The sequence below is a fragment of the Symphalangus syndactylus genome, chromosome 12 (genome assembly GCF_028878055.3).
Source record: "Symphalangus syndactylus isolate Jambi chromosome 12, NHGRI_mSymSyn1-v2.1_pri, whole genome shotgun sequence".
Lineage (NCBI taxonomy): Eukaryota > Metazoa > Chordata > Mammalia > Primates > Hylobatidae > Symphalangus > Symphalangus syndactylus.
Genome location: NC_072441.2, coordinates 119,858,296 through 120,002,474, shown reverse-complemented (window position 1 = coordinate 120,002,474; position 144,179 = coordinate 119,858,296). Strand labels below are relative to the sequence as shown.

Below are 144,179 nucleotides of genomic sequence, written 5' to 3'. Positions count from 1 at the left end.
GTTCATCTAATCCCACCTGCTCATTTTACAGATAAATTATCTAATGCTCAAAGAGGTTGCATCATGTGGCCAAACCAATCAGCGAATGAGTTGGAATGAGAAATTAGGTATCTCAGGATCTTTCTCTTCCAATATTTTGTTAATTTTTTTGATTTCTCTATGTTCTTGAGTACCAAGCACAGGGTTCTGCATGTAGAAAAAGTTTTTTTTAATGACGTAGATTATTGATTTCTGGAACTTAAGTAATCTTTGCATAAAATGGGTATAGGGAGTCATTGCTTGGAAAAGTGCATGTATATTTACCAACTATCCATATATCCTGGTTCAGTGACAAGGTGGTTAAGAGAATACTGGGTTTGGAGTTGTTAGAGGGCTCTGTGTTCAAGTCTTGGCTTCCCTATTTCCTATTTATCTGACCTTGGATGAAATTAAGTTTTTAATTTAATTTTCCTCATCCAAATCATGAACATAATAGTGGTACCTACCACACAGAGTTATGAAAAAGTATACAAAATTAAAACATGTAAATAATATAGTAGACTACCTAACACATAGTAAAACTCAACAAACATTAGCAAGTATCGCTATTCTAAAAGTAAGCCCTAAGATTAGGTGGACTACAAGGCAGATAGATTTATATGTATGGTTCTATAATATGTCCACATTTTGTATTATTATGTACGGTTCTATAATATGCTCACACCTTTTGATAATGGTTGGGAGTGGAGAGTTAAATTATCAGTCAAGCAAGCACTTACGAATTATGCTATATCTATTTCTCGAAGTCTCATAAATAACTCTTAATAGAGTTATTCTGTGGGATCTCAGTTCCTCATAACCAGGGACCTCCAGCCACCTAGCTCCTGAAATTTTTCAGATTTCCAAAAGCACCAAGAGTCCAGGTCAGTAAAATATAAAGAGGGACCTGCCATAGACTCAAGAATATCTAACAATAATTTCATTTTTAAATCCCTCTCAAGAGAATATAAACTATGTTAGCAAGAATGCCCACTTAATAAGCAGAAGCCCAGACAAATACAATAAGACATTTCATGACTTGGAATATTGCCATTGCAAAGCCAGAGCTATGAACAATGGATTGGGTAACTCAGAGAAACCAATTGCACAAATGAGATCACACAACACCTCACCCGCTTTGATTCTTTTTTGGCCTCAGCACAAAGCAAGAGTCCAAGCCTAAACTTATATGACTCCACAGGAAGATGTAAGGAGGAAGTCTGTGTGAAAAGCATCCTGTTGTTTAAGACTTGGAACTTGAGGAGAAGAAATAGACCTGGATATACCAAATTTCCAAAGACCACAATAGTTTGCACCTTTGGAGCATCTTGATTCCAAAGTCTTCAAATCACTTCAATCTTGTCTGGCGTTAACATGTCAATGAAGCAGCTAAGAGCCCATTGGGGTCACAAAACTTTAAAAAAGCACTTAATATTCAAAGCTCTTTGGCAAAGAAAACAAGAGAATATTATAAATAAAACTCGTTTTTCATCCTGAGTCAAACCCTCCAGTGGCAATCTGAATGTTCTCTTAAAACGCAAACTGTCCCAAAAGCAATGTGGTATCCTAAATTGGATCCTAAAACATTGAAAAAGGATATAAATGGATAAATTGGTTAAATCTAAAAAAAGACCATGCTTAGATCATAGTTTAGTTAAGTGTTATACCATGCTAATTTCTTAGTTTTGACAAATGCACCATTGGTTATATTGGATGGTAATATTAGGGGAAGCTGAATGAAAGGTAGATAGGATCTCTGCACCCATCTTTGCAACTTTTCTATAAATCTACAATCATTCCAAAGTTTAATTAATTGTTTATTTTTAAAATCACACAAAAATAGTAAGTCAAGATTTCTTTGCTGAAGAACTTATATTTGATGAGTGGGACGGATGGGAATTATAATTCTTTCTCCGTAGAGAAAAGTGTGTTAAAAGGAAAACCAGCTCCAGCTTTTTACTAGATGTTAAAAAAAAGATGGTGGCCAACTTCTTTTCCCATCAAGATACTATGTTGAGAACGTAAAGAAAATTGAGAATTGGGCTCCCCAGTCTGTAAAATGGGGATAGTAATACCTCTCACCAGCGCTACTGTGGGGAATCAAGGAGAGAGTGAACATAGAGCACTCCACACATCTGGAGCTAGGTAAGAGGCCTTTCCCTTTGCTCCTTCTCAGGCCAACACCACAGGCCCTCCTGCCAGCCTCTCAAGGCAGTTCTATAAATCAAAAATAAAATTATATACCCCCCAGTCATCTGAACAGACCCTCCTCTCAGCCAAGCGTATTCCAAAGTTAATCTGAAAAACTAGTTCAGGCCTTAATGGGAAGGGGGAGCCGGACATATCTCATTATACCCTCCTCCCTTTTGAAATTACTGATAGAACAAACTCTTTAATTCCCATAAGAAACATTTATAATTTATTCTCTCTGAAGCCTGCTACCTGGAGGCTTCACCTGCATGATAAAACTTCGGTCTCCACAACCCCTTATCGTAACCCAGATATCCCATTCTATTGATAATAACTTTCTTTTTTTTTTTTTTTTTGAGAAGGAGTTTCGCTCTTGTTGCCCAGGCTGGAGTGCATTGGTGCGATCTCGGCTCACTGCAACCTCCATCTCCCAGGTTCAAGCGATTCTCCTGCTTCAGTCTCCTGAGTAGCTGGGCATGTACCACCATGCCTGGCTAATTTTTTGTATTTAGTATAGATAAGGTTTCACCATGTTGGTCAGGCTGATCTCAAACTCCTGACCTCAGGTGATCCACCCTCCTCAGTCTCCCAAAGTGCTGGGATTACAGGCTTGAACTACCGTGCTTGGCCAATAATAACTCTTTCAACCAATTGCCAATCAGAAAACCTCTGAATCTGCCTATGACCTGGAAGCCTGCTTTCCCCATCCCCATTTCCAGTTGTCCCATCTTTCCAGATCAAACCAAATGTACATCTTATGTGTATTAAGTGATGTCTTATGTCTCCATAAAATGTATAAAACCAAGTTGTGGCCCAACCACCTTGGGTGCAAGTTCTCAGGATCTCTTGAGGGCTGTGTCACAGATCATTGGCAAATCATATTTGGCTTGGGATAAATCTCTTCAAATGTTTTACAGAGTTTGACTCTTTTCATTGACAACTCTCATAGGTAGGCCCTCTGGGTGCAGCAACTGCTCCTCTGTCTCATCAGGCAGGGTCCCCTGTGTTCCTGACCTCCTGAGGAGCTGCTGGATGGCTTAGCCCCTTGACAGTGAGTAGTGGCCTCTCAACTCCACTTCTAGGAAGCAGCTTGCACTCTGCTGGCTCCTGCCAAGCCTACTGGCAGCAGCTCTGTCCTTGCACCACTTTTTAAAGAACAGCCCACCCATCACTCTGTTGAGATAGGGAGACACAAAAACCTACCACATACTTGCTCATTTACTTTTTAGTTGAAAGTGAGAAGGCAAGCAATGAGCCATGAGCTGAGGCTAGGGCCCAGCCCCTGCTCACTGAGTATTACTTTCTCTACAATACTACACAGTGACTCATTTCCAGAACAACACTTGCTCCCCTTGGCTCGGCACAACGTTAAATGCATCCACATTGACTCACTGTCCTTTGCTTCAAGGAAACTCTTAAATTAATTAGGCCTTGTCATTCTGTGACAGTGTAGAGCCCATCTGCTCTTCTTGGCTTTGTCTGGTCTTGTGGATGGAGAATATTTAGTGAAAGTGCCAAGTTTCTTTGTCCTGCCTCCACACTGTGTGAATTTTCTTGAATAATCTCTATTCCAAATATTCTTCCTTATTGTTACTAGAAACAATCCAAATGTCCCCAAAGTTAAAAATATTTCAGCATGTAAAGTATGGTCTCCCAGACAGTCTCATCTACCTAATGGTGGCCACATATTCTATACTAGCCCACAGGCATTTTCGAAAATGGTCAAGATATCCATTGGGTCCATGGGTTCTGTCAAGAACGTTTGTCATGCATTTGGCCACTTGGCATCTGAACCCCCTTCCTATGTCTGGGGAGTCCCTCTCCCTGTTAGACAGAGCTGATCTCCCTTTAGGGAGGCTAGCAATCACAGATATTTGTTTCACCATCTTCCCTTGCAGCTGGAGGGCTGACCATGAGCTAGGCACCACCAATCAAATGCACCTAACCAAGACTTTAAATTGGAAACTCGTGATACATCAAAGCAGGAGTCACTCTGGCAATGGGAACAACTCCATCCAGCTTGCTGATGCATCAGTGGCAGCAGATTCAAGGGTGGTTTCCAGCATCTACTGTCAGTGTGGCATGAGGACAAGCTTCAGTATCTGCACCCAGCAGGAGCAGCACTGGGTTTTCACCAGGCCAGTTCTCCAGCACAATTTGCATATTGTTCCTGGCTTCGTAGCCCCTGAGTCTGGCCCCTGGACCTTTCTGGAAATTCTGTGAGCCAGGGCCAGCTTCATAGCTATGCAACCTGTGCCATCACACAAGGCCCCAAGTTCAGCAGGGCCCTGTGCTTGGTTTAATGCTGTGCTGTTGCCATCTTGCAATTCTTACAGTTCTTTTAACAAGAGGCCTCACCTTTCTGTTTTGCTTGGATCTTGAAAATTATGTAACCAATCCTGCTATGAGCTAGCTAATATGCTTTAGGTCAGGGAAGTTCTTAACTTCTTATGCTCATGAGCCCTTGGTAGTCTGGTGAAACCTATAAAGCTTAGGAGGAATGTTTCTAAATGAAATGCACAAAATGAAATATATAGGAAACCAATTATATTAAAATATAGTTTAAAATTTAAAAAAACAAATATGTTATAGCATCATGTGTGTGCCTTTTTGTATTAATGCTTTAAAGAAATCTAATGTCTAATGACAGATTTAACAACTTCTGTTACTGAAAAGTAGTAATGAGCATAAACAATATTGGGAATGTCTGCAACAAGTGAAATATGACTTGAAAATATCTGTGATTTCCAAAGATGACAAATTCGCAGGTACCTGGTTTGTTGTATACATTCATAACTTAAGGAAATGTTAAATATAGTGAAAGACTATTGAGACAAAAAAGGGATCCATCCAAGTCACAGAGGCCCTACATTTTAAGCAAGAAAAGCAAGAGCCCTGCTTCAAATAAATTTCTTTTCCATTTATATCATCCAAAGCTGTTATTTTGTGACTTACAATCAAGAACCCTGTCGGATACAGGGCACCAGGACCAGCCTAGATATGGCCTGATTCTCCATGCAAGCACAATAGTGATAGGGGGCTCCAGGTGACTCAAAGACGTAGCCAACACAGCCCTGCCCTCAGCTGTTAGGATCTTAGAGGGGAGAGTAAGTGTCAATGATGACACTCCAAGATGATGTCTGGAAAACATGTCATAGGCACTACATGTGTGGTATGAACCAAGTGATCTAGAAGGCTGAGCAAATGGAGGTCCCTTCTGGCTGGGACAATCAACTATTAATAATGGCAGTACACAATGAGATGGGAAATAAGACACATAGCAATATAACTGTTACTCCAAAGCCCACAGCAAGCTAACAGAATGTTGAATATTTCCCCTGCTCTCATCCAGGATCATTTATTAAAGCCTCGATCACCTCTCAGGTATTTCTCTTTTTTGGGGGGGGTGGTGCTTGCTTTTTTGTTTTTTTGTTTTTTGGGGTTTTTTTTTTAGATATGGAGTCTCGCTCTGTTGCCCAGGCTGGAGTGCAGTGGCCCGATCTTGGCTCACTATAACCTCCTTCTCCTGGGCTCAAGCAATTCTCCTGCCTCAGCCTCTCAAGTAGCTGGGATTACAGGTGTGCACCACCACACCCAGCCAATTTTTGTATTTTTAGTAGAGATGGGGTTTTGCCATGTTGCCTGGCTGGTCTCAAATTCCTGACCTCAAACGATCCACCTGCCTTGGCCTCCCAAAGTGCTGGGATTATAGGCGTGAGCCACTGTGCCTGGCCACCTCTCAGGTGTTTCGACATGAGTTCATTTCTAGCATATTTCATAGGAAATATCAAAATATGCTCCCCTAGGTACTATTTTCCTCTCCCCCTTCTACTCCTCCTTTTGGGAGAGAGGGAGTGAAGAGCCCTCTGGGGCAAAGGAAATATCTACCTTTTGGACACACTTGAGAAACTCGGGTTGAGTAAAAGTAGACAATAATCCATCTACTGATATCTTGAACATCTCAAAGTTGTTTCATATCCATTATCACACTGGCATTCTAGGCATATGTTGTTATCTCTATTTTATAGATGAGGAAACTGAGGGTCAAAGAAGTTGTGACTTGCTCAAGGTCACAAAGCCAGGTAACAAAACTGGAAGAAAAACTGAGGCTTCTTGCCTGTTAGCTCAGTGCCCTTTCCTCTGGCCATGCCTCCCCTGTGAATACATCATAAGCAAAGGGAAGGCCGCATCTGAAAGGGAAGTATATCCAAGCAGATCCTCTAAAAACCAACAAACACACACCCGGCTTTCTGGACAGCAGGTATCAGCTAGGAGAGGAGAGGCTCAAAAAAGAAAACAGATCACCAAATCCTCTGGCCCCTAATGGCTCAATTAGATTCCTCAACATAGGATAGAACTCACTTGGCCGATGACCAGTGCCGTCAATCCCCTTCCTGCCTGGGAGTTACACTCATAACAACAGCAACAGCAGGAAAAAGGCTTCATGAACATAAAATAAATAAACTTTCTATTTTTAGCAGAGCCGCAGCTGGGAGAGCTTCATTCTTTGCTCTTTAGCTGCAGCATTCTAAGGGAGGCAAGGGTTGAGGGATTGGGGGATGAGGAAAAGTAGGGGCAGTCGCGCTGGGAGCCACATTTTCCATTGCCGAACTAATTACATGCAGGCCACAGAAACCAATGTCCAGCCTGGAAGTCTCTGGAGTCTGCAGGTCTGGAAAAACTGGACAGCGTCAACCAGGAAGCCAGCCCTGTGATTGGGCTATTTTCTGGCCATATATAGAAATAAATAACCTTTTGCCCACATGGTTTTTAGAACCGCTGAAAACTGTGTTGCCTAATGACTCTGTTGGAGTGGTGGAAGATAAGCTTGTTGATTTTTTCCCCTCTTCATTTAGGCTCTAGTTGGAACCTGTGTGAATCTCACAGGAACTCAGATCCAGCATCTTTCAGACTTACACTCTGTGTCCAGAATTCCTGATGAGCCTGCAGCAATTTTTCCCTGCCCAGCCCTTGTCAACAGCTGGCAACATCAGGAGCCCGAGAAAGAACACTGTAATGCTGGAAGTGGGGAATAATGGCAGCTGCAGTGTCTTCTTTCTGTTTGTCTGGCACAGGATTGGATGCTTCGAGAAGGGAGTTCCAAGGCAAAGGAGTAGCAGAGAGGTTCTTTCCTAGAATTGGCACAGCGACTTTAGGAAAAGTGTGCACCTGATCTGGTTTCAGAAGGGCCTCTTAGCCTTGCCCTTGCCATACTCTGAGCCCATGTCACCTTTTATTATGTACTTTTCCTCTCATGAATTTTTTTATGCATAATTCCAATTATACTTTCCGTCTTTCATGAGGACACAGGACTGCAGACCCCAGAGCCATACTGAGGAAGGAAAGGACCCAATGCTTTGGGCACTCACAAGGAGGTAAGTGCACAAGGAAGAGCATCATGCTCATCCCTGCTCAGAGAAAGCTTCTAAAGCTCCCAGATCTGGCCTTGTGGCCGAGGGTCTTCATTCACTAACAAATGTTGACCAACAACTTACCATTTGCCAGACACTCCCTGCTCACAAGAGCTCACAGTGCAGTGTGGGTGACAGAAGAACGGTAATTTCATTACTGCGGGGCAGGCTTCATGCTGCCTCAGCACAGAGTCCTGTGAGAATACAAAGGAGAGGCTTCTACCTCCATCTTGGGGAGTCAAGGAGGTGGTGACTGAGCTGGCACCCAGGCAGATAGAGATTGGGTAGAGGTGAGAGTTTCTCCTTAAATGTTTCCCATGTAAAGGCAGCTCCCAAATAATAACACAGCAGTGCTAAAATCCACATAAGCTTAACCCAAGCCCCTCAAAGTTAGTTGATTTCTAGTGCCCAATAACATTTACCATGTTACCCAATAATATGTACTAAGCAAAGCAATTGCTGTCAAATCATAAGAAATAGGAGAGAACTCGTAATTTACTTGAATGTGAAATTTCCACAGCTAACAATGTAAGCCCTGGAATCTTGGGATTGAAAGAGGTCATATGGACTACTAAATCCTCTCTCCAGGTATGGCAGTCCCCTCCACAGCACTCCTCCAGGTGGTCATCCAGTCTCTGTGTGAATTGCTTCAGTGATGGAGAAACTCATCATTGATCAAGGCAACTAGTGAGTTAGCTAGTTAGTTTTCAAGGCAGGAGCTAAAGTATATGGTGGCCTTTTACTAGGTTGGAGTTTCTGACTTCAGTCTCCCAGTCTCTCCCCACTCTAATAAATCCTGCAAAAGTCCACCAGATTAACTGTCTTTGAGATTGGTCAGCCAACTATTCAAAATCTGCAGTGGCCACAATTACCTACATACAAACTCTATTTCTAAAAGACAAAAATAGCCTATACCAAAGTGTTACATTTTGGTTATCAGAATTATGGATATTTTGTTTTTCTCCTTTGTTTTGAGTCTTTCCCTAGTTTTCTGCATTGACAAGAAAGAGATGGGTGATGGGGAGAGAGACAGAGAGAGAGAGAGAGAGAATGAATCATCAAATAATTAACATTACTTACCAAAAAAGTCCTACCATGTTTATTCCTTCTCCACACCTTTGTTCTGACTGTGGCCAACTAGAAACCATTCTGTCTTTCCCTATCTTCAAATTCTTCTGCACCTCCCACATTCTGGTCAACCCACCTCCATCAGGAAGGTTTCCATGAGTGCTCCAGCCCTCACTGCCCTCAAATCCAAATTACAAAATTTAGCACTTCATTATAAGTAGTTTCTACTACTGCTAATCATTTCAATGGTCAGTTCCACATTAGGGTGTAAATTCCTCAGGAGCTTCTATATGCTATCATATCATATCATAGTGCCTACCCAGCACAGTGCAGAGGTTATGGCAGGTTCTTCATAAATATTTTTCAGTGGATGGATGGATGGATGGATGGATGGATAGATGGATGGATGGATGAAATTCTATTGCTGTATTTATTAGTTTAGTTGGTTAGGGCACAGTTCTAATGCAGTTTCATAGGTCATCTGATACTATGCTTCTCAAACTGTGGTGCATACATCCCCAGAGGTGTATGAAAATGTGTGTCAAGTGTATGTGAAGTCACAAGATACTAAATAATGTCTTCCTAAAGCAACAATGTCCTATCTTTTAGAGATACTTCAGTGGGGAAATTTGAAGCACTTTTGTAGCCATTTTATAGCTTTCCCAAGCGCAAGAATTCCCTCCAAGGCTGATATCCATATTCTGCATAAGCTCATCAGTCTGGGCTTTGATTCCAGTTACTTCCTGATGACCACTTCAGTATGCTACCAAGAGATATTCCTGGAATGTGTCTTCCCAGATACATTTTTGCATTCTGCAAGTAGAGATTTTTGGACTAGAAGCCAGACCCCCTGGTTTTAGTCCAGTCATGCAACTACCATGGGCAGCAGCCTCTTCAGGCCCCAGCTCCTCATTGACCTTGCTCCCTTAACAAAGGTTGGATCAAAGTAAATAATCTACATGAAACATCACTGAAAACTTACAAAGCTCCAGGTTTTATTATTGTCACCATAATAATATGTCATTATTATTGTTATCATCCCAGAATCGGTAATTTAATTCTGCCCCACGGACATCCCACACCCGTCCAGCTGAATAAGGTGAGTAGCAATCGGGCTCTGAATTCAGAAAATTCTGGGTTGAAACTTCAGTTTCACTAGACCAGAGTCTCATTCATTTTTGCAAATCTAATATTTTGCATGATGCTGGGAACATATCTGTGCTGAATAAAAGTATTTCTCACTACTATTTATTGAAATCTCTGTCTGCCACTTACTGACCTTTAACAAATTTTTAAATTTTCCAAATCTCACTTTCCACACCTATTAGATTGGTATTATAACAGTACCTCATAGTGTTGTTAGAAATTTAAAGGCAATATGTATAAGCAGTTTAGCACAGTGCCTGGCACAGAAAAAGTCAATAGTAATTAAAACACAGTGAGTGAGTGTACTTTTGCAACTTGATAAATGAAGGCTATCCCATTGTTCTGTGATGTTTTTGTCAGCCCTTCCTTTTACCTGTTATAAATGAGCCAGCCTTGGGAGAGGAAGTTTGTTTGTGGCAACATTGATGTTCTGAGTCACTGAACTAGTTAAGGAAGTAAATTTCAAAGCCATATTACTTTGTGGGCCCTCAGGGCAAGAGGAATGAACAATTTCAGCCTTCACAGAAACTTCTGCCAGAATGAATGCACTGGGCAGGGCAAGCTGGGGTTTCCCAGGAATCTCTCTGACAAAGTGACAAGAAGTGTTCTACCCAGACCATGTAAATGCTACTTCATGAAACCCACATGATGGGCTCGCTCAATAAATTGATATGTAAACTCATCCCCAAGGGAAGAACAGATGACAAAGGAAACCACAAAGAGAGGCAAAATGAGAACTCTGTGGGGCTCTCTCCCCACACCGAGACCCCTGCCACAAAATGGAATCCAGAGGCCTGTTGTTTACATCTGAACAAAGCCAGTGCTGAATCCCAGCAAACGGTCTGAGGAGTAACCCTGGCCAGTTTATGACTGCCAGCGATAGTGCTGTAAAAATAGCTTTCAAGACACAACTCGGGGTGGGGGGCTGTGAGCCAGAAACAGAAAATGGAAACTGAGCCCTTTCGTGCCCCAGAAGTATAAACAAAGGGCTTTCTAAGCCACCAGCTCACCCTGACCTCTATACTGGAAGAGGTGGGGCATGATATACTATCTCTAGAACTTACAGGAGTACTCAAGAAAGCACACAGTGGGCCGGGCGCGGTGGCTCAAGCCTGTAATCCCAGCACTTTGGGAGGCCGAGGCGGGCAGATCACGAGGTCAGGAGATCGAGACTATCCTGGCTAGTACGGTGAAACCCCGTCCCTACTAAATATGCAAAAAAATTAGCCGAGTGTGGTGGCAGGCACCTGTAGTCCCAGCTGTTCGGGAGGCTGAGGCAGGAGAATGGCATGAACCCGGGAGGCGGAGCTTGCAGTGAGCCGAGATTGTGCCACTGCACTCCAGCCTGGGCGACAGAGCAACACTCCATCTAAAAAAAAAAAAAAAAAGGCACAAAGTGCATGGAGCAGAGGGGCAGGTGTGTGGTGGGAGACAGGTAGATTATTAGAGGAGACATCCAAGAGCTTCCTAAACCTCCTCCAGGGCCAAGATTTGGAGCTATAGCTGTAAAAGTAACATTTTGCCAGGCACCCTGGATGTAGCAATGAAGACATTTTGGATGCCGCATTAAAAAAAAAGCTCCCAAGGAAAGTATATTGTTAACTCCTGTTTTTTGTTTTTTAAAAAAGCTTTCATAATTAGAGTAACTTATGTCAGAATTAGATAATTTAGGAGGAAGACCTGAACAGAAATCTAATTGCAAGAGCTAAATATGGTAACCAGTATAGAAGCAGACACTCAAATCTGTTCAGAAGTTGAAAGTCAAAATAAAGAAGCAATGCATTTTAAATGGGCTGTAAGTCTCAGGTAAAAAGAACATGGTTTTGCTGCCTTCATAAGGCAAAGGCCACAGAGGCTGAAGAATTAGGGAGGTAGTGTTGGTGCTGCCAGTCAGCTCCAATCCAAGCCCTATGGGGTCCAGGACTCTTTTGACCACAAAGACCCCCAGGTACACACTGTGTAAGGCCTTATTGGGCCACCCTGAACTCCCCACCACATGGAGTGTATCTCTGCTTCCTGCAGCTCTCTTTATGCCTCTGCCATTCACTCTTCTGGAATCCATTTATGTTGCCCGTTTGTACCTCCTCTGGGAGATCATTCATTTCATAAATTTATTACCTGCTGCATGAAGTAGTATTTCCGCTGACTTGTCCTGAACTTGCCCCACTTGTGGTTCCAAAGCACTGCTATATTTCAGGATCTGATGAACAAGTCTGTGCTCATCATATCCATACCATTTATAGTTTGATCATTTCCTCCTAACAGCCTTCTCCTTGTCAGCAGCCCTGTGACTTCTACTCAGTTCCTCAGAACATCCATGTTGCTATTTGGGGACTTTCCCTATCCCCGTTTTAACCTTCTAGACCCTCTCACAGTGTCGCAGGCAAGAATACACCACAGTTATTGGTAAGAGTAAAATAATGTTCTCAATTTAAAATTTCCCACACCTGAAGAATGTGTCCAATTTTGTGCAGCACTGTCCTGGGTGCAACCACATTATAAAAGACACGGCTTCTAGACTCTGATTTTGCAAACTCATGGGAAACTGTCTCCAGGCAGCACAGGTGGATCAGTACTGGCCAATACTGCAAGTTAACCTGTCTGAAATACGGCATTGCCAAGAAAGAAATCCAAGTGTAGTCAGTCTTAGCTTCAAAGCAGACTAAGTTCAATACTTAGCACTCCACTGATTTTCACGGTATCTGAGAGGGAGACAACCCTTGTTTTCTGCAACATACTGATGTGAAACCAGAGATCAGCAGGTGCTAAAGCTAGTGAGGAGTGGTCAAAAAGGGGTTCCAATTTCCAGTCTCAGTGCACGAATCTGCTTATTTTGGCTTCTTTTTTTTAAAAAAAGAAAAGTTAATATTTTGTTCTACTCCATTTAGTGCCCACTAAGCTCTTGACCAACTTCAAATATCCTTACTGAAAACAAGAAAAATAATAAGGATTAAGCAAAACGTAATAGCCCTGTTGCTGCCTGGGGCTGTTCATGAGTTCATAGGAGTTGGGATTTTACTGCCAAGGAATAAAATAGTAGGTGGGTGCTCCAACCTGCTTTTTCATAAGGAATGCATCATTCATCCAGGGTGAAAACATCCTTGCCAGATGCCCACTTCTTTTCTTCTGCATAATTGCATCTTCTGGTAGTGTCAATACAGCAACAGACTTTGCAGCCTTGGCAGTCTAGTGTGAGTAAATCCACCATCCAGCCCACCTATAAGTCCCTGATTTCTCTGCACAGAATTTTCTGGTTTTCAGCATTAGACTTTTCTCCTTACGAATTGAGATAGCTAGAGATACCATCTTATGGATGGCCCCTGGTTTCCTTTCTACTATCAGACAACCATGTCTATGAAGCCCTGAGCTCAACTCGATTGCCCCTGTTTTTCTCATTTAGTTTCTTCCTCTTTTCTCTTAAAAGCAACCCTACATACTCATCACCCTGGCCAGAACCAATCTGTAATGTTGCTCCAGACTTTCAGCAAAGCATTTTCTATGGCCTCCCCGCAATAGGCGTCATTCAAGACCTGCACATGATCCCTGCTCAAGTGTGGAATTCCTTCACAGAAGGCAAGTTCCTCCTCTACTAGATGATATGGTGGTAAAAGGATGCACTGAGTCAGGGGGTGGGGGGGTGGCGGTTGGAAACACTTGGATTCAAACCTGGCTGTACCATTTATTAGCTATGTGACCTTGAGGAACTTCCTTAGCTTCCTCTCAACCACAATTTCCTCACCTGTACAATGAGGATAATACTACCTCTCGTAATTGTGTTGTGAAAGGTTGAATGATACACTGTGTGTAAACCTCCAGGCAGGAGACCCCCATTCCCAAATCTTCAGGCCGGCATTCAAGGCCTTACTATCATCCATCCCAGGCCTGTCTTCCTCATGGCCCTGTTAGACTCTATACTCTGGCCTTAGGCTCCAGGAGTTTGAGAGGAACCTACTGTACATAGGTAGACAATTGCAGGCTCAAAGTGTCATTACAGATTTGAGCTTCTCTCGGCTTGCGAATCTAGTCTTTCTCTGTAAAAAAAAAAAAACAACAACAAAAAAAACTTTTATTTTCCTCTTTTCCTAGCCATTTTTGGCATTTCAGGCTGGATGGTGGGTTTTCTTTTTGGCCTTTCAACTCAGAGCCACGTGGTTTCTCCTGAATAAACAGAAAGGAATCTCTTGAATCTCAGTTGTGACAGTTGGTTGCAGCAGTCGTTTTAATGCCCACTTGCAGAAGCCAAAGGACACCCATACTCAGCCACAGTCGATGGAGGGCAAGTCCTGGCTCAGCACCTGGCACCTGGTACCTGTGTATCTGGCAAATACAGTCGAGGGAACAGCATCTCAGGCCCTTGTCAGGGAGGACCTCCCAGGATGACACTGAGGAGGCCCCTGAGATGCCCCACAGCCAGGTCCTGGCATCCCCCTCTTTTCCCACCCACAGTATCCCTGGAGGCACTGAACAAGCTCTGAATCATCAGAGCTTTGTGTCTGGAGTCCACCATTCAACCGGGCGCAGGTGTTTTCATTTCCTAGCATCCCATGTGCTCCGAACTAGAGCCAAGAGATCTGAATAGAAAGTAGATGGAGAGCAGCTGAGGATGAGAGGGAAGAACCCCTGAGAACTTTTTGAAGTCAGCTTTCCCCTCCATCATTGCTTGTGACAGCTCCTTGGGCACAGTTTTCCTTAACGCCTCCAGGGAGCAGAGACAAAGACTCTTCTGAGATGTCACCTGCACCCCTTGCAGCAACCGGTGTTGGCTAGAGGGGACTGTCATGCTCATTTGTCCCGATAAGACATTGGCGCCTTCACCCAACCTGCCGCATGGTATCCCTCTCCAACGCCTCCCACCCCTTCCAGGAAGGCCGCTCTATTTAGGCTGCTGTTTTCCCTGAAGCCGGGTTTGCCCGGAGTTCTGTGTCCCGTTCCTGCAACACTGGTGCGTCTGTGAAAGACACTGGGGCTGGCTCCGCAGCCGCTGTGTCCTGAAGGAGGCGTGTTCCGGGACTGAGGGGGCGAGGACACGTAATGGCGGGGCGGGGAGTGGGGAGCCACTGGCGGGAAGACGGAGAGGGCGCGTCTGGGGCGTGTGCGCCCAAGGCCAGAGGCACCCGAGGTGGGCTGGCCCAGGGTGGAAAGCCTAGGCCGAACCCCTGGAGCGGGCGGAACGGCAAGCCAGATTCAGGAAGTTGTGCCTCTGACATCAGGGGGCAGGACAGAGTTGGAGCGAAACCTCAACTATGCCAGGCGTCGGCCCGCAGGAAGGCAGGGAACACAGAGGGCGCTGTCCTCGGCGGCAGCGGCAGGTACGCGCGGGGGCGGGGGCGGGGGCGGGGCGGGCGGCTCCCAAGACCTCGGCCGGCGCGGGGGCCCTACACGCCAGACCTGGCTCAGGGTGGGAGTGCAGAGGCAACCAAGAAGGAACCCACAGTTCCCTCCAGAGCCCGGGGCGCTGTCAGACGGGGCAGCACCCAGGAGATTCCCTGGGCCTGCAGGAAGCCCTTCCGCGGACCGAAAGGTGAGTTTCAGGACTTTCTGTTATGTTTTTTAAAAATACATTTTTAAGCGCCCTCTGTTTGGAAGGGGACGCCCACTCACTCCTGTCTTTAGAAGGATGAGACCTGCCCCAGAGATACAACGAATTATTCCTAAGTAGCGTCTTGCGCCTTCACAACTTTAGTTCTGGTGTGTTTCCCTCCTTCGCGAGGACTCTCAGGAGTCTTCCTCTCTGCGCCTGGGCTGAGTCCACATGAACTCCTCGGAGGTCGGCGGTGGAGTTACCTTACTCCAGCTGCCGGTAGGAGCGCTTTGAAGGGGACACATGGAAATTCTGTTTTTTACTGAGAAAGCCAAGGCCTGAGACCCTCCAGAAAGCTTCGCGGGCTTAGGTGTTTCTAAACCATTCTAGGTGAAGCCAGATTTTCTCTGGGGCTAAGGAACTAGCCAAAACGAAAATATGGCCTGGAGCCAGGGGCGGAGAGGAAACCTGTTTGCTATTCTGAGAGTTTCCAGGGAGCTTGCTGTGACACAGATTACTTCCTAACTTCTTTGACAATCAATGGTCCCACTCCCGGACCCCCCATCCCACCCATGAAGGTAGAATGGGGGCATAATAGGACCTGTTTCCCTAACATTCTGAAGAGCTTTACGGGGATTCATCATATAATAATAGAGTTAAGTAAATAGATGATAGCTAGTGGGAAGACCAGTCCTGCCTAACCGAAAGGGAAACTGAAGCACAGACAAGCACTCACCCTAATTTAACAGAGAACACCGGCAGCCTGCATGCCATGCTACTTAGCGGGATTGTGCCACCGATTGTGTTGTACGAGGAAGGGAAGGAAAAGACCACTGGAGCATCTTGGAAGCGCCTCCCTTCTAAAGCAGTTGCATTTCATTTGCTCAGCTACAGCTCATAAGGACCTGAAGCTAATTTTAAGGAACCCTCATTCTGAAGTTCTGTTAGATAATGGAGAGCCTTGAGTTACAAAGAGCAGGACTTAAAAACAGCATTGATGTATCCTGTTCCTAACCCTTTTGCAAATGGTTTGCAAGTTCTATCTAAAGACTTCTGCAAGGGTCTTACCAGCCTTTAAGCGGGTTCAGTTGCATCAACCACTTAGTCTGATGTGCCTGCCCTTCACCCAGTGCTGGGCTGGAGAGGCAGCTGTACAGGAAAATCTGACCAAGTCTTTCCTTTTGTCTGAAATTCTGCTTGTCTGTCCCCACCCCAGATACAATTTTAGGAAAGAGATGTGTTGTAAAACAAATGTTTCTTTGGCCTCCATACATTGTCAATATTTAGCCTGTGAAATGAGTATGACTTCTGCCCTCTTCCCTAAAGACTAAACCCAAGAGAATAATAAACACTCAACAAACTAAGTTATTGATTTCACCAAAAAGGGAGGTGCAACCATTCCATACATTCATTCAGCATTTACCAAACCTACCGTGTGCTGGCCAGTATACCAGGGCCTTGGAGTCCAAAGATAATGAGATGGCTTCTGCTTTTGAGGAGCTTCAGTCTGGTAAGTGAGACAGATACAGAAATAAACTGCAGTTCAGGATAATATACATTATAATAGCAGTAGCTACAGGGCACTGACTAATCCAGGGGAGAGGGAGGAGATCCTTCCCCAGAATTATCTGTGAAGTCCACACCACAGAAGTGATAGATGAGCAGGGTCTTGAAAATGACTAGGAGTTCCTAGGGAAAGTGTGTTTTGAACAAAGAGGGTATGCAAAGTCAATGGCAGGTAGGGAACAGCGTGTAATAGGAATTACACTGCTAGACTGAGAAGGGTGAACTCCCTCCTATGGGAAGCCATTTTTGAGTTTTTAAGAAGAGGAAGGATCCGGTCAGATTTGTGTTTGGAGAAAGAAGTATTGGCCAGATGGGGGCTGGCTTAGAGAGATGGGAAGCAGAGATAATTAAGACCTCAGCTAAGACAATGGCAGTGGGAACTGAGGAAAAGGAATGGATTTTAGGAAGTAGAATCAAAAGTACCTGGTAACCAAGTGAATGTGGTAAAGGAGGAATGAGTGAACAGGGAGTGATTATAAGGTGTTGAGTGGGATAGGCAGTGGAAGGTACCTTGTGGAGCCATTAATAAAAATCATGTAAGCTAGAGAAGGAGTGGGCTTGGGAAGCAGATTGTGGAGAAGGCAGTGATTAACACTTTAGACATATTAAAGTTGAATATGCCCAGCAAATGTGCAGATGGAGATAAGCAGTTGGGTATACAGGTCTGGAACGTAGGTGGAGGTGGAAGGCAGCTAAAGAGGCCTGTGGTAGCACCACATTGGTGCTGAAGAGTCTTGTATTTGTCAGTAGTGGTCTATAGATATTTTCATATCATATGGTGACTTCCAGATGACTTTCTCCAAACGCTCAAGGCTTTCTCAAGATACCTTCGAGGATAATTCCTAAAATGAAGGAGAGAATTCTGGGTTCATGGCACATAGATAGTAAACAAGCATTTAATTATCACTCCTCCATGTGAAAAATTAATACTTAGTTCAGTTGTAAGATCTGTGAAGACCTTTCCAGAACTCACACTCCAAGTCTTTAGTTACCTACCCCTGTGTGGGAGAGTCCTGACTTCATAAAAACAAGAAGGATGACCTACTCTGACTAATTTCAGACCCCTACAGAGTAGTTATTTAGGTCTGGCTGCCAGTGCTCTGCTCAGGATCTTGTGTGACCTGCATGGAAGAAAAAACCTTGAGCTTGGAGCTAGACATACATGGGTTCAGTTCCTGGCTTAACCGCTTCCCTTCCTCGTACAACACAATCGGTGGCACAATCCCGCTAAGTAGCATGGCATGCTGGCTGACCTTGAACAAGTTCTTGAATCTCTCAGCTTCATTTCCCTTATATTTAAAATGGGGATAATTATTACTCACCAGGGCAATGGTTAGATCAGAATCAAATTGAAAAAGAAAGTACATTGAATGTGCTGCATAAATTGTAAGACTCTATAAAAATATAAGGGATTTTATTATTATTTCTAATCTTGCCTCTTGAAACTACCAAAATTAGACAGACTGTGTAGGTGTAGGCTCTGGGCAGCATCTTCGGCCCAGACTTGCAGCTTTCTTATTGTATGACATATTTTAAGGCAGTAATTAAAAGTCTCCTTCCATCATATCAATGATATGCATCTACTCTGGCCTCTTTTGTCCTCCTTAGCTAAAATGGTCAGAGCCCAAAGAAGTCAATGCTCCGCTATTGCTTATGCAGGTTGTGTACTGCACAAGGACTCCTGGGAGTCTATGGAGCTGAAAGTACCAGAATTCCACCTGCTAGGCCTTAGACCCACCCCACTTGCAACTGAGTCCACATGGAGGGAATGCTTTTTTCTAATTCTCACCAAGGTGCTGGTTTAACTCATTTAATCCAATGGCCTGGAATCTGAGCATCAGTCAATGGCTTGGGTATATTTGTGATTTTTCCCTGTCCCAACCGGGGAAGCCTGACTTACTCCAACCCCGTGAAGTTCGAATGTTATGCCAACATCAAAAACCTTCAAGTAAACAGGGTTCTAATAGAGGCTAAGCTGTTGATGAAAAAGAGGAAGTAACCACAGATTCAGAGACTTCAAATGGAAAAACACTTCTGAGAAGAGCCACCCCCACCCCTTCACTTTACAGATGAGCAAACTACAGTTCAGGGAGGGGAAGTGTGGGCCCAGTCACAGAGCTGGTTAATGGAGGGACCAGAATCCAAGTTCTATCTGCCTCTGCCCAGGAATACCCAATATTATCCAGGGTCTCTATCACCTTTTGTATCTCGCACACAAGCACACAGCTAGGCATTCAAATGCCTGCGGAAAGGTGAAATGAAAATTGTACCTGAAGTTCCAATCCTCCCCTAGTGGCCTCCAGAGCAAACTAGGGGCAGACCCTCAAGGGATGCAGGTAGTTCTCAACTTTTAAGGCAACCTCCATACCACCCTCGTCTCTTCTGTTTCCTCAGTTTCAATCCTTTAAGTTTTCTCAGGAGTTCCCAAATACCCCTCAAGAAGAGAAACAACATTGGGTGCCTTAATTAACTAAAATCCTTTCAGCGTTTCCTCAAACTTCTCAGGAAGAGTGTTTCGCCTCAGAGATAAGAATGAGCTAGAGACCAGTGGAGCAGTCGGAATTACATATCCAATATCGATATGTAACTTACCATTCAGCAAGAAGGGTTCCAGGTGAATAATGGGCTTTCAGGAGACTCGTCACAGACACAGTAAGAGAGATAAAGACAGTGGCATGACAGACTTTTTCCCTCCCTGGACAGCAAAAGGAAAATCGGGTGCAAATTCTTTGAAAGACAATCCCCAGGGCCAGAGCCCAGGCCAGGTTTCTGGCTTTTCCCCCACATCAGTCTGAGCCATCTGAACAGAGTATCATCTGGGGACATGAGTGAACATTTAGTGGAGACCAAGAAAGGGCAGCTAAGTTCCAAAACGAACCTCACACAAACACAAGATTTCTTTCTCAGAGGCAACTCCCAGGGGACATGGCGGCATCCAAACCCAATCCCCACCCCTGGGAAGAGACTTGCTCCCACGATTGTGAGCAAGCCGCTCCATGGAGTTTGTCACCAAGAAATGAAACAAAACCTAACCATTGCTGTAGTTCTTGGTCAAAATTGAAGAGATGATTGTATTTAGAAGCCGCTGCAGACATGCCCTTGCTCTTCACTGTAGCTTTCTCATGACGGGATGTTTTTCAGTTACATTTTATTCTCCTCAAATACAACCCTAATTTCAAGCTGGATAGTCTTCAGAAAAGCCCATCAGCATTTTTTTTTTGGTTTCCCAGGCAAGTCATAAAAAGAAAATTGGCAGAAGAGAGGAAAATAATATACAAATAATAACAATAAGGATAGTTGCATGTGATAGTATGTTTAGTCTTCACATTGTCCTGACAGGGAAAAGAGCTGTGGGCCACAGGTTCAGAGGTGGTGTAGGGGCAGGGAAAGAGGGTCAAGGGCAGGGGAAGGGAAAGAGGCAGTGGGAACAGGGAAGTTCCATGAGCTTAGTATTATGGGAACAGAATAGTACAGTGGATATGCTGTGTATTAACCTAAATGACATGTGACAGTGGCCACCATAAATAAGAGAAAAGAATGCTGCACTCTGAGTCAAGAGCTTCTTGTTCCTCCCCAACTCAGGTCTAAGATATTGAATGTGCATCCATCTGCTCATGGTTTCTAACTTGTGATTCCTCTGCAGCCCCATGGGCCAAAGTGCCAGTTTTCAAAAGCCCCTCTGCATGTGATCATCATGTACCAAAGCCCTGGCTGTAGCCTGCAAGTTCCAGACAGCCACTCCTGCACACTGGCCTGAAACCACCCAGGAACTAACGCTGGGGTCAAAGTGACCTTCCCAGTGATTTGAAACCCAGAGTAAACAAATGTCTATCCAAACTTTCTTGGCTCCCACAAATTTTCAGTGTGCATGCTAGGCTCTCAGTAACCACTTATTGAATGGTGGTGCTAAGAATTTAAGGCATACAATCCTGCCCACCCCCACCAGAAACATATATAGTTTCTTCAACATTATGTTAGGGAGATGTGTCAATAACAAAAGAGAATAAGTTACTCATAAGGCCAGTCCTGCAGACTTAGCTTATCTATGAAACCCCTTTCTTGTAAATGACTGATGGCTTCCACCTTCCTTTCTCTCTCCCCACCTTCCACTCCTGACCTGAAACTTCCCTCCTGCCCAAGGCCCACAATCTGCTGAGTAGCAGTTGCCAGCATAGCATAACAGTGGCCTAGATAAAAGCTTCCCGTCTCATTACATGGGTGACCCACACCATTCCATAATGAAACCTCCACTGGGAAAGGGGAACACACTTGCATACCACTGCACCAGATGCAGCCTGCTCAGAGCTTTCCTAGTTTCCCAATTAGAAACTCAGATCTTGCCCTGCAAGACACTTGGACCAAAGCCTTCACAAGTACAGGAAGAAAGTAGTGCTTTCTTCCTTGCCGATTTCCAAAGACTGTGCTTTTCTTGGTTTTGCATAAGGACATCGTTGACCCCTTTGAGGAAAGAGCTGGGTTTTGACTATTTTCAGTGGGTGGATAGCACAGCTTCCCAAAGCTGGCCATGGAAAGAACACCTCATTTCCAGACAAAGGCACTGCAGTCCTCCACACTGGCTGGAACAAGGGAGGAGACACAGTCACAGAGCATGTGCCACAGGGGAAGAAGTTCAGATGCTCCTGACTGACATTTTCCAGGAGTAAGATTTTGGTGGTTTATAAAATATTATTCCTTCAAGGTAGGGCCTGAGGGTAAGGGGAAAAGTACTTAAACTACTGGGCATGTGGTCATTCAACACTTGGCATTGGAATTAATGAATAAATACACAGTAAAGAGATCACAGACAACATTTTATATTTCTCAAACAATTAATAAGGGAAACTCTGCCATTCTTTACCATGTGACATCTATTACTTTTCAAGAAATTTTGTTGTTTCCTCTTGAATTTTTTTAATTGAGGTGAAATTTATGTTACATAAAATTAACCATTTTAAAGTGAATAGCTTAGTGGCATTTAGTACATTCAGAATGTTGTGCAATCACCCCTCCATCTAGTTTCAAAACATTTTCATCACCCCAAAATAAAACCCCATACCCATTAAGCAATTTCTTCTTATTGTTCCCTCTTCCCAGTCCCCAGCAACCACCAATCTGCATCCTACCTCTATGGAGTTGCTTATTCTAGATATTTCATATTAATGGAATTATACAATATGTGACCTTTTGCTACTGGCCTTTTCCACTTAACGTGTTTTCAGGGTTGATGTATGTTGTAGCATGTATTGGTACTTCATTCCTTTTTATGGCTGAATCATATTCCATTGTGTGCATATACCATAAGAGTTTATCTGTTTATTCGTTGACTGACATCTGCGTTGTTTCCACCTTGTGGCTATTGTGAATAGTGTGCTGTGAACAAGGATTTGTTTGAATACCTGTTTTCAGTTCATTGCATTTCCAGTGCACAGTGTCTGGCACACAGTTGCCACTTATTAAACATAGGTTCATAAACGTGTGCTTCTGTAGAAGGAATGCCCAGCCCTGTTACACTGACATGGAACTCCTATGCCTTGGTCCTATATTTCAACTCATAGACTTTCTCAAAACAGATGTGCCCTGGGATGGGGAAGGGAGACAAGAAAAGGCCTCCAATGGCTTTGGCTGTCCTCTGTCTCTGAACAGACATGGTGTACATGAGAAGAAGACAAGGGAAGAGGGAGAAGAAGGGTAGGGAGTGGGGCAGGAGGCCTTCCAGTGGCACCATGTGAAGTCGGCCAATGCCCAGGGAGGAGACCCTGTAATATGACATGAGATCGCAGAGAAGAAATGAACTGGGAAACCTCTTTCCTAAACTCTGATTTCTCCATTTCAATTAAGGTTTGTTATTGCTTCAAAGACTCCTAGCGTGTGGCTATACAGTATCTTTGCCAGTTCATCTCAGCTGGCAGGTACAAGAAGCAGTAGCTTCATGGGAAGGTCTAGACTCTCTCCAGTTGGTAATTCTCACTCCTCTCTCCCAGGCACTGTCAGGGTGTATCACTTGCTTTTGGTCAGTCATCTGCAACTCCTCTTTGCATAAAGAGAATTTTGAGGACTCCTAGGAGGCCTGGCGGCTTTGCTTCACAAGGCAGAAGCTGCCCGGACATGACTCTGGCTGCTTCCATTTTTTTCCATACACAGTTCTCAAGCTCTTCTGTGTGTACCTGACACTACACTAGAGGCTGTGGAGAATTTTTAAAAAACAGAACAAAATGCAGTCACAGATTCCACCTCAAGGACCTACCACCTACCACCCAGGAGCCTGCAAGCACCTAGCTGCAAGCCCTGTGCCTCTCATTGAGAGCTGTGAGAAAAGCCCATTCCTGGGATTAGTCTATGCTGGGATCTCTGCTCGCTAGTGTGGCCATCTCTTCACCCACTGCTCAGGCTGTGGCTGTGCCATTCTGGAATCCCTGAGTCCTGCTTCACCCTTGTTCGGCTGGCTCCCCAGATGTCCAACCAACTTACCTGAGCCATAAGCTGCTGCTTTGAGCTGCAACCCCAATTGTGAAAGCTCAGCCCATTGCAAGGTCTTCCTGCTCTGCCCAGGCCCGGGTCCTGGTCCCCTCACCCTGCTGGAGACCTACCCTGCTATCCCAACCTATCACCTGGCTCTGCAGGGGCCTACAAGAAGCTTGGATAAGTATGAGAGCTTGGGGTGCCAGAAGTGAATGTGGGCTTCCTGGCCCATGGACATAGCATAGCCCTCACAGAGATACTCTTCACTCTGGTTCTTTCTCATCTCCTCAGATCATAACCAGTCAATTACTTAATCAAAAAGCATTTATTGTACATCTAATATGTGCCAGCACTGAACCAGACCCTGGGGATATGCAGAGGAGAAAGCTCTGTAATAGCTTAATGTCAAGTGGGAAAGCAAACAGGAGCAGCCTATGTACTATCAGTGAGCAAGCATTGTCAGGGAGGTGAGGTGGTAGAGAAGGAAAGAAATTTTCAACTATGATATCTCTGTGCTACAGATGATTCCAGAAAATGGCCCCTGGGCTAACAAATCCTCTTTTTCCCACCTATTTAGAGGGTGCTTTGCGTCAGTTTTACAGGCCTGAGCATCCCTCACTCGCTCTGAAATAATGAAACAGTGGCATCTTTCCATCATGCACACAGGATTCATCACTGTCTTCCCTTTTGCATACTCGAGCTCCTCAGCATTGGGCCCCAGCAGAGGTCACAAGCTCAGATGCCTACAGGGTGCCTGACAGGTAAAGCCAACATGCACTGAAGATGTGCTCTGTGCCAGGCACTGTTTCACCCACATCACACAGAGTATTTAACTCATCTGGTTCCCACAATAATCCTACGACAGAGGGTCTATTCTTATCCCCCTTTTATAGTTGAGGAAACTGAGGCACAGAGAGGGAAAGGGACTTTCCATATTCAGAAGCCAGTGTGTGGTGGGACCAGGCTTTGACCCAGGCTGGTCCATCTGAGAGGGTCACACAAGCTGGGTGAGAGCGTAGACTGAGAGCTGCAGATCAAACACAATCCACTCTCTGGTGGCAGCTGCCTCTTGGGCTTCCGTTGTGCAACCTCTGACCACGGACTGATCTAGGCTTGACTCTTAGGGCAGAATGTCATTTGTTTCCACAAACTTTGTGCTAAATGTTGGCAGGCTGATTGTGGGTGAGAGGGCAGGGAAAGAGGGATCCCTTTGAACGTGAGCCAAGTGGAACTGGCTTTGGTTACGCAGGGCCTTGTGACACCCAATTTGAAGTCAGAATTATCATCAAATGTAAGGATATGCTGTACAAAGAGATAAAATGTAGTTGGGGTGAGGGTGAGGGACAGGGAGGAGGCAGAAAACTCACTATACACCCAAGTTTCCTTAACACAGTAATCTGCCTTCATAGTCAAATGTGAAAACGATTTGAAATTGTAGCCCTGAATGTCCTTAAGCCCAATATGTCATCAGTCACTCCTGCCTATGGCCCTATCCCCGGACACTCAAGTCATAACATGTTATGATGTATGGAGGGAGAGAACATCAGGAGCAGCCTCCTCCTAGGGCCAGAACCTTGAAGAATCCCCATCAGGTGCTGGAGTGGTCCCTGGAATGCCATGGCAATTAAAGCAGTGGCTGCGAGAAGGCCCTGGGAGAGGGGGTCAGGTGGAGCAAGCTGTTTTAGTGTTGCAGCCATAACATCGGGAGGTTGGAGGCCTCTAGAGCTGAGTTGGAGCACAGGCCACTTTGACTGGATTCTTTCTCTGAGCCAGCTGGGTTTCTTGAGCAGCCTGGAGTCACCTTTCTTTCCCGTCCCTGCTGCCTTTAAACATTCTATGCACCTTGCAGGTGCCAACTCAAGTCACACCCTCATCGAAGTCTGCCCTGGATTCGTCATTGGAATTAACGGCTCCCTCCTTGCTGCTTCCATAAGCATTTTTTTGAATTTCCCTTGGGATACTGAACTAGTCATGCCTTATGGCACTTCGCCTGTGCTTGCCCAGTTCCCCAACAAAAAAAAAAATAAATTCCTTGACTTTATTCCTAAAGTCTCTATCAAAAGAAGAAAAATTCCATTTTGATTTCGTTCCCCGGATAGCTGGCAAGTTTTCTACTTCTCACTAGGCAGCATTGTCTGGGAAAGCCTTAGAAGAGAGAGAAGTTCTTCATGCACATAGTAGGTACTCAACAAATGTGAGTTGAATTGAATAATTTGCTGCTGTACAGCAGAGAATGGAAATGGAAGTTCCTGGCTTCCTTGGCCACAATGGTATCAACAACCCAGAATCAGTGAAGGAAGAAAAAGCCAGCAAAGGAAGTTCCTCCCTCCAGGAAAAAGCAAGGAGGTCTTTTTACAGTAATAGCAGTGAGGTAGTGAGCCAGCCCCCCGCCCCCTACAAATACACACACACTCTACTCAGTTGACTTTGCAGCCAGAAGTTACCAAATAAAATCATATCAATTGAAGAGCACAAAGAGGCCAAGCACAGTGTCTCATGCCTGTACTCTCAGCACTTTGGGAGGCTGAGGCAGGAGGATAACTTCAGGCCCGGAGTTCAAGACCAGCCTGGGCAACATAGGAAGACCCTGTCTCTACCAAAGTAATAATAATAATAAATTAGGCAGATGTGGTGGTGCACGCCTGTAGTCCCAGCTACTTGGGAGGCTGAGGCAGGAGGATTGCCTGAGCCCAGGAAATCAAGGTTACAGTGATTGTGCCACTGCACACTAGCCTGGGTGACAGAGTGAGACTCTGTATATTTAAAAAAAATTAAAAATCAAGAACACCAAGAAGTCAGAAACACAGCCAATCAGGGCTTTCCAACAAGGGTAGTCTCACTTCCAAGTGATGTAATCTTGATATTCAACATGGCACCCCATGAAAACAAAGCTTGTTGTCCATTTGAGACCAGTGTTCCTTGGAAGTCGAGCCTCGGCTGCTCTCATCTCTGTTTCTTAGTCCTGACAGCCTCACTGGAGATTAAAAAGTAGCCAGTCTCCAAAAGAGATCTACTCAGGAGCACCCAAGAATACCTGGTATTTGAGCATACTGCCCAGGCTGAAAGAGCTCTCCAAACCCGAGATATTGACATTTCAACTGGAGACTTTATTTTCCTGGGTATCTCTTTCCAACTGACCAACATGATCTGTGTGAACCTAGAAACTAGTGTGGCAGAGCAGAAGGAAAACTGGCTATTTAGAGATAGAGGAATTGGCACATGATCTTTTATTAGGTATGAGACCTTAGATGAGTCATTTAATTTCAGTGAGCCTCAGAGCTTCTTCATCTATAAACATGTTCATTTGTTAATTCAGCACATATTTCTCAAGGGCAAAATATGTCCCAGATGCAGAGGATGCCATGGTGGGAATAGATTCCATCTAGAAAGGCAGAACAATGATTAAACAATTACCCTACTGCAGATTATGGGTTGTGGTGACACTGTAGGTATGGTGAAGGGCACAGAGCAGGGGCTCTGACCTGTAATGAGGTCAAGGAAGGTTTCCCCAGGGCAACAATGTTGAATAGAGGCCAGGAGATGGGGTAGGGAGCAGTGGATGGGGGTGGGGTGAGAGAGAACTATGGTTGTATACGGATCCAAAGCTGGAGGGGAACCCCATACCTCACAGAGTTTGAGAAATGGGAGGCTTTGTAAACTGCGAAGGGGTTTGGTTGCCACTGCTTGCTGCCCTCGTTGTTGCATTTTAGGAGTTACTTCAGTGCAGAAAGCATCTCATTGGGGAAGTGGAAAACTAGAGCCCTGTGTGCCATTGGCCACTAGCCAGCTTTACAATTTTGAACAAATTTGGAACAAACTTTTACTGTGAAAAGATTATTCATCTGTGAAATAGGGCAAGAAATCCCTCCCCTCTACAAATTACAGTAGATTGAAGGAAGAAATGTTTTCAGGAGGCTTTAAAAAACTAAACTAAGTTGTAAGTGTAGGATATTGATTGGACTTTCACCAATCATAAATAAACCCAAGCCCATCTGGGTGCCAGTTTGAAGGAGGGAGAACTGATTGCATCCTGTTTTTATCCCACTCCCCCTGTTCCCAAGGGATCAAGAGATAAATAGCCATTTCTTTCTGATTGGTTTGGTGATATTTCATTTCAGTTTATAATTAGATTTTTGTCTAAGGGAGAACGGATGCTATTAATAAAAGTTTTTTTTAATTGTGGTATCTGTGATTACTCTGCCTGACTGGTTAGGGCAGATTGCCAGTGAAGCCCATGGGTGGGAGCTTAATCCTGTATAATCCCGAGCTCTGGTAGGGTGTACTTTCCATCACAAGCAAGATCAGATAAGAGAATGTGGCCACTGAAAGAGTGAGGCTGTTAGGTCTCCTCTGCTCACAACTTTCAGGGCCTCCTTGAGGCTGTTGCACCAACTCCATGTTAGGCTTTCAAAGCCCCCTATGATCTCACCAACCTTGCCTGTGCCACCTCAGTTCTCACTCTTCCTTAGAAGCCTTCTTCCCTGCCGTCCCCATCTCCAACTCTGTACCCGTTGGCCTCTGTACCTCTGCTCTGGCTTTTCCAACCTATGTAGCTCACCCCAACTCGCCCTTTTCCCCACCAGAATGTCCAGCCCTCCATGTAATCACACACAGCCCAGGAGCTGGCACAGCCTCTATCTCCTCCATGATGTCCCCCCGCCCCATACCCTGCTCTGATAAAACCTAAGCCAGCATTGATCTCTTTCCTTTCTAATAGTACCTGCATTTTGTCACTTTCTGGTATTTAGTTTAGCATTTAATTACTATTATTTTTGAAAATTCAACTTTGCAGGACATTTTCAATTTACAAGGAACTCTCATATATATTAGTATTTGACTTTCACAACCACACTGATTGGTGAGGGTAGTTGATGTTATCATAATTGTCTTCCCATCTTAGAGACCAGGATCCTGAGGCTCATGAAGCTCTGTGACTTGCCCTGCCACTTGGCTAAGCAGAGCAGGACTTCAGTATTCTAAGGTTTGTGAAGAAACTCTTTTAGGATAAGAACCAGTTGGTACACTTCTTTTTCCCCTCCAGCACTATGTCAGTTACATAGTAAATACTTAACTAATATTTCTTGACGTGAAATCCACATGCAACTACAGGAAAAATCCTTCAAATGGCATATTTTATTGACGCAAACAATTGTTATTAGTGCTATTGGCCTCTTCATGTATAAAGAACAGTATGTTTGCGCATTATTTTTATTATAGGGACTCAGTAAACAACCTAAGGGAGACTCACACACATTTTATACAAAGCTCTCCCCAGCCCCAGAGGCCAAGAAAAGGCAGCCACATATGTAGGTACCATTCCTTCTGCTCACACTGAAGGTGCTGCCCCCCGCCTCCTGGCAGTGGATGGAATGTGCTTGTCAGAACTTGCTCAGCAGAGTGGACATGGCTCGCTAGGCCCTTGGAAACCTGGGGTCATTTGTACACATGGAGGATTCAAGTTACCCAGCAGCAGCCTCAGCTCCACTACACAAGTAGGTGAAGGGGCTGGCCTGGTTATGGAGAGGGTTTAGGAGTGGTCTCCATCCAGCCATTCTGGATTGGAGGCAGGAAGACCTCCCAACATTGGAGCAAATTTCCCAAGAATTTCAGGCCACTTTGACTACCTGGCAGAATTGAGGAGTGACTTTTGTTTTTTGCCACACCCCTGCAACTGCCAGGAATAATACCAGTTATGAGTCTAAATATTTGTACGGTTCCCAACAGCCCAGACACACATTACATGCACTATGTGCTTTTACCTAAGGACCCTGTGAGCAGGAACTCACTTCCAGTTGTTGGTTTAACTTAGAAAGTGTATGCATGTGCTCAGTCATTCAGAATGGTAGCAAAGGAATGAGAGAAAAGCCAGTCTACCTTCCTGCATAGCCCCAATTTCCCTCCAAAGGGGCAGTACATGCTATCATTTTCTTGTGTATTATTCTAGATTTTTCCCCATTTTGGAGATGAAGAAACTGAGACTCAAAGCAGCTGAGTGACCTTCCCAAGGACACACACTGAGTGAGTTGTAACTTCTTCTCATTCCTCAATCTGTTAGCTTCCTCTGCACTCAAACTACTCTTTAGCCAAAAATTTGATTCCTAGGGCAAGTTATGAAAATGTAAATAAGTAAAATCAGGTAAAAATCAAAGTCAGAACAGGGGGCCTAGGCCCCACAGATTCTTGAGAAGAATCTGCCTACCCCTATTAGGCACTTCAAGGACATCCACTTTCTTCTCTGGCCGCTCTAGGCCAACTGCCATCCCTATCGCATCTTCTGCCTTCTAACTGTCATGGGCAGGGTCTAACGTTCAGAATGTCTTGCTCTATCAAAGCATTCCCACCTAATGTGTTATTTCTTCAAGACCCTGATACTTTGAGGGTTGGTCTGATAAAAAATGTATCGGGGCTGCTAACGGGAGATAAAGCCTAAAGTCTGGTGGGAAGCCTGCAGACAGCTCAGCCCTGAGGCCACATCATGGAGAGCCCAGAGACAAGGGCTGAGTTCCCTGGCCTCTCCTACCATCCCCTCTACCTCCCAGTGGCCTTAAGTGCTTTCCAGAGGGTCTCCCACAAAGCCTTGAGATCTCCAGGCATGGATGGAGTGGAGGTGGTGGATGGGAAAAAATGAGGGGATGAGGCTAAGGGAACCCTGTGTCAAGGGGGGTGAATATGGGACATCCCCCTGCAATCCCCAGCTTAAGCAGTTTCTTCCATACATAATCCCAATTCAAGAATTTGCAATACTTGCCATCTCTTTTGGGAAGGGCATTTCAAGGATGGAGAGGAAAATGTTTGGGCATGCTGAGGGCATCAGGGAAGAGATGGCGGCTATTCTTAGGGACAACAATATCTGCACGGAGGCAACTAAAACTGCACGTGATGAGACTAAGCATATGTCATCTATATCAAAGAAAGAAGGTGCTGAAGCAAAAAAAAAAAAAAAAAAAAAAAAAAGCATGCTACTTACCTGACACTGGATGTGTACTGAATAAGTATTTTAGCTCACTCATATATGTTCTCTGCATTCATCAACCATTATTTATCAAAACCATAAAAAAACACTCCCTGCAGCATTAGGAATGCAGATTTAAGCCCATACAGAGAGGAAGTAAAGGTTTATCCTCAGACATATGAACTCCTCTGCACAGCCCGCCCTCTGGGGCAGAAGCTGCCATCCAAAGCCTGGCAAATCTGAAATCCACCACACTGAACATTCCACAGAGGTGAGTTATTATTGGAATGAGAATATTTATGCTCACTCCCTCTATGATTTGATCTTTGCATTTTAAGACTTAATATTGCGGTAAGGTAGCTTTTGGCTTTTAATTGCCCAAAAATTTTGTTAACATTAAATGAAAGGACAAAATGGAAAGGAAAATAGAACCATATCTATATCACTTTTGAGTTGCATAATTGTACATTTTTGTCACTCCATTAGTTTTCAGCTATTCCAACCTGTAAATGTCTCCCCCACCACCACTAACAAAAAGAAATATGTCCGTCATTCTGTTATTGCCACAAAGTTTGCAGAACTCTTAAGTTCCTGTCTCTAGTATTAAAGAGAATTACACAAGTTTTTTTTTATTTTTATTTTTTATTATACTTTAAGTTCTAGGGTACATGTGCACAATGTGCAGGTTTGTTACATATGTATGCATGTGCCATGTTGACGTGCTGCACCCATTAACTCGTCATTACATTAGGTATATCTCCTAATGCTATCCCTTCCCCCTCCCCCCACCCCATGACAGGCCCCGGTGTGTGATGTTCCCCTTCCTGTGTCCAAGTGTTCTCATTGTTCAATTCCCACCTATGAGTGAGAATATGAGGTGTTTGGTTTTTTGTCCTTGCAATAGTTTGCTGAGAATGATGGTTTCCAGCTTCATCCATGTCCCTATAAAAGACATGAGCTCATCTTTTTTTATGGCTGCATAGTATTCCATCGTATATATGTGCCACATTTTCTTAATCCAGTCTATCATTGATGGACATTTGGGTTAGTTCCAAGTCTTTGCTATTGTGAATAGTGCCACAATGAACATATGTGTGCATGTGTCTTTATAGCAGCATGATTTATAATCCTTTGGGTATATATCCAGTAATGGGATGGCTGGGTCAAGTGATATTTCTAGTTCTAGATCCTTGAGGAATCGCCACACTGTTTTCCACAGTGGTTGAACTAGTTTACAGTCCCACCAACAGTGTAAAAGTGTTCCTATTTCTCCACATCCTCTCTAGCACCTGTTGTTTCCTGACTTTTTAATGATCGCCATTCTAACTGTTGTGAGATGGTATCTCATTGTGGTTTTGATTTGCATTTCTCTGATGACCAATGATGATGAGCATTTTTTCATGTGTCTGTTGGCTGCATAGAATTATTAATTTTAATTACCACCTGTGTGGGAGACCCTGAATGACACAAGTGTTTGGTTGTTCTCATGCTTTTTCAAAAAACATTTTTTCCCTCCAAGAGGATATGACGTTTGAACACTTAAGCATCAGTTATTGGAGTTGGCCAGAAGCAGAGGTTTCCTTTATTTGTGGAACAGGAAAGGCAACGCCCCACTCAAGTGCTCCTAACTCACAGATGACCTCAGAGCCTCCTCTTCTGGCTCTCCAAAAACAAAACTTCACCTAGACACTTCACCACACCCACAAACATTGGCTCCAAAATCCTTTACCAAACTATTTTGAAAAGTGAAAATGAGAACTGTATAATCAAGATAGTTCACTGTAACCATGGCTACAGGTTTTATTAGCACTAATACCAGGATGTGGTCAGATCATGTATGTATAGATATATATGTGTATATATATATATACATATATATATTGTGTATATATATATATATATATATATATATACACACACACACACACACATACAGATGACGAATAGGAGTGTGAGTGGTATTAGAGTTCCCCTATGAATTCTCCACATTGGAACTGTAGCTCCTAATAACCACAGACTAGGGGAAAGGCGGGGGATAGGAGGGTGGAGGACTGCATCAGTAAGAGAAGCTCAGTGTTCTACTTTGAGCTTTAATTCAGCCTTTTAATATAATCCCCTAAAATACCACTACCTTGCATTGAGATTGCAGTTTTCCCTGCTCAGTGTTCTTCCACATGTCTTGTCTGTTCTTCACAGTAATCTTGAGAGATATCCAGGATGAGTAATAACCTCATTTCTCAGATGAGGAAAGGGCTCAGAAAGCTTAACTGATTTTGCCCAAGGTCAAAGGCCTGGAGGACAACTGAACTGTGACTAGGAGAGGGTCCTCTGACTCCTTGCTTAATTGCACCCTTGGGCCAGCTGTTTGTATTGTGCCCAGGGGCAATTTGATATGCATTAATTCCTCTTGCAAACATCCCTCATCCTTATCATTTGTCTGATTAACCACAGATCAGGATCAGTCCATCAAACTGGAGGTTAAAGCTGCTATGTGAGGCTTGCCTTTTGTCCTCATTTATATTTTTTAAGCCCCCTGCATGGCTCTTCTCTACATAGATGACAGCACACAGAACATGTACCATAGTTCCTACTCCTGAGTGAGTTTATAATCCAGGGGAGGTGACTTTAAAATGCTTCCAGGGACCAAGTGGGTGAACAGGACTGGGTGAAGCAGGCAGGATTGGGACTGGGGTGTGGGGTCGGGGAATGGGGAGAACACAGGCCCTTTTAAAGCTCCAGCAGATTGTGGCCATGTGGGAGGTTAGTGTGGCCAAATCTTAGGACTAGCTGAAGATTGAAGATTTGATATGAAACCGAAGGAAGCAGAAAAATAATACAAAGTAAAAGTGCCTGTGGGTTGGATATAGCTCCCAGACTGCCAGTGAGTGCTGTGCCTATTCAATGGAGTTTCATGCCTTGGGGCCCCAGCATATATGGGGTTATACGTGTTATGTGTGATGCTGTATTGCACTTCTCTTCAACATATTTGGTCCTATTAAAACATGAGCTCCTTGAGGTCACAGAAGGCATCGTAATCAAGAGTGCACCCACAGGGTGTGACGCATGTGGCAGGCTTTTACATGTTGATGAATAGTTGGATGAACACCCCGTCATCTTAGAAGATCCAGAAATTAAAGTCCTCAGCATTCTGAGAATGGTGGTTACAGCAGGATCTCTGGACTCAGAGAGGACTAGAGTCAAACCTCTTTCTGCGCTTGAGTAGCTCCATGTCTTTGGGCGAATCACTTAATCTCTTAAAGCCTCAGTTTCCTTATCTGTAGAATGGGCATGGAAAAAGCCTACCTCTTAAGTTGTTGAATGAGACCATGTCTGTAAACCCTTGATTCCACACACAGAGTTGCACACTTCGTAAGAACTCAACAAATGATGGCTTTTTGATTCAACAGATCATTCCCTGTTCCTGTGAAAGGTGATAAGACTTTTGCCAACCCTCTGTTTTGAGATTTTGGTCTCCTGAAATATCTAAGTCAAAAGAGGACTGTCAAAAGAAAACAAATGAGCATTCTAGCTGAAATGAAGAGGAGAGAATTGATAGTGATGGACAACACAAGGCTCCCCTAAGAAATGTGATCCTGGAGGGCTGAGGGAGGGAGAAGCACCTGGGAGTGAATGGAAATAAAGTTAGCATGAAGGCAGGGGAGAGGCAAAGGTGGCTCCCCTGATTCACTAGGGGCTGGTTAACTCACTTTCTGCACCAATTCAGTGAAAAGCTGATCAAACTCTAATTAGAGCAAAATAATTCTTTCACAAATGGATGTTTTCACCTTTCACACAATGTGAATAGTATAATAATAAATATAGTGCTTTATAGTTGGTGAGGCAATTTTAAGGCACCCACTGTGTGAAATATACTTACACAACATGCTTCACACACATTATCTCATTTACTCTCCCCAGCAGTGCATTAATTCATTCATCCATTCAGCAAGTACTTAACTGCCAGTACACTTTCTACCAGGCCCTGTGCCAGATACTGAGAGTAAAATGATGTAACACAGTGCATAAAACACCTAGCCCTCGGAGAAAGATAGTAATGTCTTTGTTTACAGAAGTATAAATGGAAAAAGCACTTAAGTGAATGTTCCCCAGACCCCACACCATGTTAGTGGTGGAGACAGGTTTTTTTGTTTGTTTTTTTATTTTAGAGACAAAGTCTCACTCTGTCACCTGGGCTGGAGTGCAGTGGTGCAGTCACTGTAACCTCAAACTCCTGGGCTCAAGCGATCCTCCTGCCTCAGCCTGCTGAGTAGCTGGAACTACAGGCGTATGCTACCACACTTGGCTAATTTTTTTAATTTTATGTTTGTAGAGATAGGATCTTGCTATGTTGCCCAGGCTGGCAAAATTCTTGGCTACAAGTTGTCTGGCATATAAGAAGAAAAATTAGGAAATTTCCTTGACCTTGAGGAGGTAAATATGAGGAAGTTGACTTGCTAACAGACTGGAGAAATTGTGTTCACTCACATTTAGTACAGCTGGAATTTTCAGGGAATCAGACATAATTTCTCATGATTAATCCTAAGGGTAACATGAGGAGAACTAACTATTCTTAGAGTGTATAGTCTGGACCCTTTGGAGAAAAGATAATTAGGGATGAAAAGAGACAAAAGGAAGGAAAGAAGAAAGGGAAAAGAGTAAAGAAGAATAAAGGAACTGGAGATTCCAGACCTTCCATAATAGAAAATCAAAGAAAGTCCACATGAAGCCTTTTTAAAATTCTTTTCATTGTTCTTAAATCATTCTCTAATTATTTCCCTGGTATCATCCTTGAGACAAGAGAGGATGTCTTTTACCTCCCCCGTATTTCCTGGCATGTCTTAATTAATACTTGATTGACTGAAAGATTGACTCATTTGAACCCAAAGTGAAATGGAGCTTTTTAATTTTCTTTTCTGCTGAACCTGAAATAGAGGATATAGTAATTAGGAAAGAATCCCTTGTTATCAGAAAGTCCCAGCTACAATGGGCTCTTTGTAACTGAGCAAAAGGAAGGTAGGTGATTATTTAGGAGCTGATAAAACACTCACCCCTGCCCCCACTTTCTATTGCTCTCAGTGATAGGAGATTTTCTTGATCATTATTTCTCCCTCCGGTGAGTTTTCGTGGCTGAAAGATCTGGCTGGACAGTGCAATCTGCGGGTGGATAATTATCATCAAAGTCCAGCCACAGTGTGACTGATGGTCACTTTTCTATGCCCTTTGGTGCTTCTACTCTTTCTCCCCAGTGACCTGGTTTGCCTGACAGATGATTATTCAAGATCTCATTTTTTTAGAACCCTTGAATTAACTTCACTCATTCATTCATTCATTCAGCTACATGCCAGACTCTGGGCATCCAAACAGAATAGGACAGGCAGGGCCCTGCTGTCATGGAGCTTATATTCCAATGGAGGAAGACAGGCAGTAAACATGGAAACCAGCGTGACAGCAGCATTGTAAGTGACTGAGAAATTTCAAAGTGAGGAGTATCACCAAGGCAGTAGAGCAGGATGGTGAGATAGGGCTTGGCTGGGAATTGGGCGACATTAGATAACCATACTCCATTAGAAAAAGGCCTCCTGATGAGGTAACATGGGAGGAAATTTGTATGAAAATGTATTTGAGCTGACGCAAGTGTTGTGAAGCAATCACGTCAAAATCTGAGGAAAACCATACCAGGCAAAGGGACAAATAGGGTCCTGAGCGAGTGGACAGTCCAGGAGTAGGCGCGGCTAGACCACAGTGAATGGGAGAGAAGAGAGTACCAGACAAGGTCCAGAAGGAGGCAGGGGCCAGACGATGGCAGGGCCTGGGGATATGAGAAAGAGTTTAGATGTCATACTTCTAGTGACGGGAAGCCATGAGGCGTGAGCAGGGCCTGGGGGTGATATGATCTGGCCCTGGTGGGGAGAACAGGCCGCAGAGAAGGAGGAGCAGAACCAGAGAGATTGGTTAGGAAGCTGCTGCAGTAACCCAGGTGAGAGACAGCAAAGGCCTGGCCATGGAAATGGTGGGAAGTGGATGGAGTCAGGACATAGAGAGAGAGCAGGTAGGACCAGCTGATGAGGTAGGGGTGGGGAGGTAAAGCCCAGGAGAGAAGCTTAGTCTGAGTGTTGAAAGAATTCATTTATTTGTCCCATATTTATTAGCACCTATTATGTGATAAACAGCTAGGGCAGTGGGGGTGGTGGAGGAAGGTGAGGCTGGGCTAATAGGAGAGTTGGATTACCAGCGAGTCCTCCTTGCTAAGGAGGTGTGATTATACAAGTGGTGAGCAGCCAAGCGAGGGTTGCACAGGGAGTGCGCATTACATTCAGATTTTAGAAAGACCAATTGAAAGAAGGAAAAACTAGAGGCCATTTGAAGGCCTGGACAAATGAGGTGACAATGGGGATGAAGCGGAAGGCACCTTTCTGTGCCTTTCCATACCCACAGGGCCCAAGTCCCCCTAACTGAAGCCCTGCTTTACTTACGACGCTCACCACGGTCCAGCCACACTGGCTGCCCTCTTTCACGGATGTGCCATGCTCTTTCCCACTTCAGAGCCCTCACCCTTAACGTTCCTGCTACTTGAGGTCCTGCCCTTAGCACTGTGCACACTTGGTCCTCGGCACCCCGAGATCTCGGTTCAGAGTCACCTTTGCAGAGGCCACTCCAATTATTTCCTTTATTGCACTAACGTGTATACTTTCTATCTGGAGAAGAGAGATAATAAATGCACAAACAAAATGTCTGTCTTATGCATGACTATACCCACGGTGCCAGGACAGGAACTGACACATCCTAGGAGCTCATTAAATACACTGAGGGAAGGAAAGAAGGAAAAGTAGGAAAAGACAAAAGGGCAGTTTGGCGTGGGGGTGAGGAAGGAGGCTTCTATGTCCTACTCCACACAATCTTGGGAGAGCCCTGCAGAGAGGGGAAGGAAGTGTATTTAAACCCTTGTGATTCAGCTCCTGAGTGATGCTTATCCATATTTTCATTCTGAAATGGTCGCTTTGAAAGAGAATGTTGAAGGAACTAATTTAGTCTACCACAGGAAGACTAGAGAAAAGAGAGAATGCCTTGGAAAGGAGACCTACATAATCAAAGTTATGACTCCAGAACCATCTCACATTTGAAAAAGACAAACAAAACCATCATTAGCTAAGGAGTCAAGGGATGTTTACTTTGGCCAGCCTGTTTGTTTGGGATCAAACAATCAAGACTAACTTCTATTGCCAGGCAAGGTTCTGAGGCACTCTACTTCTACTGACTCATTTCATTCTCACAACATCCTATTATTATCAAACGCCATTCTACAAATGAGAAAACAGAGCCCCAGAGAGAGAGGTTAACCTTCCCAATGTGATACAGCTAGTGAGTGGGAGAGCCAGAATTCAGACCCAGGATATCTGGTTCCCGAACCACTGCTCAAAAGCACTAAGGTAAACCCCTCTTGGGCCAAAGCTGCCCTATAGGAGAGTTGTTGAACACATTGCACATTTGTTATAAGCAAATCATTCTAGGGATTATATATGCAATGGTAATTAATAATCATTACCAACATTAGCTTTTTTGTCACTTGTATGAGGCAGGATAGGCTAACTGCTGTGGCAGAAAATCCCCAAATCTCAGTGGCTTCATCCAACAAAAGTTTATTCTAACTCATTTCATTTTTCACTGTGGTCAGCAGGGGTGCTCTGCTCCACACAGTCATTCAGGAACACCTCCCATCTCTGCCATCCCCAGGGCTCTTGGAGTCCTCCCCTGGATGATCTGCATCTGGCCAGCCAATGAGCAAGCAGAGAGAGAACAGGGAGGGCCCGGGAGAAGATTTCAGGAGCCACGTTTCCTTGGCTGGAACTTAGTCACATAGCCCCACAGAGACGTAAGGGGCTGAGAAATATGGTCTCACTTGTGCTCAGAAAGAGAATATGGTGGGCATCTTGCAAAGCACTGTGCCAACACTTATTTTTAAGGGTGTTTGTAGAAGAGACCTGGCAGGAAGGTAACCTGGGTCTCAGAAGACATTGGTTCTGGCCCTGGCTCTACTAGTCACTAGCTGGGTAATCTCCCGCAAGACGCAGTCTCTTTGGTCCCAGATTTCCCATCAATAAAGTAAGGTAATCAGCCAGATGGCCCATTTCAGGAGTCTTCTAATCCAGAATGTTTACATGATAAAGCATCATTTTATTAAATAACCATGATGCCTTAATCATTTTTCTATTGATGCTCTATTTGTGCTTTTGTTCAAAATTGCAACCATAATTACAACATCAATTCTGAGGGAAAATACTATCTATTTTCCTTTAATACTCAATATCTAGTTATGCATCATATATACTCTGGGGGGAGAAAAGAGCTTCCGACTTTGTATTAGGACTAGTTATTTGAAGCAATTCATTAAATTGGGGAAAATGTAGATACCTATTTCAGAATGCCTAGAGCTGGGTCTAAGTAATAAATGTAATGTTCTACAAGCAGATCATTTACTGTTATGAGACCATTTTTGTACAAAACAGTACTTACCTCTATTAGAGGGCACCTAAGCATGCCAGGTGAGCAAGGTGAGAACCACCAAGAAAATATATATCCAGAACAGCCAAGTTAATAACTACTGACTGAGGTTCCACTCTGTGCCCTCACTGCCAGAAATCCTTGGTTTCTGACGCGTGTGATATTATTGTAACCACAGGGATTTTGTAAGGCAGTGTGGTTTGAGAGCTGGGGCAAGGTTTGGACAGGCAGGGTGGAGAGGCCTGGGGTTGAATAAGGTGTTTTAAACCCCCAAGAGAGATGATGAGTAGTCAGGTAGAAACTGATGGTTTTCCTGTTTTGGAAAGGAAAAAAAACAAAAGAATATACATATACATTCCAGACTCAGAGCCCTCATGGGAGACTAGGATTAGAAGAAGGAAAGTTGGGCACACCCAGGGACACCTCCTCTCGTGTGCCTCTGCCCGAGAGTTCTCCCACCCATATCTGCTGGAAAACACCTGAGCCACGCCATCATCCCGCCCTTTCCGGCCACCATCACCCTTGGCCCAGCAGCCACTTTCCCTGGACAACTGTGATCATTTCCTCCCCCTACACCCTCTTCCATCTGTCCTCTCACACGTCACAGAGTGTTCTTTATGAAATACACATCAATTATGTCCCCTCCTTGCTTAAAACCCCGTGGCTCTCACAGCAAACTCTAGCCCTCCACGTGGCTTACAAGGTCCTGTGGTGTGGGGCTGCCATTCGTGGGCCCCGCCATCCACGCTCATCCCACCACTGCTGCTGTCAGCTACCCTGTCCCTTCGGGTCCTTTTCAGGGGCAGCAATGGGTCTAATTTGTTCATCTAATAAAAAGCACAATACATGTATTATTTGCCTATGTTTCCAGACTTTGGGGGGTCACTTTACAGTGTATTAACAATTGAACTCGTTTCTTTAAATGTAGAGAACTTCACCTGGAAAGGTCTTGGAGGGTTGAAGAAAAGCCTATCAAGCATATTACTTGGAAATGCTTTAAAATAAGTTTATTTTGTGTTTCAAAACTTTTCAGACACCCTAGCCATGTGTTTGCTGTTTTTGTCATTCAGATCTTCGCTCAGTCATCCCTCATCAAAGCCTTCCTAACCTCCCTGTTACCCCTTTCATAGCATCATGGGGTCTTGTTCATGGCACTCACCATAATTACACTTTCACACCTGCCTGTATGGTTCTTTGATGAATGTTTGGTTTGGTTCCCACACTAGACTTGGAGCACAGAAAGGACAGGGATCCGGTTTGCTTGTCCTGGATACACAGTTCCCAGCAGGAGTAGGTTCTCTGTAATTAGTCACTGCACGATGCCTGCCCATACACCAATCCTGATGGTCGTTTCTTTTCATTGCCTTCCCTCAACCTTCTGCAGGCAAGACTGCTGGCTGCTTCTGCCATGCTGCTCCCATGTCCCCCTACACAGAACTTGACCACAGAATTCATCACACTATACTTCTATTTTTGTTTCTCCCCCTTGCTAGACTGGGCGGTGATCAGGATCTGAATGCACATGGCTGGTGTTCAGCGATTGTTTACTACGTTGAACGTGACCTCCAGGAAAGCAGTTCTGGCCGAGATCCCCTGACAACGCGGAGCAAGAAGTAACGTGGAAGGAGGCTCCCCAAGCTGGCTGGCCATTTTGCTGCTGTGTGTGGAGGTAAACTTCTTCCCCCCTCTCCTCACCCATGATTCTTTCCCTCATTTAGCACATGGCTCCTGTGCTCATAAATGAAGGTCGGCTGCTCAACTTGCTTATGCAATTGTTCTCAAACCTGACAATTGTCCAGAAACACTCGGGCTGCTTGCTACAAACATAAATTCCTGGGCCCATCCTAGACCCGACTGAATCAGAGTCTCCAGGAGCAGGATGCGGGAATCTGTATTTTTAACTCCTTAAATGACTCTTCATAGCCAACAGTCCATCCTGCTGTCACCTGGGATCCTGGGCACAGGAGCTAAAGCAAGCACAGCGATCAGCACAACCCAAGGCAGAAAGCTCAGTGGAGCTGTTTGAGCAAAGGCCCAAGGGGAGGTCTTTGCTCCCAACTGTCAGTTATAAAGTGGCCCCCCACACAAATCCAGGAGTCAGCAGTCGCAGAAGAGGGGCCTCTTAAGGTTCTCATAGAGAACTGAACCTCCCACCTCCCCCTACGAGAAGGGTGACGATTTGTACCATTTGGAGGTCACTCTGGAGTTGGTCTCAGGGATTCTAATTGGGTGCCAATGTGATCTTTATTATTAACCTTTCCAGAAAGTATTTACTGTCTCACAGACACAGTTCTAGAGCTTTACGTGTATTATTTTATCTAACAAACAAGAACAATGAGAGGCTGAGCAGAATAGAATGCCCTGCTCCCTTCTTGGAGAGCACTGGAAGGAACAGCAGTGTCAGGGCCAGCCCTGGACACAGCCTGCAGTAGCTTTTGGCTCTCAGAGATTGAAGCAGACCTCCCTGTGGAATGACCCATCCCTGTAACACTTCCAAGGGTCCCAAAGCCTGGGAGGGAGGCTGGGGCCTGTAGATGGCTAGCTGCACTCCTCCACCTCACCTATGAACTCAGTAATCCTCTAAGCACCTTCAGATGTTCCCCAAGCCACCCGTCTCCATCTGATTTCTGGATGCCAGAGTCTAGAGCAACAGCCACAGACCTACAGACCAACCATATCAGGGAGATTACTTCTGAAGACCTTTTCATTTCAATGCGGTAGGGGCCCATGGTTCTTTGGCAATAGGGATTGGCTTGGAGGTGAGGAAGGAGGAAGAAAAGCCCAGCACTTGAATTAGTCCATTGTTATTTCAAGATAACTCACTATTTTATGGATTATATTTGTGTAAGTATTTTACAGTTTACAGAATGCATTAAATATATTGAATCCTTTTGATCCCCACAATGTCATTACAAGGGAAGCTCATTAGCTTTATTTTGTAGCTGAGGTCTGGTTAACTTGCCAAGATCATGCAGGTTGACCCGAGCCTCAAAACCAGGCCTTCTGGCTCTGGGATCACTGTTTCCCATCGACACCTCATACATGGGTGGATAGAAGTTTGCGACAGAAAGAGTGAATGAATGATTCTCTCTCCCTAGCTAGATACTACAGAGGGTATAGAGGTAAATAATATTTGGTTTCAAAGAAATTGAAAATAACTTTTCCCCTCTTCTCTCTCCTCTCGTCCACCCCCACAGCCACAATCAGACAGATGAGGTTGGTTGGCACCTATTGTTGGTCTTACAAAAATAGATGAATTACTTTTCAAGCAGTGTCAGTGCTATTCAAAAGCCAACAAAAGGCTAGAGTGTACTTCCAGGGGCCGAAGTGTGCCTTCTTTTGCATTCCATGGAAGTTCTCACTTTAATTCATGCCACTAAGGAGATATTTGATTGTTTTTTTGGAAATGCTAATAATGCAAGACTCATAAATACTAATGAAACACTATAGATTAGCAGAGCTCAGCAAGTAACGTGGGGGGTGCCTAGAAAAGAATTCTTAGATTAAAAAACATAAAGAATACCTTTTAATCGAATTTTCCCCAGACTGGCTTCCCAAATGTTAATGAATACTCTTTGGCTGTATGGGGAGCAGCCTCAAATAAGTCCCTTTAGGAATCCAGAAGTGAATTATTGACTTAGCTTTAGCTTGAAAAGAAATCTATTTATTCAAAGGCCATTTTAGGTGCCAAGGGATGGATGAGTTTAAGACAAAGTTTGGGAGGGGTGGGAGGGCCCTAGACGTTGAGATAAACATATAATTCAAATGCATGCTTCTACTTCAGCCAACTAAGCAATCTAGTTTGGAATCTGCTTATTATACTTGGCTTGTATGACTTGATCTATCAATAGTAATAACTCCCCTGGAATGGACGAGGCTCCCTGATGTCAGAAACCATACCTTTGTCATTCACTATTGAATCCTCAACACCCAACAGTACATGAAACATATTAGGTGCTCAGTGAATGTTTGATAAACGGATAAGGAGATTTAAAGAACTTTCTTAACACATTTTCCAGAGTTCTTCAGATCTTGTTATCTTTTCCTGAAAGGCAGCTCTGATCACAACAGTCTCCTCTTGTAAAGCCCCCAAATAAGCGCAAACCCTATGACGGCCCCTCTACCCTGGCCATGCCTACCTGCTAGTGTCCCTTCTCATCCTCTCTTCTCCCACCCTGAGCTCCAGGCTCACCAGAAGACCCCCTGTTCTCCTGCTCATGTTCTAGAAGTTTCTCTGCCTGGAATGTTTGAACATCCTTTACACCTATATTTCTCTGTCAAAATACTACTCATCTTCAAGGTCTTCCCCAGGTGGCTCCACCTTCATGAAAACTGACCTGATGTTCTCCCTGGGCTCGCCCTCCTTCCTTGTTGGCTGAACCCAGAGGGGCCCCTGATACCCGTCTGCTCCCTGTAGGAACAGCACAACCCCTGGCACAGAATAGTTGGTGAACATTTGTGGTGGTGGTGTTATCTAACGTGAGTCAGGAAAGCTGTGAGTAGGATCAAATTAGAGAAAAGCACCCAAAGCCTTTCCACAGCAGAGCAGAAAGATCCCAACAGACAGGGCCAAAAACCCACTCAAGACTGAGGTGAAAACAAAGGTCATGGCAGAGGGAGGAGGAAAATCCAGAAGAGAGATGAGTGGCCTGAGGTACAGCGTCACCGGGGCTTAGAAGCATGCCAAAGGCTACTTTTCTCTACAGAAAGCCTGGCAGCTTGATGGTGTGTGGGCAGATCCATGGCATGGGTTGTTCCCAGGCCTCAGAGGGGCTTGAGCAGAGCCTTGGACTAGAGGACATGACTCCTCAGGATACTTTTCTTTGTTACATGTTGAGTTTAAGTTCAGGCAGCCACATGCTTTCTATAAACCTGCACTTGGGCAGGACTTTGTTTTTATTTTATGTATCTTCATGCATTTGGGAAGGATCTAACAATGAGACATAAGTCTCTTTGCAGTCTTTCCTACAATAGACTGGGATAAGCATTTAAGTTAACCTGGGGAATAGCCAAATATTCAGGGTGGGAGAAGAGAGGATGAGAAGGGACACTAGCAGGTAGGCATGGCCAGGGTAGAGGGGCCGTCATAGGGTTTGCGCTTATTTGGGGGCTTTACAAGAGGAGACTGTTGTGATCAGAGCTGCCTTTCAGGAAAAGATAACAAGATCTGAAGAACTCTGGAAAATGTGTTAAGAAAGTTCTTTAAATCTTCTGTAAATCCTGGGCTGCTTGCCAAAAATGGGTTAATTCCACAGAAAGGAATAGGAGGCCACAGAGCAACGCCTGTAAACAGATCACTCCTTGCAGATCTGGAGCCAAACTCTCCAGAATGAGTGAGACCAGCTCTGGCACTCACTCACCGTGTGGCCTGAGCCTCCATCTCTTCAGCTGCAGGATGAGGGAACCACAGTACCTACTTCATAAGGGTGTCATGAAGATGAATGAGTTAATAGAGTGCCTAGAACAGAACAGTGCCTGGTATATAATTAGTGCTTACTAAAAGTTGGCTAAAATTATTATTGTCATCCTATAGCATTTCTTTGGGCTCCATGGACCAAATGGCTCAGGAGTAGGTGCCAATTTGTACGCTTGCAAAAACTATGTAAATAATGCCATGAGAGGGTGGGATTACATGCCAGCAGACCAGGACTGAGAACAGCTGGGGCTTAGATGGACACATGGGCACTGGGATCATGAGACATTGATAGAGCATGCTATCCAAGGAATTAGACCTCTGAAGACAATTGCTGGGGCATCATGTAGAAAACATCACCCAGGAGGGCTGCACTTGTATGCAATGAAGCCTGAGCTGATCTTGAATTCCAGGCCCAGGACCCCAGTGTTCCTATCCATAGACATGACTCACTCAAAAGATTAAATGCAGATGAAAATGATTAGAAAAGTATGAAGTGAAATGCAAGTATAAAGTGACATCATTATCATCCTTAGTTCCTCTGCTTGCCTGGCAGCCTGTGGAGAGTGCTGAACCCATTGTCCAGAGGTCTGGGTGGGTCTGGGTGGGCCTGTGTGGCCTGGGTGGGTCTCCATGGCCTCAGACATGTCACCTCACTGCTCTGGTCCCCAGATTCTTTATCCTTAAGTGAGAGAGTTCGTTGGGATGATCTCTGGAGTGTCCATCCTGAAAATCAACCACTCCTTAATATTTGGGTCCTGGGGAATGTCTTACACCAACAGGCCTCTTAAATTTCCTTGAATCATGCCTGTCCTTGAAGTCTTGTTTGTACACAAGAACCTGTAATTCCAGAATGGAAGGCAGCCTCTAAGACCTTATACTTGAGAGCTGAGCTTTAAGATATATGTGGAGGGGTGACCAGGGAAGAGGGGCAGCTCTGTACAAGCAACAAGGAGAATGGCCCCAGCTGTATGCTGAGTTCAGAACAGGAGAAGGGAGGCACCCAGGAACCTCACTCTGGTTTCCAAGCACCATCACTAAGCCCCTGCAAGGACTCCTCTCCCATGGAGAAGAAAGAGAGCAGGAGACTTTGGAGTATTTGGTCAAGGAATAGAAAACAGAGACAAGGGTAATGAGGGGGAGGAAGGTAGAAGGTAGAAAGTGGAAAGCCAGGAAATGGTCACCCCTGGTTCTCTCAGCCTTGGGAGGAGAGGACGTCTCAGGCACAGGAATGGGATATAAGGAGGGGAGGAGACATGGAGCAGGGAAGAGATCATGAGGGGACAGCAAGGAAAGCAGGCATGGGGCAGGATGAGGACTGATGACCTCTTAGCCCAGAGGAGACCCAAGTGCCCTACTACAGACAGCAAGACGTAGACATCTCACTTTGTGCTTAAGCTTCAATAAGCTTTGAAAATGGCAAGTTATGTTAATAAAAGGTTACATACAGACCTGTCCTGTGGGGAGTGTGTGTTCAACATCTGTCAGGTGAGCTGCAGTGGAAAAAAGATTGAGAACTGCTGTTGCAAAAGGGTCCAGGGAAGCAACCCCTTATCAGAACACTGAACACACACATTGATTCATTTATCCAACAGCTGCTGAGAACTTCCTATGTGCCAGACCTGATATACTATTCATTTTTATATCCTAAGCCCAATATAATGTGCATACATAGCAAGAATTAGTTGATGCTTATTGATTACATGCATGCATTTATCTTGTTTATTGAGTCTCAATACAAGTTTACTGAACTCTGAAAATCTTCAATTCCTTCCCCTTTCCTAAGCCTAAAATCTATGAAACTATTAAAATTGTAGACCAGTCCCCCTGCATTTCTCTTCAGTTGTCTGTTTTAATCTCTTCAGGTGCTGTCAGTGGCATGCCCAAACCCAAAGCTGAAAGAGGAGTAAATTACAAGTGGTCAAGGTTGCATCCTCTTGAGCCCAAGACCTGCTTGTAAGCCGAGAGGGTTCTCTGGCCCTCATCTAGCCAAGCACCATGGAGAGAATCAGCGCCTTCTTCAGCTCCATCTGGGACATCATCTTGACCAAACACCAAGAAGGCATCTACAACACCATCTGCCTGGGAGTCCTCCTGGGCCTGCCACTCTTGGTGATCATCACACTCCTCTTCATCTGTTGCCATTGCTGCTGGAGCCCACCAGGCAAGAGGGACCAGCAGCCAGAGAAGAACAAGAAGAAAAAGAAGAAGAAGAAGAAGAAGGATGAAGAAGACCTCTGGATCTCTGCTCAACCGAAGCTTCTCCAGATGGAGAAGAGACCATCACTGCCTGTTTAGTTAGGCAGGAGGCAGAGGTGTTTCCTTTCTGGGGCTAAGCCTCCTTCTGACCACACACAGACATTTCAGGAACCCCTGAAATGATGCACTATGTCCATGTCCACAGAGTAACTACTCAACCAAGGGACAAACCTCAGACTAAGTGTCCCAGTGGAGGGCAGTCCCAGGGAGCACGTGGACAATTCTTGGATACTGTCTTGGCAGCTATGTGTCCAATAGCAATGCTCCTTACTGCAGACTCAGGCATGCATCCCACCTGTCTCTGGCATACCCCACATGCAAAGCACAAAGAACATTTATCCATACATCTCAATATGGTTCCCAAGTGTGTGCACATGCACATAACACACACACACAAATTCGGGCAACAGGTACGTGGGCAAGTATATTCTGCTCATCAAGTGGTCATTGGCTATGTACTTTGTGCAGGGAAGTACATTATCTACAGTCACAAAAATGTCTCATGGGAAAGCCTTGCCAGATTCAGACACATATATACAATTTCATAACCAGCAAGGCCCTCATACACCATCTATTCCATAAAGCACTCAGGTTAGAGATGCATGCTTTCCTATTTCTATCTCTACACATCATAAACTTTTACTGGAAGTACTCATAATTGGACATTCCAGCAACCTGCTACAGTCCCAACCCCTGTGTGTCTTGATACAGACACACCAAGTTTCCATGCCTCTGACCCCTCACCTGTGCCAAGATGTCTAAAGTGTGATGGTTCAAAATTCATTGAAAGCTCTTTTCTTGTAACTCATGACAAGGTCCGTCCTCATTGCCACTGAGAGGTGTTTAATGTGATCCAAGACCTCTCTGAAACATGACCCCCCCCCAAACCACTCAGCAAAGTGCCTTTCTCCAAGCAAGAACAAACAGCTCTTGGTAGTGACTGCTAGAAAGCTATGGTAGCCCACTCATTTATGTCAGTGGACTGCAACTATGTACCTGTGCAATGTTTTACAGATGGAAAGGGTGAGGAGATGCTACACCTGAGCTAGGTATCTCCTATATAACCAAAGTTTCCAGCAGGGAAGGAACTAGACAATCATCAGTACCGTCTCACAGAAGGCAACACTGGAAGTGATGTCTTAAGGCTGTGATGCATGCATGGTATGGCACAGGTGGGATGCAGAGGTAACAGAGTTTAAATGAAAGTAGGGTGAAGCTATAAAGAGGTTTATTTATATTTATGTTGAAGCTCAGGCAAGTGCCTTGCACACAGTAGGTACTTATAACTGGCTGTGGTTACTGTTGGATGTGTGATGTTTTTAAGGGTAAGCTTGTAATACCTCACCAATTCTCCCCGAGTGATCTTCTCTCCTAAGTGAGCCCACTAATTGCTGCAGTGGATGAAATTGGGTGTTTAATGCTCCAAGAGAGTACATGTGGGTGACGCGTGTGCCTTGAGGTATGTGAGGACGCGTACATTAGATCCACAGTGAGCTGAGGAGGGCTCTCCCCACCAGAGTGAGGGTGGGAAGCAGAGTTAATCCACTTAGAGGATGAACTGCTTGGTATTTTGATTGTATTGTGACTGTATTACAAAGATGGACAATTCACTCCTTGGGAGCAAGTTATGCTCTAGAAGTTTATTTGCAAATATGCTGGGAAGCTCTCTTGAAATATTTTCCCAAGGAAGCTATTCTACACAGTGGCAAAATTGCTATCTAATTAATAATGTAGCTAAACTATGATATTTATAGTAGCAAAAAACTAAATTCTGTAAGATTGCATTAAAGGAAAGATATATTCTATTTGCTCACTTGGGGTGCCTGGTACTCACCTGCCCTCCAGGTGTACTTTAGGCCTGTGGAGGGTGGGCATTTAGTGGTGACCCTTGCACCAGGGTTTTCTAACAGATGACCCTGTGAATCATAATTCAAACCTGCATATATTTTATAGCCAGTCACATTTGCCCTCTCACCCTATATGGCCATAAACTGCCTAAGCACTCAGGCCTCCCACTCATCAACCCCTTTGACCAGAGAAAGAAGCACTCTGGTTCTCTATCCCCTTGTCACATAGAGAGTTTGTCATGGGGCCTCTGGCTGTGCCCTTCACATAACAGAATGACTTGCCATCTGCCTGCACCAAACCCAGGGATGTGGAAGACATCTCCCCACATCTCCCACTGCTCACCAGGACAAGCTGCCCTTCCTGTCTCCACCTCTCAGTCCCCCTAAAATGGATGGCTGGGGAGACGTGGAGGCTGACAGCTGAGATGTAGTGTCAGATACGATCTAGGAGGGCGGATCACCGGGATCCAGGACCATACAAGTAACATGGTTTCCATGGCAACTGCTTGCTCCTTTGAATTAAGACAGCAGTCAGTTGTCATTGCCATGACAAGGCCTCTATCTCCAGGCACAATATCCCTGCTGTCTCCTAATCCAATGGACTTGCTCTTACCCCAGGCATGAAACACCCAGAAACTCACTTCCCAGTCACTTCCACAGCCGATGACTCAGGAGAGCCAAACCCAGAATGGTGCCTCTCTTTTCCCCACCACAGACTCCCCTGACAACCTTTCCTGACGTAACTAGAGGAGTCCCAGCACAGGATAGGCCCTAAACATTTTGTTAAATAAACAGGTGCATGAAAGGAGCCTAAGGCCATTGTTGATATCCACTCTTCTTTCCACTTCCTTCTCATCTTTTTCTCTGTTTCATGCTTTTCTGATTCCCTCTTCTGCCTGCACCAGGCCAGCCCCAGCCCTTTATTCCTCTCCATTTTCACTCCTTGCAGCCTCTGTCCCTGATCTGCCACTGGCAACCCATGGGACCTCAGGACCAGAGACTGCTTGACTCATCTGGGGAGGGTAAGTTCACGGGGAACAGAAAAATGATTCCTAAAGAAGAGGCTTCCTAGACCAGCACAGGCTCAAGAAAGAGATCCCCTAGGCCTGGACTTCTGAGCAGCTTCAGCCAGGCTCCGGCCAGCAGCCAGAGGAGGCCTTTCCCCATTGCTCAATAGATTCTGTTTCTTTTTCTTGGGGGGAGCAGGGAGGGAGAAAGTTAGAAAACTGGCAGTCTCCTTTCCAAGAAAAATGTAAAGGGTCCAAGCTGTATAGTATTTGTCAGTATTTTTTTTCTGTAAAATTCAAACACAAAAGAAAAATTTATTTAAATAAAATACTTTAAAATGAAAAGTCTTGGAGTCAGACAGTTACTTTCTTAACATTAGGTATTACCCCCACTCAGACATCACTCAGAAATGATCAATGCAGGGACTCTTTCTGTGACACAAATGTCCCAGCCCTCCCTGGTCACCGCCTTCCCCATGGTAGAGTCATCGGTCTGAGGACGAGGAATGTGGCTGTCTCACACTTGCTTGCAAGACACTTGCTTGGAGACCAGACTCCCTCAGAGGTGCCAGCTACAGGAAAAATGATACACTGATGTTCCTTGGTAACACTTACAGAACTTTCCGTCAACGAGGTCCACCAATGGCTTCTTAAAGGAAAAGGGGGGAAATAGCAAAAACCTAGGGAAAAATGGACCTTTGAGTTAAATCCACTATTGGGAAGGGAGGGATCAAAAACATCTATAGTAGCCACTAGGGCAAAAACTGTGTGTATGTGTGTGTACACTGTTCAGTGTGGTTCAGTATGGTACCACTAGCCACATGTGACTATTTAAATTCATTACAATGAAATAAAATTAAAGGTATACTAGCTCAGCTATGTCTGCCATATTTTTTTTTTTTTTTTTTTTTTGAGATGGAGTATTGCTCTGTCACCCAGGCTGGAATACAATGGTATGATCTCGGCTCACTGCAACTGACACCTCCCGAGTTCAAGCAATTCTCATGCTTCAGCCACCTGAGTAGCTGGGATGACAGGCATGTGCCACTATGCCCAGCTAATTTTTTTTGTATTTTAGTAAAGATGGGGTTTCACCACAGTGGCCAGGCTGGTCTTGAACTCCTGGCCTCAAGTGACCCGCCAGCCTCCCAAAGTGCTGGGATTATAGGCATGGGCAACTGCGCTTGGCCATGCCAGCCATGAGTCAAGTGCTCAGTAGCTACACGTGGCTAGCGGCTGCCATCCTGGACAGCATAGGTCTATGATCTTGTTGGGGGCAGGGTCAGACATCTGGGAAAAACAGCCATGCTGACTGGATTTCAAGGAGGGCTTAGGAAGGAAGGCCTAGAGCACAGGTTGACTCTTTGCCTTATCTTGCCCAAGGCAGGTTATGTCTGTAGTTCAGATAAGTTCATTCCTGGGCTCCCTTCCCCATCACCACACACTCATGACAACCAGAGAACAGAGACTCTTCATTCAGCTCCCTGTTCATCCACCCAGGACATTGCTAAACTTTCCAGTGCAGAGGAGGAACTGATGCTCAGAAACCATCTGGGAGGGGAGCAGCTGCTGCATGCCTGAGGGGATGCCAGTGCTCAATGCCCTCAGCCGCACCTGCCCCGGCTCCATCCTGACCTTGGGGTATAATACGGATTTGGACAATGAATGCCATCACGCCCTTAGCATTCTCAACTCATCACAGCACTCTGCGCTGGCCCCTTGCCCTTTGACCTTAGTAGCATTTCCCAATTCAAAGTCACAGGTTTACTGGACTGGAAAAAAATCCCTTCAACCCGCTTTCTCTCTGTCATAGACTCAAAGGGTTGTTTTCAAACACCTGTGTGGGCAACGTCACACTATATTTCTTCAAGAATGGCTGTGACTGTGTACCTCCAGCCCTCTTTTGAGGCTGTCCAACCCATTAACATTTCTGACTGTTTACTATATGCCAAGCACACTGGGTGCCAGTGATACTAAGTTGTCCTAGAGGGGCTCAGAACCTGGTAGGGGGGCACAGACAAGCAAACAAGTGTGGCCATTGCTTCCTTAGAGGGAAGCTCCCAGGCTGGCTTCAGGACAGGCCAGGGGAGATCGCCTAGGAGGTGTCTTGAGACTTGCACAGGAAGAAACTGAGAAAGGAGGGCCCCAGGTGCACAGTCTACAAAGGCAAGTGCACCCTGGAATAGTGATGCAGGCAGACAGGCTGATGAGGACCATTCAGAAACCATCAGGGGTCTCCGGAGGCCATAAGTGCAGTGAGCTAGGACTCAGGACTAGGATTGTCCCAACCCTGATGCTAACTCCAACTCTCACTAGTTATGTGATTTGGACCCATGGCTTAATCTCTCTGTAAGACTTACCTGCTAAATAAAGCTAATGAGAGTAGCTACCTCATAGGGAGCATTAAATGATCGTGTGTATAAAGCATTTGGCACAGGACCTGGCTTATATTAAGTGCCCAATAAATGTTACTTATTATTATTAAGGGCTGAAGGAAAGCCATGAGAGAGCTGTGTCCTAGGAGCCAAAGGAAAAGAAATTTCCAAGAAGAAAGTGATGGTCCATAGAGTCAAATGATGCAGGCAAATCGAATGAGATAGGGATTGAAAATAATTAGCATTTTCTATTCCCCATGGTGTGATGTGTTCCCTAATTTCACCACTTACTGCACTATCTACAGGATTACCAATACTCCATGGATTAAGGTCTCCAGATTTGCAGTATGTGACAGGCAAGGCTGCCTAATTATCTGTCCCACCTCTGCCCACAACCAAGTCGCCCCAGCTTGACAGTGCCACCTGGTGGCCAGATCAGGAGAAAGCGTGGGTCAACATCTTTTTCACCTGAGAAGTGTTTCCTGTAGAACATCCATCTAGCTAGTTCACCTGTTCTCAAATTAAATGTGCAAAAGAGTCACCGGGTTTTATGTGAAATTCACAAATCTGTCAGGGTCCAGAATGCCGTGCTCATGTGACATATGGGGGATTTCCATAAATCACAGGTCTCAACTGTTGTTACAAACATATTTTGGTGAAGTGTTCTATATATAGCCTCACTACAGTAAAGCTTCCCTAACCACACACGTCTTGCCCATTGCAGTAAGACTAGACCACATTGCAGTTGCGTGTTTCTTCTATTCCCAGCACCCCACCCCTATTTTGACCCCCATTAGAATTAGCCTTTACGAGATTAGAATTAGAACTGTCTTATTCACTACTATATCTTCAACACCTAGCATGGAGCCTGGCACACACTATATGCTAAATAAACGTGTTGATTGGGGGAAATAAACACTGAGGTGTTTCTTAAAAATGCAAATTCCCTGTCTCTCCCTGCCCTTCTGGCTGATTATTAAGTCTAGGGTGATGCCAGACAATCTGCTCCAATAAACACCAGGTCAATGCAGGTGGTCCCTGAACCACACCTTGAGAAATACTATCAAAACAACAAAAGAATTGTGTACGGTCAAAAAAGTTTGCAAACACTGCATAGTATAATTTTCCCACTTCACCCCCTTGGGATCTGCAACGCATTTATCACATTAAAGTTTCTAGCAGGTGCTATAAGAAAGAATTTGGTTTAACTCCACTTAAAGTTTTCCCAAATTTATTTAACCATAAGCCTCTTTTTCTTTTAGCACATCTGGAGGAACAAAGGTTCAGGGACCACCATTTGGGAAATGTTGCCATGGAGGGCTAGTGCGCAGTCCACACATCCTTTGCTCCTGACTTCCATGGAGGGCTGGTGCGCGCTCCACGCATCCTCTGCTCCCGTCTTCCATGGAGGGCTAGTGCGCACTCCAGGCGTTCTCTCCTCCCATCTACCATGGAGGGCTAGTACGCACTCCAGGCGTTCTCTCCTCCCATCTACCATGGAGGGCTAGTGCGCACTCCAGGCGTTCTCTCCTCCCATCTACCATGGAGGGCTAGTGCGCACTCCAGGCGTTCTCTCCTCCCATCTACCATGGAGGGCTAGTGCGCACTCCAGGCGTTCTCTCCTCCCATCTACCATGGAGGGCTAGTGCGCACTCCAGGCGTTCTCTCCTCCCATCTACCATGGAGGGCTAGTGCACACTCCAGGCGTTCTCTCCTCCCATCTACCATGGAGGGCTAGTGCACACTCCAGGCATTCTCTGCTCCTGTCTACCACGGAGGGCTGGTGCGCACTCCATCGTCCTCTGCTCCCGTCTTTCATGAAGGGCTAGTGCGCACTCCGGTGTCCTCTGCTCCTGTCTTCCATAGAGGGCTAGTGCGCACTCCGGAGTCCTCTGCTCCTGTCTCCTATGGAGGAATAGTGCTCATTCCAGGCATTCTCTGTTCCTGACTTCCATGGAGGACTAGTGCACACTCCACGCGTCCCCTGCTCCCGTCTTCCATAGAGAGCTAGTGAGCACTCCACGCTTCCTCTGCTCCTGACTTCCACTACAGGCTCAGTCAATGTCATCTCCAGAGCAAACTCTTTCTGCAGTGTACACAGATTCTCACTAACCTTTATGAACCTTTCTCTTTTACTCTTCCCTTTCTCTTTCTTCCATTTGCAACACATAATAATCCTATTGGTGGCTATTCATAGCAAATATGCTTTAGAGCTGCTAAAGAGACATCTCTATCAAAAGGAAAAAAGAAAAAAAGAAAAAGTTTTAAATGAAAATATGAAGACTGAAGATCCAAGCCCACTATTTTACCATTCCAGAGGCCTTCATACATAAAAACCACTTTCATTATTTCACTTGATTCTCACTTTATAAATGAAGAAAATGAGGCCCAGAGAAGGTAAGCCAGTTTACCCAAACTGGAATAGAAACCCAAGTCTTCAGACTCCTACCCCAGTGTTCCTTCTGCACACCAGGCATCGAGATCCAGGCCAATCTGATCTTGGCTCCTCAAAGACTGTTGAACTTGTAGACGCCCCTCCCTTGAGTTGGAAACTTATAGGACACAATCAAGGGTCTACCCATAAGCCTTTAAAGTGCCCAAATGTCTCCTTTATATGTCCCACAGCAAGCCTCATCTGCCTCCTTCTCCTTCTCTAATTAAACCTAATTTTCATCACTCACCAAAATAAAGAACTGTTTCCATTATATTTTGTTTCTTGTATTTAAATTACAGTACTGCAATACTATTGTCTTCTATTTTTCATTATACATACACTGCAACTCATCTATATTGTAGAGTAAACAGAGTTTTATGGGCTAACCTGAGAACCTACCTTCTTTATACAGCATTAGAATTGGAACTCAAATCATTTCACCCACAGAAACAGCCGACTGACAGAAGGAATTGGAGAAGTGAATTCATTTGCAAATTAGGAGCTGCCTGAAATCTCTCCCAGGGGTGCCCCCCTTCACCTTTCATCAGGCTGACGACCTCCATCCGCCTTTCCTCCCCAGCAGCCCAGTGCGCCGGGTCTGGGGATAAGAGTCCAATCTCACCAGGCAATCTCCTCAAGGTTGTTCCCAGTTATTTTTTGCGCATTTGTCCAGCAAGAACGCTGCCTAAGAAACCACCAAGTGCAGGCCCAATGCTAAGCTGGGCCTCACCGACTGACTCTCCAGACAGCATCACCCAGGAAAAGAGAAAAGTGGGGACCTAGCCCCCAGAACTCCCCTTTATAGAAGAGAGAAGTGGCGCTGAAATGAGAGGCTCCCTACAGGACAACACTGCCATCTCCTGGCCAGGCTGAATATAGCAAGCCTCTTGCACTAAGCTGCGGTCCCAACCGTATTGTATTAACATGAACTCCCTCCTGATCCCCTCCACCACCCTAGAGAAGCGCTTGAGGTAATGACTTAGAATTTTTTTTTTTTTTTGAGACGGAGTTTCGCTCTTGTTGCCCAGGCTGGAGTGCAATGGCTCAATCTCGGCTCACTGCAACCTCCGCCTCCTGGGTTCAAGCATTCTCCTGCCTCAGCCTCCGGAGTAGCTGGGATTAGTGGAGGGCCTTTTCCATCAACTGGCTAAATTTCACCAAGAGTTTCTCGCTGTTATACTTGTTTTTCCTTCTGCCACGCCATCCCTTCATCTGCATGTCCCCTGTCCACATCTCTTCACACACCACACCTGGCCTTTTTCCTTCCTCGATCACAATTTCTGGAGGCATTTTCTATCTTTCTCCTCAGCTCCTTCAGCATTTCCTGGCTTTAATCATCTTTAAATCCCTGAGAATTCAAATTTTAAACGCAGAGCTTTTGATCTCCTTTGACAAACATAAACTCTGGGACCCTATTCCCAGAGGAAGCCACTGACAGGAACAACCAGCTCTAAGCTCTGACATGAAAGGACCCATCTCTTGCCCGTACCACCCATCCTCCTCAAAGCCCACCATTCCTTCTTCCTGGATATCTCACTAATCTAGATCCTCCTCCCCTTCTCCACCATTTCTGCCACAGGCCAAGGAAGTTATGACCGCTTGCCTGAACTATCACTATAGCACTCAACTTGCCTATGAGTCTCTATTCTTCCTCCAAAACTCCCCTCAACACCCCCAGCCCGTTGTCTATCCTATCACCAGACTGATATTTCCAAAATACACATCTGACCTTGTCACTCTCAGGTTTAAAAACCTGTGTGTTCCCCACTTTCCATATGCTTTCATCTGAGCAGTGGCTCTCAAGTGTGGTCTATGTTGGAATCCTTGGGGGCACTTTAGGAAGCTCAGGTGCACAGAACTCACCTGAGACCCACTGGAGCAGAGCCCGTGGAAGGGAGTGGAGCTTCTGTACCCATGGAGGCCCCCCCGCCACCTCTGACAGGTAGTGAGCGCTGAGAACCACAGTACTGGCCTGGCAAAGGAAGAATCCCCACTCATCTCATCAGCCTGGCTCCCCACCAAGCTCTCCTCACCCCAGTAAGAAACCACTTTGCCCCCCTCAGACATGCCACACTCCACACTTTCTCTTCCTTGCTGGCAAGTCTCCTGTACCCAATGGGCCCCACCCGCCTCAGGCCTCTGGTTTCTCCCCCTGGAACTCATCCTTCCAGACTTAAAGCCGACATCACATCCCCGTGAAGCTCTCTCCCTTGGCACCCCTGGCAGGATGAGTCACCCCGACTCTGCCCACAGTGTTCAGTCCACCTCCCTGTGGACTCATTCTCCCCAGTTTGTTTCCACGGCTGCCTCTGCCACCACTCCAAGAGCTGCTGGAGGACCTCATTTGTGTTCTGTTCATCACTGTCTTGCTCATGTCCTGCATAAAAGGCAACACTTTGGAAACTTTACCAAGACTTCTGTCTTTGCATCTACCCTAGTGTCTGGCTTGCAGCCTGTGCCTTCTATGAGAGCTTTTGTTTGCTTTAGTTTGTTCTAAAGGGTAGAAATCATCCCTGTAAGCTTCAAAACCTTGATGGCTCATAACCTGGTTCTAAGAAAATGCACTCTCTCTAAAAAGCAGGTCTATCCAGAAACCCATTCCACGGGCCCATATTCAGCCACCATATCGGAAGCTGTGAGCACTGGTCATGTTAAAATGAGGTTAGGCATGGAAGTTTCGAGTTGGAATGTTTCACTCAGTCAGACAAAGGCCCTTTGAAAATGAGTTTCTCTCAACTTCCTTCCTGGTCCCCAGTAGAACCTTTGAAGGGTCAGCTGAGGTTTTCTTCACCCGCTCCTTTGTGCACCATGGGTCCTACAGGCAAAAGAATGTAAGAAATAGCTCCTGTTTCCCAAAAGTCCTCCTCTTGGCCAGTGGTGGAGAAACCCCGGGGTCAATGAACACAGGGGTGTGCATTTTGTAATTTGCTACCATCGCAGACTCCTCCAGAGCAAAAGGACCACCGGTGGCTCCCCCACACCAGAGCTATTCAGAGTGGACACCACTCCAGCAGCAGCCCTCGACCCAGACCTACTTAACCAGAGTGTCTGGGGAAGGGACCCCGTGATCCTTGTGTTAACAAGCATGTTCAAAGTCGAGAAGCATTGCCAACAACCACCATCCTTGGCTCAAAGTCAATCTCTGGGATTTGATCCATTTTGCAAAGGAGGCACTTATCTAAAAACCCTGGACCACTGTGATGAGCCCAAAGCTTCAGAATCACAAAGTTGAGTACCCTACATGCAAACAGGGTCACGGAACAGCAGAAGGGAATTCCAGCCAGGTGCGGCGGCTAGCACCCGTAATCCCAGCTACTTCCCAAGTCAAGGCTGGAGGATCATTTGAAACCAGGAGTTCAAGACCAGCCTGGGCAATATAGCGAGAGCTTGCTATATATCTATAGAGGATATAGATATAGATATAGATATAGATATAGATATAGATATAGATATAGATGTATAGTTGGGCATGGTGGCACTCGCCTGCAGTCCCAGCTACTCAGGAGGCTGAGACAGGAGGATTGCTTGAGTCCAGGAGTTCAAGGTTACAATGAGCTGTGATCACACCACTGCACTCGCCTTTTTTTATTCCCTTTATACTTCCCCACAACACTAGAAATTAAAAGGGAGAGCTTTACACTGTTTTCCTCACACAGCCTGGGTGACAATGAGACTCCATTTCTATTAAATAAAACAACTAAAAAACTACAAAAATGTCTTTAAAAGAAGAGAATTTGAGAAGACTTGGAACTGGGAAGTTGTGCAGACAGACCTTTAAGACAGATGAGACCAGCCTGGGTAAGATAGCAAGACTCCATCTCTACAAAAAAGTAAAAAATTAGCTGGGCACACTAGCATGTGCCTGTAGTCCCAGCTACTCAGGAGGCTGAGGTGGAAGGATTGCTGGAGCCCAGGAGTTCAAGGCTGCAGTGAGCCTTGATCATATGAATATACAGCAGCCTGCATGACAGAGGGAGACCCCATTCAAAAAACAAAAAAAAGGCAGACAAGGAAATTAGCTCAGGCTCAGGCCCTGACAAAGCTAGATCAAGACTAGGAGAAATCTGGTCAATTTCTGTAAACATCTCCTCTTCAGAGAGGCTTCATAGTCCAACACCATGCAACACCTTCATTTTCTCATCCTACTTTTTCTTCCATGGCATTTCCCACTTCTTGTAACTACACATTTATTTGTTGTTTAATGTCAGCCTCCACCATGAGAATATTAGCACAAGGACAGGAATATGATGTTATGTCCTTGATTAACACCAATGCTTAGAATGGAACTTGGCACATAACAGGGCTTCATCTCTATTCGTTGAGTGAATGTAAACAAATGAATGAATGACAGCACACAAGCTCCACCAATACAAGGATAGTGTCTATCTTGCTCACTTCTGTTTCCCCAGGGTCCAGCACCCTGCCTGATACAAAGCAGACGAACACTTAATAAACTCTTGTTGAATCAATTAATAACATGCAGGCACATTTTTTCATCGTCAGCATCAACACTAAAACTGTATTTCACTGAGACCACTCATTATCAGAGCGAGCAGTTACCATGGCATTGCTCAATGTGTGTGTCTGGGGAAGGAAGGCACCAGAGGGGGATGCTGAAGACTTTACAGGTTGACAGAAATGGTTTCAGGAGTATGGTCTGACATTCACCCAGAGGTTCAAACCTGGAGACACCTAGGCAATAGACCACACCCTGGTCCTGGAGGGGTACAGCAGCTTTCCGGGCATTCGCCTTACTTCCCATTCACTCACTTCTGCATTCTAAATACCATTATTTCCCATCATGCAAATCAGAGTCCACAGCCAACCAAATTCCATTACAATGCACGAATTGTACCTTCACTTGCACGTAGGTTAAATTTAGAATTCAAGTGCACTTATGTGGGGGAAAATAACACATGGCAATTTTTTTTTTAAATCAAGTGGTTTATTATTTTTTTTCTTCAATAGGAATTTAAGTTACTTCATTGGTCACTGACTTTGCTACAGAAAACCCTCTAAAATGATAGAAAATAAGCAAAAAGGATCTGATCTTGCCAACTGTTCGATCAAACAGTAAGACTCACGGTGCTGAGCACTCCCACAAAACCCAGGGCTCCAATAGTGCGGGGCGGGGAAAAGAGGCAGTCTGAGGCCTGGTGGGCATGAACGGGAGTTGCAGAAGAGTCTCTGGGAGGAACCAATTACCAAGAGAGTCAAACTATTCAAAGTTGAAATGAGTGAGAATTTATTCACAACATATGCAGCTCTATGGACACAATTATGCAAATGACTGAAAAGAGGGCGCTTAAAAATAGCAGTAAGGCGGCAGCTTTGGTCTCCAGCATGCTGGATACAAGTCAGAACTTAGCTAAACGTGAGTCCATCTTAGCCCCTTTTATTCTCTTTATTCTTCCTCATAACACCAGAAATTAAAAGGGGGAGGTTCACACTGTTTTCCTAAAAACCCAATGGGAAAGGTGGTGACAAACATCCGGTTGTCTCAGCTCTAGCCCCTGGGTCATCAGAACCCCTCCACTGTGCTTCTTTCCAGAGAAAAGATTTGCATTAGCAGAGCTTTAAATACATAGATGTAAATTTCCAGAGATTTCCAATTGGTGAAGTGCTGGGTGATTCCTTCTCTTGCCCTAATCCAGTATATTTGTTGCTGAAGATAAGCTGAGAAACCTTGCCGTTCCAGTACTGTCTTTCCTACACATACTGTGCAACTACTATTTTGATTTTCAAGACCCTCATAAAGATGGGCAAAAATGCAGGTGAGAGGGAAGGAACCTCCATGGCTTGAAGCTTGGTGACATGATTTGTTCTGTGGGCTATCTGAGCACTCCCAGACCCCAGTGACCACTACCCACCCCGCCCCAAGCTCTCACATCTGGTGGTGTCTCCTGCGAGGACTGCTCACAGGCCCATCAGAACGTTCGCAGCCTTCCTCCCAGCGTCCGCTTCTTTCTGCCCAGGACAGGCTCCCTGCTGTAGACATGAGGGCGGATTTTCAACTCCACGTAAGGAATGGAGAATTCATGTCCTTTCCAAGGCTCCCAGTTCACCCCCTACGAAAAAAAAAAAAAAAGCCACATCAAGAAGAGCCTCTTGGGAGGAGGGCATGGTGCGTTATGGTACAAAGGAATTCATTATTTACCAGTGAAACCACTCCCTCTCTGCTCAGGGGAGAGAAAGAGACAGGGGGTGATGAGAAGGGAGGGGAGGGCAGGATCCGGACACACGCGCCCTCTGCTGGGCAGCTGGGGTTAGACGGGCTGAGGACTTGGACGATTTGGAAGCTGGCAGTCTCTACGGTGGGAGCAAAGGGGTGTGAGCCCAGGAGCTGGGTGAGGCCAGAGCAGCCACAGAGACAACACAGGGGTCAACCGGGCCGGCAATGGGCAAATTATCTTTGCTTCACTCTTTCTTTCCAAGAAATTAAAGGCAAAAATAAACATATTAATTGGCCAATTGTGTAAAATCATTTTCAATTTAGACTGTTTAGATATTAGCTCTGGGGTAACAAATAGCCTGCTGAAAACTAAATTTCATTTTATGTCTTTTGACTGGTGAGCGCAATAATATTTAATTCACTTAATAACCCTGCAACCTGGCCAATAAAAAGCCCAAGTGACCAATTTTATGTATTTTAATTTGTGAGGTAAATAATAAACAAGAAGCTAAATGCCTTGCAGACTGTGAAAAGTGCATTAATCAGATGAATGCCTTTTATTAGCAAATATGGGATGGTTCAGGGCATCCTGGCTGCTCATGTCCAATATTTGATCTCCTATCCCTGGCTTCCCTGAGTCAGCCCACACGCTGCCACCATGATTCATGGGCCCACCCTCCCCAGCTTCCCTGGGGGCGAATTTCTTCTTCCCTTTGAAAAATCACACAAAGATTGGGAGTCCCGCAGCCTGGTCAGGGCCAAAGTAATCAAAATGTACCTGGACTTTGGATGTGCTAATATTTACAGTAATATTGGTACAAGGTAAGTTCTGAAGAGGTGGCTTCCTGGAGGCTTAGCATCAGGGCTGCAGATGGGAAATTAGAAACCTAGGATGGGGACTCAGGGTTTGTGGAGGGGAGAGGATTACTGATGAGCAGAGACAAAGATGCAATTTTCAAGAAACTGTGAGGGAGTAGGTGGGAAGTGCCCCACAGCTGTCAAAGAGTCAGGATGATGCACTGGGGTGGAGGAGGCTTGAGAAATAGTGGGTGGGACAGTTTCAGAGCAATGTGGGAAGAGGAGCCCTCCTGGACCCCTGGGCCCTGGGCACATACTCCCACTGTGGAGAGACTGGTCTAGCTCAATATTCTGGGCAGGTTTTGGGTGAAGTGGATCCAAGAGTAGGTCTGACCTAAGACACAAAAGACTGTTTTCCTGGTGTTCAAAGTACTTGAGACAGCTTTTTTTTTTTTTTCTTTTGAGAGAGGGTCTTGCTCTGCCATCCAGGCTGGAGTGCAGTGGCTTGATCATGGCTCACTGCAGTCTCAACCTCCCAGGCTCAAGTGATCTTCCTGCCTCAGCTTCCCTAGAGGCTGGGACTACAAGTGCACGCCATAATGCCCAGCTAATTTTTGTATATTTTGTAGAGACGGGGTTTCACAATGTTACCCAGGCTGGTCTCAAATTCCTGGGCACAAGCAATCAGCCCACCTCAGCCTCCCAGAGTGCTGGGATTACAAGCATGAATTACCATGCTCAGCCTAAAGAAATAGCTCTTGTTCAACTAGGAGAACAACTAGAAAGTAGGCAGTGTTTGTTATAAACTGAATGTTTGTGTCTCTTCAAAATTCATGTAGTAAAGCCCTAATCACCCCCTACCAACATGATGGTATGTAGAGGGGGCCTCTGGGAGGTAATTAGGTTTACATGAGACCATGAGGTGGAGCCCTCATGATGGGACACATGCCCCTATATGAAGAAGAGACCAGAGCTCCTTTCTGTCCGCCATGTGAGGACGCACAGCCGCAGTCAGCCATCCACAAGCCAGCAAGGTCCACCACCAAGAACCAAATCTGCCAGCAGCCTGATCTTGGACTTCCCAGCCTCCAGAACTGTGAGAAATAAATGTCTGCTGCTTGAGCCACCTGGTCTGTGTTATTTTGTTACAGCAGCCAGAGCTGACATTGTGTGAACTAGTGAAATGAGACAGTGTGTGGAGCACATCATCTGTCATTACATGGCAGTGGGCAGCCCAAGCTTTTCCCGCACCTTCCCCTAGGCAAGTGTGCAGCACTGGCAATGCAAAACAAGCAGAGCCATGGCCATCAGGAAGGCAGGCCACGACCTCAAGGCCATGGAGTCTGGAGGAGAAGCTCTACTGCTTTGACTGGAAGCTTCAGAAGGAGAGGGGCTGCCAGACTGGCCTGGAGGGTGTCCATTTGGAAGCTGAATATGGGCATACCCTGGGACAGTAAAGACATTCACCTGTCACCTACCTCACTGTGCTTGGTCTCCCCATATCTGCCATTGGGGTTGGCCAAGTGGCAGTTCTTATACCACCAGCCACCATGATGCGTCAGGGCACAGTTGCTGAGTGCAATATCGTTGTCTCTGTCAAACGTTGTAAACTTCCATCCATTGTGGTAAGTAAGAGCATCCCCTGCAGGAGAGAAGAGACGGAGGCGAGCGCCCAGGGTTAGCCACCGAGGAGATGATCAAAAGAGGACCCAGCAGGAAGATCTCTAGGCATGAAAATGCCAAGGATGCAGCCAGTCATGTCACAGATAGTCACCGCTCTCTCAAAACAGCCCAAATGGGAACATGACACATGTGAACAGGCTGTCTTTTCTGGCCTGTACCCCAACTTCAGGCCTGTTTCTCCAACAGTTCTCATAGCGTTTTCACTGAAGCTCCACAGTCAGATCAAATATCCAAACATAACAACTCTCCCCAAGTCCCTGACCATGCCACACACAAGAGCACCACTCTCCACTCTCCCCACTCTGCCTTGGGTCCGCCCTTCTCCACACCACCCAGACCTGGAACCTGGAGCCATGTTTGACAATCCCTTCATACCCCTTCTCAAGCCCTCCCTCTGCAGGTCACTCACATACACCCCACATCTCTGCTCCCACGACACCCACCCTCGGCCTTCTCTCATCCTGGGTCTGTGTTAACAAAACAGCCTTCTCTCTGGCTTCTTGCCTGCCAGCCCCTCTGGAGTTTAGACGTCCATTTTCATCATCTCAGGCCTAACAGTCTACTTCATACCACATGGAGGTGAATTCCTCTTCCATGCCTTGCAGGCCCGTAGGTTGGCTGTGCCCTATGCACAATCTTGCATCCCACCATCTCCACCATGCACCCTCCACTGTGGACCAGCCCACCTTCCAGGGAATTTCTCTCTGCCCTCATCTGTCCAAATCCTAACCATCCCTTCAAAGCCTAGTTCAAGCCCCCTTCTAAGGAAGATTCTCCTTACTGGTCCTCCCATGCACCCTCCTAACACACATGTGTGCACACACACACACACACACACTCCTACACACAAACACCCCTGAACTTCCAGAGCCCTTCTGGGGACACACGTAAAATTCAGTCCTTCATTACATCCCATCTGGAAAACTGCTTTAATTATTTTGCTTGTGTATCTCCTGTTTCCCTATCATATTTGTCATCCTTTTACAAGCTTTCTTTTTCTGCTCATAAAAGGCAATAAGGGCCCATATCAATCACAAGCTTCATCAAGCTCTGTTCCTGCAATAAAGATTCTTACATTTATATTTCAGCTCTGAGTTTAGTGATCTTCACATGTGCATTCTCATTTCACTCTCACAGCAACCCTGTGAAGTGGGCAGGGCAGCTCTTGGTCCCATGAGGAAATAAATTCAAAAAGATTAGACTCTAGGAAATTATTAAGGTCCCACAGTCCACAAACAGCAGAGCTGGGACTCAAATCTCTGTCCTGAGATTCCAAGTCCAGTGTTCTTTCTGAGACACCAATCCACCTATGGCTTCCTTATTTGAATGGGGGGCTTCTTGAACGCTAGCAAGAGAGAGCCATCTATCAATGGCTCTTCAAGTGGGGTTCCCAGACCAGCAGCGTCCACATCCCCTGGGAACTTGTTAGAAATGCAAATTGGCCAGGCACGGTGGCTCACACCTGTAATCCCAGCACTTTGGGAGGCCAAGGCAGGCAGATCATGAGGTCAGGAGTTCAAGACCAGCCTGGCCAATATAGTGAAACCCTGTTTCTACTGAAAATACAAAAATTAGCCGGGCATGGTGGCGCACACCTGTAGTCCCAGCTACTCTGGAGGCTGAGGCAGAAGAATTGCTTGAATCCGGGAGGTGGAGGTTGCAGTGAGCCAAGATCGTGCCACTGCACTCCAGGCTGGGTGACAGAGTGAGACTCTATCTCAAAAAAAAAAAAAAAAAAAGAAAAGAACAGAAAAAAGAAATGCAAATTATTTGGCCCCAGCCCAGACCTACAGAACCGGAAACTACAGGGTGGGCCCCGACAATCTATGCCTTGACAAGCCCTTCTGATGATCTGACGCAGGCTACAGTGTGAGAACCTCTAGTCTACAACTTCACTCATTTGTTTTTTAGGGAACATTTACTGAACACCTGCTATGGAGCAGCACATGCTTGGCTCTGTGAACACAAAAATAAGGAGGTCCTTGGTCTCAAAAACGTTTTTGGAGTGGGTGGGGTGAATACGCAGAGTTGGTAGCATATGTTAAAAGGTAAGGTCCTAATTTGCCCCTCCAAGTCTGCAATCCCACCAGCAGCTCATTTATGCCTCACCCAGAAAAAGCAGGAGGATTCCGGGGCCACAGAGGCCACTTCCACGCAGACGCAGTAGACAGGTCTGTCTCCAGTAGTTTTCTCCAATCCAAGAAAGATATATTGTCATGCTAGTCATACATATTTCCTCCTCCCTCCAGACTTCGTACAGAAAGTTAACCACAGCTTGAAATACCGTGCAGCGTCTCCCTTAGTAACCTTCTTTAAATGAGCACAGCTTACCTAATTTACATAGAAGGTTCCCAGGGCTGCTTTCTAAGAATCTGTGCAGAGGCTCTCTTAAAGACATGTTTGTGATGATCTTAACCTGGGCACTGGGATAAAGAAAGGTAAAGCAGGTTTTCACCCAAATGTGGGAGGTCTTTTTCTGCAGACTGATTTTCTACCGTCTAGAAACTGAAGCCATCCTAATGTTCAGAGTGTAGAGAGTGAGAATGAGGACTGGAGGTGTTCATGGCAGGCCCATGAAAGGTCTGTGCCCAGACTCAGAGGGGATCAAGCTGGTCACCATCCATCTCATCAAAATGTCCCTCTGAGACCCACTCTCCCCGTCTAGGATTCACCAGGATGGGAAAGAAGGCCCAGGCAGCTGCACCTTCAAAGATCAGGAGAAGCCATTAACATCACATCCCCTGTCAGTCACACACAGACACAGTACTGTGTGTCGGAACCTTGAATGTCTTTTATTTCAGGATTAGGAATGAATGATTACAAATGATTTGTGCCATTTCTAGCTTTCCCTTTCGTCCAGGTACCCATTAATTTTTTTTCTTTTTCAAGTGCCAGCATTTAAAAATCCATCCCTGGCCCCAACCCACTAAATGCTTCCAGAGCTCCCCAGTCACATTTCCAAGTGCCCCCAGGTTGGGATCCATCCCTGGTTGTGTCCCCACTGTGGCCCATGCAGGTGGGACTTGAAATCAGCTGTAAATAATTGGTTAGCCCTAGAATTCATTCGGCGCCATTCTGAATGCCTAGCTCTTTATGTTTTCATTATGATCTCTAAACAGATGAATCACATCTTAACGGTGGAGCTTACAAGATAGCCTCCCTGCCCCCACTAGAAGACTCAGAATCAGAAACTAAATTTACACATCATTACCTTGCTGGAATTTGCTTCATGAAGGGAAAATGGGCTTTCTGATATGACTTGAGTGGAAGTCAAAAGCTGAGGGCCCACCTGGACAGTCTGAGTAGGGAGCAAGCCTTAAGCGACACATTGCTGCCAGGCTGCAGGCATGCCAGTTCTAATCAGAGCTAAAATGAAGATAGAGGCTGGGGAGAGCTGGTGCACGCAGGGAGGTATCAAAATATTCACCTTCCATTTGAGTGCCATGTCCTCTAAACAGTGCCTCAGCATTCAAGACATGTGTAGCCAGGAGCTTTCTAAATTCTGAAACCCTCCACATGGACAAATTAGCATATTTAAGGAACGCTAAAACTCTACTAACCCTACCATTGTAATTCAGAATTTAAAAGCGGGAATGATAGTACACATGGGAAGACTAGATCGCTGCCTAAATGCTGTGTGAAAGTCTCCTATTAAAAAATAAATTCTATTAAAAAATACATCCTCTACTGTCTGGCACTGTTGGCCTGAACAACCTTAGAACAGGAATTATCCCCTCATTGCAGTTAACATGCAAACAGAGTACCTGGGAGGAGAATTAAATAATTCCCCAAACATGTTGACTGCCTTTCAGTCTCTTTCCCATTGGCATCAGTTCATTTGCTGAATCATTTTAACACAGACTTCAGAAAAGGCAAATGGTAATGGCCAACAGAAAGGAAATGTGCGGCCTGGGAGGACAGGCCTGAGTGAGGTTCATGACCAGGAGGCCAGGGAGGGCACTGGGTTTCAGGGAGAGATGTGGGGCACAGAGGCCAAAGAAAAACACCCAACTTCATGTTGTGTCCAGGGAGGGTCCCACACATGGAGCTTATGTAGACTTCTTTAACCCGAGAAGGAAAGGCTGAGGCTAACGGATGGCCATGATCAAGAGCAGACAACAGGGTACTGGAAACCAAAGAAATGATCAGATGGACTCCATGTGGACTGAACAGGCCCAAGGGCTCTGGGACAGACTGGAATGTGTGTACTGTATTATACCAAAGGGTTGGAAGAACCTAGAATAAGCTGTCAGGCACATAGTCTGATCTCATGTAGAGATGGGGTGGGAGGATATGGGCAGTGTGCTTAGTCATACAAAATAGCATCTTTAAATCCCCTCTCATTCAGTTAATATCCTCGTGATCATATGAATGTCCATTTATGTTTCCCAACTATATTATAACTGTCTTTTTCTATATCTGACTTTCATGTTTTATACAGTCATGCCCTGCATAAGAACATTTCGGTTAACAAGAGACTGCATATATGACAGTGGTCCCATAAGATCGCAATAAATCTAAAAATTACCTAGAGACATCACAGTTGTCGTAAGGTCACAAACCAATGCATCACTCATGTGTTTGTGGTGATTTGGTGTAAACAAACCTACCAGTCATACAAAAGTCTTGCACATACAATTACATACAGTAAATAATACTTGATAATGATAATAAACAATTATGTTACTGGTTTATGTGAATAATACTATCCTTTTTATTGTTATTTTAGAGTGTATGAGTACTTAACAAAAAAAAAAATCCTGTAAAACAGCCTCAGGCAGGTCCTTTGGGACGTATTCCAGAAGAAGGTATTGTTATCACAGGAGATGACAGCTCCATGTGTGCCATTGCTCCTGAAGACCTTCCAGCGAGACAAGATGCGGAGGTGGAAGACAGTGATATTGATGATCCTGGCCCTGTGCAGGCCTAGGCTAATGTGTGTGTTTGTGTCTTAGTTTTTAACACAAAGGTTTAAAAAGTAAAAAATAAAAATAAAAAATGTTTAAATATAAAAAAACTTACAGAATATCGATCTAAAGAAAGAAAATATGTTTGTATAGCTGTACAATCTGCTTGTGTTTTAAGCGAAGTGTTACTCCAAAGGAGTCAAAAAAATTGAAAAAGATGTTTAAGTTTATAAACAGTTACAATAAGATAAGGTAAATTTTTATTAATGAAGAAAGAACATTTGTAAATAAATTTAGTGTAGCCAAAGGGCAGTGTTTCTAAAGTCTACAGGAGTGTACAGTCATGTCCTGGGCCTTCACATTCGCTCACCACTCACTGACCTACCCAGAGCAACTTCCAGTCCTGCAAGCTCCATTCATAGTAAGTACCCTGTACAGGTTGGCCATTTTTTATCTTTTATACCATATTCTCACTGTGCCTTTTCTATGTTTACATATATTTAGATCCATAAGTACTTACCATGGTGTTACAATTGCCTACTATATTTAGTAACATGCCATACAGGTTTGTAGCCTAGTAGCAATAGGCTACACCATATAACTTGGTCTATAGAAGGCTCTGCCATCTAGGTTTGTGTAAGTGCATTCTATGATATTTGCACAATGATGAAATGCTTAACAATGCAGTCCTCAGAATGTATCCCTGTCGTTAAGCGACGCATGACTATGTTATACTTCAAGTGCATGTAGCACAGCCTGTCTCCAGCCCGTGGAGACCCAGGACTACTTAGGAAAGAAGTGACAGTATCCAAAGGCAGTGAGGATCTTCTAGCTGCAATGCTTTTTTTTTCAAGGATTGTCTTTTCCCTGAAATAATTCTTTGCATGCTTTTTCTCATCCAACTCCTACTCAGAATCCTGGAACAGTTTCCCCATGTCTGTAGCCCAAATGCCTCATACTCTGGTAGGTGCCTACCCCTCCCTGTTTGTCCCCTCCCATGTCACCATGTCACCAAACTCACCCTTTCATTCACCCCTATGGAACCTATTTGGGTCTCAGGGACTATTATGTAAGATACTAAACATCCATAAGATTATGTACATAGAAAAGTCCTGCTAGCAATTTCATTTTTTAAACTCTCCTACTCTGTACCAGGCTCTGAGACAGGCACTGGGAAACAAGAACAAATGCAAAATTCATGTGACTATTTTTTAAATGAAATTATAAGATCTCAAAGAAGGTTTGCATTCACAGTTGGCCACTCCAGATCATGGCCCCAGACACTCAGAAGTTCTGTTCACAGTCTTCTGCCATCAGGGGTCCTTGAGTAGACAATCTTGAGAAGTCCAGTAAGGCTGTGAGATAAACTCCAGCATTCTTGCCTCCCCTCAGTCCCTACTCACCCTAAAGCCCCCAGGCCTGGAGAGCCCTCTCTTTCCTCCCACTTGAGTTTGCCCCTTTTTGCAGATCCAACTCCCTCCAGTTGCTTCATCCTCCATGTGCCCACCTTCTCCACACTCCTGTAACTGTCTATGTTTCTTACCCCTTATTTGACATTCTGCAAAAGTTACCTTCTATTTGTTTTCACCTATTTACATTTAAGTCTAAGGACAGAGACCGCCATGTCTTATACAGTCAGTCAATCTGGCTAGTAACACATTCCTATGTAAATACACCAAAGTCAAAAACATGCAAATGTCAAAACACAGGCTTACTTGTTAGGGTTTAAAAACCATAAATACAACTTTTAAAATATTAGTATTAAAACAATGACCACACCTCCCCCTCTTACACAATATATTTAATTTACTGGTATCATTCCAGCATTTCAGTCATGTTGCTTAATTTTGCTCTTTTCCTTCACAACCAAACACACCAGCAACTGATTTAGCTCCAATGAGCGGCTACTAGAGGCTAAAGGTTCCCTCACTTTCCACTGAACTTCTCATTTCTGTGTTGTCACAGTTGAATTAAATTAATGAGACCTATACTTCTTATTATTTGAATCAGCACTTTCCTTATTCTGTTTTTATAGCAAAGCGCCACCAAAAGCTCAAATAATAACACACACACACACACACACACACACACACTACTGTGCAAAGATGACAGCCACACTGCTAAAGCCGAATGAAAGACTGACAAGCATCAAGAAATTGTTCAGGGCCAGGAGCGGTGGCTCACACCTGTAATCCCAGCACTTTGGGGGGCCGAGGCGGGTGGATCACGAGGTCAGGAGATCGAGACCATCCTGGCTAACACAGTGAAACCTCGTCTCTACTAAAAATACAAAAAAGTAGCTGGGCGTGGTGGTGGGCGCCTGTAGTCCCAGCTGCTCGGGAGGCTGAGGCAGGAGAATGGCATGAACCTGGGAGGCGGAGGTTGCAGTGAGCCGAGATCGTGCCACTGCACTCCAGCCTGGGCAACAGAGCAAGACTCCATCTCAAAAAAAAAAAAAAAAAAGAAAGAAATTGTTCAGAATGTGGGCTCATCAGCTAATGTACAACAGCCTGAATAACAGGAGTACAAGGGGAGGGTTTTTATTGGGGTGGGGGGGTGACATATAACATACGAAAGTTCCAATTTTATGGTGGTCAAGGATTGCTTTAACTACTTGTTCACTCCTGACCCTCTGCAGAAAGTAGGACATCCACTGTCAATGAGAACAATTCACCTCCACAGCATAATATTCCACACCCCAGATCAGTGGCACATGGCAAACCAATCCTTACACAACAGACAGCAAGAGACCTTCGCAGTAGGAAAATATTTTTTCTCAACTGCTGTGCCTCTGTATTTCCCAACTGTCAGCTTATACCGCTCCTTGCTGGAGGCCACTTGGAAGAAATCATATATAGCATAGGCGGATTCATTGGCAGTCTGTAAATCCACTCTCACCTCATACCGCGTTGGAGTGCCGGTGGTGAGGTTGTGTAGCTTGTCTAGTCCTAAAAATAAAAAATGGAATTCCAATAACCGATCAACCCATGTGTGCGAGTAAGCACTCAACATGTGCATCTGAGGCTTTCAGAACCTAAAGTCACTTTCGTCTTTACCTTCTCTGCTAATAAGGGGCAGTCTCAGCACTTTCTCTTTTGGGGGCTCATAGTCACACTAAGGAGTGTGGAGACCACGTTCTATGGAAGGGAGCAGTGAGGGGGGCAGGGTAACCCCAGAAGGAATCTGCCTCCATTGGCTCCGTCCCTCTAAAATAGAAGCAGTTGTAGTTATCATCCATTTATCTCACCAAGTAGGAGGGCAGGTCAACGGCTCATCCTAAGATCCCCAAAGAGATTTTATACTGAGCGAGCCACAAACATCATCTACTTTATTAGACACTGGGTATCTGAATTATGACTTTTTAATTCTTCATTTCTCAATTCATGCTTTTGGCTATTTCACTGTCTGTGAACAACTGCTCCAGAGGAGAGCAGAGGGAAAAAGGGGAAAAAAGTTGCTCATAATGCCTGGCATCACCAACAGAATTTTAGAGACTGCTAGAGTGACCTCCCAGTAATGGACCAGCATCCCAATCACTGAACTTTTTTTCTACTACTGTGGCTTCTAAGATCTTCAGGCTGCAGGCAGATCCTGCAGAGCTTAAATCAGCATAAAACCCCTGTGACCACCCTACCTTTCAACAAGTTCAGAGTGCAGGACAGCTTTCCCATCAACTGTTCCACCAACAACCTGCTCGGCAGTCCTCCGTCTCCCTGCCACTGGGGCCTCTCAGTGAAGGTGGTGAGCTTCCCTAAGCCTCCTAGCTAGCTTGTCCTGGGAGAAATCACCCCCCACAGCCCCAGCCTCCTGGATTCTGAGATCATACCAAGCCAGAACTCCTTCATGGGGTCCCCAAAGCCTTCCACATAGCTCCTCCATCGCTTGAAGAAATCCAGCTGCCCAGTGTTCCGCCTCTGGAAGACCTGAGAAGGAAGATGAATACTTCACTCTGACTCTCCAAACAGACATAGGTGCTGGGAGACAAGAGAAGACCAACAGCTTGCTCATACACTGCCTTCCTCCAGATAGCACACCTTTCTTTTTAGAGAGGTTTTTATTTATATGTCAGTAGATTCACTATATTAATAAGCATTCTTTATATGTACAGTAGTATGCCAGGTACTAAGACGTGTAGAGCAAAAGCAGAGAAGGTTCCTGCCCTTAAGAAATTTCAGTTCTTTCCATTATTTGTGTGATTCAGTTGCTAGTGTGGGTTGTCTAGGACAAGATATTCCAGACCTCTGCCAACTCTCACATGTAACTTTCAACACCCATTCAACTCAATTGGGGCACATCATGTTTATGGCATCTTTTTTCCCCTTTTCTGAAATAGTTTGAGAGTAGAAATTATTTTTTAATTCACCTGATTCCTAATATAGCGATTATTTAATACTTATGTAGAAAAAAGTTCACACAACAAATATTTACTGAGCATCTACTATGTACTAGGCAATATGCAAGATAGTAAGCAAAATGAATAAACCAGAAATGGTCCCTGCCCTCCTGGAGCTAATAGTTCAGTAAATAAAATTACTAAATTAAATAATTTTTAAATGCAGTTAAAACTGTGATAAGGGCTACGAGGGAAAGACGCAACAGAACCATAAGAGCGTAAAACAGGAGGACCTGACCAAAGAGCCAAGAAACTACCCCCAGGACATGGCTGAGCTGCAGGATGAGTAGGAGTGGTCAGGCAAGTGCACGGGGGCCAATGTTGGGGCTGCTGGGGGCTGAGGAAGGGATGGAAAGGGAGGCTGAGAAGATGGCAAGAGTCAGTCCTGACGAGCCTTTAAAAGGGATTGTTGAAGACGTTGGTCCACGTAAGAGCACTGGAAATTATTGCAGTTTTAAGCAGGAAATGAGATCCGATCAGATTCATCTCTAGCTTGTAGTGTATGGAATGGACTGGTCAAGGGCAAGAGTGGAAATGAGATGACCAATTAGGAGACCACTGTAGAGTGCAGATGAAGGGTGACAGTAGCTTGGATAAGGGATGCCCTGAGAATAGATGGAAGTGGATAGAAGGTAAAGTTGACAGAGGTGGTGACAGAATGTGGAGGAATGACTGAAAGAGGAGGAAGTCAAGGTAAGATAAGGTTCTTATAGTATGGGCTTGCAGATGACTCTTCTCTCAGCTATTCACTGAGATGGGGGATTCAGAGAGGACAGATGGTAGTTTATTTTTATTTATTTGTTGTTGTTGTTGTTTGTTTTTTGAGATGGAGCCTCACTCTGTTGTCCAGGCTGGAGTGCAGTGGTGTGATCTTGGCTCACTGCAACCTCCGCCTCCCAGGTTCAAGCAACTCTCCTGCCTCAGTCTCCCAAGTAGCTGGGATTACAGGCGCACGCCACCATGCCCGGCTAATTTTTGTATTTTTAGTAGAGACAGGGTTTCACCATATTAGCCAGACTGGCCTTGAACTCCTGACTTCATGATCCACCCACCTCAGCCTCCCAAAGTGCAGGTGTGAGCCACTGCGCCTGGCCGAGTACAGGTTTTATGAATGGGTCATGAGCTCATTTGGGGATGTGGTAAGTGTGAGTTATTTCTGAGGTATGCTGGTGAATGAAAATACCACAGAGCAATTGTATGTAAGGGCTGGAGTTTTAAAGAGATGTCTAGGCTAGCCTTATTAAGGTAGAGTGTGTCTCAGGCAATGCTAGAAGTTCACTGAGTCCCAGTTCACTTTCCTCTTCCCAGGAACACAGGAAGATGTCCATTTACACCTTCCCTTGTATTTAAGTTGGAGCTATGTGACTATTTGCAGCCAAAAGGCTGTAGGTGGGAGCCTTTTGGGTGTGGGTGGGTTCTCCACACTCTCTCCTCTACTGCCATGTACCACGAGGCCATGGGAAAGGCCACACACTGAAACAGCAGAACTACAAGATGGAAACAGCCTGAATCCCTGAGTCACACTTATAACTGGCTGTCAAACCTGCAGAAGACATTGCACACATAAGAAAACTACATCGTGTTTGTTCAATTGCTGGAATTTGGAGCCCATTCTATCCTAATTAGTACAGAGAAGCTTGGGACCCAGAGGAGGGCAAAAAGAAGTCATGGAAAAGATGAGACCACATAGGAAGAAAATGGGAACTGAAAAGATAAAGTGGCCTAGAATCAAGCCTTGAGGACATCCAATATGTATAATGAAGAAGGACGAATCCATTAAGGAGAGAGAAGGGGCAACAGAAGTGGAGAAAAAGAAACTAGAAAAATATGGAATCACAAAAACCATAAAGAGAAAAGTGTGGTCAACAGTGTCAAGTACTGACGAGAGGTCAAGGAACAGGAGGCCAAAACCTTCCCTAGAATTTAGTGGCACAGAAATCACTGGTGATTTTAGCAAGGGCTGTGTCAGTGTAAGATATGGACAGAAGCTAAACTGGAACGGACCAAAGAATGAGTGAGAAGCAAGAAAATGGAGGCAGAGTTGGGTGCCATTCACCAAAGTGTGGACTGCTTTCTTTTCAAAAATTCCTCTGTTTGGAGAAGGAAGGCAGTTCCAGTCACAGTAAATTGGATTCTTTTATAGGAAGTAAATCTGAAAAGTACCTACACACACCTGTATACACTATTGGAATTGATAATACATCTAATTCCACATGACCTTGAGAGCCAAGCTGAACGCCATCCTAGCTAACCTCAGGAATGATTCCCACTAACCAAAGGCTAGAATTGCATTCCTCTCTCTGCCTATTTTTCTTTGCATTCATTCAGATGCAGAAGCCCCAACACAAAATCTAATCTCCCTCCTTTCCACTAGACTTCACAGCATGTGCCTTGAAGTAAAACACATTATCTTGAATTTATAAAGTAAACCACCTGATATTCGTGCCTTCTTTACATTTTTCTCCGGGAAGAGAAAGGGAGGGAAGAGAGAGTAGGTTACTCTGCAGCAATGCTGAAAGCTCCACATGGGAGTTCACATTTAACTCCTTCCAAAGCACCCATTCATGTTTGCTGGCCAAGGAGTGGGGCACCATGGATGCAGAAGGCTCCAGGCTCCAAGTCAGACCACAGCCACTTCCTGGGCAGGGGACGGGTGGGGATTGCTGAGGCAGCCTCTTCTATTCCTAACCCTTGGCCAGCTCATGGTAAAACAGGAACAGAAGGGAAGAGAAGAGCCTACCTCATAAGACTTCCAGGAGGACTAAATGAGACATCACATAAAAATGATCTATAAATGGGCAAGAGCTGCTGAACAGAATGCAGGAAATATCACGGCAAACAGTTAACACCACATTAACGTTGTTCTCTTTCCCCTTTGCTCAAGTATCCATCTTTTAAAGATGCCCTATTTCCTTCTTGGCTTCCGTCACTTTTCTTCACTCATTTATTCACTTAGACGACAATCTTTTTTTTTTTTTTTTTTTTTTTGAGACGGAGTCTCGCTCTGTCACCCAGGCTGGAGTGCAGTGGCGCAATCTTGGCTCACTGCAAGCTCCGCCTCCCAGGTTCACGCCATTCTCCTGCCTCAGCCTCTCCGAGTAGCTGGGACTACAGGCGTCCGCCACCACGCCCGGCTAATTTTTTGTATTTTTAGTAGAGATGGGGTTTCACCGTGGTCTCGATCTCCTGACCTCGTGATCTGCCCTCCTCGGCCTCCCAAAGTGCTGGGATTACAAGCGTGAGCCACTGCGCCCGGCCAGGCGACAATCATTTTGTGAGCATCTGTTGAGTGCTGGCCCCGGAGCAAGTATTTATGATGCCATTTGACAGATGTGAAAGTCCAGAAAAGCGAGTATCCAGAGTCCTACAGCTAATCACTGATACAAAGACCAGGCATAAATCTTATCTTTCTGTCAGAAAGTTTGAAAATACCAGCCCTACTGAATCTGTTTCCCAAATCGAATTTCCAAAGACTCTGAGAACTTGCTAATTTCCTAGCAAGGTGCCTGGTCCAACCCCTTCCTTGGGACTCTTGTACCATGGACAGTGGAATTTTAGGACAGATGTAGCACCAATATACGGCTCCACATACATCGTGTCAAATCACGTTCCCACCACAAGGTCAGGCTCAAATCCAACCCTGTCCCCCTAGAATGCATTACAAAGGTATTTGGTCTCTATCTCCTATCAGTGAACCCAGTGCCCAAGCTTGATAGGAGCTTTCCAGCGATGTGTGTATATGTATGTGTGTGTGTGTGTGTGTGTGTGTGTGTGTAATAACACTTCATCTGGGCCAGGGAAGCTTCCAAAAATGATTCTGGTGCTCTTTGCATCACTGTTTTGAACCAGAACCAGCTCTATACTTACTAGTTGTGTCTTTGGGCAACCTTGACAAGCCTCACTTTTCTAAACTGTTAGATTAAGATGTTAACAGCCTGTCAATCTTAAATCAAGGCTTCGGCAAGGTCATTAATCATAGTAAATCATAAAGTAGTTAAGCCAGACCCTGGCATATATAGATATAATAGGTTATTATGATCTCTCAATAAATGTTAGTTTGCATTTTATTATATCAGTTTCCAAATGAACTGACCCACAGGGATCATTTATACATCTTGATTAGGCAGCCTTAATTGACTCACTCAGAATCTAATCCACTCCCATTCTATGAGATGAAAACACCCTATAATGAACTATTTGGGTATCACAAAACCCCCTTACCAAATAAGTTTCAAAGGGAAACAAACAAACAAACAAACAAACAAAAAACCTCTTTATGTCTGGTTCTATACTAGAGTTGTCATTGCATTCTAGAACTTACTCAATGCCCTGAATGACTAAATACAGAGAAAAAAAGTCAAACTTGCATTGAAATGTCTGTGGAAAGAGTCTCTAATGCAGCCCTTAAGACTTTCACGATGGAAAACAAAGATGGAAATATTTGAGACATTAAGTGTTCCCTGATGTTCTTTCCAGCCTCCCACCAGCCACAGAGTTTACCTCAGGGCACAGTTCTTCTGGCCTGTTCTTCAAATTCAGTTCCTGCTGCTTGGGATGGAAGAATTACCATAAAAGGATTTTGAAAGCTCAATAAAACAGAGAAACAGACTATAGGTCATCCTTCAGTGACAAAGGACTCTTGAACCCCCCCGCAAAAAAACTATAACAACTGTCAGTAAAATGTTTTGTGGGGAAGTTTTCAGGACTGCATGTTTTCTGGAGCATGGTGGCTTTAAGTAAAACCCTGCAGAACGTCAGTTCATGCAGGACCCCCAGGAGTCTGGCTCAGAAAACAAGACTTGGGGTGCGGTTGGGGCTGGGGAGGGTCAGAATGCACAGTGGTTTTATTATTTTTGGAACCGATCTCTGTCTTTGAGAAGGGGTTATTTGCATGAGCAGGATGTAAATGGCACGCTCCTTGGGGGCAGGGATTTCTGTTGGTTTGGTTCGCTGCTGGATCTTGAGTACATGAAGCAGTGCCTGACACATAGTAGGCACTCAATAAATATTTGTGCAATAAGTCATGACTATTCCAGGGCAGACAGACTGACAGATCTCTTTCCAAATGTTGCCCCAAATAAATGCCTCCTTCTCTGTGGGAGCTTGGCTTACAAAAAGGCCACACTAGACAATACAAACGTCCTGCCAAAGGTCAATTACGGGCACAAAGGCAGGAAATTGGGCTGCAGGCCTGAAGGGACAAAATGCTTAGCCTTACAATGGTGCTGATGAAAAGCAGCAGGTACGGCCCTATGGGTCTGGTCAGGTGGAAGACCTCCCAAGTTACATTCTGTTCTGTTGTTTTTATAAATCAATTGGGAATTTCCCCCTGCCAATCCAATTACTGCCTTTCAATCGTCAGATGCCGCTGTGCAGATAATAAGTTTTCTTCATTGCTGCTCATCAGATGGTATCTTTTTATTCATGGCTGCTCAAGTGTCTTTGGTTTCCCAGGCCCCTAAGTGAATGTGTAAATGAATAAGGTTTGAGCACTATGAGATCATGCTCTCTCTTTCCCACAATGAGTTGTGGATGCACAGCAGGTTAAGGCTGCATGCTGGCTTGGAGCAGTGAGAGTCTTTATCATTCAGGCACAGGGAGAAAAGGGGCAAGGGGAGATGGAAGGATCAGATTGCAACCCTCAAAAGCAGCTCATCATATAATTGGATCAGGCTGATGCAATCAAAGAAGCTGCCATGTGGTTTAGGCAGACAATGGCCCAAGAGAATAAAACGTCTACACAGAAGAGGGACAATTAGAGCATTGCCCAAGTTTCCGTCTTTCAGACTTTAGTCTTTCCAATCAAAACCTCAAAGGCCTTGTTGCTGTACTGTGGAGCCAGGGTACAGAACTTGGACAACGGACTCCAGTTCAGAGGCCTGAACTCCCCAGACAGGCTATGCATTTGCATCTTGGATGACTTGAGATGAACTCACTGAGAAGACCAATGATTAGGAGGCTGGAGTTTTGAAATCTGGTCCCAGCTTTGTCATTCTTGTATGACTTAGGCCAGGCACTTCTTTCTGTGGGACTCACTGTCCCTATCTGTAAAATAGGAAAAACAATCCTCTCTCACTTACTCTAAAGCTGTTGTGTGAGGGTCATGTGTACAAAAGTGCTTTGAAGAAGGTAAAATATAGGTAATACCTACATATAAAGCATTACTAGATGATGATCAACCCACAAGCCTTCATAGTCGTCAGCCTTAGCCTAACAAAGCCTGTTCTAGGACAGGGGTTAAGTACCAGGCTCTATCCTTACAGTTGGTTGGTGTCAGAGGCATTTGAACCAGAGCCATCTTGAGTGAGTGCTAAGACAATGAGGCTGGGACTTGCTGGGCTGCATTCCCAGAAAGTTAGGTATTCCTAGCCTCCAGATGTTTATGGTTAAGGGAACAGATTGACAGTGTTTACTAAACAGACCCAGACTTAGGAATGTCCTGATATCTTGAGAACAGAAGCACTCCTAATTTTGCTTTAAATATAATAATATTGATTCTTGCAAAATATAGTAATTAAGAAAATTAATCCTTTATCAAGAACCACTGTAATAGAGCACATCCCCTCGTGATCTTTTTTTATCCTATATATAAACAAGTCTTGTACCTAGGGTACATGCATTCCTCTTTACTTTCAGAAATGCCCTGCTCTGTCTATGGAGTAGCTGTACTTTCACCACTTCACTTTCTTAATAAACTTGCTTTTGCTTTGCACTGTGGACTCGCCCTGAATTCCTTTTTGCATGAGATCCAAGAACCTTCTCTTGGGATCTGGATGGGGACCCCTTTCCTGTAACATTGGGATCTCTCTAAAAAGAGCTACAAGCCACCAAAACTCCTCTCTTCCATGGGTGGAGAAGAAATAGGGCTCCAAACACTCTATGGAGCATCCATGACCAGCATCCTGGGCTGAGAAGCAAGGCCCTACACAGAGCTCCCCAGGGTTCTGCGTGACTCACAATCCAGCCACCTCCGTCCGTGTCCATGTCACAGTACACCTGCAGTGGCCGGCTGGCATCGCCGTGCAGGTAGATGGTGTACAGACCACTGGCGGCATTGCTGTTCTGCTGAACCTGACTGCAGTCCGAAGGGTGTGGGAAACGGGCACCAACTGGGAGCCAAGCAGAGACAGTGTTGTTAGGACAAGGGCAAGGAGGAAAGAGGTGGAGTTTCTCCCTATTTCAAGGCAATTTATTCTGTTTGGAAATTATTTCATAACTTCCTACTTCAGCTTCTTCACTCGTATCTTCTTCACTCGTATCTTATTTTTCTCATCCACTCCCCAAATGCACCAGGAAAAGGTGAAGTTCACATCACTTCCTCCCCCAACTCAACTCCCCCACAAAATAACACTCTATTTCACTCCTCTCTTTAGCCTCCCCACTGTGGGGTGGATTTCTTTTGAACACACAACCCCATTTCCACTTCCCCATGCCTAGAGAAATCAATAGTTCTGCATCCACTTGCTCCTCCCTAGACTCCTTTGCTAGCCTCTCCAATGCTGGTTCTTATTGCATGGTCATTCAGAGTACAGGATTCCACACTACCTGTGGAGAGTGTGGTAGTTACATTTCTGCTCCGCCGACTACCCTTAAAGGCAACAAGGGAGACAGGGTAGGTGGCGCCTTGCTCAAGGCCTTGCAACTCAAACCTCTGGTCTTCTCGTCCCAGCTGCATCTCCTACCAAACAAGGGAGAGATTAGACATCCAGTGACTCAGTTTATCACCCACTAGCACCCTAGGTGTCAATAGCATTCCCTGGTGCTAATGACAGAAGGTCTCTGAGGGCACAGTGTTTTGTCTCTCTGAAGCCTCAGTGGCAGCCCAGAATCGCAGTGGGTCCCAGCCACTTCTCTGGAGAGCCATGCCATGAAGAGTCAGCATTTAAATTAAAATAAGGTTATTTTAATTTGGAACTTCCCAAAAAGCATTACTGGGAGCATCAGCTGAGAACCAGCACCCAGGACTGCAGCTTCAGGATCACCGGCCAAGTTTCTGGGAGACTTTGGCCTTCAGATACACACAGGGGCTCTAACTATAGCGGCTACATCGCCAGCAGGAACAGGCTGGCAATGCCGGGCTAAGGAGAAATTAATAGGGGAGGTGAAACTGGCCATTGATATCTGAGACAAGGAGATAGTTGATATTTCAATAAACTTCCTTCTGAACCAGTCTTACTTCCTCTATAAACATAGGGCTAACCTTCCTAGCGGTGCTGTCATAAGCACTAATTAAGATAACAAATAAACCTAAGTGTCCTTCCTGTTTTATTTCCTCCCTTCTTTCTTCATTGGCAAGGAGGGAGAATAATAATTTTCCATTGGGACAGGTTTTGAAAATTCGCTGGCCTTCAGATTCTAAGGGGAGGTATAACCCTTGAAATAAGGGTTAATCAATTCATTCAATAAATATATATCAAACACCTACCATGTGCTAAGCACTATCCTATGCACTTTAGATATGGTGATAAATGAAACAGACAAACATAGAGCTTACATTTACTGGGGAAGGCTAACAACAAACAAAATAACCCAGGGCAGATGTACAACTAGCAATGTGATCAGTAAAGATCAGCAAGTTGCCGTGAGGCCAGCAAATGAGCTAATTGGCCCAAGTTAGTTGCTTCACACAGTAGAGAAGACACCAGGAGAAAAGACAAGGAATCCCCCATACCTTAACTGTGCCGTCTGGGAACTGGTAGGTCAGAATGTAGCCGTGGATCTGAGCAGAGGGGGGCGTCCAGGTCAATACGCCACCAGACTGCGTCACAGCAGATGGATGAAGGTTTCTGGGAGGGTCGAGTTCTGTATGTAGAAAGTCAGGTAATTGTTATTACTAAGATACAACTGAGGCAAGGTAATTTTTGAGACATCAGTTTATATTTTCCCCTTTCAAACCCTCCCATTTCTCCTCCTTCTTTCAAGCAGTTTGCAGGCTCTCTTCCTCCCTGCCACAGTGCCTTTCTGACTTTTGTTTCTAAAAGTACAGACCCATTAGAGACAAGAAGAACAGGGCATTGGGTGGGTCCCAGAGGAAGGGAATCTGGGCCCCCATTTCCCAGGCGGGTTCCCACAAAGTGGTGGATATTAACAGCCTAGATTGGCAGATAGATCCTCAGAGATGGCAGGGCTCCCAAAAGGATGTGGAAAGATAAGAGGGCCACAGATCTGAAAGGGCCCTGCACAAAGAAACCAGGGTGACTCGGCCTGCCTGGAAAGTTGCCTGAAATGCTGGATGGGCCCCAATGCCTGTCACTGGGAAACTACCCAAGACTTATATACAGCCCTGAGGAAGGAGCTCACCCTAAGTAGAATATGGGTATGATTGAAATTAAGTTGGCATAGAAACAAAAATTTGGCCAGGCACGGTGGCTTATGCCTGTAATCCCAGCACTTTGGGAGGCCAAGGCGGGCGGATCACAAGGTCAAGAGTTCGACACCAGCCTGGCCAATATGATGAAACCCCATCTCTACCAAAAATACAAAAATTAGCAGGGTGTGGTGGTGAACGCCTGTCATCCCAGCTACTCAGGAGGCTGAGGCAGGAGAATCGCTTGAACTGGGGAGGCGGAGGTTGCAGTAAGCCAAGATCACACCACTGCACTCCAGTCTGGGTGACAGAGCGAGACTCTGTCTTAAAAAAAAAAGAAACAAACAAAAAGTTATGTTTCTTACATATTGTTACATATTGAAGTGTGTGGCCTTAGATGCATACCTAGTAGAGAAAGAAGAGAAGAAGGGGAGGGAACAGGTGCTTGTATAGAGCAGAGAGACAGAGAGAAAGAAAGAAAGAAACAGAGAGAAGAGAGAGAGAGAAACAAAGAAAAAGAAGAGAGACAGCGAGAGAGAGAAAGAGAAAAAAGAAAGAAAGAAAGGAAGGAAGGAAGGAAGAAAGAAAGAAAGAAAGAAAGAAAGAAAGAAAGAAGGAAAGAAAGAGAAGGAAGGAAAAGAGAAGAAAGGAAGAGGTGGGGGAGGGAAGAAGGAAAGAGAAGGGATATAGGAAAAGCAGAGCTTTTCTTCTATGTATTTCCTCACCCAAACACTAGAGGGAACGCGTGGGTAAGCAAGTGTGCACTGTAGACCGGGAAAACAGAAGCTCAGCAAAAACACTGGTCAACATCATAACTGGTCAGAAGGCTCTTTTTTTTTAACCAAAAGATAAACCAAAGATAAAGATAAACCAAATCTTTATCATAACCAAAGATATGAATGGAAATTTCTCTTTTGAAAAAGCATTATCATAGAAGGTCATTTTAATTTAGAACTTCCCAAAAAGACATCTCCAGGCTATTTTCTACCCAGTAGCATTTCAGCTGAGAGCTGAATTGCAGCATTTTAATAGAAATCAGACAGCTGTTGTTTTGAATTAGGATGTTTTGACAAATTTTGAGTTTCTGTAATATCAACTTGGTTTTATTTTCTAAAGCATAACATCTGGCATGGATTTTATTCTATTCGTCTCACAGAAAAACTGAATTTCCTGATTTCAGAATCAAGGCAAAACTGTGGCTATTTTAATATCTGAAGCAATCTCCTGCCACCTCTTTGACTGCCCGCCACTCCCTGGTTATGGACTTGAGATGCCTGTCTTAGTTACTATGAAGCAGGAAAATGAGAATCTTTTTATTGCTGTCTTCAAAAATGGAGAAGGTGAAACCAAGAGAAGATACACAAGGAAGAGGAGAAGAAAGGAATAAGGGAGAAAGGAACAGAGAAAGGAAGGGGAGAAGGAGGTAGGAAGTGGGAAAGAGGGAAGGAGGGAGAACTGGCTACTGGTTGCATCTGGAGAGCAACACTGCGTACTAGGGAGTCCGGGACAGACAGAGGAGTTTGTTTGTTTGTTTGTTTGCTTTTGAGATGGAGTCTCGCTCTTGTTGCCGAGGCTGGAGTGCAATGGCGCAATCTTGGCTCACTGCAACCTCCTCCTCCTGGGTTCAAGCAATTCTCCTGTCTCAGCCTCCCAAGTAGCTGGGATTACAGGCACCTGCCACCACACCCGGCTAATTTTTGTATTTTTAGTAGAGACGGGGTTTCTCCATGTTGGTCAGGCTGGTCTCAAACTCCTGACCTCAGGTGATCCGCCCGCCTCGACCTCCCAAAGGGCTGGGATTACAGGCGTGAGCCACCGCGCCCGGCCGTTTTTTTTTTTGTTTTTTTTGTTTTTTTTTTTTCCGAGACGGAGTCTCGCTCTGTCACCCAGGCTGGAGTGCAGTGGCGCGCAATCTCGGCTCACTGCAAGCTCCGCCTCCCAGGTTCACGCCATTCTCCTGCCTCAGCCTCTCCGAGTAGCTGGGACTACAGGCGCCCGCCACCACGCCCGGCTAATTTTTTGTATTTTTAGTAGAGACGGGATATTTCACCGTGGTCTCGATCTCCTGACCTCGTGATCCGCCCGCCTCGGCCTCCCAAAGTGCTAGGATTACAAGCGTGAGCCACCGCGCCCGGCGCCCGGCCGTTTTTTTGTTTTGTTTTGTTTTGTTTTGTTTTAACACATCTCTGTTTAGTTTGAAAATATTTACTATAAGCATATATTACTTTTTAGATTAAAAATGCAAGCTAATTTTAACTAATAAAAATCATAGAAAAATTCAAGACATCTCTAGGTCCCGTGGCAACACTTGGTGCGCTCAGCCATGGATGGAATGGACAGACCTTGCCCATACTGAAGAGGCTCATAGACCTCAGGGTGGGCACAGTGCTCTCTTCCAAGTGCCTCTGGGTTCTGACCTCCGTGATGCTCCACCAAGACCAGAGGCCCCATCACACACACAAAATACATGCAGTTCAGGCACCTTTCATCATCAACTGAGGATGGAATGGAGAAAGATGCACCCCCATTGCCCCCATGCTGGAAGATGGAAACAGAAGAGGCTCCTGCCTCTATCTTCTCCCAACCGCAGCTGAGGCCCAACCATTTTCTCCATAGCAAGTGTGGAGAGTCTGAGCGCTGGGCCAGGTGGAGGGGTGAGGGAGGCCACCTTTGACAGCAGCACTCCGTCTACACTCTCTCATCTTATCTGAGCTGTTGTGTCAACTTAATTAGCTCAAAGATGTAAAAAAGGAACCACTTAGAAGAATGTCCTAGGGTAAAGCAACCACCCTCCTGCTCTCCTCTCCAGCCCACTGATGGAGGAAGGTTCTCTCCTGGTAAGTGTGAGGGGTTCCCCTGGCCTGGTCCCTCTCAGTACCTGTCTGGGCCTTGGTGTCGGCCTTCTTGCTCTCCTGGGCCCCCTTTTGGGCCCACACATGCACCATGTACTCCATGCCCGGTCTCAGGCCCGTCAAGACAGTGCTGCTGTGCTCCTTCCCCACCGGAACCTCCCTGGTCTCTCCGTCGGCAGAGGTGTAGCGCACGACGTACTTGTCAATGGTGGCCTGCACCGGGTCCCAGGAGACAGTGGCCATATTCTCTGTCACCCGGTCGGTCACCAGGTTTTTGGGGCTGTCAATTTCTTTTTAAAAAGATTTAGAAAAGGCTAAACTTTAGAACAAAGGAGGACATCCCATCTACCACCCCATCACCAGGAGCTCTCCATCATGTTATCATTAATAATGGTAGAATTCCACTTAAAACACGAGTCAAAGGCCCCTGGTCTCCATTTCCAAGGAAACAAACCACTGGATATAAAACTGGAAGGAATCAGATTGTCTCCCACTTTTTAATATAAAAAATTTCTGTCCTTGTAATTCTCATCAAAATAATAATAAAACTTCCTGAGCAACAAGATAAGCCACCAAAACTGCTGTGGATATAACCTCTTTTCTGATCTCCCTGGTATCTAGTTATTTTGTTTCACAGAATTTGAGAGCCAAGAAGTCATATCCTCCAACCTTTCTGACTTATAAAAGGGGAGGAGAATGGAGGCCCAGGTAAATGGAGGGTCTAGGCTAAGTTCCTGTTGACATCTTATGTTAAAGCCAAGACTCTTCACTCTGAATTTTGGGCCTTCCCACCCTCTCAAGGACTTTGCTGCGGATCTGCCCTTTCTCTCCTGTGTCATCAATCTCTTCTTCTCTGTCACCAGTCTCAGACAAGCAAGGTCTAGAATTCCCCATCCTCTCCCATATCATTCCATTTCTCTGCAACCTTAAACTGACAGATTGTCTCAAGAGAAATGTCTATAAACCTTAACTTCACTGCTCACTCTCCAATCAATCGTGTTTGCATCTTTCTATGCCACACAACTAAATCTGCTATTCTAAGTCACCAACAACATCCGTGTTGCCACATCTAATGGATACTTGCCATTCTCAACTTTACACTGCTTCTGGGTGGCGTCTGGCAGAGCTGATCCACTCTTTCCTTCTTGAAACACTCTCAACCCTTGGCTTCCATGACTACACACTCCCTTGATTTTCTTAACTCACTGGCTCTTCTTCAGTCCTTTGTTAGCAACCGTCAAACACTGGAGCACCCAAAGCTCCCTTTGTTATTTGTTGTGTTTTGTTTTGTTTTGTTTTGTTGATACAGAGTCTCGCTCTTTCATCCAAGCTGGAGAGCAGTGGCGCCATCATAGGTCACTGCAGCCTTGACCTCCCTGGCTCAAGCAATCCTGCCACCTCAGACTCCAGAGTAGCTGGGAATACAGGTGCATGCCACCACACTCAGCCAATTTTTGTATTTTTTTTGTAAAGACAGGATTTCACCAGGCTGGTCTTGAACTCCTGAGCGCAAGCAATTCACCTACCTCAGCCTCCAAAAGTTCTGGGATTACAGGTGAGAGCCACTGCACCTGTCCCAAAGCTCCCTCTTTTCCTCTCTCTACTTTTCCGCCTAGGTGATCTCACTCATACCCATGGCTTTAAATACCAACTGGATGCTAATCGCTCCACAATATCTATTAATTCTGAGCCCCTGACTAGCTTATACAACTGCATCTCCACCACAGTGCCTGGCCTGTATTAGACACTCAATAAATATTTATGTAATCAATAAATGAATCACTCAATTAACCAAGGAATCTCACAAGTATCTTGAACTTAAATATTTAAAAGTCTTGATGTTCCTCCCCAAACTTTTTATTTCTCAGTCTCCCCTCTCAAGAAATGGTAGTCCAATCTCCCATGTTGCTCAAATAAAAAACACAGGTCATACTTGAGTCCTCATTTTCTTCCTACCCCACATCTATCAACAGGTATTATCATCCATACCTCAAAAATATATTCCAGACATCCCCTCTTCTCTATCCCTTTTGCCATCATGCTTATCTAGACAATCAGCATTTTGCACCCAGACTTTTCTAGCAGCTTCTCTACGAATCTCTCCACTTCTATCCTTGTCATTTTCTCCATTTATTCTCCTCACTGTGGCCTGGAAAATGTTTTTTAAATGAACACTGCATCATATCACTCTTCTAGCATTAATAAATATAGCCCATTTTGTTCTCTAAGCACCACATGGTCCTGGCTGACCTGCCCCTGCTCCTCCCACCTCATCTTAGGCCACTTGCTCTCCTACCCTCTATGCTCCAGCAAAACTGGCCTCTTTTCATTCTCCAACCATCCCAGGTATTGTTCCAGCCGAGGGACATCACACATACTCTTCCCTTTGCCAGAAATGGCTAGTTTTCGCCAACATCCATTCTCCCCCTTCTTCTGTAAGCACACTCACTGTCCAACAGATCTCTCTGCAATGATGAAAGTGTTCTATAATCAACACAGTCCGATACTGTAGCCATTAGTCACAAGTGGCTACTGACCATTTGAAATGTGGCTAATCCAAATGAGAAAAATTTTTTTATTTTAATTATTTTTAATTAATTAAAATTTAGGCTGGGCATGGTGACCCATGCCTGTAATCCCAGCACTTTGGGAAGCCAAGGCAGGAGGATCACTTGAGCCCAGGAGTTCAACATAGTGAGACCCCATCTCTAAAAAAAATAAAAAATTAGCCAGGTTTAGTGGCACGTGCCCATGGTCCCAGCTACTTGGGAAGCTAAGGTGGGAGGATGGCTTGAGCCCGGGAGGTCAAGCCTGCAGTGAACCATGATCATACCACTGTACTCCAGCCTAGCTAACAGAGTGAGACCCTGTCTCTGAAAATAAAATAAAAATAAAAATAATTTTAATAGCCACATGTAGCTAGCAGCTGCTGTGTTGGACAGGACAGCATAACCAAAGCAAAGCTGGGCACAGGGCCATCCAGCTAAAGACCTCATTTCCTAGCTTTTTTTGCAGTGAGGTCTGTCTGGGACCTGGCAATGGAACATGAGAAGGGCTGATGTGTGCAATGTCCCAGTGATGCCCTGACCTTCAGCATGCCTCTTCCCACTGGCCACAATGCAGACAGGGTGGTGACCAGGTAAAGGAGGGCAACTTGCTAGGGATGACTAAGCAACTATCACAGAAGAAGCCTGGGTCTCTGGGACGAGGAGCTACCATATCAGCCCTGGCCATTCTACAGAGAGGAGTACACTCCTTTCCTGCTGAAGCAACTGTTATTTGAGTGTTTCTGTCTATGTATATCCTATTACTACTCACCCTTCCCATCTACAATACATCCTTACCCTGTAATTCTCTATACCTACACCATGTTCATCTCCTTCATAGAATTTAGCACAATTTACAGTTTTAAATGTGTTTTCTTATTTATTGTCTATCTTCCCACTAGACTTCAAGAGAGTAGAGATATTTGTTTTGTTCACCACTGTGTTCCCCAGGCCTGGCACTTAGAGAATGCCCATTAAAAGTCAGCTGCCTACTGCAAGGAAACAGGGCTCCAGCCACCCAGGTGAATACTTGCTCCTTTCTATCACACAGCGTCTATTCAGTCAAACCTACACAAAGTAGCTTGCCACAAAACAGGTTTTTAATCAGTGGCTTTAAGAATTTTATATTGGTTTTACATTATTTTCTATAATTTTGTATAGCTGAGAGACACAGTGATTAAAAACACAGGCTTTAGAAAGAGTTTTAAGACATTCATGGGGCCAGGTGCAGTGGCTCACACCTGTAATCCCAGCACTTTGGGAGGCCAAGGCAGGTGGATCACGAGGTCAGGAGATCAAGACCATCCTGGCTAACACAGTGAAACCCCGTCTCTACTAAAAATACAAAAACAAAATTAGCCGGGCATGGTGGTGGACATCTGTAATCCCAGCTACTTGGGAGGCTGAGGCAGGAGAATGGCGTGAACCTGGGAGGTGGAGGTTGCAGTGAGCCGAGATAGCGCCACTGCACTCCAGCCTGGGTAACAGAGCGAGACTGCGTCTCCAAAAAAAAAAAAAAAGACATTCGTGGGACTGCTCCCACTGGGTCCATTACTATAGTTTTGTCAGACATGCTTCTTGAACCAGAGCAACTCCATCTTGAATAGGAACTGGATCAAATAAGGGTGAAACCTACTGGGCTGCATTCCCAGATGGTTAAGGCATTCTAAGTCACAGGATAAGATAGGAGGTCGGCACAAGATACAGGTCATAAAGACCTTGCTGATAAAACAGGCTGCAGTAAAGAATCCAGCCAAGACCCACCAAAACCAAGATGGCAATGAGAATGACCTCTGGTTGTCCTCACTACTACACTCCCACCAGTGCCATGACAGTTTACAAATGCCAAGGCAATGTCAGGAAGTCACCCTATATGGTCTAAAAAGGGGAGGTATGAATAATCCACCTCTTGTTTAGCATATCATCAAGAAATAACCATAAAAATGGACAATCACAAGCCCTCGGGGCTGCTCTGCCCATGGCTAGTAGCCATTCTTTTATTCCTTTACTTTCTAATAAACTTGCTTTCACTTTACTCTATGGACTTGCCCTGGACTCTTTCTTGCACAAGATCCAAGAACCCTTTCTAAGGGTCTGGATCAGGACCCCTTTCCTGTAACTTGTTGTTCTTTCTTTAGGTGAATGAAAGTTTTTGTTTGTTTGTTTTTGTTTTGTTTTGTTTTACAGCAAACTCTCCTAAAACAGTCTGAAGCCCTGAGGTTACAGATGCCAAAAGCAGCTGCATCATCATTCAGCTGCAATAGATCAACCTGCATTAACTCCCCCGGTTTGCTCTTCTCTTCACTCCTATTACCTGTCTGGGCCTTGGTGTCAGCCTTCTTGCTCTCCTGGTTCCCCTTCTGGGCCCACACGTGCACCGTGTACTCCACGCCTGGCCTCAGACCCGTCAGGACAGTGCTGCTCTGCTCCTTCCCCACTGGAACCTCCCTGGTCTCTCCGTTGGCAGATGTGTAGCGCACCACATACCTGTCAATGGTGGCTTGCACCGGGTCCCAGGAGACAATGGCTGTATTCTCTGTCACCCGGTCAGTGACCAGGTTTTGGGGGCTGTCAATGTCTGAAAAAAAAAATGCTGATCAATATGCACTATGAACAGGTGCCAGAGTGCAGAAACTGGTGGCCATTTTGCGTGGGGTGAAACCCTTTCATGTTTGGTGGGGTTTCCGCCTCATATGCTCTTGTTTCACTTTTAGCTGTTTCATGGACATCATCTTCTCCCCCAAGATATACCTGGCTCCTCAGGTAGAAAGCACAATAGATCAGAACCTGACAATCCAGGCTGTTACCTCTACCAAGTCTTTAGCAAAACAAATCTTTTATTCATCTAGTAAGGGTATATCAAGCCCCAACTCTGTCCATGAAATGTTCTAGACAGTGTGCAGAATCCAGAGTTGGAAAAGACATGGCCTCTGCTCACAAGGAACTAACAATTTTGTGTCTGGCATCATGTCAGTAAAGACCTCCTGTTTCATACTAGAAGATTCTAAAAGCCACTTCTAAATGTAAGCCCCTGGAGGAAGAGGGCGGCATCCTATTCTCCTGTGTTCCCAGTGCCTAGTAGTGGGCAGGGCACGTGGAAAGTGCTCACTATATATTATTAAATGAATCAGCAAAAAGTAAAACCCTGGTTGAATATTCTCTGGTATACCATAGATTCACTCATCATGCTGGTTTGCTGATTAAATCACTGTACAAAATACGGTTAGATATCACTTCCACTAAAGTAAGAATATAACGTAGGAGCTATCCTTATCCTCAAAACTCTGGCCAACGTACACTCTGCTATTCCACAAAAGGAATACGCTCCTTTCTTGTTTAAGCAACTGTTATTTGGTTGTTTTGGCCATGTGTATCCTATTACTATTTCCCCTTCCTATCTGAGAAACATCACTACTTCATTATTCTCTATACCTACACCATGTCATCTCCTTCATAGAACTTATCATAATTTCTAGTTATAAATTTGTTTTATAGTTATAATGTGATTCATTTGTCATAAAGCAAGTGATATACATCTCCTTGCTATGGCAAATGTGACATCTACATTCTTAAAGTCAAATTTTCAATATACTACTATTATTAACAAAATTTGATTTTCATTTTCTGTTCCCACTCACAAACTCACTAAGAGACCCTCGATACCGTCTACAGCAAAAGATCCATGCAATCAGAAGAGGAGTTGATGGACATGACCATGTAATCATAGCTTGGAGGCTGCTTTGTGGCCCTGACTTGCAAGGAAACTAGTTAAAGGAAAATGAGGGATGGTGTGCGCAATCTGTTATGAAGGGATGCCATCGCACTCTTCCATTAATCATTGATTTCTGCCAATGTCAGAGAAGGAAAACAAAACTTGTCATCCATTGACTTAGCATGAAAGCTCTTATATTCCCAAAGAACAATGCTCCTTACCTGTCTGGGCCTTGGTGTCAGCCTTCTTGCTCTCCTGGGCCCCCTTCTGGGCCCACACGTGCACCGTGTACTCCACATCTGGCCTCAGGCCCGTCAGGACAGTGCTACTCTGCTCCTTCCCCACCGGAACCTCCCTGGTCTCTCCGTCCTTGGCAGAGGTGTAGCGCACCACATACCTGTCAATGGTGGCTTGCACCGGGTCCCAGGAGACAGTGGCCATATTCTCTGTCACCCGGTCGGTCACCAGGTTTTGGGGGCTGTCAATGTCTGAAAAAAAAAATTGATGATCAATAAACACTATTAACAGGTACCAAAGAGTGAGATCTGGGCATTTTACTTGTGGTGAGGCAGTTTCCTGTTCTTATGGTTTCTCCATATCATATGCTGGTTTTCAGTTGTTTCATGGATATAGACCTTATCCCCACAGCTGGATTCTTGGATTTTCAACAAGGCAGCACAGCAGAGTGGTATGAGTACTAAATCCAAAGTCAGAAGAACGGGGTTCTAGTCCCAGCCCAGAGAGGCAGAGCAGAGGTGCAGGGTGGAGCCAGGTTACTAGCAATCTAATCCCAGCTCTGCCATCTGCAAGTTGTGGCTCTGGACAGTTCAGCTGTTACTGGCTGTGCCTCAGCTTCTTCATCTGTAAAATCTGAGATTTGGGTTAGATAAACTTTAAGGTTCCTTCAAGCATGAATATTCCATGCATGTAACTAATTTCATAACTTACTAACTTGTTTTTGTGACTTTGGGCAAGTTGCTTTACTTTACTTCTGTATTTGTAAAAAGGGGTTGTTAATGATTATTGCACTTATCACTCTGAGTAGCTCTGTAAACCAAGAGAAAAATGTTATGTAGCAAAGGGGCTTTGAAAATGTTAAAGTATTACAGTGTTTACCACTCTGAAGCCACAGAATATTTACTCTATAATTTAAAATGTAATTAAGGGCAAACCTACCTCTCCCCCTCAATTTTATCCACAAGAAAAAAAAGGTAGGGAAAAATAATATTAGTACATATTCTACAGTTATTGTGAGTATTATATGAGCTAATAACATGTCTCCTAGTGTGACATCAGCAAGATGGCCAGTTAGAAATCCCTGACGCTCATCTTCTGCACAAAAACAACTAAAAGAATAAACAATGACATTTAAAAAAAAATAACTAAAGGAGAGTGCAGAATTATGTCAAAGGAGAAACAGAAACTCTGGTGAGCACAGAAACTCAGGATAGCCACATAGAGAACAGAAGGAAACACTGGGACCCCACCACCCCATTGCCCAGCTAAGAACAGCTGGAAACCAGGAAGAACTTCTCCCTACAGCAAAACGTAAGCAAGAAGATCCCAGTAGCCCCTATCAGCACCTTGTACACCTACCGTCCTCACCACTGGGATCTCCTACAGCTCTCACAGGCACTAAGCCGAGCTGAGGGAGCTGCCTACACGCACACAACTGTGCTCCCTCAGAAATGGAGCCAACACTGTGCCCCACCCCCTGTGGCCTGCATCGCTATTGTGCTACACCGTCTTGGTGTCTTGGAACTGGAGCTACTGTTGGAATGTGTCTTGCTCTCGGGGTGAGTAGCCATTCACCCCTTCATCCCTAACGGTAAACTGCTGCTGAGACACCACCACCCAGTGACCTGACATCTCCAAGCGGAGCTGTGAGCAACTGTTACACCTTTCCCCATGGGGCCAAGCGGCAGTGGAACCACTCCACATCCCTCACCCCTACCCACTCATTCCAGAGCTGAAGCTGCATACTCTTTCCTCGGAGAATCAGTACTTTGGTAAAACAGCTCCATCCACTTCTGTCACACTAGACAGCACTCTGCTCGTAGGGGCCTGAGCTAAAACTGCACTAGTTTCAGCTCCTAAGTGAACAATGCTTTTGGCAGAGCCCTATATCCCAGGAAAATGGTGTTGAGGCCATCCAGAAGAGTCACATCCCTCAGGACTGAGCTGGAGTGGCACATTGCCCACTGGGGCATCAGTGCCTCAGCCAAGCTGAACAGCTGCACGTCCTAGGGCTGTGCTGACATAGTACCCTGGGTCCCAGGGAAATACAGCAATGGTTGGCTGAGACACCCCACCCTACTGGCCAGACAGCTCTAGTATTCTGCTTCCCTAGAGCTGAACTAGGCCCCTTGAGTCTGAGCTCCTGAGACACCCTTCTCCCAGGGAGTAGAGTCATTGTTGTGCTGCTCCCTGCCCTGGTACAGCCCAAAAAACAGTGTGCTTGATTATTTTGGGATGCTTGCTGCTGCTGCATGTGGCCTTACAGAGACTGGGATACTGCCAAGTCCCACCATTGTAGAATCTAGAATCACCACTACACAATTCCTCACCCCTAGGGATCCAAGTTGCCACTGAGCTCTATTGGTGCAGGTTCCCAAATTACAGCAATTACAGCCATATCCTGCACCCTGGTCTCACACTTCCAGAGCACTTCTTCTTCCTCCAAGTTAAACCAGGGCTTCACCCTGCCCATCAGGGGTAGAATTACAGTTACAAACTGACCCCCTGAAGCCAAGCTGCTATGCACTATAGGCAACCTATATCCAGCCCTGACACAGAGATCACTCTGCATCCCAAGACTCAAGTGCCACTATAGGTTCACAAGACCTTTAGCCTAAGTAAGACCTTGCCCCACAGTTGCTTTGAGCACCTGTACTGGAAACCCAGTGCCATGGCAGCTGCTTCTATGCCATGTCAGACCTGACACCAAGAGGGAGACTTTCAGCTAAGTCTTCCCATTATGGGGAAAATAAGAATAGAATAGCCCTTGCCACAATAGCCCTTGCTACCAAGGACATTAACAACCTATAGTGCCACCACCACTACCACAAACTTCTGTAGTCTAGGCCACTGATATGCCCATAGTTATTGCTGATGTCAAACACAGCTAAAGAAGCTGCACAAAGACTATACCACTGAACCTAATGAACCACCCTTCCCAACTGGCACATTAAAATTCAACCGAGGTAAAAGTATTTCTCTAAGAAAGCCACTCTAGAAAGGTTAGAAGAGGCAATTGTTCCACCAGATACACAGAACTCAATTCAAGGACACAAGGAACATGAAGAAAGCAAGAAAATATGACACCACCAAAGGAACATAATAACTCTCTAGAAACAGACCCCAATTAAAAAGAAATCAATACATTGTCAGAAAAGGAATTCAAAATAATGATCTTAAGGAAACTTAATGAAATTCAAAAAATACAGATAGACAATTTGATGAAATCAGAAAAATAATACATGATATGAAAGAGAAATTCAATGAAGAGACAGATATCACAAAAAAGAAACACAGCTAACGAATTCAATGAACGAAATTTAAAAATATAATGAAGAGCTTCAACAGCAGACTTGGTCTAGCAGAAAAAAGGATCTCTGAACTTGAAGATAAATTGTTTGACATTACCCAGTGAGAGAAAAAAAAGAAATAAAAATGAAAAAGAGTAAAGAAAGCCTACAAAACCTAGGGGATACTATTAAGTGAATAAATATTCATATTATAGGAGTTCCAGAAAGAAAAGAGATGTAAAAAGGTATAGAAAACCTACTTAATGAAATAATAGCTGAAAATGTCCCAAGTCTGGGGAGAGATATGAATATTCAGATCTAGGAAGCTCAAGTCTCTAAATAGATTCAACCCCAAAAAGGTCCTTCCTGAAGTATATTATAGTCAAGTTGTCAATAGTCAAAGACAAAGAGAAAATTCTAAAAACAGTAAAAGAAAAGTATTAGGTCACATGTAAGGGAATCCCATTAGACTAACAGCAAATTTCTCAGCAGAAATCTTACTGGCCAGGGGAGAAAGGGATGATATAGTCTGAAAGGGGAGGGGGCGGGGAACTGTCAACTGAGAATATCATACCCAGCAAGTCTATTCTTTAGAAATGAGGAAGAAACGAAGTCTTTCCCAGAAAAGGAAAAACTGAAGGAACCCATCACCACTAAACTGGATCTACAAGAAATGCTCAAGGGAGTCCTACATTTGGAAGCAAAAAGATGATAATCACAATCATGAGAACATAGAAAAGTATAAACTCACTGGCAGAGCAGATACACAAAGGAGAAAGAAAAGGATCAAGCCTCGGTACTACAAAAACCTACCAAACCACAATAATAATAATAGAAGAAGAAATTAACAAAGGATATACAAAATAATCTAGAAAACAATTTACAAATGAGGTTATCAATAATAACCTGAATGTAAATGGATTAAATTCCCCACTTAAAAGATAGACTTGCTGAGGCCGGGCATAGGGCTCATGCCTGTAATCCCAGCACTTTGGGAGGCCAAGGCAGGCGGATCACTTGAAGGTCAGGAGTTTGAGATCAGCCTAGCCAACATGGTGAAACCCTGTCTCTACTAAAAATACAAAAAAAAAAAAAAAATTAGCCAGACATGGTGGCACATGCCTATAGTCCCAGCTACTTGGGGGGTTTGAGGTGGGAGAATCACTTGATTCTCCCCTGGCCAATCTCTGAGAAGCAGAGGTTGCAGTGAGCCAAGATTACACCACTGCATTCCAGCCTGGACAACGAGTAAGGCTTTGCCTCAAAAAAAAAAAAAAAAAAAACAGGCTGGCTGAATGGATCTTTAAAAAATGACCCACTTATGTGCTACCAACAAGAATCTTCCTTCACCTGTGGAAACACATACAGATGCAAAGTGAAAGGATGTAAAAAGATATTCCATGTAAACAAAAACCAAAAGCAAACAGGAGTAGCTATGCTTATATGAGATTAAACAGATTTTTTAAGTCAAAAGTATAAAAAGAGGCAAAGGAGAGATATTATGTAAAGAAAAAGAGATCAATTCAGCAAGAGGATACAAGTGAGATTTATTCCAGGGATGCAAGAATAGTTCAACATACACAAATCAATAAATGTGACACATCACATAAACAGAATGAAGAATAAAAAAATACGATCATCTCAATAGATGCAAAAAGCATTTGATAACACTCAACAACATTTCACGATAAAAACCCTCAACAAGCTAGATATAAAAGAAGCAAACCTCAACACACTGAAGGCCATATAAGACAAACCCATAGCTAACAATACACTGAACGGGGAAAAACTGAAAGCTTTTCTCTAAGAACCAGAACAAGACAAGGATGACCATTCTTACCACTCTTATTCAACATAGTACTAGAAGTCCTAGCCAGAGCAATTAGGCAACAGAAAGGAATAAAGTGCATCCAAATTGAAAAAGAGGAAGCCAAATTGTCCCTGTTTGCAGATAACATGATCTCATATACAGAAAACCCTAAAAAGCTCCAGCAAAACACTCTTAGAACAGATAAATTCAATAAAGTTTCATGATACAAAATTAGCATTTAAAAATCAGTAGTGTTTCTACATACCAGCAATGAACTAGCAAAAAAAAAAAAAAAAAAAAAAAAAAATCAAGGAAGCAATCCCTTTTACAATAGCTACTTTTAAAAACACATCCATAAATAAATTTAACCAAAGAGGTGAAAGATCACTACAAGGAAAAACTATAAAACACTGATGAAAGAAATTGAAGATGGCACAAAAAAATGGAAATATATCCTATGTTTATGAATGGGAAGAATATTGGAAAAAAATTGTACTACCAAAAGCAATCTATAGATTCAATGCAATCTGTATCAAAATATCAATGACATTCTTTAGAAAAACAATTCTTCTTTTTTTTTGAGACAGAGTCTCGCTCTGTTTCCCAGGCTGGGGTGCAGTGGCATGATCTCAGCTCACTGCAACCTCTGTCTCCTGGGTTCAAGTGATTCTCCTGCCTCAGCCTACCCAGTAGCTGGGATTATAGGCATGCACCATCATGCCCAGCTAATTTTTTTTGCTTTTGTTTTGAGACGGAGTTTCACTCTTGTTGCCCAGGCTGGAGTGCAATGGCGTGATCTTGGCTCACTGCAACCTCCGCCTCCCAGGTTCAAGCGATTCTCCTGCCTCAGCCTCCCAAGTAGCTGGGATTACAGGCACCTGCCACCACATTCAGCTAATTTTTGTATTTATAGTAGAGACGGGGTTTCACCATGTCGGTCAGGCTGGTCTCGTACTTCTGACCTCAGGTGATCCACCCACCTTGGCCTCCCAAAGTACTGGGATTACAGGCGTGAGCTGCCGCACCCAGCCCTTTTTTTTTTTCTTGTATTTTTAGTAGAAACGGGGTTTCACCATGTTGGCCAGGCTAGTCTTGAACTCCTGACCTCAAATGATCCGCCCACCTTGACCTCCCAAAGTGCTGGGATTACAGGCATGAGCCACTGCACCCAGCCTAGAAAAAACAATTCTAAAATTAATATGGAACCACAGAAGACCCCAAATAGCCAAAGAAATCCTGAGCAAAAATAACAAAGCTGGAGGCATCACACGAGCTGACTCTAATATGTACTACAAAGCTATAGTAACCAAAACAGCATGGTACTGGCATAAAAACAGATACATAGACACAATGGAACAGAATAGAGAACCCAGAAATAAATCCACATATTTACAGCCAACTGATTTTTGACAAGTAACCAAGAACATTCAGTGGGGAAAGAACAGGCTCTTCAATAAATAGTTCTAGGAAAATTGAATATCCATATGCAGAAGAATAAAACTAGACCTCTATTTCTGACCTTATTCAAAAATTAAATTAAAGTGGATTAAAGAATTAAATGTAAGACCTGAAACTATGAAACTACAGAAGAAAACATTGGGGAAACACTTTAGAATATTTGTCTAGGCAGATATTTTGGGTAAGACTGCAAAAGCACAGGCAACAAAAGCAAAAATAGACAAATGGAAATACATCAAGCTAAAAAGCTTTTGCACAGCAAAGGAAATAATCGACAGAATGCAGAGACAACCTACATAATGGTAGAAACTATCTGCAAGCTGTCTTTATGATAAGGTATTAATAAACAGAATACATAAGGAGTTCAAACAACTCAATAGCAAAATAATAACAATCATCATCATCATCTTATTTTAAAATGGACAAATGATCTAAATAGACATTTCTCAAAAGAAGACATACAAATGACCAACAAACATTTATGGAAAAATGTTCAACATCATCAGGGAAAATGCAAATCAAAACCACATTGAGATATCATCTCATCCCTGTTAAAACTGCTATTGTCAAAAAGACAAACAATAACAGGTACTGGTGAGGATGTGGAGAAAGGGGAATACTAGTTCACTGCTGGTGGGAATGGCAATTAGTACAGCCACTATGAGTAAAAGCATGGAGTTTCCACAAAAAACTAAAAATAGATGTACCATATGATCCAGCAACCTCACTGCTGAGTAAACATCCAAAAAAAAGGAAATCAATATATCAAAGAGATATCTGCATGGCCATGTTTACTGCAGCACTATTCATAATAACCAAAATACTGAATTAACCTAACTGTCCACTAGTGGATGAATAGAGAAAGAAATTTTGATATATATATATGTATGTATGTATATATATATTATATATATATATATATATATATATATATAATATATATATATACACATATACACACACAATGGAATACTATTCAGCCATAAAAAGGAATAAGATCCTTTCCTTTGCAGCAACACAGATCAAACTGGAGGTTATTATGTTAAGCGAAATAAGCCAGGTACAGAAACACAAATATTGCATGTTCTTACTCATATGTGGGAGCTAAAAAAATTGATCTCATGGAAGTTGGGAATAAAATGATGGTTACCAGAGGCTAGGAAGTGTAGGGGTAAAGGGAATGAACACAGGTTGGCTTAAGGGTTTAAAAATACAGTTAGATAGAAGAAATATGTTCTAGTGTTTGATCGCACAGTAGGATGACTACAGTTAACAATGATTTATTGTACATTTCAAAATAGCTAGAAGAGAAGATTTGACATGTTTCTAACTCAAAGAAATGCCAAATGTTGAGCTGATGGATATCCTGATTACCCTGATTTGATCATCACACATTGCATGCATGTATTAAAATATCACATGTACCTATAAATATGTATATTATTAGGTATCAATTTTTTAAAAAAAGAAACAAATGTCTATTATGAGTTCTTAGCACTGAGTAGATGCCCAATGACCATAAGCTATCATTATTAACACTAGTTTGTTAATACGTTATAAATACAATAAATTATGCTCCTCCATACCACATACATAGAAGATACTTAAAAATACATTCACCAAAAAAAAAACTAGCACTTCTTTGTTCTAAATAATTCATTGCAAAAGCCGTTTTCCCAAAGTCACTTGCTCATACGTCCTATTACACATGTTGCTTTAGGCTGTAACCCCAAGAAAATGGATATCTACATTCCAACCTGAAGGACCACAGTCAAGGCAAGATCAACAACAGTTTTGTGACCCTTGGCTGACCAACCATTTTCACCCTATAAAAGACGTTAGAGAAGCCAATGAGGTGGGACTTGAAGAAGGGATTTATTTGGAAAAAGATACACTGTGAGTCCCATGCGTGAGGCCCAAGCCTTGAATACACAGTTTTCAATGGAATCCCTTACAGACTTTGTTTTGCATACCCTAGAGCAGCAGTTCTCAACCAGGGGCAGTCAGCAATGTCTGGAGACACTTTTGGTTGTCACAACTCAGTGTGGGATGGGGGAGACATCAGGGATGCTGCTAAACATCTTACAATGCACAAGATAGACCCCTGCAACAAAGAATTATCCACTCCAAAATAGCAATAGTGCCGAGGGTGAGAAAGCCCAAAGCTTGGGGAACCATACGGGCTGGTGTCTGACATATGCTAAAATATCTAAGAGGTAAGAAAATAGCTGATTGCTCCGACACAGAGCAAAGACAGGCTGTAGCATTGCAAAAGAGCTGCGCATCTGGTTGAATGGATAAAGGATGCATGCAGGTTCTCCATGGACCAGACTTGGGCCCAGACAGCAAGGTAGGCCTGGGGTTGTGTTAGAAGCTGTCCAAGAGGACCACCTAGAGGGGTAAGGCGACCCCACCAGAGAGGCGCTGGGGGAACCCCTGATGTATTGGCAGAGGAAGGGGAGTAAGAGACCAGTGGAAGACAGGCATTTGCCTACAGTGAGAGACCCAAGTGGAAGAGGAGCACAGAAGTGCTTCATGACCGAGTCAGCTTTAGCACTCATCAGGCTCCAGGGCAGGCCCGAACATCTGTTACAGTCAAGCACGACTTTCCAAGACTCCCGGCTCCCTCCTCCCTAACCCCTGGGCTCTATTCTCTCTTGATCCTTCACTTCGCTTCCTCCTGACCCCTCACCTCTCCTCGTCCTGACCCCTCACCTCTTCCCCTCCTGATCCCTCAACTCTTCCCCTCCTGAGCCCTCATCTCTCCCCTCCTGACCCCTCACCTCTCTTCCTCCTGACCCCTCACCTCTCTCCCTCCTGATCCCCCACCTCTCCTCCTCCTAAGCCCTCACCTCTCCTCCTTCTAACCCCTCACTTCTCCCCCTCCTGAACCCTCACCTCTCCTCTTACTGAACCCTCACCTCTTCCCATCCTGAACCCTCATCTCTCCTCTTCTGGGATCCTTACCTCTCCTCCTCCTGACCCCTCACCTCTCCTCCTCCTGAGCCCTCATCCCTCCTCTTCCAGGACCCTTACCTCTCCTCTTACTGACCCCTCACCTCTCCTCTTCCCAACCCCTCACTTGTCCTCCTCCTGATGCCTCATCTCTCCTCTTCCTGACCCCTCACCTTTCCTCCTTCCTGACCCCTCACTTCTCCTCCTCCTGACCCCTCACCTCTTCTCCTCCTGACCCCTCACCTCTCCTTCCCCTTGACCCTTCACCTCTCCTCCTTCCTGACCCTTCACTTCTCCCCGTCCTCACCCCTCACCTCTCATCAGTTTACCTCTCCCAGAAACGCCAAAGATAAATGGGTGAGAAACTGCATACAGCAAGCTAGAAGAGCAGTGCTTGAGGTAAACAGCAGAAAATACAAGATAAATTGTGCGTGTCCCCTCCCTGGAGCAGGCAGCTGGCCTACAGGTGGCCCAAGCCAAGAGAGAGGAGAAGACTTCATGTAGGGAAGTAGGGACTATTACATGAAAATAGACATAATTACATCTGGGGGACTAAAAATGACTAGATATTTGCTTATTTTTAGCTAATGAAACACTGTGATTATTTCTGCCTAAAACATTCATTCAGATGGCAGGAACAAAAACAAACAAGCTTGCAAAGGGTTTAAACAGGTGAGGAATGTTTTCTTAAGGGATTGATCACAATCCCTAAGTCTGGCTCCCACAGCATGATAGTTACTTCTTAATATTTACTCCTTGTCAAGGAGAAGCAGTTAGTGTGTTAATGACAAAGGTACTCAGGCAAAGAAAGAACAAAGAACTACGTGCAGTGGCCAGCCATCTTTAAAGACCAGAGTTTGGAGACCACCACTTAGGCATTCTAAGAGAGGCCAGTAAAAGGAAGTGAGGGGTACACAATGTATTATGGGAGGATATCAACCTGCTCTTCCATAAAGTCCCCCCTTATGCCAAGCTCAGAGAAGAAAACCCCACGTAGACAGACCCTGAGCATGGCATTGGCACAGCAATAATGCACACTCTTTACCTGTCTGGGCCTTGGTGTCGGCCTTCTTGCTCTCCTGGTCCCCCTTCTGGGCCCACACGTGCACCGTGTACTCCATGCCCGGTCTCAGGCCTGTCAGGACGGTGCTGCTCTGCTCCTTCCCCACTGGAACCTCCCTGGTCTCTCCATCAGCAGAGGTGTAGCGCACCACGTACTTGTCAATGGCAGCCTGCACTGGGTCCCAGGAGACAGTGGCCATATTCTCTGTCACCCGGTCAGTCACCAGGTTTTTGGGGCTGTCAATGGCTGGAAGGAAAATGTTTGGAAAGGTTTAAGCTCTGAAGCCATGGAAGACATATCCATCCCCCCATCTTCATCATTTTCATCTTCCAGAGCTCTTTTAGAACAAGGCAATGGCATTCTCATCCTGAGTCTCCGCTGGGAGTCTAAGGAGAAAGTAGCCCTTAGTTCTGAATTTCAAAGGAGAAATCATTATAAGTGAGGCATTCTTTCTTGGCTTTCATTTCCCTAAAATGTTGGAGGAACGATGTCTTCTCAGCAGCATATGGCACATCACAACCTCCAATTAAACAGCTGCCATGACATTTAGGGTTCCTAACTTAACATTTTATCAAGGGCTACTTCACTGATGAGCACTCTAAAAATATTATCACAAGCATTGCAATGACCAGATCCTGTACCCATCTTCTGCTAAAAGCATTGTTACTATAAGACTTTACATCTCCCTTCCAGTGGGCCAAATGGTCTCATGAACAGCTCATCACTGTCAGGGAAGAGCAGCCCACTGCCATCACCACGAGAGCTCAGTCTTTCTTTCATCTTTAAGCCTTCTAATTGCAAAGTCTTTCTGCTCAGGCCACATCCTTTGATACCATACCCATTCAAATCCACAAGCTAAAACTCAATTCCAATTGACCATCTCTCTTTTGTTACCTGTCGGGGCGTTGGTGTCAGTCTTCTTGCTCTCTCGGTCCCCCTTCTGGGCCCAGACATGCACTGTGTACTCCACACCTGGCCTCAGGCCTGTCAGGACAGTGCTGCTCTGCTCCTTCCCCACCAGAACCTCTCTGGTCTCTTGGTCGTCAGCAGAGGTGTAGTGCACCACGTACTTGTCAATGGTGGCCTGCACCGGGTCCCAGGAGATGGTGGCGGTATTCTCAGTCACCTGGTCAGTCACCAGGTTTGCTGGGCTGTCAATTTCTTTAAGAGAGAGATGAAAGAAGAATGTAGCCTTTACCACCCTCTAATTCCATAAAGACAGCACGAACACAATCAAAATGATAATCTCAACAAATGTCAGAGTCTCTAATATGTCAATGATTGAGTTAATGTAAAGGTCTAATTAAGCAAATGGTCTGAAATTCCAGTAATAAGCTAATAACATTTAATAAGAAGTGGAGTTTTCAGACAAAGCCAGCATCTTTATCAACTCTATAAACTTTTCCCGGAAGTTGCTTTGGGATAAAAATAATTGGTCTTCACATTCAAATTTCTCCTTTAGCCTGGATTTATATAACATATTCTTCTAGTTCCTGACTCCTTGCATTAGAAAGCAATTATGCTGAATAAACCTCTGCATCTGCTGTAATATGTTCTTTGAGAAGAAAAATATCCTAGAAGTAGTAGCCATCAGTTCTTTCCATATAAAACACTATATCTGTGGCCAGGGAGACTTTTTAATTGATAGTATCTGAAGTCTGGTCTAATAAAAAGAATCAAACTTGTAGAATCTGTCTGGGTTTCTCTGTGATTAAAGTGGGTTAGAACCTGGGCTCCATCTGTTCCTGGTGGCTAACTTTGGACAAGCCGTGTAATTTAAGTGTCTGTCTCCTCAACTCTATGAAGAAAGAAATACCACTACCTACCTCATAGGTTATGGTGAATAGTAAATGAGATACTGCATAGCAAATGCTTAAATATAAGTTGTTATTATTAATGGCATTTGAGGCAGAAAATACCACTTTCTCCTCAAAATGTACATCCTTAGGGAGTCAAAAATCCAAGCAATTGTGTGTATGGTTAGCACGCCTTTATTATCCTCTTTTAGAAATTACCTCCTCAAAAAAGGCTGTACTTTTTGTGACAGCACCTGCATTTCATATCTGCACAGGACCACTTGCCAAGAGGGACAGGCCAGCATGGTGGAACGCACAGCCACATGCAGTGACTCACCCTAGGGAGGAGAGTTCAGCATGCACCACAGACATCTGACATGAGGACAAATGATTTAGCACCCAGGATTCTGAGCTGGCTTCATCCTTCACTAGTGCACCAAACACACAGACTGGCCCTCCATAAAAACCCCTTGAGATGACCTAACCTGTCATATTCTCACACCTTAGCCTCTGCATATGCTGCCTCCACTGCTAACTCCCACCCGTCCTTCCAGGCTTTGTTCAGGTGTCACCTCCTCCCACAGCCTGCATGACCCCTATCCTGTCCTAGTCTGTGGTAGGTCCCCTTTCTTCAGTTTCCCATAGCTCCAGGGACATTTGTTTGCTCTAGAACATAACTCACTGTGCTTTATCTTTTTAACTTGTCTTCTCTACCCAGAGGATCGTGAATGCCATACGGGTGTGAACCACGTCCTTCATGTTTATGCCCCCAGAGCTCAGCTCTGGTCTGACCCCTTCCCAGTGGCAATGCCACCCCCCTAGAGGCTCCCTGCTGCTTACACCACCACCACCTAAGAAAAGGGAAGGTTCTTCTCTATTCCAACTTCCTTTGTTTTAAAAATGGGCCGGGCGTGGTGGCTCACACCTGTATTTCCCAGCACTTTGGGAGGCCGAGGCGGGTGGATTGCTTGAGCTCAGGAGTTCGAGACCAGCCTGGGGAACACAGTGAAAACCTGTCTCTATTAAAAATACAAAAATTAGCTGGGCGTGGTGGCAAGTGCCTGAAATTCCATCTACTTGGGAGGCTGAGGCAGGAGAATCGCTTGAACCCGGGAGGTGGAGGTTGCAGTAAGCCAAGATCGCACCATTGCACTCCATCCTGGGTGAGAGAGTGAGACTCTGTCTCAAACAAAACAAAACAAACAAACAAACAAAAATGCTGACCCAAATGCTCTTTCTTTTCACGACACTCAAAATCCTCGTAAACAGGGAGTCACGTGTAATGTAAACCAGGAGGGGCAATCTACAACCCACAGGCCAAATCTGATCCACTGCCAATCTTTATCAATAAAGTCTTATCGGAACACAGTCACACCAGTCCATTTACACATCATTGTCTGTGGCTGTGTTCACGCTCCAATGGCAGAGTTAAGTAATTGCAATAGAGACTGTTGGACCCCCAAAGCCAAAAATATTTACTATCTGGCCCTTTACAGAAATTTGCTGACTTTGACTTTAAACAGATTTAGATATCACCATCCTTACTGTCAATATCTTCTCTGCTCCCCTGAAGAAGAGGTCAACTATTGAGGCCCACATGGATCTAGGAGGCTGTGCACCACGAAATCTTTCAAGAGCCAAATACTGACTAACATTCTAAAAAATCATTGCTCTCACTTATGCCATAAGAAACAGGAACGGAAGTAAAGTAACCTGCTCAAAGCCACTCAGCTAGTCAATAGCAGAGCTGGGGTTAAAACCTGGACAGTCAATCTTCCGAAACCATATTCCTAACCACCTCTCTGCTTCTCTGAGAATCTCTATACTCAGTGACTGTCCAGAACAGAATGCAAACAATAAGTGAAGCCTTTCCCTCTGATTTCCTGCCAGCTGTTTTGGAACCTCATGCGGGCACCAGGATCAGGCTGCTCTAAATTCAGAGAAGCACCAGGAGAGGATTTAAGCAGAAAAAATGGCTGGGCTATGTCCCAGTATAGTCCCAGGACCCCTGCAGGCACAAATTGAGCAGAATGACTGGGTGAAGTATGAGAACCCTCATGGCTTCTGAAAGCTTAAAGGAAGAATTGCTCCATTTAGTAAATGTTGACTCAGGATGCAAACTGTTTCCACGGTCTAAAAGAGAGCTCCAGATTATATGCAAAGTGCCTGTACAGCCACTGCAAAATGAGATAAGCATTCAAATTCACTGTTAGCCCAATGTTTTGAGTTTTCACATCTAAAAAATGAAAATTAGAAAGTGTTACCCTATTCTGAGGGGATTGCATACGGAATTCCAACTCAAATAAGTATGACCTTCTGCATCAAGTGAAAAAGCTGATCTCTTTTGTTTGATGTTAAAAAGGAAAAAAATATATAATTATGAAAATCAAAATTGGTTTTGCAACCCTCCTCCCCACTCCTGCAAACAAAAGAGCTGATGCCAGGTGAGCAATGACCTCCTGATTCAAAAATCAACCTTCTCCCTGCCATGAGGAAACCTATTTATGCTCCCGTCCTTCTGTTACCTGTGAGGGCATTGGTGTCAGCTTTCTTGCTCCCCTGGTTGCCCCTTTCAGCCCACACATAGACCTTGTATGCCTCTCCTGGCTTCAGGCCCGTCAGGACAGTGCTGCTCTCGTCCTTGTGCACTGCCATTTCCTTGGTGTCCCCATCAGCAGAGGTGTAGCGCACCACATACTTGTCTATGACGGCGTGCACTGGGTCCCAGGAGACAGTTGCTGTGTCTTCAGTCACTCGATCAGTGACAACATTGGTTGGACTGTCAATTTCTTCATAAAAACACATGAGAAAGAAAAATCAGAGAAACCAGTTGGTTGGTCAAGATCATAGATTGTTAAAGATATAGTTCACCTGGGTGACCTAGTTCAATAGTTTATGCAATGCAAGGGGGTCTCTCCGTCATCAGTGACAGGTGGACAACTGGCTTCTGCTTGAACCCTAAACTAAGAAAGCACTCTCCAATAGACAACACAATCCATTCCATTTTCCATTTTCATACTACTGAACATATTAGAGAAAACTCCTTCAAATGTAACTCCTTCCAATTGTCTGCCCTAGGTAGACAGAGAGAATACATCTAATTCCCCTTCCAGAAGACCAACCAGCAAGTATTCAAGAAGAGTCATCATTCCCCTCCCTAGCTCTCCTCAAATCAAAACAACATCACCTCCCCTATTCATTCCTTCCAAATTACAGTTCCAGACCTGGCACGTTTATCTACACATGCACCTCTCTCTCTTTTCAAATACAAATCTCCAAAACTCACTTCATTCACTCAACAGCACTTCACTGAACATCCATTATGTGCCAGGGAATGTAATGACATTTAAGAGTTAACAATGAAGAAAACAGTCAGATATCCCCACCAATGTGGAGTTTATATTCAAAAAGAACTAACCCAGAACAATATGCCAGCTGTGTCCTAGAGACTGTGCTTCCCAAGAACATATCCTGAGCCCATGACCTTAGAAAATCTCTCATTTTTCCTTTTACACATGTCCCTGCTAACCCAAGGTCCTGCTTCATGTATTCAAGCAACAGCAAGGAGGCCAGTGCATCTAGACAGAGTTAAGTCAAGCAGCTGGAGGGGAGGCCAGGGAAGTGAGAGGGACAGTGGACTATGGATGGCCTTGAAGGCCATTGTAATGACATTGTCTTTTACACTAAGTAACATGAGAAGTCTCTGGGGGCTTTGAAAAGAAGAATGACCTGATCTGACTTGGGCTATCAAAGGATCCCTCTGGCTTCTGAGGATAATACTGGCTCTAGCGAACCGAGAGTGAAGGTCACCCAGGAGGCTGCTTCAGTGGTGTATATGCAAGATGGAGGGGGTGCAGGCCACTGCAGCAGTAATAACGGTCACGGGGAAGGCTGGCTTTGGAGCTTTCAAAGGTAAAGCTGTCATAATCTGCTGATGGATTCAATATGGGATACAATGAATGATTTGTTGGCTTGGGGCCCGAGTAATTTGCAAAATGGAGTGGCCATTTATAGAGACAGGGATATCTGAGGGAGGGAAGTGTTTGCAGTAGGGAGTGGGGAGAGGAAGAGGACCAAGAGTTTGCTTTTGGATACATTAAGTGGTAGAGCCAAGATTTGAACTCATTCTTATCTAAGACTATACATTTCCACTTTATACCTCTATGTCCTAAGCAGCACTATCAATAGCATTTTCCTTTGAAACTAATAATAAATTATAAATAAAGTAAAGTGTGAACTGAAAGTTTACTGTGACCTGAAATCCAGCAGCAGTAATAGACAGTAACTAGAGAGAGAAACTGGTCTTGAACTATTGCCTTGTGAGACAATAATCTCACTGTGACTGGCACTGCGAGCTCGGAGCCAATGGTCTCACAATAGTCTGCCACTTGTGGGCCTCCAGGAATGACAGAGTGGACAATTAGGATGCAGGCACCCACTGTCTGACCCCATGGCCAGGGCCTCTGGAGGCTCCAGCAGGCTCTAAGAGGACAGTCAAGGAAAAGAGTGCAACGATAGAGAGAACTCTCTCCCCATCCTGTTACAACTTTCTGTGCAAGACATGATCCTGCATGTCATAGGGAAGAGACGACAAGAGCCATCCAAAACCAATATCTCTATCTGGAGAAATTAGTGGCAAAGCGGAAATGGAAAACTAAGGATGCAGGAAGAAGCGAGCAAGAACACTCTAGCAGTCCTGCTCTTGAAGTTCATGGCCCTCACCTTCTCAAAAGCATCCACATCTGTACAACCCCAGGTCCCAGCAGTGCCTCCCACCTCATCTCCCTGCCCCAGATCGGTGCTTGCTACCACTGCTTCCGGGACCCACAGCAGAGGCCTGTGGCTTTGTGGGGTTGGTGCTGCCTGTGTGTATTGAAAAATACATCATAGCCAGGCACAACAGCTCATACCTGTAATTCCAGCACTTTGGGAGGTCAAGCTGGGTGGATCACTTGAGGCCAGGAGTTCGAGACTAGCCTGGCCAACATGGCAAAACCCCATCTCTACTAAAAATACAAAAAATTAGCCGGGCGGGGTGGTGCATGCCTATAATCCCAGCTACTCAGGAGGCTGAGGCACGAGAATGACTTGAACCTGGAAGGCAGAGGTTGCAGTGAGCTGAGATCACGCACTGCACTCCAGCCTAGGTGACATAGCAAGACTCAGTCTCAAAATAAATAAATAAATAAATAAATGTAAATAAATAAAGGAAAGATCCATCACGTCCACATGGGTGGAAAGAGGAAGCAGCAACCAGCCCTGTGGCTCCTTTCTCCCCCAGCAGTCCCAGAGCACTCAAGGGATGGAGAAGAACCAGGAAACAGCATCTTGGGTATGAAGAGTAGGAAGGTAAAACTGAATCATTTTATGCCCAGGGTTATAGGAGACCTGGAGGTTTAAAGAGGTTTAAGAGAGGAGATGTGACTTCTCCAACCTCACAGTGCTAGTCACAGCTCTTGGCCCCCTGCCTTCCCTTTTCTCTCAGTTCCCTAACCACAGCAACTCAACTCAGAAGGGGCTCTTCACAGAGCTTGCTCTCCTTGACCATTCCCCCGATGGGGATCAGGTGCTGAGTCACAGGAATGGGAGGAAGGCCTCAGAGATGGGACCCCCATGATAGGCCACATTGCTGGAAGAGGCCAGCTTTGCAAGACTGAAACCTCTTTCTACCAAAAAGGGATCTGGAGATTATGAAATAGTTTTTCCATGCAAGGAAGGCTTTCAGCAGCTGCAGCAGCTGGCTAAATCACAGATGAGCCACAGCTGTAGCCTCTACTACAAGACAGGCTCTCCCCACCGTGGCCCCAACATCCTCCCCAGGCTGGAACTTCCCAACTGCTGGACACTAGCAGCCCCTGTGGGACCTTTCTCAGGGACATTCAAGGTCAATGAGATGTAAGGTAAGGTTTGTAAAACTGGATAGGTGGGACTTGCCTGTGAGTACATATGTTAGTTAGAATAAAGGTGCACTTCACTTCAAAGAGATCTAATTTGCAAGACCTGAGCACAGTATATGGAGGAGGTTTATTAGAAGCTCTGTTCACATCAGGAAAGCTTATCCCACTTTATGACAAGATTTGCCACAGGGTTGAGTAGGGAATGGCTGTCTCCAGTCTAGGCTGTAACATCCAAAAGCCCATGTCCACACTTGAGCACATAGTCACAGGCATTAGGAACAGGTTTCTCCACTCACAATGTCCACCTGTGAATCTCCCAGTTGGTGCAACATAAGATGGAACTGATGGGATGTAAAATCTATGAGAAACAAGCTTGGGGGAGGAAGACACGGGGGCAGGACCTGTGTCATTGATTTGAAGGTGGGTTCATGGAAGAGGTGCCTTGAGACCACAATACCTACACGTTCTGTACTCTTGTTTTCACAGACCTCCTCTAATGTCTTTCCATTGTGGCAACAAAATTATCCAAAAGGCACCGTTTGTAGAAAATGCACTCAGAGAGGTCAACCCTTCTTCCTATTGTCCTCCAGCTTTGCTTCTAAAAAGGTTATTGACTTTGATTTCAAGTGAACCTAAGTTGTGCCAGCTAGCTGTTCATTAGCTCGCCCTGAGTCTCCTCAACTTTGTAGGCCTCAGTGTTCTCATATGTAAATGGAAATAATAATGCTTGCAATCCTATTGATATTATAAGGACCAGAGATAATATTTACAAAGTCTCACAGTATACAGAAGCCCACTAGAATACAGTGATCGCGCAAATGATAGAGATTGTTGCTGTTGTCCAGATGCTCAATGTGTGTGTTGGTGGCTGTGTATCAGACAGGAGTTCTGAATGGTGACAGGAGCCCAGCCTAGGACATGAAGGAGTTTCCAAAGTTTTAGGGGCTAAGCCATTTCAAATGGAACACTGTGTTTGGAAATCAGTAAAAAGTGAAAAAGATATTAAGAAAAGCAAAACTGCTATTTCACAGCATAGTCTAAGGAGGAAAGTTCTGAGAAAATTGATGACAAGTGAATATTCTAGGATATAACCTCTGCTGTGCATGGGAGCTTGTGAAATTACAACAAAGCAAGCATGCTTTGTTTTATACACGCCAGGGAAAAGCAAGAAGCTATTAACAGAATACCATCATCATAAGAAAAGAGAAAGGACTTTAAACTCATTTAGTCCAACTCTTCATTTTACAAACAGAGGACAAAAGAATGACATCACCTCTCAGTAGCCTCCCTTTCTTTTCATTCAATGGGGAGCATAGCTGTCAGGGTATGATGCAGAAGGCCAGGGACACTCCCCCTGCCAACCCCCCAGAGACACCGGCCTGGCGTATGCTTGCTGCTCCTGAAGCTGACCTGCTTCTGAGGCTGGCCTTTCTGGAAGGTGTTCCAGCGCACTTTGAGTGTGTTGGGTAACAGGGTGAGGAATTTCAGTAAACCATTTCCCTGTCATGGTATGAGTTACCCTGGGTGCCTCGTTACATGAAAAATCCCTGAACGGTGTCACTTCCTCGTTTCCTCCCTGCACATGCTCAGGCTGTTCTTAAGTTCCAGCATCCTTTTCCACCTGGTGGGATGCAAAACGTTTGGAGAAAACAGAGATTCTTCTTTTCCCTTAAATTAATTAACAGTCTAGCCAGGTTTAAGAGTGCTTCCTGACCCTATAAATTACAGTGTCTTTTTCTTTTTTATGCTGGTAAAACACATGACACAAATTTATTTGCAACCCAATAAAATATTCTATCCTTGTTTTAGGATATAATTGACAATAAAAACACTTTTGAGTAGCAACATTCCAGTATATGTGAAAGGCTAACTAGCAATTCAAGGCCATATGTGATTAAATGCTCTCAGACCTCAGAAGCAAATCTGGCTGCAGTGGAGAAACTGTTTGAGCACAGCCTGGAAGGATACGTCACATTATTGCTGTGATCCCCTGAAGGACAAGGACCATGGCTTATCAGCTCTGGAAATTTTTAAAGGGACCAGGTCTCTTTGGCCCAGATATATCCTGCAATAAATGTTTGTTGAATTAAATTAATTTGTGGCTAGAAATAATAGCAAGGGTTTTCTAGGCTATGTAACAACAGAAACCCACTTGCAGAGATAAGCCTTCTGTTAGGAAACCCCACGAACAGTCTGGCTACAGGAAGGCTTTCCCTGGGGATGTAATGAGAATAACAATGGCCCAGGCTGGATGGGCCATGGAGGCCAAGATAAAAGCGTTATGCTTCCTCCTCAGTCAGTGAGGAATCATAGAAAAATTTTCAGTTAGGAAGCAAACAGTATGAAAATTAACCACAAATAATGGGCAAGAAGGATGGGAGGTGTGATGTTATGATTATAATAAGAAACACATATTTGGTTTTGGTTCCCTGATTCCTGGCACACAGCTCCTAAAACCCTTGGAATCTCCAAAGTGAGATGTCTTTTGTATGTTAATGAGATGACTGCTCTAAGGGGTTGGGGGGTGCTCCTGGATAGCCTCAGAAAGGGGGTGGTTGCCAGGGAACCAACCTTGTGATTAGAGGATTGGAACTACCAGCCCCACCTGCCCACCCCCCAACAAGGGGGAGAGAGGCGCTCACAGTTGCTAAAGATTGAGTTAATCACCAGTGGCCAATGATGTAATCAATCATTCCTATATAATGAAGTCTCCATGAAAACGCAAAAGGACTGGGTTCAGAGCGCTTCCTGGTTGCTGAACAAGTGGAGGTTTGGGGAGGGTGGCACACCCACAGAGGCCATGGAAGCACGTACCTTGAACTATGCATCTCTTCCATCTGGTTCTTCACCTGGATCTTTGTAATATTCTTTATTATACTAAATAGGTAAACGTAAGTAAAGTGTTTCCCTGCGTTCTGTTAGCTGCTCTAGCAAATTAATGGAACTCAAGGAGGGGAGTCATAAGAACCCCTAGTTTATAGCTGATTGGTCAGAAGTACAGGTCCTAACCTGGGGACTGCGACAGGCATCTGAAGTGAGGAAATTCTTGTGGCACTGGGCCTTTAACTTGTGGGATCTGAGGCTATTTCCAGGGAGACAATGTCAGATATAAATTGAATTATAGAACACCCAGTTGGTGTCTGATGGAAAACTCCCTGGTGTATGAGGAAAAATCACTTCCAGAGGTGGAAATGTTCTGTGTTGTGTTGACTGTGTAAGAGAAGAAAAAGTGTTTATCTCTTACAGGAGGGTAAAAGTGGGAAGCACTTTAGCTTTGTAGTGTGAAAGGAAAATAAAAACTCGGGACCCCAATTCACTCTGCCAAAAGGAAAAAATAAAGCTGAAAGCTGAGTTATGCAAGAAGCTGCCTTTCCTTTTGTTCCTACGCAGGCTACAGATAAAAGGTTAAATATCTCCACAGGTAGCTACTCCATGTTCACCTTATCCTGTGAAAAGTGCAAATGTACTCAACACATAATTGACTATCCCCCTACGTGCTCCTTTCTCTTCCAACATGGAAATTATCATACCCTCCCTATTTCCTCTTCAGCCCACTTTTCCCATTTAAATATTGAAGTCCTCAAAATCATCTTTGGAGAAAGGTACAGACCACAGATGGTTTCTGTGATTCCATGTTTCTTTCTCCCAGGCATATCCTTAACCTTGGAAAAATATACTTCTAAGTTGATTAAGGCCTATCTCAGGTACTTTTTGGTTTGCAGTAGCTAAGCCCAAAGGCTTAGACTTGGGTATCCTGGGTTCAAATCCCAGCTCTGTCCTTTCCTGGCTGGGCAATCTTGAGCTTAACTTCTCCAGTTTTCTTATATATGGCAGAGAAATAATAATAGTATCTACTTCATTGGATTGCTGTGAGAACTAAATGAGATATTCATAAAAAGTGCTTAGTGATTATAATGCCTGGCACTCAGTAAGCTCTCAATTAATTCACAACTACAGGGAATGCCGCTGAAAGCACAGAAGTACTTACCATTTTCCAACTCATTAAAACAGTTCCCTAGTCCACTATTTAGGCAGACTGTACAGTCTACATTGTCTAGTTTGTAAATTAAGTTATATGTTCTCCATTATAAATGCCCAACTATAACTGTTTCATACTGCAGATAAGCAATCTGTTAGGCAGCTGAAATAGTGAATTCAATTCTCACAACATCTCACCCCTTATTCTCACCACCATAACCAGCTATTTCCAGGACTGGATTGGAAAGAACTAAAAAACTTTTCAAGGAAGACTCAAAACTCAAAGACTCCTTCTTTACCAGCTCCAAGGATTAGTCTCCCCGAGTGGCACTATGTTCTAGATCACAGGTTTCCAGCATGGGGAAGGCAGGAGCACAGAGTTAATGAGGAAGTTCACAATTCAATATGGGCTCAAGCATAGTTTAAAAACTAAAAGTTACCTAGGATATCTCATATGTATGCCTACCATGTTTTCAAATTCTGTTCTGATTAATAAATTACAAACTTATTGTCAAATATGACTGATTTGTAACCTTTTATCATTATATATTTTCTCAATACACAGATGACAACATACCACTACTCCCATGTGAGGGTTTTTAATATCTTTTGACATTTTAGAGGAGTCTACTGAGTGTGGTCATCAGGAAAAAACACAGGTGTGGCAAGAAGAAAATTATAGATCACTTGTCTTTAGGGAATAAGGAGCTATGTGCCTATGTCCTAGATAATAAATGCCTTAAAAACAAAGCAGTGATAGAAGCTATTAAAATAAGCAGAAGGGTGTCAGACACGGTCTTGTCCCTTGACTCCAAGACCCTGGGAGAGATTTTCAATGGCAAGAAAAATTTGAAATAGGAAAAGTTTGCTTCCCTTTCCCTGCCCAGAAATAGACATCAGTACATAAAGGGATAGACTCTCTCTAGATGCAAATCCCAGAATTCTCTCCTTTTTTTTTTTTTTTTTTTTTTTTTTTTTTTTTTTTTGAGATGGAGTTTCACTCTTGTTGCCCAGGCTGGAGTGCAATGGCACGATCTCGGCTCATCACAACCTCCGCCTCCCGGGCTCAAGCAATTCTCCTGCCTCAGTCTCCCGAGTAGCTGGGATTATAGGCATGCGCCACCACGCCCAGCTTATTTTGTATTTTTAGTAGAGACAGGGTTTCTCCATGTTGGTCAGGCTGGTCTCGAACTCCCGACATCAGGTAATCCGCCCACCTTGCCCTCCCAAAGTGCTGGGATTACAGGCGTGAGCCACCCCGCCTGTCTGCAAATCCCAGAATTCTTATCCAGAGAGGAGTCAGCCAAGAAAACTGTGAGAATGCAAACATGATTAAATGCCCATGGTGCCTCCAAGTAGCTCTCACCTGTCCTGCCATTCAGAAGGATCAGCTTGCCCTCCAGCTCTCCTCTCACGGGTACCACCGTGATCTTATACTCGGTCCCTGGGTGCAGACCTGGAAACAAGCAGGCAGCGCAGGATGTGAGTGCAGGCTCCAGACCCCTCTCCCCAGCACTACTCCTCTCTGGGATTTCTCCCGTGAGGGAAGATGAGGGGTTATGCTTCCTCCTCCAAAGACAAATCTGTATTTGCAGGCGAATAAAGCCCTGCAGGTGCAGTAGAACATGAGGTGTCACTGAGGGGGCTTACAGGCTGGGGATGGGAGTAGGGCGTCAGAGCAAATGAGATGACGGCAATTGAAATGCATTTCCAATGTTCTCTGGTTCTTCACTGGGCCACCTAGCACTTATTTCCCAATATTATTCATAGAACCAAATGTGTTTCTGCTCCCAGCAACCCTTTTCCTTCCAAAGCATCTCTCCTCATTGTGACATTTAGCCTAATTTTTTCCTATTTATTTGAGACAGGATCTCACTGTGTCACTCAGGCTAGAGTGCAGTGGTGCAATCACGGCTCACGGTAGCCTCAACCTCCTGGGCTCAAGGAATCCTCCCGCCTCAGCCTCCTAAGTAGCTGGGACCACAGGCGTAAGCCACTATGCCCAGCCCTTTTTTAAAAAAAAGTTATTTCTCTGTAGAAGCAACTAGAATTATTGTCCCTTGGGCACAAATATTCAGACTCTGGTGGTAAAATGCAGACGAACAGAAGCTCGTGTGAGGCACACACCCTCATTCTGCACTCCACAAACACTAAGAACCCCAAAATGTCCTGTCAAGACAGAACTCAAGGAGTGGACAGCAGAACAAGGCTCCAGGAGGGAATTTACCATGAAGCTAATAAGCCCCACACTTTGACAGGCCCATTCCAAGGCCTTGTACCTGATTGGGTATTCATGATTGCGTATTACTTTTCTTAAAAAAGAGCCCTGGAATTGTACAGACTTCAAGCACTGCCAAACTTGATCCATCCCTGCAGCCTTGTTTCCTTAGCAGCCATTTGAGCTCCAGCTCTTGGCAGCATTAGCTCAGAAATCTGAGACAGGGAGCCACCCCTGTTCACTGCACCCTGCCCCCCTCCACATCCCCCAACACAACAAACCAATCTCAATCTCTCTCTCTCTCTTTCTGTTCCCTCCTGTCCCCAACACCCAAATACGCAAGTTCCTCCAAAAGGAATATCTATACACCATCAAATCCATTCTGAGACATGGACAGGGTCTTCAAGAGAGTTTGCTGACTTGGAGAACATCTCACAAATAAAATCTGTTAACAAGGTGCTCTGGGATCGAGCTCTGGAATGCTGGGGCAGAGTCTACAGGCCTCCTGGGTGGGCTTATGTCTGGCAGATTCAAGGATCAGATTCAAGTGTGATTCCTAAGGCCCCTGGGCTCTCTGTGCACACTTGAGCAGTGCAGATGCAAGTGCCCTCTCCACACACTATCCCCACTTCTGCATCCACAGCAAACATCTCACATTCCAGTGATGGCTCTTACCAGTGATGTCATATCGGCTCTTGGGGTCACTGCTCTTGGGCACAGTGACCTCAGCTACCTCCTGCCCTGTCATGGGGCCATATCGCAGCTTGTAGTAGTCCACCTCAATTGAGGGGTTTTCCCACTCCACGTCGAGGGAGTTCTCAGTCTCATCTGTCACCCAGGCAGTGCCAAGCACAGCAAGGTCTAGGGCAGGGGTGAGGGAGGCAAGAGAAAGTGGTGAAGAACAGAGGTTCTGAGATTCTGTGACAGGCTGTTGGTTATCAAGTCAGCTCCCTTTCTTGACATCTCAAGAGCTGGCTTCAGCCCCGGGACACAGTTCTTAACAGGTGTCTTTGAGCTACCAAAGTAGCAACTAAGCTGCTGGTTTTCACATATTCCATGGGCAGACTGTCTTTTGGGAAAGCCTCCACTTCCCCATCCCATCAGAGGCCATGCAGTCTTTCCTTTCCACACTGACTTTGGTCAAGCCCAAACTGTACCTCTCAGGCTGGCCACCCAAACCACTCAGCCCAGAGCTCCAACAGCTGCAGCCCTGAACTAAAGGCCCACTCTTCAGCTGCAGAGCCCGTGCCCTCTAAGACGACCTCAGGATAAGCAGATCAGGCACTTCCATGGAAAGTGGAGAGAATCTATTTCGAACTTTCTCGAGGACAACATTGGTAATCCAACAAGATCCTTCCTCCATCTCCCAAATTGCAGCCCTTGCCTCTCAAATTCTTCTCTAAGGATGAACCCTAGGCAAAACTATAAAGTAGGTGAATTTTAACTTGGTCCATCTGAGTGTCCTTCCTGCTCTTTTTACCAAATTTTAGCACTTCCGTCAGGTACCTGGTATTCTCATGCTGCCCAGTCTGTCTGTCCTGTGAAGGAAGAGAGTTATTGTATACATTTATTCATAGTAAAGTATTAACGGCTAAATGTTTACTCTTCTACTCAGAAAAAAAACCCATGAAGTTACAGTGATTAATACAAAGGAATGGATCATTGCTATGGCTCTAAGGGGAGAGCTTTTCCAGGGATGGGAGGACTAGGGTCTTTGAGGAGCATTTCGAATTCCAACAGCCATATCCCAGGCTGAGGGAGCCTGGCCTTCTAAGTTTGGGACAGGAAAGCCAAGGCCCTCCAATTCTCAGGCTTCCCCTCTTCATCAGTCATGCCCCCACCTTCACCTCCCTGGAGGTGTCTCCACCCAGGCCTGCTGACCACTGATGGACGATGCAGGACAGAGAATTAGTGTTAGGCCAGGTGTGAACTCAGTGATCTCAAGGTCCCTGGGCTCTGAACGTCCCCAATTCAATCAGTTATGGATAAAGAGCCTCACAGAGCCTTTTCTCTGAAGCTTTTCCTCTCACCCACTGGCTTCCATCTGCCAGGTGCTGTTTTTAAGACTCCCATTAAAGATGGAATTCCCTGAAGGACAGGTCAAGAGGTGAGTAATAAATGTGACTTGAGGCTTATAGAAGAGTTCCTACATGGTGTAAAAGAATTAGGAGGGAGTCACAAATGAAAAAGCAAGGACTTAATGAGAATGTTCACCATTATGGTGGGGATGAGTACCTCTTGTCTTAGGCTCCCCTGAGGAGCAAATAAGAATGTGTTTAACCTGAATCAGATTAGAAAGAAACAGAAACTTCACAGTTGCAGAATTTTACAAATCCCGAGAGCAAGATGCCATAAGGGGTTGCTAGGACTTTCAGAATAGGCATCTCTGTGCTGCACTGGGAGGCTTTGGACACAGTGCTAGCTGTACCAGAGGCAGCCACAGACAAAATGGGGAAAAAGAGAAAAGCAGACTCTGCCAGCCAGAGTGGGCCTGGCTCTCACAGTGAGGACTTGATGTCTCCTATTGAACATAAACCATTTCACAGGACATCAATGTGTCAGGTCACTCTGTGACCGCGTAGATCAAGACAAAAGCAAGACCCTTCCATGATCAACTCTGAACACAGACAAAAACATGACCATTGTCCAAACCACACAAATAGCTAAACACCCACTCTCCTGACTACTATGAGTGATGGCCACTTCTGTTACAATCACCAACTTTAGCCTCTCAGAGGGGAGAGGCTCTCCCCACTTCTTGACAGCACCCAATCCCTGCTTCCTTACACCTTCCCCCAAATTACCTAACACAGGCCCAAATTCTCTAACCAGTCCTTTCTAACACTGTCTTACTGAGACACCTCTATGGTCCCCCATAGTGTGCAGTCACCCATGCTAGAACAATCAAGACACCCAAGTTGTTCAACTACAGGGGTGCTCCTGGGGGTCTTTAGCTTGAGGGCACTGACAAAGGTAATCACACATGGTGCCCTCATGATGGCCAAGTCTCTCAGAGCCCTTTCCAACACTGACCCATCCCCACCTCCACCCTAGTCCCACCACCAAAAAGGACAGGCAGCTTGATGTCTCTGCAAAGACAACTGCATGCCGAAGTTCCATCCATCTGTATCTTCTTAGATCTTTCCCTAGAAGTTTAGGACAGGATGGAGGCAATGCATTTTTAGCACCTAGAACAGTGCCTGACAAATGGTAAGTGCTCAATAAAAATGTACTGTGTGAAGGAATGATTCAGTCATTCAACCAACAATGTTTCTCCAAATCCTTGAAGATCTAAGCTGCTTTAAGAATGTTCATGAGGAAACAAGAATGTTTAAAGAGTAAGCAGTGATGCTTATCCCTCTAAACATTTTAGTGGCATTTGCTGGTGCACAGGAGATTCTGTTTCTCCAGATCAAGCCTCCACCATCCTCCATCTTGTTCTATACCCAAGGCTGTGATCTCTGTGAATTGAGTCAGCCTGTTTCCCTGACCCTTTGGCCTCCAGGTTCAGCTAGCAGGAATCACCAGCAGATCAGAGGGCAGGAGACAGAATTCTTCGGAGACATGGTGGACTGCCTGCATCCCTCTACCAAAACAACCCCACCAGGCAGCTCTTTTCTACAGCTCTCTCTGGGTCCGAGTACCAACGTCTATCCCTTGCCCCTTCAGGTGGGAGTGTATCCTTATTGATGCAGGTCTTAGTGTTTCACCATCCAACCCCGACCCACACCTTTGTGAACAACCTGTTAGTTAAATTTTGAAATTTCATTTACCCCATTTGTGTCCTGTCTTTCCCACCGAGATGAGTCTAACTGATACAGGTGGCTTCAGCAGCCTCTCACCCATATCTACCTGAACTTTCTGAATGGCTTTGGGGGTTCAGTGAGAGACTGGGGATGCAGGTCTACCCTTTGACTGCTTATGAGAAGGTGCAGACCCTACTAATCTCAAGGACAGAGAAAACCCCATGAGCCCCCATCTAGCAGGTCTTCATGGGCTTGGAGGACCCAGTAATCAGGGAGCAAGGAAAGAAGAGAGAGAACTGGGACTCTTCAGAACCTAGGATTGTGGCAGCTGTGTTTTTCAAACCCCAAATCAAGACAACTGTCTACAGGTATTTAATGAAAGAAAACATTTAGAATGGGGCCTCTCCTGGGAACCCTGGGGCATCGGGTGGCTTCCTCACCTGTGGTGGCAAGTAGATGCTGTGGGCTGCTAGAAACTTCTTTCTTGACGTTACGCAGGGTGAGTATGTACTTGGTTCCAGGCAGCAAACCAAGAATCTCGTAGCTGTGCTGCTCCTTGGGCACTTGGATCTGCTTCCCAGAGAGCTCCTTCCCCAGGGGGTAGTAGCTGAGGAGGTAGTGATCCACCTGGCTGGAGGGCTCCCAGCTCACCAGCAGAGAATCCTCCGTGTTCTTGAGCAGCTGCAGGCCCTGTGGGGCGACCACTGCAGGCAGAACAGAAACAGGGCAGAGAGGGTGAGAAAGGGAAGCAATCCAGACCCAGTGGGTATTCCCTGACCACTATAAGGGTGGGTGTGCAGGATGCAGACCTGTATAAGGCGCCATTCCCGACCCCTAGAAGTTATTATCCGAATGACAGGTAATTAATACTGGCCCCCTCACCACACATACACACTCACACACTCACACACAGCCATTAGATCACAAGACCAGTGGTCCTCAAGGTTAGGGCCTCTAACCAGCAGCATCAGCATCACCTGGGAACTTGTTAGAAATGCAAATTCTTAGGCCCCATCGCAGAATCAGAAACTCTGGGGTTGGGACTCAGCAATCTGGCGTAGGCTAAAGGAAGAGACCCCCAAAGATGACAACGTGTAATTGACGGTTAAATGGTGCATTGGAAAGAAGAGTCCGGCGGCCCGAGGGCACATCTCCGCTCTCACCCTGGGCACAGTCCAGGCCTGTGAAGCCCTCCTCGCAGTAGCACTCGCCCGTGTCGCAGAAGCCGTGGCCGCTGCAGTCGCCGGGACAGCGCTTCTCGCTGCAGTCCTCCGACATGAAGTCCTCGTGGCACTGGCACATGCCGCGCACGCACTCGCCATGCCCGCTGCAGTTCTCAGGGCAGGCCAGGTAGCCGCAGTCAGCACCCACGTAGGGCTCGTGGCACAGGCAGTGCCCGTCCACGCAACGCCCGTGACCACTGCACGCCCCAGGGCAGGCCAGCTGCTCGCAGGCGGGGCCCTCCCTGCCCTCCTCGCAGTGGCAGCTGCAGGTCTCCAGGGAGAAGGTCCCGTGGCCGCTGCAGTGGCGGCTCAGATCTGGGATGCAGAGGAAAAACAGTAGGCTGCGTTGAAGGGTTGTGCATGGGGATCTCCTTCCTTTGAGATCAGCCGTGCAAGACCCAGAAAGCATTAGCCCCACTCTTAAGGGACTGGTGATTTCTGGGTCTTGCACTGCTCTTTTTTGGAGGATGGTGGAGCTCCACAAGGGAGAAAAGGTGTTGGCCCTTTCCAGCCTCGGCCAGGCTTTCTAATCTGTGACATCTGCAAACGTCTCCTTTCTCTGCCTGAAAAGGCTGCAGGACCCACCCTTCTTTCCTTTCCCTTCCCGTATGAATTCCCCTGGTTCCTTCCTCTCTACGTGGTGGTCATTATTTAGTGCCTTCCTATGGAGGGGCCTTAAATGCTCCACCCTGGCCAGCTGACACTGCAGGGCAGGACTCCTGGGGGGGAAGTGAGATCCAGGGAGGTTGGAGTTTGCTGGAACTAGCAAGGCTGGGACCTTGTGAAATGAGCCCAGATTGAAGTCTGGAAAAACGGAACTGCAGAAGCTACAAAATAGCCTACTCTCAACTATGGGTATGGTGGAGAAGGGATTTAACCAGGCTCCCCTCTCTGACCCTACACAGCAAGAGGCAGCTGGAGGGTGGACCAGTCAGTGCAGTCTCCTCTGTGGCCCAGCTTCTGCTTCTCAGAACACTTTCTTTTCTTCCTAAAAACGCTTCCAAAGTGGGGGCTCCTGAGAAGCAAGTCCATACTGGTTATTCATGGCAGCGTCCCTGGTGCCGAGTTCTGTATCCGGATCTGATGGTTAAGGTGCTCTTTACCATAGCAATTCCTTCAGGCATGAAATCCTATGCCAAAGTACCGTTCATTATCATTGGATCAGCCTGAGCAGTTTATGTTTAAAAGTGACGGGGTTGTGTAGGGGGAGAACCTTCATTATTTGTAAAATTAAATTGTAATTATTTTACAATTATAATTGTATTTTTTACTAATAACATAATTATAATTTGCTGATTTGTAAATTCCTCTAAGGGCCAGGAATCTTCTACACACCATCTCTAGTTCTCAGAACTATACTAGTTGATAGAATCATCCCTGTTGGACAGTTGAGGAAACATAAGGGATTTACCCAAAGTCACACGGCTGAAAAGTGGTAGAACTGGGATTTGTAACCTGTCCTGTCTAGCTCCAAGGCCCTATCTTTCCTGTGTATCCCATTGCTTCCTCTCTGAGTAGCGCTTTGATTCACAGGTATGACAGCTGCTGGAAGCATTCCCATCTGGAAGCAATAGGCCAGGAGTCTATACTCCCTGCAAGAGCTGCTGGTCCCTCCCTGCTCAGCTTCCAGATGCCCCCTGGAGCTAGTATCAGTGAATAAATAGCAGGGATGGGCCCCCTAGACAAAACCCAGAATGAGAAGTAGGAGCACACCAGAGTCACAAAGTGCTCATGAGGCTAGTGGAAACCCTGGCACATAATAGGTGCTCATCAAATGTTTGTTGAATGAATACCAGGTGGTGAGCTCACCAGTAACTCCCTGGCAGCAGCGCTGGGCACTACACTGTTTCTTCATCTCCACCATCTCTTCCTCCAGCTTCTTCACCCGGGCCAGGAGGTCCTGGACACTGCCTGCCAACTCGCAGTCCTTCTGTGGTGTCTGAAGGCGGATGTTGTGCCTGAAGATGATGTTCTGTTCCTCCCCGGCCTCCCCCAGGGCCAAGAGCGAAGCCCCATCGTCACTGAGGGGCTGAGGGTCAGCATCCACCTGAACCAAGGCAGACTTGGGCACATCGATCTTGTAGGTGTGGCTGACAGTGACCTGTTGCTCCTTGTTGCTGCAGCCAGGAGGCTCCAGAGTGGCTGGGGCCGAAGCCACCAGGAGCACAGAGCCAAGCAGGAGCCCCAAGGGGAAGTGGAACATCTCCTGGAGACTCATCCTTGGAAAGACAGGGAGCAGACCCTCCAGGATGCCTGTATTCAGAAACATTGCAAAAGAAAATCATGGAGATGTGCTGAGGGAAATTGGCTTTTTTTTTTTTTACCAGATTCTAAGAGCCCACAGGAAGCTGAGAAACCAGCAGAAAGAACTCCTTCTATTTCTCCCAAGGATCCGAACCAAATTACTTTCTGTTCCTGCCTCACAGATTGGATATTCCTGCCTCCTGTCTTTGCTTACTGTTCACACTGCCCAGGATGCCCTTCTCTTCACCTCTCATTCTAGGCTCACCTGCACTTATTAATAATAAGAAGAGCAGCTCTCTTGTGTTGACAGCCTATTGTGTGCCACACTTTGATCCCCCTAATTCTGGATCTTTACAGCAACCCTAATATTATCCTCCCTCTTAACAACATCAACAATAAGAGCTGCACATACAGCACTTGCTATGTGACAGGCACTATTCTAAATGTTCTAAGTGTTTCACATTTATTAACTCATTCCATTCTCACAATTGTCTGTGGAATATACTATGATTACCCCCATCTTATAGATATGGAAACTGAAGCACTAGTACTTTAAATGACTTGGCAACCAGCACCTAGCTCAGAGTGGCAGGATTTGAACCCAGGCATTCTGACCCCAGAGTCCATGCTCATCCCCACAATGCCATGCTGCTTTGCACAGATGAGGAAGCTGAGCAAGTTGTCCTGAGTCCCACAGCCAGAAAGAGCAGAACCTGTACTCAGACCCAAGTCCACTGACTGCAGAGCCAGCATCCTGCTCACGACACTCACTTGTGAACCAGTAAAATATAAGAATTTCTAATAAAATTACCTGCTCTACAAAGTCTTCTCTCCTGTCCCCCTGCCTCACCCAGCTGGAGACTAGCCTCGCTTCTGCTAAGCATTCAGAGAAATAGACCTGTCCCTCACTGCTGGTCTCTTGAGTGTTGACCTGGTGTTACAGTTACTCTTGTATGCAGCTTGTCTCCCCACTAGGCTCTGAGCCTGTTAAGGACAGGAGTGGGCTGATTCGTCTTGGGGCCCTCCTGTGGCGGGAGCACAGACACACATGATGAGAGGTTTGGTCACTGTTTCTCAAATCCATCCGTGCATGGGTGGCCTGGTTTGTCAGTCAAGCCAGGCAACCTGAGATGGGGCAGGTGGTTAGGTTTTGCCTCCTGCTTCACCAGGAGGTGGTGTCTTCACCACTGTCAATGAGCAGAATAACTCCTCTCTCCAGCCATTTCCCCTTGTGCCCCCAACTCCCATCTGGGATGGCCCATTCTTTGCACACTAACAAGCTGAGGCAGGACAGACCACAAGAGACCCGGCTTTCACCTCACATTTTGCTCACAGGAACCTCAGTCACAAGATACATCCAAGTTGGGCTTGCATAGCAGCAGTTATCTAGAAAGTGATCTGCAGAGCTGTCTCTTGACAATGGGTTTCTGTAACTAACCCAAGATCTGCAATTATTAATGCCAAAATTTGAAGTCAGGAAACACAGTCCTTTCCTGTGGTCTGTGTTTTGCTTGAGCACAGGCTCTCCCTGCCCATGGTGAGCGGCAGTTGGGATATGGTGGAAAGGCACCTCAGACAGGCTCTAGGATGTGCATCCCTAAAAATGCTCCTCATCCTGAGCCTCCACCTCCTCATCTGTAACGTAGGAATGACAGCGTGTCACCCCTCTTAGATGTGAACAGCAGTGAGCATTACATCTGGTATGTGAGCAGGGATTAGTCAATATTTTGAGGCTTATTTTGTTTTCAATCGATTTACTGAATGTGACTTCCTCTTCTTCCTCATCTGTTTTGCTATAAAGAATAATGCTGGCCGGGCATGGTGGCTCACACTTGCAATCCCAACACTTTGGGAGGCCAAGGCGGGAGGATCACTTGAGGCTAGGAGTTCGAGACCAGTATGGCCAACATGGTGAAACCCTTTCTCTACTAAAAGCACAAAAATTAGCCAGGTGTGGTGGTGCACTCCTGTAATCCCAGCTTCTTGGGAGGCTGAGGTAGAGAACTGCTTGAACCCGGGAGGCGGAGACTGTTGTGAGCCGAGATCGTGCCACTGCACTCCAGCCTGGGCGACAGAGCAAGACTCGATCTCAAATAATAATAATAACGCCTAGGTTGAAAGGCATCTTTCAACTATATTGATCATAAAAGGAAGAAATATTTCTAGCCACTAAGCCAAATTCTAGTAATATGTAAAATGTTTAACTTTTAATAGTCATCATTCATTTAGTATCAGGAAGTTGAGGAAACGGGGTGAAGAGCCCTGGAAGAATAAAAGAAGAAGAAGAATTACAATAGTATTAAATGCTAAATGTTATTTATTGAGTTGCTGCTACGAGCTAGGCATTGGCTGGGTGCATTAATCCTCGTAATTAATCCCCAGAGCTGCCATGTAAGGTTAGTGTTCCTCTCCTCACTCAAAAGGCAAGGAAACCAGATCTGAGAGGTAAAGTCATTTGCCAGGGGTTGCCCAGCAAAGAAGTGGCAGAGCCAGGATTCAAACGCAGACCCATCTGATTGCAAGCCTATGCTTGCTCTGCGCCAATATGACATTCTGATACAAATGACAAATGAGCGCAGTTAGATATATGTCCTTATGCAATGCTTTCATCCGTTATACATGTTGTACCCAAGGGATGTGCCACCACTGTGAATTAAACAGAATGGTACCTATGAAGAGTCTTTCTTTGTGTTACCCCTTTGCCCTCCCACTCCTTCGTGGCTCTTCCTATCATCAAAAGCACGTATTGTTGATAATAATAAGAGCTCACTTCTTCTGAGAACTGACTGCATTTCAGGCACTGGACTCAACACCCGGAAGATGGAATGGAATTGTCAGTAGGACACTTCTTGTTGTCTTGTGACTTGGACCATGGGTAATAAGTGCCTGCACATTTCCTTTTCATTTTTTTTTTCAGACAGGGTCCCATTCTGTCGCCCAGGCTGGAGTGCATTGGCACAATCACGGCTCACTGCAACGTCCACCTCCTGGGCTCCAGTGATACTCCCACCTCAGCCTCCTGAGTAGCCAGGACTACAGATATGTCACAGTGCCTGGCTAATTTTTGTATTTTTTTTGTAGAGATGGGGTTTCACCATCTTGCCCAACCTGGTCTCAAATTCCTGGGTTCAAGCAGTCTGTCCACCTCAGCTCCCCAAAGTGCTAGGATTACAGCCATGAGCCACTGCACCTGGCCGTGCCCACACATTTCAAAGACAGTGTGCTACTGGAGGTTTGGGGGTTGGGGGTGGGGTCACGGTGAATTAGTGGGGGTGGCAGGCAAAGAGACCAGTGCCTGATTCTAGCCCGGAGGAATTCACAGGTGGAAGCTCAGCTGGAACAGGCTGCGTGGCAGAGGGAGGAAGGGGGCTGCAGTGTGAGAGGACTGAAACTCAGACTTTGGTGAGGCCGAGTTGATGTCACAGAAATGAGGCATGTTAGAGCTACCAAGAGGGCAGTTCAGGGCCCGAGCTGAGGTGCAGGTCCACCATTCAGCAGGAGTGTGCCACCCCAAGGGGGCGACTGCAGGAGGACATGCCCAGTGGGTGAGAAGGGGAATATCTAAAGATCCCACAGAAGCTCCCCACAAAGGAGAGGTGGCCCAGCACTGGAAGCATTCACCATAACAAGGGCATCCAACAGAGGGAACCACAACAGCCCCAGTAAAGTAAAAGTGCCCTCTCCTTTCTTTTATAACCCCCACCTCGCCCCAGGCAGCAGCAACCTGGTGAAGCCAGAAGCAGCCATGCATGTTAAGGAGAGAGAAGTGGAGAGAGGAAAGCACCAAGCCCCTTCCCTCCAGCTTCTCTGCAGATTCCAGCATCAGGTCTGAGCTGAGAAAGAAGAAAAGATGTGGCCTGGATGAGAGACCGAGGCTCAATACTGAAATGGACTTGCCTTCACAAAAGCAATTCTCTTCTAAGACCAAAAGCCACCAGAAAAGCTCTGGAATCTGCTTGAGATTTTTGTCAGAGGATGGGGGGAGTGGGAAGCCAGGAGAATGAGTTGGAGGGCAGGTGTAGGCTAAAAATAATGATATTTCACAACGGTCATCCTTAGACTTTCATCACAAAGATAAAAGCCACACACTATTCTCCACTTGATCCCCAGGATAGGAACTGAGGCTCAGTGGCATTGAGCAACTGATTATGCAATTGATGAGCACACGGCCACAGATGCAACCCCAGGTACACAGTGTCCAGCAATGGAGCCACTAATCCCTGTGCACTTCTGCCGTTCACCAGTAACAACGCATATTGATCTCTGAAGCACCTACTGTGTTCATGGCAGCACATGGGTTTCCACTGTCCAAAAATCTTCTTCCTGGGCAAAAATAGGGCTGAAAAAGCAGACTTCTCTGCCCATGCTTTCCATCCCACCCCCCACCCCCAGCCTGAGACATAAATGAAGTGCAGATGGTTTTCTGAAGAAGTTCTCAACGAACGCAAAAAAAAAAAAAAGCCGTGGACTCTTGCCATAAACCACAGCAAGGCTGCCCAGAGCCCAGGTCTACAGCATTTGTTTCTTAGCCTGGAATATGAGAAATCCCAGAAGTCCCTGTTGGAGCCCTTGGTGTTGCCTGTCCTTCTGATTTGTAACAAGATGTCCTCATTAATTACTGCCTCTCAGATGCCACAAGTTGCGCTCAGATTTTCCTGGGTAGGTTGATTGTTCGAAAGAAGATGAGAGCAAGGGAAATCCTCAACCTAACACTCTGTCAAGTGTAATGAGCAAGAAGAGAAGCCTGCTGGCTCTCACTCCAACACGTGGCAGGAAAGAGACTTCTTGTTTAACAGCAGAAGGGAAGGATGACTTCATCGACTCTTTCAGTATGCACAGCAAACCACAGGCTGAGCTCCACGAGGGTGGGGAGGGGGCAGACAGGGCAGAAGATTTTTCCGAGCAAAACGCAGGATGATACATTTCCAAATAGGGAGGATTATTCTGCTGAGGGGTATTTTCCCATGGAAAGTTGGGTAAATACTGCAGGGATGCATGAAGCGAAGGATATTTACATGCAGGAAATGTGTATACAGGAACCACGGGAAACCAGTTGTCCCCAAGAATCATTGTCTTACAGAGGCCGGTCATTAATTCTGACTGCAGGAGGGGTGTTGGGTGGTGTGGGAAGGTGGGAGGGAGGGATACATTAGACTCAGAAACAAATGCTGCCTTGTGTTGCTTTTTCCAGAAAGGCTCTTTGAGGAGTACACGACTGACCATGGGCTGCATGGATGGTCCCCGTACTTCTGCCTTCAGATGTTGCAGGGCTCTATGCTTCTGCTGTGTTCTCTCTTGTTATCTGCATCTACCCCTGTGGCTTTAATTTCCAGCTAAATATTGACAGCCACCAAATCTGTATGCATGTTCCTAGCCCAGGTATCCTTGTGAGCTCAGAGATGACAGAGATGGCCGTGACTGTGTTGATCCCCTCTGTATCACCAGCCTCATAGCACAGTCCTGCCAAAGTAATATTTTGTGAAGTAAATAGTAATAGCCACTGGATTTGTTTGTGTCTGTGTATGTGTGCTTATTAGATAATGGACATTGTGCCAAACGCTATAAAAATTATCCTCATTTAATCCGCAATATCCTGGGAGTCAGTTGATATCATTCGTTGTGACAGGTCCTCAGAGAAGTTAAGTAATTTGCCAAAGGACACACAGCCAAAAAGCAGCAGAGCTGGGATCACACACCAGGTCTGTCCACTGCTCGTGTCTGTGTTCTTCATCTCTCTGTTATATATCCTGTATACACACACACACACACACACACAAAAAAAAAAAAAAAAAAAAAAAAAAAAAAAAAAAAACACCAAATGTCCTCTGTTCTGCCACGTGTTTTTAAGAGAAGGTTTTTTCCTGAAAATAAAAGAAACCCAAGGCATAAACTGGGTTTTCAGTTAAAAATTAATAAATCGATAACTAAGTCCCGTGCCTGTACTTCCGCTGAGTGGTGCCAAGGATGATCCACTGGGAACATGAATTGCATTTCCCTCACATAGAGGTTAAGTCCCAGTCAATTCTCATGAGAAGCTGGAGAATTCCCTTCCTAGGAAACACCAAAGTGCACGGAGACTTCTGTCTGCAGGGGCAGATGGCATCCAAGCCTTGGTCAAGGGAGGAGAATGGCCCCTGAATCCTGATGGTCCTCTTGGACCCCAGGGGTGGATGGTTTCTGTGTCACCTCATTTTCCCCAAAGAAGGACACACACACTGGGTCAGGAAAAAAAAAATACTACTTACGCCAAAGAAGAGAGGTAGCCAATTTCTAGCCACTGTTACAGACCTTTATACTTAAATTCAGGGCTTCCTCTGGTTCCCTTATTATCTCATCCTGCCTTGACAGTTAACCACAGGAAAATGAAAGCACTGCTTTGGGTTTTAGAAAAAGTGTATCATCATGGATTTCCAGCACAGTCACTTAAGAAGATATTCTGTCCCCAAATGACAGGGTGGATATCATTAAACTATGAAAGAAAATGAGGGAGATGAGTGGCTAGGGATGCATCAGTGTCACAAATGTCACTGGCAAACTTGTCACTCCTTCCTTAACTCTCTTGGGCATATTTTGCTAATGATCTACAGCTTGGGCCCTGGGTGACTCAGGGGTCTTCCCTGTACTTCCCAAGTAACCTGGTCCAGGACAGCAAGTTCTCAGCTGGCTGAGGAATCTACCCTGGCTCAACTCACCTTGAACTAGAGGCTTAGGTGACCGATTTCACCTCTGTATCTCTTTCTCCTTCAGATCCAAGAACATGGATATACAAGGGAGGTCTGTCTCTCCTGGGTTAAACTCCAGTGGAAGCAAGTACATACAAACATTTTTATTTCTAGTCTCTGACGTTGAATATAGGATTGCATATAGGATACAAGACAGCTAAGTGTGGAAGAGAATGGAAATTTGGTTTTATGTGATAGGGCTTAGTATGGTCACATTCTGGGCATCACTGTGTCCCCCCATTCTCCTAGTTCTGTGGGACACCCAGGGAGTGTCCAGGAAGTCCTTGGAGATGACTCTCACGCTACCCTTTTCCTGGAGAGCCATCCCATCAAGTCTGCCCACCCGCCTGAGGCTAGAAAAGATCAAGGATGGTGTCCTGACCCAGCCTCAGCACTCAATCACTTTTTCAGGGGTGGCCACAGGCTCATTTTGTTTTGTTTTGACAACTGACTCAATCTGCCTTGCAAAGGCTCAAATGAGTGATGATAATGGTAGCTACAATTTTCTATGCATTTATCACGTGCCAGGCTCTGTGCAAAGCACTTTAAAATCTCCTTTTGAGCATCAGGCAAAGATGTCCATTTACCCCCAGAGAATGAATCACTTTCTCACAGCAAGAACTTCCTTTAGCTTTTGTGGGACCAAGCTCATGCACAATAACAAGATAAAATAGACACAAGACATAAATTCAGGAAACTTTCTCTCCCTTATTCAACCAAACATCCAGTCCCCAGAATGACTAAATATTACTTTGTATACAATTAGCCCTAATATCCATGGGTGTGAGGGGCATCAGATTAAAACAAAACAAAACAAAACAAAAAAACTCTGCAATTTCTTTCTTTAGCTAATGTGTTGTTTTCCACATTGAAGTAACTTTAAAGTTCCAGCCTTCTAGCAAGGAGGAGAGCGTTTGCTAATTTCCAAGCATTTGCACTGTTCCACTCACATTTGCTGGGTACAGATTCAAATGGTGGCTAGGCAGCATTAGCAGTGAGTCTATTGTGGCAGAAGCAGCAAAGTCCCTGTCCGTCCAGAGATCAGGCCTGAGATCTTAGCATCCTCAGCTCACAGACTGGTGGCTCCAGATGTGGCTACAGGACCTAAACCATGATCTCATGTCTGTATCCAGATTCTATAGGAGCCAAGGCTCTGGAATGAGCAGTGAATGGACAAAAGTTTCCACTGGGCCTGGGCACAATTTCCTCAGGCATCTTCTCAGAAACAGAGCTCTGCCCACCCTACATTTCAAACCACAGAGCAGCACTGGACTGGAAAACCAGAAGCCACGGGATGATTTGAAATCATTTGTTCTATTTTCCCTCCTTCGGGAGTCAGCTACAGCCTACAAACTGGGGACAAAGCAGTACTTAGAGTTATATGAAAGAATGCCAGGTGCCTTCTTCCCTTCTCTCCTGGAAAAATGATACCAGTATTGATACTCTATTTTTTCCTGTGTCCAACACTGTCACCTTGATTCTGAGTCTGCAACAAATGTCCGAATGTCAAGAGGCCAGCCTCCAATATGTAGCCCTGACCGAGCAAGGTACCATCTGATGCCTTGGTGACACCTCAGCTTTTCCAAGAACCAATGGATTTTAGGCACTGTGGCTAACCTGTGTCCCGATGTGGGCAGTTTGTTACTTTTATGTTGGAACTTGTTCTTTTTTTTATGCTTATATAGGGCAACACAGGTTTCATGCTTTTAAGTGAAGCCCTGCCTGTTCTCATTCATTCTTTCTCCATCCTTCCCCCAGATCTCTCCCAAGCACAAAAATTAATAAATAAGTAAAAAGTAAGACCTCCAAAAACTAGTTATTTGTTTGTTTTCTTTGTTTTTGTTTTGTTTTGTTTTTGTTTTTTAGATGGAGTTTTGCTCTTGTTGCCCAGGCTGGAGTGCAATGGTTCGATCTCAGCTCACCGCAACCTCCACCTCCCAGGTTCAAGCAATTCTCCTGCCTCAGCCTCCCGAGTAGCTGGGATTATAGGCATGCGCCACCAGGCCCGGGTAATTTTTTGTATTTTTAGTAGAGACAGGGTTTCTCCATGTTGGTCAGGCTGGTCTCGAACTCTCAACCTCAGGTGATCCACCCGCCTCAGCCTCCCAAAGTGCTGGGATTACAGGCATGAGCCACCATGCCCGGTCAACCACATCATTTTTTTAGATGTCTTGAAATGTTTTCTTTGAGGTATTGTGAGGGTAATAGTATGGGGATTTCAAGAGAAGTTGTCGTCTTAACAAATAATAATTAAAACCTGTAAAATTAAATGTCTGGATATACTTCAAAGCTGTTCGAATGTGTTTGCAAACATCCCCTTAACTGATTCACACAAAATCCAGAAAATGGGAAAGTTATCATAGCTTCCTAATCATAACTAAAATAACAATTCTGTTTTAGGATTTAAAAGAATAATGAAATATAACAAATACTAAATTATCCAAAAAGAGAGAGAGAAAGCTTTGACATTGTAAATAAGTTAAAAAGAAAAAAAGATGAGAAGGAACATCTTAAAGGAAACATTTTATACAAAAATGTGTTACTCCAGGTAGAAACTGATGCAACACAGACTGCATCCGTGTTGCAGGAAAGAGGATAACTATGCTTAGCCCTGTCTGAGATTGGAGTATAATACTAAGGATACAGTACACGAATCCTGAGAGGTACTTCCCAATTCATTTTAACTCTTCATGGAGGTGATAGGAGACTAATTACACTGCCTGGATTTTCAGGCTCAGGAACGGAGGCACCTGAGCCACCACTTTTGAGCTCATCCGCATTGGCCACCTTCCTCCCTCCAGTAAATAAAGCTTGGGCAACTGGCACTCTTACCCGGGAGGCTGCCGGGTGCTTCTTCCAATGCTGCTGCTCCTGTGAGCCGGTCTCCTCCTGCCGCAGACCTTGGTACTTGCTGGTCATCCCTCGTTCTCGTCTCTCCTTGGCTTCCCTCCCTGGGTTTAAATCCTGTCTAGGCCAGAGGAGGAGCAAATGGAGACTCCTGGTGTTTTCCTCCCTTCCTAGCAGGGACTCTGCTAAAGGATAATGAGCAATTCCTTCTCTTATTCTAACTAAGAAAGAAAAATACATACATTTCCTTCTTCTTTTTCACTTTGATTACACAGCAGCTAAAAATACTGGAAGCTGTTTCCATTTAAGTGAATCCAGAATAAGGATGTTAAAAGAGTTTGCCTGTCTCCTAGCCAGGAGCTGGGTCTCGGGGTTCAAAAGTGAATTTATAAAGTTTCTTTCTCTTTTTCCTGTTTCAGGCATTCTGGGACTTACTGCCTATTGCTTTTAAAACGGGAAAAAGCCTTTAGCACAGAAAGAAATGAGCAGAGACCCTCAGGGACAGAAGCTCTTCTGACTTCCCTCCTCCTTCATCCGTCGTCTCACACTTGTGAGTGGCAGGGCTCTTAAGTAGGGGCAGGAATAACAGACTGGGGACATTTGGTCCCACAAGCCCACTCTGACCCTCACCCCATCCCAAATGCCTCCCACATGCCAACAGCACAAGAGCTCCAAAACCAGGAAAGAATAGTCGTGCCCCTTTCTGGCTGCCCTTCCTCTTTTGCCCTCAGATGGACAGGCCTTCATCCTTCCTATGAACCAGAGTCATTTCAATAGGGCATGGGCTGACACCTGCCACCCTTCATTACACCGCATCCCTCTCCTGCTCTGTGGGAAGTAGATTCTGGAGTGCAGATCCACAACAAAATGAAGGAGACCATATGTTTCCAGTTCACCTATGTCAGCATCAAATGCTGCTGGAGAGAAAGGAGAAGGAGAGATGGGGGACCAAAAAGTGGCCCCCAGAAATTGGAGGGGGGTTCCCAGAGGCAGCTTGCCTGTATCTGAAGCTTGTGTCTGCTACTTGCAAATGACTTTGACAACTTCTTTGTGGCTCAGCTTACTCATCTGTAAAATAGGAATAGTGTCTTATGGTTATTGTGAGGTTCAAATGAGTAGATGGGGTAAAGAACTTAGACTAGTCCCAAGACACAGTGAGGACTCGGTAAAGATTACCTGCTACCATGATTATTATAATTTTTAAATTCTCCTTATGTATCCCACTAAATCATATTTGATCCTCTCCACCTCAGTCCAGGTAGGTTTACAGTTCTCTGCCCTCCACTTACAACCACAAAATAATCCTGCTATCTGGCCCTGGAATCTGGGCCAGCCATATACAGAGGTGACCAGTGCGGTATGAACCAGGGTCACCAGAAAATTTCCCAACTCCCAAACATCTCTTTTCTCCCTTGGACTTTTTTTCTCTGCTTCTTAAAAGGGAAAAGCTCTCCCAGAGGATCCTAAGACTCTATTGCGCTCTCAAGTTGTTCTCCTATTCTTAATTTCCTTTCACTAATTCTCCCCAAATGAGTGGTCTTCACCAACTCTCTCCATCACCCCATTTTCCATGCCCTCAATAGGAATAACTAAACCAGTGCACCAGTCTCCTAAGAAGCCACCTTCCTCCAGCCTCTCCTTATTACAGCTGGTATTAGTTAGTTGCAGGACATGGAGCTGTAGCAAAGGGACCCTCCAATGCAGTGGCTTAACAACATAGATGATTTCTCTCACAAACAGTAGAAGACAGTGGCCCAGGGCTGGTAGGGCAGTGCCGCCATCCACAGCACACACCCACCACTCTCTAGGGCCATCATCTCCCAGCCAACAGGAAGGGTAAAGGGATGAGAGCAGATGGAAGTGCATGCTCATTCCTTACAAACACAAAAACAGAAACTTTTTATTTTATAATTATTTCAGACTTGCAGAAAAATTGCAAAAATATTAAAAGAATCCCTGTATACCCTTCACTCACATTCTCCAAGTGTTAACATTTTACTATATTTGCTTTATCATTCATTCTCTCTTAATAGTTTTCCCTGAAAACATTTGAGAGCAAATTAAAGACATGATTTATCTCTTTACCCCTTTATGTCTAAAAAACTTCAGTATAGGGTGTTTCCCAACAACAAGGGCATACTCTCCCATAACCTCAATACAATGATCAAAATCAGTAATTGACATTGACATAATACTATTGTCTAATTTATAGACAATATTCAAATTCCATTGATTGTCTCTCTAATGTCTTTTATAGCAAAAGAAAAATAATTTACTGGCCCAGGATTCAATTCAGGATAATTAATTGAATTTAGTTGTCCTGTCTTTAAAATTTCCTTAAATTGGAATAGTTCTTCAATCTTTATCTTTCATGACCTTAACATTTTTGAAGAGAAAACATCAGTTATTTTAAAGAATGTCCTCAGTTTGCATTCGTGTGGTGTTTTTTCATGCCTGGATTTAGGCTATACATTTTTGGCAGGCAGCAGCAGAAGCAGCTTGTCTTTGATCCATCACATCAGGAGACACTTGATGGCAGTCTGTCCCAATGTTGGTGATGTTACCTTGGACCACTTGGTTAGGGTGATATCTGTCAGGTTTCTCCGCAGTAAATATTTGCCCCCTTTTATTTAACAGGTATATTGTGGGATGATGTTTTTAAACCATGTAAATATTCTGCTTCTTTTTATATTTTCACCCACTACTTTTAACACACATTGTTGATTCTTGCCTGGAACAATTACTACTATGCTGGCTGCCAAATGGCGATTTTCCTAATTTCATCTTTCTTTTTATGTTTACTAGATAGAATTCTATTATAAAAAATAATTTTTCTTCCCCCACCTTTACTTTATTAATTACTTTATATTCAAAGTGACTCATATTCTTTTTTTCATTCTATGGGTTATATTCCTGTACTATCATTATTTTGTTGCTCAAATTGCCCCAGATTTGGCCAGGGGGAACCCTTCAGGCTGGTTCCTGTGTGCTTTTAACACACTCCCATCATTCTTTGAGAGTTTCCTTACTTTTGGCACAGCAGGACATTCCAGGCTTACCTTGCACTTCTCCTGCTCAGTCCTTTAGAAGCAGCCATTTCTCCAAAAATCTTTATTTCTTTCTATTGGAGAATGATGCACATTTTGGATAACCCTCGAAAAGGTACACATCACTGCTTTTGCATCCCATTGGCCAGAATTTAGCCAATGTGCACATACAGCTTCCAGAGAGGCTGGCACAGTGGTTGTGTTCAACTAAATCTCAGGAGCTCTGTGAGTTAAGAAAGGAAGAAAGAATAGGGGTTGATGGGCAGCTTGAAGTCTGCCACAGAGCCTACCCAATCACTACCGGCATAACGTTCTCCCTGAATTCTAAAATCCAATCATATCATTTCCCTGCCCCATTTCTCTTTGTTCAGGAAAATACTTAGGATCCTTAGGACAAGTTTGCAATGAAACAAAGGAACAAACAAACCAATAAAAAAAAGCAAAACTGCTCTGCATGAAATAAATAGGAACCGGCAGTGGGAAAACAGAAAAGATTGTTAAGATTATGAAGGTCGTGAGGCTAAGGCCTGGGGAGGAATGGGACAGGTGAAATAGGAAAATCACTTTTAAGAACAAATCCTCCAGAAACTCTCATTACTTACAGGATTAAGCTTCTAAAGTTCACTGTAACTGCCCCATCATGCCCCTTCCTATGCACCTCCATATCCAAATTATTCCCCTGCTATTTACAAATACAAACCATCAGGTTTTTGATTTTTTATTTATTTTTTGAGACAGAGTCTCATTCTGCTGCCCAGGCTGGAGTGCAGTGGTGAGATCTTGGCTCACTGCAACCTCCAACTCCCGGGTTCAAGTGATTCTCCTGTCTCAGCCTCCTGAGTAGCTGGGATTACAGGCACCCACCACCACGGCCAGCTAATTTTTTTTTTTTTAGTAGAGGCGGGGTTTCCTCATGTTGCCCAGGCTGGCCTGGAACTTCTGACCTCAGGTGATCCACCTGCCTCAGCCTTCCAAAGAGCTAGGATTACAGGCATGAGCCACCACACCCAGCCCAAACCATCAGTTTCAACCAACTCAGCCTCCTCTCAGTCCCTAGTAAACATGATGCTCCTCCTTGTCTCCAGACACTGGTAATGCAGTCCCCACTTCTTGAAGTCAATCCCGTCTCCACATCCAAGAGATCTGCTCAGATTTCCCTACTACAATCGCCTGAATCTGTGTGAAATGTTTTTTTAACATCTGGCTTCAGAGTTTTTCTTAGAGAGATAACTCTCTTTGTTCAGGAAAATACTTAGGATCCTTAGGACAAGTTTGCAATGAAACAAAGGAACAAACAAACCAATAAAAAAAAGCAAAACTGCTCTGCATGAAATAAATAGGAACCGGCAGTGGGAAAACAGAAAAGATTGTTAAGATTATGAAGGTCGTGAGGCTAAGGCCTGGGGAGGAATGGGACAGGTGAAATAGGAAAATCACTTTTAAGAACAAGAATGTCTACTCAATATTACATTGTTTGCTTTGCCTTTTTTTTGGGGGGTGGGGACAGAGTCTCACTTTGTGGCCTAGGCTGGAGTGCAATGACACAATCTTGGCTCACTGCAACTTCTGCCTTCCAGGTTCAAGTGATACTCCTGCCTCAGCCTTCCAAGTAGCTGAGACCACAGGTGCGCACCACCACACCTGACAAATTTTTGTTATTTTTAATAGAGATGAATTTCACCGTGTTGGCCAGGCTGGCCTGAAACTCCTGGCCTCAAGTGATTCACCTGCCTTGGCCTCTCAAAGTGCTGGGATTACAGGTGTGAGCCACCACTCCTGGCTTGTTTGCTTTGTTTTCTATAAATCCCTCTTCCTGGTCCCAAACCTTAAGTTAAGTCTTCCACCCACACAAACACTTTTTTTAACTCATGTGATGGGGGGGAAAGATAAACCAAAAGACAGGAGCTACGTCGTACATCTGGGTCAGCACTGCATGAGGAAATGTCTGTAAGATGTGAGGCATAGTGCAACAGACTTCAGAGGAAGCAGGAATTCGGGTCCAGGCATGACCCCTGGGATGGAAGCCCTTCACGCTGCCCAGGACAGAATCCAGAGGAGTTGGTGATGGATGTCGGAATGGGGAGATCTCGGATTTCTCACAAATTTTAGGATCGAGGTTGGAGCCAATTTTATTTAACTCCCTAAGAAAGCTGATCTTGGCTGACACCTGAGCTATAGGATTTCTTCTCAGAATTCTTCATTTAGAGACTTTCAGTAGTGGCTAGCTGTTAGTTGTGTCCACTCAGAGGCTCCTTAACTTCAGTATGAGCTCATGGAGAATGAGGACTGTTTTCTTTTATTGCCTTCACTACCTATGGTATTGTAAAGTAAATAATAAGCTACCTGAAATTCCATCATGACAGATTTATGCCTTAAGATGCCCAAGAACAAGGCAAATTCCCCAAACATATGGGGCCTGCACTGTGGTAGCAGGCCCGATTTTGCCTGACTCCCCGACAGCCTTGCCCTTTTTCTTCTCCAAGAACCCTAATTTTATTTTGATGTCTACTCACCACCTCCTGATCTTGGTTGGGCTCAGGGAAGGGCTCTGACTGATCTAAGCCAACCAGGGTAATTTCATCACCCTTGCCAGTGACTAATTTAGGCAAGAACATGCAGTGAATTTGAGGATGGGTGAGACATAAAGGAGAGGACATCGATGGAGATTCAAGGAAAGGTTCCTTCACTCAAAAAAAAAAAAAAAAAAAAAAAGAAGACCAGGTGTGGTGGCTCACACCTACCATCCCAGCACTTTGGGAGGCCAAGGCAGGCAGATTGCTTGAGCTCATGATTTGAGACCAGCTTGGGCAACATGATGAGGCCGCATCTTAAAAAAAAAACAAACAACAACGAAAAAAAAAAAACCCCACAACAACAAACACAAAACACATACACAAAAATTAGCTGGGCATAGTGGTGTGAGCCTGTAGTCCCAGCTACTCTAGAGGCTTAAGTAGGAAGATCACCTGAGCTCAGGAGGTCAAGGCTGCAGGGTGCTGTGATCATGCCCCTGGACTCCAGCCTGGGCAACAGAATGAGACCCTGTCACAAATCAAAACAAAACAAAACAAATTCAAAAGAACTGGATATTGTCACATCTACAAAGAACACCTAGAACTGTGGCAGACACCTTATAACCAACCATAAGGGGTGCTAGCCAAAGACAAAGAAAACACACCAAGGATGTCGGAACAGAAAATGGAAGAAATCCTGTGTTTTTATGATGTTGCTATCCTGCTGAATTTACCACCTCTCAAGTTTTCCTACTTCAGAACTCTCTTGAATCAGAAGTTTGTTTTTTAGAGCTGCTAGCATTCTAAGGGATTCAGGTTTTTTTTTTCTTAGTAACATGTAAATGGCAAAATGATACAAGAGCCTATACTCAAACTAGGGGAACAGTTTAACATGAAACTAATTTCAACTCATTTTGTCCAAATAGTATAACCCATTCCAGAACAACCCAGAAAAAAGACACTAATTCGAATGATGGTTCAACCAACATGTTATTATGTCTTACCTTATTTGAGAAAAATGTAGGAGAAAGCATTCCAACGTCAGTTATCTGTGGTCATCTCTAACTGTATTCATCCTAAGTAATCACCAAAAACCCAATAGGCCAATGTGCTGGCTCTAAGGGAGCCTGAATCAGTTGTCTAGTTTGGAGACCTAGAGCTGCTCTCAGCTGGTTTTGATCTGTTTGAGCTGGCTGGAAGATATGTCTTCATATCTTTAATTAGGATTCTGCTGAATCTAAAAGAACTGAAACCAAAGCTGAACAGACATCTAGGGTCAAGATCCTGTACTGGCGCTCTCTCTCTCTCTCTCTCTCTGTGTATGTGTGTGTGTGCGCGCGCACACGCATGCTCTCGCACACCATAAATTATCTTTATTCTGTACCCATTTTCTTATTATTCATCCCTTGTAATAGTTACTGAATTCAAGTCTCTAATAGTGCTTACAGAGATGAACCATCTTTGACTTTAGATGTGTGTGCCTGTAAAAACAGAGAAGAGAATGTGGGATTCAGCAAAGAAGGTTTATTACTCCCTTCAAGGCAATGAAAGACCTTGATTCTTTTCCCATCAATATTTCCTTCTCTTGGGTCAATATGTTTTGATATGCATCTCAGTAGAAGTCAGTATCTTCTCATTAACCTCTTTTAGCAATAGCAGTTGCTATGAGCCAATGACCTGGTGTGTGAAATCAGAAATCTGCATTTGCAGCTAGGGATCCAGAACCTAGGGGCTGACAGTTCAATCCTCAGAAGGTTCTTCATGCATTACTTGCCCATAGGTTGCTATTTTGTAAATATCATTATTTTCATGACAAAAGTAACTTATTATTGTAGACTAACTAGAAAATGTATAAAAATATTAAAAAGAAAATTAAGATTTTCTGTAATATTCACAACCAGAAATAACCAGTAATTTTTTTCTACAAATGTTTTCATATGTAGACATACAATATCTGTGCACATACATAAAAACAAGATTAAACAATTAAGATTATATTATATAGGGAATTTTTTCTGCTGTTTGCTCTTTATATAGTAACTTTTTTCTCCATTTTCTTACATTTATTTAAATAGACATGCTTTTCAATGTTGCGCAGCATTCTAGTATGTACATCAAACATATGGGGGAAGGGATTGGTTGCAGAGGGACACAAAGAACTTTAGGGGAGTACTGGAAATGTTGTATATCTTAATGGTGGTGGTTGTCATAGGACTTTATACTTTGCCAAAACTCATTGAACTGTACATTTTACAAGTATAAATTTTAATATATATATAAATTATATCTCAATAAACCTGACTTAAGAAGAAAAAAATGAAAAGACTTGCTGAAGGATCCTCACATAATCTGACTCAGTGTTGCCCAGGTCTTGGTCTACCCTATAATTCTCTCAGTCTTGGCAGCACATGGTAATCACTTGGGAAGTTTTAATAAAAGAAATTGGCAGTGTTGGGGTGGGGAAGAGAACCAGAAACTCTGATTTAACTGGCCATGGGTCAAACCCAAGAACTGTATTTTGTAAACGTTCCCCTGGTGGTTCTAAAATGTGCAAGTGCGTAGCCAGAGTTGAGAACTACTGATCTACGCTATAAGTCATTTAGATCAGCGAGGCAGGAGGATAAAAAATGGAGTAAGTAAATTTCACAACCATAATATCATTTTATATAATAAATTTCATAAACTAAACATTTATTAGTACACTGATTTTGTCTTATTTTCCCCAAAGCCCTGAGATAGTCTCTCTCTCTCTCTCTCTCTATATATATATATATATATATACTCTCTCTCTCTCTCTCTATATATATATATATATATTTGAGACAGAGTTTTACTCTTGGCTCTTGCTTCCCAAGTTTGAGTACAGTGGCACAATCTTGGCTTCCTGCAACCTCCGCCTCCCATGTTCAAGCAATTCTCCTGCCTCAGCCTCCCAAGTAGCTGGGGTTACAGGCACACGCCACCACGCCCGGCTAATTTTTTGCACTTTTAGTAGAAACGGGGTTTCACCATGTTAGCCAGGCTGGTCTCGAACTCCTGACCTCAAGTGATCCATCCATCTCGGCCTCCCAAAGTGCTGGGATTACAGGCATGAGCCCCTGTGCCTGGCCATTATATATTTTTTGAGATTTAATTCACATACCATAAAATGTATGCTTTTAATATTTTGATCTAATAGTTCTTAGTGTGTTCACAAGGTTGAACAGCCATCACCATTATCTAATTTGAGAACATTTTTATCAACTCAAAAAGAAACCCCACACCTATTAGCAGTCACTTCCCGCTTCCCCCTCCCCCAGTCCATGACAACCACTCATCTACTTTCTATCTCTATGGATTTGTCTGTTCTGGACATTTCATATAAATTGAATCATGCGATATGTGGCCTTTTGTGTCTGGCTTCTCTCACTGAGCATAATGTTTTCAAGATTTATCCATGTTGTAGCATATATAAGAATTTCATTCCTTTTTATGGCTAAATAATATTTTATCATATGGATATACCACGTTTTGTTTATCTATTCGTCAGTTGATGAAGATTTGAGTTGTTTCAACTTTTTGGCTTTTATGAATAATGCTGCTAAGAACATTTGTGTCCAAGTTTTTATGCAGATAAATGCTTTTGTTTGTCTTTGATATTTGGATATTTAACTAGGAGTGGAGTTAATTGCTGGGGCATATGGTCTCTCTATATTTAATTTTTTGAGAAACTGCCAAATAGTTTTCCAAAGTGGCTGCACTGTTTTATATTCCCATCAACAATGTATAAAAATTCCAAGTTTTCTGTGTCCCCACCAACACTTGTTATTATTTGTCTTTTTTTATAGTGGATCTGAAATGCCATGTTACGGTTTTTATTTCCCTTTCCTTTCTCTAATGATTAATGATGTTGGACATCTTTTCATGTGCTTATTGAACATTTGTATATCTTCTTTGGACAATTCTTTGCCCACTGTTTCATTTGGTTTTTTGGTTTTTATTGTTGAGTTGTAAGAGTTCTTTATATATTCAGGATACTAGACCTTTAATAGCTAGATGGTTTGCAAACATTTTCTCCCCTTCTTGGATTATCTTTTCACTTTCTTGATAATGTCTTTTGAAGCACAATAATGTTTAATTTAATAAGGTCAAATTTTTTTTCTTTTCTTGCTTGTGCTTTAGATGTCATACATAAGAAACCATTGACTAATCCAGGGTCATGAGATTTACAAGTTTGTTATAGTTTTAGCTTTAACACTTAAGCCAGTGATCCACTTTGAGTTAATTTTTGCATATGACATGAGACAAGAATCCAACTCTATCCTTTTGCATGTGGATATCCAATTGTCCCAGGAGAATTTTTAAGGAGGACTCTTCTTTCCACATTAAATTGTCCTGGCATTCTTTCCTGTTGAAAATCATAGTCACATGCATTTTTTTAAGTATTTAATTTACACTCCCATCAATAGTGTAAAAGCGTTCCTATTTCTCTACATCCTCTCCAGTATCTGTTGTTTCCTGACTTTTTAATGATTGCCATTCTAACTGGTGTGAGACAGTATCTCATTGTGGTTTTGATTTGCATTTCTCTAATGACCAGTGATGATAAGCTTCTTTTCATATGTTTGTTGGCCACATATATGTCTTCTTTTGAGAAGTGCCTGTTCATATCCTTCACCCACTTTTTGATGGGATTGTTTGTTTTTTCTTGTAAATTTGTTTAAATTCCTTGTAGATTCTGGATATTTTTGTCAGATGGCTAGATTGCAAAAATTTTCTCCCATTCTGTAGGTTGCCCGTTCACTATGATGCTAGTTTCTTTTGCTCTGCAGAAGCTCTTTAGTTTAATAACATCCCATTTGTCAATTTTGGCTTTTGTTGCAATTGCTTTTGGTGTTTTAGTCATGAAGTCTTTGCCCATGCCTATGTCCTGAATGGTATTGCCTAAGTTTTCTTCTAGGGTTTTTATGGTTTTAGGTCTTATGTTTAAGTCTTCAATCCATCTTGAGTTAATTTTTGTATAAGGTGTAAGGAAGAGGTTCAGTTTCAGTTTTCTGAATATGGCTAGCCAGTTTTCCCAACACTATTTTTTAAATAGGGAATTCTTTCCCCATTGCTTGTTTTTGTCAGGTTTGTCAAAGATCAGATGGTTGTAGATGTGTGGTGTTATTTCTGAGGCATATGTTCTGTTCCATTGGTCTATATCTCTGTTTTGGTACCAGTACCATGCTGTTTTGGTTACTGTGGCCTTGTAGTATAGTTTGAAGTCAGGTAGCGTGATGCCTCCAGCTTTGTTCTTTTTGCTAAGACAGTGTGGTGATTCCTCAAGGATCTAGAACTAGAAATACCATTTGACCCAGCAATCCCATTACTGGGTATATACCCAAAGGATTATAAATCATTCTAGTATAAAGACACATGCATACGTATGTTTATTGCAGCACTATTCACAATAGCAAAGACTTGGAACCAACCCAAATGCCCATCAATAATAGACAGGATAAAGAAAATGTGGGCCGGGCGCGGTGGCTCAAGCCTGTAATCCCAGCACTTTGGGAGGCTGAGGCGGGCGGATCACGAGGTCAGGAGATCGACACCATCCAGGCTAACACGGTGAAACCCCATCTCTACTAAAAATACAAAAAATTAGCCAGGCATGTTGGCGGGCGCCTGTAGTCCCAGCTACTCGGGAGGCTGAGGCAGGAGAATGGCTTGAACCCGGGAGGCGGAGCTTGCAGTGAGCAGAGATCGCGCCACTGCACTCCACCCTGGGGGACAGAGCAAGACTCCATCTCAAAAAAAAAAAAAAAAAAAAAGAAAATGTGGCACATATATACCATGGAATACTATGCAGCCATAAAAAAGAATGAGTTCATGTCCTTTGCATGAATATGGATGAAGCTGGAAACCATCATTCTCAGCACACTAACACAGGAAGAGAAAACCAAACACTGTATGTTCTCACTCATAAGTGGGAATTTAACAATGAGAACATATGGACACAGGGAAGGGAACATCACACACCAGGGCCTGTTGGCAGGTGAGGGGCAAGGGGAGGGATAGCACTAGAAGAAATACCTAATGTAGATGATGGGTTGATGAGTGTAGCAAATCACCATGGCACATGTATACCTATGTAACAAACCTGCATGTTCTGCACATGTATCCCAGAACTTAAAGTATAATAAACAATAAAAATTAAAAAATTAAAGTATTTACCTCTACTCACCTAGAAGAAATGTTTATGTATGCTGTCTGTTGATTAGGAGCTCTAAGTCCAATTATTTATGTCTATATACCAGTGGGCCTGGTGCCTACTAGTTGTGGCTTCTGAGTGCCAAGTTCCCATAGCTCCTAAATAAGTACTTTTTAAATAAATTGATCTTGAGATTAATCAATTTAGTAAACATAGCATAATTTATTTCCGATCACGTTGATTATTCTGATTCAAGTGGATCTCTATAATCAGCCAAAAGGACCAAACCAACTTGTTAAGTTGACAGCCTTAGAGTTGAAATAGTGGAAGAATTCTTGGGAGGACAGTTGCCTACCAAGCATGACCACAACTTTGTCTGGTTGTTTACACCTCTTCCATGTGACTCGTATTAAATCCTGATCTAT

General features: G+C 44.7%; 2 protein-coding genes across 5 annotated transcripts; one reads left to right on the top strand and one right to left on the bottom strand.

The window, feature by feature from the left end:
• The first annotated feature begins 14,923 nt into the window (after nucleotides 1-14,923).
• LOC129468889 (uncharacterized protein KIAA0040) lies at nucleotides 14,924-49,701 on the top strand. Of its 4 annotated transcripts, XM_055254809.2 has the most exons (5): nucleotides 14,924-15,142; nucleotides 28,280-28,360; nucleotides 29,324-29,397; nucleotides 40,324-40,499; nucleotides 46,109-49,701. In XM_055254809.2, exon 5 carries the CDS (start codon nucleotides 46,242-46,244, stop codon nucleotides 46,539-46,541), a length of 300 nt encoding a protein of 99 aa, XP_055110784.1. In that variant the 5' UTR covers nucleotides 14,924-15,142; nucleotides 28,280-28,360; nucleotides 29,324-29,397; nucleotides 40,324-40,499; nucleotides 46,109-46,241; the 3' UTR covers nucleotides 46,542-49,701. The 4 variants fall into 4 exon arrangements, with proteins under 4 accessions (XP_055110784.1, XP_063481212.1, XP_055110786.1 ...); XM_063625142.1 differs by lacking the exon at nucleotides 28,280-28,360; XM_055254808.2 differs by lacking the exons at nucleotides 14,924-15,142; nucleotides 28,280-28,360 and adding an exon at nucleotides 15,188-15,354.
• A 9,685-nt stretch (nucleotides 49,702-59,386) lies between these two features.
• LOC129469061 (tenascin-N) lies at nucleotides 59,387-132,134 on the bottom strand. The gene is made up of 20 exons (XM_055255231.2): nucleotides 132,005-132,134; nucleotides 122,016-122,459; nucleotides 120,147-120,521; nucleotides 119,424-119,687; nucleotides 115,913-116,098; nucleotides 114,386-114,475; nucleotides 105,670-105,933; nucleotides 102,243-102,509; nucleotides 101,331-101,594; nucleotides 90,757-91,023; nucleotides 89,138-89,401; nucleotides 84,304-84,567; nucleotides 80,790-80,920; nucleotides 79,664-79,796; nucleotides 79,076-79,227; nucleotides 71,552-71,648; nucleotides 70,507-70,673; nucleotide 70,355; nucleotides 62,614-62,777; nucleotides 59,387-60,233 (listed from the first exon to the last, which is right to left on the bottom strand). The coding sequence occupies exons 2-20, from the start codon at nucleotides 122,422-122,424 to the stop codon at nucleotides 60,093-60,095; spliced, it is 3,900 nt and encodes a 1,299-aa protein (XP_055111206.1). The 5' UTR covers nucleotides 122,425-122,459; nucleotides 132,005-132,134; the 3' UTR covers nucleotides 59,387-60,092.
• Between the last annotated feature and the right edge of the window lie 12,045 nt (nucleotides 132,135-144,179).

Excerpts from the sequence above, each read along its gene's own strand:
- LOC129469061 (XM_055255231.2), bottom strand. The coding sequence starts at position 122,424 with ATGAGTCTCCAGGAGATGTTCCACTTCCCCTTGGGGCTCCTGCTTGGC. Across the intron at positions 101,595-102,242 it reads TGACACCAACGCCCCGACAG|CCATTGACAGCCCCAAAAAC; the intron begins GTAACAAAAGAG and ends TTTTCCTTCCAG. Across the intron at positions 70,674-71,551 it reads CATGAAGGAGTTCTGGCTTG|GACTAGACAAGCTACACAAC; the intron begins GTATGATCTCAG and ends TTTTATTTTTAG.
- LOC129468889 (XM_055254811.2), top strand. The coding sequence starts at position 46,242 with ATGGAGAGAATCAGCGCCTTCTTCAGCTCCATCTGGGACATCATCTTG.